The following is a 137,348-nucleotide window of genomic DNA, read 5'->3' as shown; positions in this document are numbered from 1 at the left end:
TCTTTTTATTAATTCTTACTTTTGCCTTCATATTATTTTGTTGTTCTTTCTACCTTCTTTATTTCAACATTTCATGTTTATTAATAAAAGCATTTAATTTTATGTATTTCCCCTGAATACATCTTTTACTGTGTATTTTCGCATGTGAATGTCTAAATTATCTATAATTCCAGTTTTGATTTCCTCTTTGATTTAAATTCGTATGAATAATTTCTGAGTAATTTAATTTGATGGGAGGAAAGTTTTTTCTTATTAATTTCTTGTTTTATTTCACTATGGTCAGAAACTGACAGTGTAATTTTTACCTTTCAAATATCTACTTGACAAGGATAGATTTTTGTTGCATACGAAGTCCTACACGTATCTATTAATTCAAGCTTTCTAACTATATGTAATCCAAACTTTATCTCATCTTGTTCTTTGTGTTGTATAAATCCAGAGGATTATTTATTTATTTATTTATTTATTTATTTATTTATTTTAAAGATTTTATGTATTTATTCATGAGTGACACAGAGAGAGAGAGAGGCAGAGAAACAGGCAGAAGGAGAAGCAGGCTCCATGCAGGGAGCCTGACGTGGGACCTAATCCTGGGACTACAGGATCACGCCCTGGGCCGAAGGCAGGCGCCAAACCGCTGAGCCATACAGGGATCCCCAGAGGAATATTTATTAAAATTTCCATTATAACTGTGATTTTACCAAATTATATATTTCTACGAATTTTTGCTTTATTTTGTCCACAAATATTTAAAACATATTATAACATCTTGGCGAACTATACATCTGTAAAAATAAAATATTCCTCTTTAGGGCAGCCTGGGAGGCTCAGCGGTTTAGCGCTGCCTTCAGCCCAGGGCCTGATCCTGGAGACCCGGGATGGAGTCCCATGTGCAGCTCCCTGCATGGAGCCAGCTTCTCTCTCTCTCTCTCTCTCTCTCTCTCTATCTCTGTGTGTGTGTGTCTCATGAATAAATAAATAAAATCTTTTTAAAAATTCCTCTTTATCCTATCTCTTTGCCTCAAATTCTATCTTGTCTAATACTAATTTTACCACTTTTTTTTTCTTATTTGATATGTTTGTCCAGCTCTTTATTTTTAGTGTGTGTGTTGTTTGTTTTTCTAGGATGGAGCCCAACTCAGAGCTTGAACTCAAAACCCTGAGATCAAGACCTGAGCTGAAATCAAGATTTGCTCACTCAACCAATTGAGCCACCCAGACATCCCAGTGTAAGAATGGTTTGTTGGGGCACCTGATTGACTCAGTGAGTAGAACACGTGACTCTCAAACTCAGGGTTGTGAGTTCAAGCCCTACATTGGTCATGGAGCCTATTTAAAAAAATTGTTTTTAAATTAAGGATGTCTTGTCAACGTACATAATTTTGTTTCTTAAAGAAATCATTTGAAAGTCTTCAGTAGGGAATTTAATATGTTCACATATATGTGGTCACTGTTCCCACTATATTATATGGATCTCCCTGGACACAAGGATCTTCTGTCTAACTGGAGGGATTAATAAAGAATACAGATGATTTTAGCTCTTAGAATGTTCGCCTTCAGAGTTCATCTAATCCAACCTGCTTTAAGACAGATGAGGAAATAGACTGGTGCAAAGTACAGTACCATTTAGGAACAAAGTGCAAGCCAGTAGTAAATTTGAACATAAGACTGTAATATCTAATATAACTTCATGAAGGGTTTGTTAGAATTACATGAAATCATCTGTTGTCAGCATGGACTTTTCCTCTTTTAGACGATGTAATATTTTCCAAAGAGTGGTACTATTATCACTGAAGCCTTGATATAATTTTAGGTGGCACACAGATCAACATCTTTTTATTTTAATAGTTACATATCTATTTTAATGTAAATTAGAAAATAATATATATCTAGCATACTTTTTAATCTCCTGGGTATTACAATTTAGAATAATACTCAAATAAAAAGTAGGGCTAGGATGCATGGCTGGCTGTCAGAAGAGCATGTGACTTGATCTTCAGCTGGCAAGTTCAAGCCCCACACTGGATGTAGAGATTACTAAAACAAACAAAACAAAATGAAACAAACTTTTAAAAAAAGTGGGCGGGGGCAATTTGAAGAAAAATGTCAAAGAAATAATAGTACAGGTGACATTCAGATATGAAAAAATATGAATGACTGTTTGGAAAATAATGATTTTAGGATAAGGAAAGTTTTGGTAGTCAAATGACTGTGGGTACATCCTGGATTCATGCTCTGTGAAGATTAAATAAGATTCATAAAACACTTGGCTTAGTAAATCTTTGGCCATGTTATTTCTCTAATTTATCTTGTTTTAGTCCTGTCTCCTTATTGTAAAAACCTTCAATGATGAAAACAAAACAAAACCAAACACTTTGCAAAGTTAAAAAGCTGATACTAGATAAGGCATATAGCAAGGTCAATGAAAATGTTATCTGTCCTCTGCGTACTTATAACCTAAGTTCATCTCCACACTGACCTAATCATAGGGAAACCTGGCTAAGCTTTTAACTAGGTATATTAATTGGTTAGTTATTTGGGTCTCAGTTTACTCAACTGCAAAATGAGTGTTATACTAGATAACATGAAAGGTGTCTGACAGGGGATCCCTGGGTGGTTCAGCTGTTTAGCATCTGCCTTTGGCCCAGGGCGAGATCCTGGAGTCCGGAGTCGGGCTCCCTGCATGGAGCCTGCTTCTCCCTCTGCCTGTGTCTCTGCCTTTCTCGCTCTCTGTGTCTGTCATGAATAAATAAATAAAATCTTAAAATAAAAATAAAAACATTTATAAAAAAAAGGTGTCTGACAGTTTTAACATATATAATCTCTCCTGTTGGATCCCCCATTAACTAATACCATTAACTAATTAATCAATTAAATAATTAACTTATTAATGCAAAGATATATGTGCACTTACTATGTGCCAGGTACTGTTAGAGAAAACATGGTAACTGCTGTCCTCAAGAAGCTCACTTAAAAGTGTATGCTAGGGACGCCTGGGTGGCTTAGCGGTTGAGCATCTGACTTTAACTCAGGGCGTGATCCCAGGGTCTGGGATCGAGTCCTACATCAGGCTCCCTGCAGAGGGTCTGCTTCTCCCTCTGCCTGTATCTTTGCCTCTCTCTCTCTCTGTCTCTCATGAATAAAGAATAAAATCTTAAAAAAAAAAAGTATAGCATGCACTTTTTTAAAAAAAAGATTTTATTCATTTATTCATGAGAGATACAGAGAGAGAGGGAGAGGCAGAGGGAGAAGCAGGCTCTATACAGGGAGCCAGATGTGGGACTCGATCCCGGGTCTCCAGGATCAGGGCCTGGGCTGAAGGCGTCGCTAAACCGCTGAGCCACCCAGACTGCCTGTACGCTATATACCTTTTATTCTGGTGACTTCATTCCATAACTGAAAGCCTGTATATTCCACTTCCCTTCACCCATTTGGCCCATCCGTTCACCCCTGCTCCTATGGAACAGGAATAAAAGGCACAGCATAGGGAATATAGTCAATGGTATTATAACAGCATTGCATGGTGACAGATGGTAGCCGTACTTGTGATGAGCAGAGCATAGAGTTGGTGAATCACCATGTTGTACACCTGAAACTAATGTAACATTGTGCGTCAACTGTATTCAAAGAAAACCAAAAACAAAACACAAAAAGTGAGATAATAAACTATATCCCCGACCTCCCTCCAGAAAACCAACCCTAAAACTGTCTGGTAATTGATTTATTTATCTGGCTAAAGAAAAAAAAAAAGATTTCTTGAGGAAATCATTACATCATGTAACTATTGAGGTACAGAAAAAAATGTTAAACTATTATATCTTTCAAATCCATAAAAAATTAGATTTATGAGAGAAAAAAATCTAAATTTTTCTCAAAACAATCATCTGAAGGAGATGATGATAGAAATCCAGTATGGAGGGATCCCTGGGTGGCGCAGCGGTTTGGCGCCTGCCTTTGGCCCAGGGCGCGATCCTGGAGACCCGGGATCGAGTCCCACGTCGGGCTCCCGGTGCATGGAGCCTGCTTCTCCCTCTGCCTGTGTCTCTGGCTCTGTCTCTCCTTCTATCTCTCAAGAATAAATAAATAAAATCTTTGAAAAAAAAAAAAAAAAAAAGAAAGAAAGAAATCCAGTATGGAAACAATACCACCAGGCCACACCTGGGTCTGTCCAGACCGGTGCTAAGTTTTCTAACAGAGTCAAGTGAAAGAGGAGGGACAATCTTGAACTTTCTGATTAGTTGGAAAAAATAAGATGTACTTTTACCCCCCTGACCCCCTACACACACAAGAGCTCATATAACAACTTTGTGTAAATTGGGAAAAGCAACCCCTCCAGGCCGACAAATGACAACTTGGTGCCTCATCAAGGCAATGAAATTGATAAAGGACCTTTCTGAAGAGGGGGGCATCTTGGCAAATGGAGCTCAGGCTGATTTCAGCGCCACTCACCCCCCTGTGGTGTGATTTTGTGCAGGGCACAGACTACACACCTGTATGTATGTTGTATGTGGGGAGCAATCATCGACTAGCAGGTCCAGACATGCTGATAATCATGAGGCTTAAACTGTTAACCATTATGAAAAGGAGGTTGTGAAAATTTCTAACTTTACCAATCTTTTCAAACTGAATAATGTCCTTAGCCTAAACAGGAAGGGTCTTCGTGTTGCCTTTAGGAACACAGCTTGAGAAAAAAACTGTAGTGTTCGTATTAGGCCTTTTGTCCACAGATTACTGCCACACCAGCAACAAACAGCCCTGACAGCGTGAGGGTTAAATGTTTTAAAATTCTCTTCCACTGAAGGCTGGATCTTGTTGCCTAGTGACTGCTGCGTTGCTTGCCGCTGTCACTCACCTTGTCTCCAGAGAGTAGCCCCCACTCTCATAAGGAAGGTTATGATTGGACAAAGGTGACATCATAGCACATAGAGGAACAGCATCTCTTTGTCAAGACAGCACCAATAAGATGACTCAAGAGTTGGTAGCAAAGTGTTGTGGTTCCTTTGTTTTGTTTCTTTAATATAGAGCTATTGCATTTAATCAAATGTTGTCTTCATTTCTTGCAGAGCCCATCTTGCAAGGGTCAGTAGCGGATTTTTGCCCAGAAAAATATTCCTTGATAATACGGATTATCTTCAAGCCCATTTAATCAATGCCAGCCCAGCCAAAGCCTTTTCCCTTCTAGCACTTGGTCAGCACTTGAGAAGCTGAATAGATTACGGGCAGAAAATGACTATCCCGCAGCTCATTATCACACCACTGGTTGCAGAGTGGAATTTCACAAAAGGCAGAATTTTCTCGGACTTACCTGAGAAGTACCTAAAGTGGTTCCAAAGGATCAGTTTCAAGGACAGCCCTATAATAAGACTTCAGGGCACATACATAAGGCGTCAAAAGAGTTAAAAAAAAATGATTAAAGTTGAAAGCACTTCTACTTGTAAAATCAAGCAGTTGGAGAAATCTCACGCGTTGTAGATAATAAACATAAGTTCTTTGATTACTTTTGAAATTCACATCACACATGTTTGCACTGTTTTGAAAATCAAGGCTGAGAGTCTTTATTTTATTTTTTGCACTGACTCGAGCTACTTGTATAGTCTTGACTATTTCAGCCACTGAAGACATTAGCTGTGTGATTGAAGTGTCGGTTGCAGATTATTACGCCAGGCTGCTATATTAAATCATCTGTTAAATGCGTTCCTTTCTTGGTAAATATTCAGTATACAGCATAGTCACAGCTGGTATAATTGGATAATTGTTTTCAATTAATGCTCTATTTTGAGAGCTACAACTCCATATAAAGCTTATAGTTGAGCTGTAACAAAGGCAATCTCCCCTGGGAAACAGGAGAGCGCAGATTCCTTCCTGCAATCCTACCAGAAAGCAATTAGGAGAGCGAGAGTACTAATAAATTATATATGGCCCTGCTTTTACCTCCACTGATAAAGAACCTGTAGTATGTCAGTTGAAATGTGTAAGTACACCACCGCCTCTCCCAAAGAGCTGGCTGTAAGTGTTTGCATATTGCAATTTCTCATTTGAATAATCAACACTGTTCTTAAAGTGAATTAAAGCTGACCGTACATTTCCTGGGAAAAATTCATCTAAAAGAAGGGAAAGATAGTATTTACACAGAATTAAGTTATAAGGAAACATTGATTCTCTGAATCATCGTCAAATACATTCAGGAAAAAACAATTTCATAAATAATTGCCTTTAAGAATTGAGATCGGTGTGTAAATGAAGCAGAAAGTGGGTGTGAGTTCTTTTAAATGAAATCTTGATACGAAAAAAAAATCTTGATACGCACGAGGGGAAAGTTCTGTTGGCGTGGTTTTTGCTCATTTGATAGGAAAGAGAGCAAACATCTGTGTTCTTAAAGAGTCTGCTTGGTAGCTGTAACTTACGGTACTATAGAACTGATAGCACCAGGATTTGATCAAGATTCAGTTTTATATTTTCTTTTACTCTACCTATCACGAGATTTAATACTATAAACAAGATCTTAAGGGAATGCTTAAGTTACTTAATGAAACCTGTCAGAGGGCTAATTATACAACTATTCTTCTCTATTCCCTGAATGCCCTAAAAAACTTGGATGGCTTAGGTCCAATTACACTTAAAAGAGTAATAAATATGTATTTTAATATGCTTTCCAATAATGTAGGCTGACCTTTACATTAGTAAGAAGTGGTAAGATTTTTATCCTAGAAAACACCTTGCTTATATATGTACCAGTTTAGAGAAACAACCTTTTCTTTCTTAACTTCCTGGATTATCTATTTCTTGGGTTTGGGAGATTTTGGCTTGAAGGATTACAGTGTGCAGGATGTAGTATTTAGTCAGAAGGTATTTGATTAAGAATGTATATTTAAGATCTGCAATGAACGATCTCCAGATCTCCAGGGTAATGGTGATCCTTTGAAAATGTACGTGTGGTTCCATTACCACCCCCCCGCCCCCAGTCTTAGATACTCATTTCTTACCGTGGCACTTCCAGAGCTCTGCCTGGCATGGCCTCTGTACCTGAACACTCCTCAGGTCATCTCCTCCAGCCTTTTCTCTGCACACGATGCTCCAGGCACAATAGCCATTCCTCTTGGGGATGCTGTAAAAGCATCACAGGCTCCCTCTGCACTGTAGCCCTCTCTGTTCCCTACCTGGAAGAGCCTTCCTCTGGGTATTTGTAGGTCTCACTCTGGATCATCATTCTAATGCCTGCTCAAGGTCACCTAGGTGAGCAGTCCTCCCTGTCCAACCTTTCTAAAATAGCAACTGTCACCCCCGCACTCCCCTTCCTTACCTTAGTTCTCTTCATGGCCCTTACCACTTCTGAAATTTAATTTTGAATTTTTATTTTGTCAGTCTCCTCTCACAAGAATATAAGATCCACGAGGGTGGAGACTGTTGTCTGTTTTGTCCACCACCAAACCACCAGGGCCGAGCTTGGTGATGTGATGGGCATCTCACGAGCGCTCAGTGAAGATTTGTGGGATAAAGGAATAACAGGTGAAAAGTTTCAGTTTTTGTTTTTTTGGGGGGAGGGGGATAAAGGAATAAAAGGTCAAGCATTCCTCTTGTGCCTCGATATTCCTATAAATTAGAGGCAGTAACATCCAGGAGTACCGGCACACATTTAGGAATCAGACTTGGTTTTTTCACCATTTACTAGCATATGTAAACACGGGTGATCTAAGCTCCTTGAGTGTGGATTTCTTCATCTATAAATGATAACATTTACCTCATTAACCTCAGAGAGCTGATGTCAAGATTAAATGAGATAACAAGAAATATCCAAATATTTGGCTTGGTGCTCACTGAGTTGCTGAGTTAGAAAACATTCAACAAGTAGTTGTTAGAACATTCCAGATCAGACCCATCACAGATTACTAAATCAGCTTCAGGAAGCTCTTCATTTAATTTTTTTAAAAAAGAGCCATTGAACTTCTAGCAACTGGTCCCCCACGCCCACCCAACCCTGGCCAGAAACCGTTTAAGATTTCTCCCTCCCCAGGGCATCTCAGAGTCTATGTGGCAGGCATCTGTCTGATTCCAAGGTTTTTGTTTGTTTAAGATTTGTTTACTTAGTGAGAGAGAGAGAGAGAGAGAGAGAGAGAGAGAGAGAGAATGAGTAGGAAGGCCAGAGGGAGAATCCCAAGGAGACTACACCCTGAGTATAGAGCCCTCACACAACCTTAGATCATGACCTGAGCTGAAACCAAAGTTTTTTTATTCATCTCTCTCAGCTCTGAAAGTAATAGAGCTGTTGAACGCATTTCAACGAGTCATCTGTTGCTTACTAACACATTTTTATTATCTTCTTTATTCTTCAGTTCAAACAGGACACATTATTATTTTTGTTTCGTTAAAAAAAAAAAAAAAGAGAATCCCAAGGAGCTTTCCTCTGCTGGGTTTTTAGCCCTTACCCCTCTACACACACACACACACACACACACACACACACACACACACGCCCTGGGCAACTGATCCACTTTCTGTCCCTATAGATTTCATTTGTCTTTTCTAAAATTCCATGTAAATGGAATCACATGGTGTGTATTCTTCTAAGACCGGTTTCATTTACATTATTACTAGCATCAGCAGTTTGTTTCTTTTTACTTCTGAGTAGTGCTCTCTTCCAGGAATCCATCCTAATGTTTTTATCCACCTGATGAGAGCAGTTATTTCCATTTTTTAGCCATTTAAAAAATATTTTATTTAAATTCAATTTGCCAACATATAGCATAACACCCAGTGCTCATCCCATGAAATGCCCTCCTCAGGGCCCATCACCCAGTCACCCCCTCCTACCCACCTCCCCTTCTGCCACCCTTTGTTTCCCAGAGTTAGGAGTCTTTCATGGTTTGTCTTCCTCCCTAGTTTTTCCCCACTCAGTTCCCCCCCTTTTCCTTATGGTCCCTTTCACTATTTCTTATATTCCCATATGAGTGAAACCATACGATGATTGTCTTTCTATGACTGACTTATTTCACTCAACATAATACCCTCCAGTTCTATCCACATTGATGTAAATGGTAGGTGTTCATCCTTTCTGATGGTGGAGTAATATTCCATTGTATGTGTATATATATCCCACATCATCTTTATCATTTTGGAACCATCTTGAGTTTGATGGCTATCAACATTCAGACACACACCTTTCATTTCTTCTGGGTAGATACCCGTGAGTGGAATTGCTGGGTGTTCTGGGCTGAGCCCCTCCCCCAAATTCGTATCTTGAAGGTATAAGTCCCACAATCTCAAAATGTGACTGTATTTGGAGATAGGGACTTTAAAGAGGAAATTAAGTTAAAATGAGGCCATTTAGAATGGGTCTTAATCCAATCTGACTGTTGTCCTCATTAGAAGAGAGAACATGGACAAAAAAGAGGCACAAAAGAGATGCCAGGGGTACATATACACAAAGGAAAGGCCCTGTGAGGGCGCAGCTGGACAGCCTTCTGCCAGCCAAGGTCAGAAGTCTCAGGAGAAACCAAAGCCTGCCGAGGACCTTGATCTTGGGCTTATAGCCTCCAGAACTGTGAGAAAATAAATTTTTGGCTTTTAAGCCATCCATTCAGTGGCATTTTACCTTAGCAGCCCTAGCAAACTAATACACTGTGCTATATGATCATCGTAAATTCACGTTTTGCTTTATAAGAAACTGCCAAACTCTTTTCCAAAGTGGCTGTGCCATTTTCTATTCTCACCAGCAACATATGAGATTCTCAATTGCTCCACATTTTAAAAAACACTTGGTATTGACTTTTAATTGTCTTAACACTTTTAAATTTCAGACTTTCTCTTGGATGTGTAGAAGCACCTCATTTGCACTTCCTTGATGACTAAAGATGTTGAACAGATTTCCATGCTCTTATTAGCTATTCGTAGATCTTCTTTGGTTAATGGTCTGGTCTAATCTTTTACTGTTTCTTTTTTTTTTTTTAAGATTTTATTTATTTATTCATAGAGACACAGAGAGACAATGAGAGGCAGAGACACAGGCAGAGGGAGAAGCAGGCTCCATGCAGAGAGCCTGACGTGAGACTCAATCCAGGGTCTCCAGGATCACGCCCCAGGGTGCAGGCGGCACTAAACCGCTGCACCACCGGGGCTGCCCTCTTTTACTGTTTCTTTACTGGCTTTGTGTCTCCTTGATATTGTGTTGTGGAAGCTCTTTTTATATTCTGAATACAAACATTTGTCAGACACATGTTGTGAAGATTTTTTCCCAACAGGTTGTTTGCCTTTTCATTTTCTGAAAGGCAACTTTTAGAGAGTAGGAGTTTTTAATTTTGATGAAGATCAGTTTATAATTTTTTTCTCTTATGGATTATGTTTTGTGTGTCCTAAGAAATCTTTGGCTGCTCTGAGGTCAAAAAAGATTTTCTCCTACGTTTTTTCTAAAAGTCTTCCAATGTTAGTTTTAATATTTAAGTCTATAATTGATTTCCAACGCATTTTTATGTATGCTGAAAGGTAAGAGTTGAGGTCCATCATTTCCCACATGTATACCCAATGGTTCCAAAAGCATTTGTTTAAAAAAAAAATCATCCTAATCCTTTAATTTAATTTGGGACCTTTGTCAAAAATCAATTGCTCAAGGGCACCTGTGTGGCTCAGCTGGTCACGTGTCTGCCTTCGGCTCAGGTCATGATCCCAGGGTCCTTGTGTTGGGCTCCCTGCTCAGCGGGGAGTCTGCTTTTCCCTCTCCCCCTCCTCCCCACTCATGCTCTCTCTCTCTCTTTCTCAAATAAATAAATAAAATCTTTTTAAAAATCAATTGCTCATATACATGTAGATTTTATTTCTGAACTATGCTATTCCATTGATCTCTACATTTAAATTTATGTCAAATACCATACTGTTTAATGACTATAGCTGTACAATAAATTTTGAAATCAAGTAGCATAAGATATCAATTTCTTTCTTTCTTTCTTTCTTTCTTTCTTTCTTTCTTTCTTTTTTGGCAATTATTTAGGCTATTCTAAGCCATTTGCATTTCCATATAAATTTTATTTTTTATTTTATTTTATTTTATTTTATTTTTTTCTTTTGATTTATTATAAATTCTTTGAAGACAAGTCTATGTCTTGCCATGCCTTTAGCATGGTGCTTTGTTTTGTTTTGTTTTGTTTTTAAATTAATTTTTATTGGTGTTCAATTTACCAACATACAGAAAAACACCCAGTGCTCATCCCGTCAAGTGTCCACCTCAGTGCCCATCACCCATCCCCCTCCAACACCCGTCCTCCTCCCCTTCCACCAGTTCGTTTCCCAGAGTTAGGAGTCTTTATGTTCTGTCTCCCTTCCTGATATTTCCCAACATTTCTTTTCCCTTCCTTTATATTCCCTTTCACTATTATTTATATTCCCCAAATGAATGAGAACATACACTGTTTGTCCTTCTCCGATTGACTTATTTCACTCAGCATAATACCCTCCAGTTCCATCCACGTTGAAGCAAATGGTGGGTATTTGTCGTTTCTAATTGCTGAGTAACATTCCATTGTATACATAAACCACATCTTCTTTATCCATTCATCTTTCGATGGACACCGAGGCTCTTTCCACAGTTTGGCTATTGTGGCCATTGCTGCTAGAAACATTGGGGTGCAGGTGTCCCGACGTTTCATTGCATCTGAATCTTTGGGGTAAATCCCCAACAGTGCAATTGCTGGGTCGTAGGGCAGGTCTATTTTTAACTCTTTGAGGAACCTCCACACAGTTTTCCATATAAATTTTAGAATCAGCTTGCCAATTTCCTGAAAGAAGTCTTTTACACTTTGGTTGGGATTGAATTGAATGAATGTATGGATCAATCTGGAGAGAAGTGACATCTTAACAACAGTTAAGTCTTTGAATCCACAAACACAGTAGATATCTGTTCATTTATTTAGATCTTCTTATGCTCTGTTAGCAATGTTTTATAGTTTTCATTGCACAGGTCTTGCACATATTTTGCAACAATTGGATATTTAAATTTGCTCCTTTGTATTTCATTTTTTTGTATACTACTGTAAATAGTATAATATTTCTTTTAAGATTTCATTTTCCAAGTTTGTTGGTAATATATTGAAGTACAATTGATTTTGAGAATATCGACCTAGTACCCCCATGGTCTTGATACATTTATTTATTAGTTCTAGTAGCCTTTTGTAGATTCCTTAGAATTTTTTTACCTACACAATCATGTTGTCTGTAAATAAAGGTGGTTTCTTCTTTCCCAAGAAGTATGCCCTTTAGTTATTCCCCTTCTTTTCCTTGTCCTCCTTCTATTTTATTTTTTTGGCCTTACTGAACTGGGTAGGATGCCCACACTAACATTGAATAGAAGTGGTGAGAGAGGGGACAGCCCGGGTGGCTCAGCAGTTTAGCGCCGCCTTCAGCCCAGGGCCTGATCCTGGAGACCTGGGATCAAGTCCCATGTCGGGCTCCCTGCATGGAGCCTGCTTCTCCCTCTGCCTGTGTCTCTGCCTCTGTGTGTGTGTGTGTGTGTGTGTGTGTGTGTGTGTGATGAATAAATAAAGTCTTTAAAAAAAAAAAAAGAAGTGGTGAGAGGGGACACCATTAGCTTATTTATAATGGGGTGGGGGGAAGCAGTCAGCCCCTCATCATACAATATGATGTTATCTGTAGGTTTTTTCATAGATGGCTTTTATCAGACAGAAGAATGTCAAGAACTGTGAAGGATGTGAGCTTTTATACTACTTTCAGGCTAATAAGCTAACCTGCTACAGCTTCATGGATGCTTGCAAAAAACAAGACTCCTGGGTCAGAGACAAAGGAATTTATTGCTTATAGCACAGCAAGCAATAAGAGCTTCACGGTCGCATTGGTTCTTATTAAGCCCATGGCCTATGCTGAGCAGCACAGGTGAGATCCAAATATTTTATAAAGGGTGTAAGCAAATGTGTCTGACCTTTGCCCCAAGGTGAGCCATTTTCTTTATTGTACTGGACAGCAACCAAACCAGTTCTCTGCTCTGGAGGGAGATGCTATCAGTTTATCCATGGCTGTTCACTATACAAACATCCCTAAAAATATAATCTAGAAGAAAAGACTGTCGGTGTCTGTTTGCAAGACATGAAAATGTGAGACACCCTCTTCAACTGCATTAGGATTATTATTTTTAAAAAATGGGAAGAAAAGAATAAGTGTTGGAGAGGATGTGGAAAAATTGGAACATTTGTGCATTGCTGGTGGGAATGTAAAATGTGTAGCCACTGTAGAAAACAGTATGTTGGTTCCTCAAAAAAATTAAATTAAAGCTATAGTTACCATCTGATTGAGCAATTCTACTTCTACATATATACCCCAAAGAACTGATGGCAGGGATTTAAACAGATAATTGTACACCAATGTTCATAACAGTATTATTCACAAGAGCCAAAAGGTGGAAAAACCCAAAAACTCATCAAAAGACAAACGAGTAAACAAAATATGGTATGTAAATCATTGCATGTATATATACATATATATAAAATATGCATTATTCAAACTAAAAAAATAAAGAAATTCTGATACATGCTACCACATGGGAGAACCTTGAAAACATTTCTCTAGGGCAGCCCAGGTGGCTCAGCAGTTTAGTGCCGCCTTCAGCTCAGGGTGTGATCCTGGAGACCTGGGATCGAGGCCCATGTCGGGCTCCCTCCATGGAGCCTGCTTCTCCTTCTGCCTGTGTCTCTGCCTCTCTCTGTGTGTCTCTCATGAATAAATAAATAAAATCTTTTAAAAAAGAAAAGAAAACATTTCTCTAAGTTAAAATAAGCCAGATACAAGAAGAGAAGTATTGTATGATTCCACTTTTATGAGGCACCTGGAGGAAGCAAACTCTTGGAGACTGATTTATGACTGTCAATGTTGACCAAGGTCACTGGGCTAAAGCAGCATTTGTCAGTCTTCTCCACCTCCTTCCCCGCCCCCAGTCCATACTCTGCTCTTTGGAAGGAAGTCATTATGTGCAGCCCCAGTTTAGGAAAAGGAAAGTTAAGCTCCTCTTCCTTTAGGGTTGGAGTATCTGCACCATTTATTGGGAATCTTTCTGTATGGGAGATTTGTCTCTTTTCCCTCACTTATTAATTTATTCAGTCATAATTGGTAACAATGTGTACTCATGGATATTTATTTTATACTTTGGGTTACAAGCCAATACTCTTGTTTATTTTGTTGCTTAAATGGTTCCAGCTTTGGCCATTGGGAGCTCTTGCAGTTGGCAGTTGACAGGGGTTTTTTGGTTTTGTTTTTCTTTTGCTTTGTTTTTAATTCATAGACTTAACCTTTTAGAGCAGTTTTAAGTTACAGAGAAATCGAGCAGAAAGCAGAGTTCTGCTATACCTGCCTTCAGCCCTCTTTTCCCTACACTAAGTCTTTCTTTTATGAACCTCTAACATTAGTGTGGTACACTTATGACAAATGTCAATTTTAATGTTATTATTAACTAAAATCCATAATTCACACGGGGGCCACTTTTTTAAAAAAGATTTTTATTTATTTATTTGACAGAGAGAGAGCACAAGCAGGGGGGACACCAGAGGGAGAGGGAGAAGCAGGCTCCCTGCTGAGCAGGGCTCCATCCCAGGACTTTGAGATTATGACTTGAGCTGAAGACAGACACTTAACCAACTGAGCCACCGAGGCGCCCCTAAGGGGGTCACTCTTTATCTCGTACCTTCTATGGGTTTTGCCACATGTAAAATGACATGGATCCACCATTACAGTAACACGCAAAGTAGTTTCACTACCCTAAAAATCCTCTGTGCTACTCCTATTCCTCTCCCCCTCCCTCTGAAATCCCTGGCAACCACTGATCTTTTTCCTGTCTCCATAATTTTGCTTTTTACAGAATGTCGTATAGTTGGAATCACAGGATGTAGCTTTTTCAGATTGGTGTCTTTTACTCCGCAACATGCATTTACTATTCTTTCATGTCTTTTTGTGGCTCGATAGCTCATTTTTTTTCTTTTTTGTTTCTAGTTAAGCACAACCAATTGTGCAACTCATCTCTAGAAGTCTTTTCATCTTGCAAAACTCAAGCTCCATGCTCATTAAAAAACAAGTCCCCGTTCCCCTCTTTCCACAGCAATCACCCTTTCACTTTGTATCAACTGAATGTCACCAGGTACCTGACCAGAGTGGAATCATACAATGTGTATCTTTTTTTGACTTGCTTATTTCATTTCACATAATACCCTCAAGGTTCTTCTGTGTTATGTGTCAAAATCTTCTTCCTTTTTAAGGCTGAATAATATTTCATCGTGTGTATAATACCACATTTTGGTTATCCATTCATCTGTCAGTGGACACCTGAGTTGCTTCCCTTTTTGCTTTTGTGAATAATGCTGTGATGGACACGTACAAATACTTCTTTGAGCCCTTGCTTTTACTTCTTTTGGGTATATGCCCAGAAGTATGATTTCTGGATCATATGGTAATCATATTATTAATTTCTTTAGTAACTCCTATATACTTTCCATAGGAGCTGTACCATTTCACATTTGCTCCACCAGGGTACAAGCGTTCTGATTCTTTCACATCCTTGCCCACACTTGTTACTCTGTTTCTATTGTTTTATTTTATTTATTTATTTTAAAGATTTTATTCATTTATTCATGAGAAACACACAGAGAGAGAGAGAGAGCACGAAGTGGGGGTTCTGGGGGGGGAACCTCTTCTTCCCCTCTGCCTCTTTCTTGTCCTCTCCCTCTGTCGCCAGTCACCAGCCATCCTTCTTGACCAGGCAGAGGGTGGAGCGGGCAGGCAGGGGCCTGGGGTGGCCTGGCACAGGCCACCGGCCCGCAACCCCTTCTCTGGTCACCAGTATTCCCCCCGCTTCCAGCCCTTTTTATTTTTTTATTTTATTTTATTTTTTTCCAGCCCTTTTTAAAACGAAATGCCCTCGTTTGTAAATCCTTAGATGCTTGAGAATAAAACCCCTCCCTTTTCTTCCAAAAAAAAAAAAAAAGAGAGAGAGAGAGAGACAGAGAGGCAGAGACACAGGCAGAGGGAGAAGCAGGCTCCATTCCATGCAGGGAGCCTGATGTGGGACCCGATCCCAGGTCTCCAGGACCACACCCGGGACTGAAGGTGGCGCTAAGCCACTGAGCCACCCGGCCTGCCCTGTTTGTATTGTTTTAAATAGAACCATCCTAAGGAGCGTGAGATGGTATCTCGTAGCTTTGATTTGCATTTACCTAATAATTAGAGATGTTTAGAATCCTTTCATGTGCTTATTGATCATTTGTATATCTTCCTTGGAGAGATGTTATCTCTTTGGAGAATGTCATTTCTTTTTACGGCTGAATAGTATTTCCATTGTATTGGATATTACCATAGTTTATGTAGATATGTGGATATATACAACAGTTTGGGTATTCATTCACATATTGAAGGACATCTTGGTTGCTTCTAAGTTTTGATAACTACGAGTAAAGCTTCTTTTTTAAAAAAAAGATTTACTAGGACACCTGGGTGGCTCAGTGGTTGAGCATATGCCTTCAGCCCAGGAAATGATTCTGGAGTCCCGGGATCGAGTCCCGCTCGGAAGCTGCTTTTCCCCCTGCCTATGTCTCTGCCTCTCTCTGTGTCTCTCATGAAAAAATAAAGTCTTAAAAAAAATTAAAAAAGATTTACTTCTTTTAGAGAGAGAGAACACATGTGAGTTGGGGGAGGGGCAGAAGGAGAAAGGAAGAGAAGCAAGACTCCCCAAAGAGAATGGAGCCTGATGTGGGGCTCAATCTCATGACCCTGAGGTCATGATCTGAGCAGAAATCAAGAGTTGGATGTTTAACCAACTAAGCCACTCAGGTGCCCCTAAAGCTTCTGTAAGAATGGCGTGCAGGTTTCTGCGTGGACACATTTTCAATTCATTTGGGTAAATGCCAAAGAGCATGATTGCTGGATCATATAATATGTTTAATTTGTAGGAAACCATGACTTTTTCCAAAGTGGCAGTACCTTGCATTCCCAGAAGCAGTGAATAAGAGTTCCTGTTGCTCCACATTTTTGTCAGCATTTGGTGTTGTCAGTTTTACATTTTAGCCATTTAATCGGTGTGTAGTGATATCTTAATAGTTTTAATTTCATTTCCCTAATGACACAATGTTGAACCATCACTGAATGTGTTTGCCATTGTTTATCTTCTTTGATGAACTGTCCAGATATTTTGCTCATTTTTAAATTGTCTTGTTTTCTTATCATTGATTTTTAAGAGCTTTTTATGGTTTTTTGATACCCGTTCTTTATTATATTATATATGTTTTGCAGACATTTTCTCCCAGGCTGTGGCTTGTCTTTCCATTTTCTTAACAATAACTTTCACAGAGCCTAAGTTTTTAATTTTAGTGAAGTCCAAACTTACCATTTTTTCTTTCATGAGTTGTGTTTTGGGGTGTTGCATCTTGTAAGATTTTAATTACTAAGTATTAATTCAATTACAAATAGGTACAATATTATTCAGATTTCTATTTCTTAAGTTTGGTGATTTACATCTTTAAGAAACTTGTTAATTTCCTCTAAGTTGTTGAATTTATTGGCATAAAGTTCCTAATCATGTTCCTTTGTGGTCCTTTTAATATCTATAGGATCTGTCCTTACATCTCATTTCATTTCTGATTTTGTTATTTTGGGCCATCATTTTTTCCCATTAATCAATGTGGCTAGAGGGACATCACCCTTACTGATCTTGTCAAAAAATGTTCCGTATGTTTTTTTTCATATATTGTTCAGTTTTCCGGTTGTTTACAGAGAAGCTTGAGTCTGGTCCTGTCACTTAATCATGGCTGCAAGTCAAAGTATCAGGGTAATTTCTTAAACTGTCTATACCCTCAATGGCTTCTCTAAGGTATTTAAAAGCCCAAATTTTTGACTCACATGGCTTTGCAAAATCTGGAGCCAGCTCTTTTGCTTTGTAACCAAACTACTAGCCTTTTAGTTCACCAAAAATCTGTTTTCTCCTATCCCAGGATCTTAGTAATTGCTGTTGCCCCTGCCCAGAACAATATGCTATGCTGTCAGTTCCAATACCTGTTTCTTTCATCTTAGCTTAAATCACTTTCTTCATGGTAGCCTCCCCTAAAACCCTAGATTTATATTTTCGGAGCTCCCTATTCTTTCTTTCAATGGCAATCATCACAATTCACAATTGCATTTACATTTTTTGGAGAGGGATTATCTATTTTTACCTCTTAGTGCATATTATATATCCAACACTTAAGCTCAATGCTTGGCATTAGGCACTGAAATACCTGATTGAAAAAATGCTCAGTTCACCAAGGGTGTGGAATTTTTTTCTCAATTCCTTTTCTGATATACAAGATTATCATATAAACTTAGTTACACTGGCTGTAGTCTCCACTTAAGAATTATAAATCATTGGGGCACCTGGGGGGCTTAGTTGCTTAAGCGTTGGACTCTTGGTTTTGGCTCAGGTCATGATTTCAGGGTCCTGGGATGGAGCCTTGCAGTGGGTTCCATTCTCAGTGTGGAGTCTGCTGGAGATTCACTCCCTCTGCCTGTCTGCCCACCTCCAACCCTCATTTGCACTCTCTCTCTAATAAATGAAACCTTAAAAAAGAAAAAAACCTTAAAAGAATTCTCAACCATTAGGAGCACCTGGGTGGCTCAATTGGTTGAGCCTACCGAGCCTTGTTTTTGGCCCAGGTCCGTGGTCTTGGGGTCATGGGATCAAGCCCTGCCTGAGCTTCCTGCCCCTTCCCCTTTCTAAAATAAAGAAATAAAATCTTAAAAAAGAAAGAATTCTCAATGATTAGACAGCAATTTTGTTTCAGGTTCTAAAATCTCCCCTAAGTTAATATTCTGTACATTGTCTCCTTGTGGTCCAATTCCTAGTTTCCACTTCTATTAAATTTTCCCTAGATTGACTTTTAAGTGTTTACTTGAACCAAAATCTCAAGGTTGAGGAAAATCTAAAATGGAAGTAAATCCACTTATACAAAAATTTCGTGTAAGAATCACTTTTAGTTTAAAAGTTTATCCACTATATTATGAAGTAAATAAGGTTTCATAACTTGCTTGAAGTTCGCTGAAAAATGCCTCCTCCAGGAACATATTTGTAAACAAACTTTTGGAACACAAACTATCAAACATATGCACGTTTGGTACCAGTACCAGTAGCACATGGCTATTTCAATTTTCAGTTGCCAGCTTCTAACAGTTCTCTATTTAAAATTTCATGAAACATAATAACAGTTACTAAGATTAATAATTGCTTTCATTCTTAAAGATTTTCAAGTTTCACATCTAAGTTTCTGCACAATTTTTGCAAGCTTATTTCCAGTTTAAAAAAATTATCAAAATAGTATGTTCTGAAATTCTAAGTGTTTTAACCCATATTTTAATGTTATTTTTCTAAAATGGTATATATTTCTTCCCCCTTCAGAACTAACATGAGCTGGATGATTGCAATAGTTAAGAATAAAACTCCTAAGGAACAAACACGACTCTCACAAATGGTTGTTTGGTAAATGATTTTGTATATCAAGAAGATGCTTTGGAAGGAAGGAGGGCTTAGAGACCATTGTAGTTTAAAATCAATATGGCTGTCTCACTTGACTCATTTTAAATAACTCTACATAGCTACACATGGTATTATTGGGTAGTGTTGAAGTAACACTACTACATTTAGAAATAATCTTAATTTCATATTCTACTCAATTTTTCTTATATTTCAAAATATCTTATATATACCTATGCATGGGAAAAGAAGTTCAACTTCAGGAAGTGAATAATTTAGTTAACACTATTTTAGTTTTCAAAATGATTTAGGTTGGCCTGTAAAAACCAGGAAAAATAATACTTAAAAGACTTAAAATTCTGAAATTGAAACTTTTTCATTTGTATGACTTCAATTTTTTAACACCCAAGTGGAAAGGGTGTATGTAGAAGTATGAGCCACTCAAATCTACACTACCCAACCCAAAATAATAGAGAAAGTACAACAATGTTATAAAACAAGGTTTATTCTGTAATACTTTATCATAACGAATTGCATCTCTTTGGTAAAAATAAACTTTATAAACATTTTAATAATCAGAGATTAGATACAAAAACTAAACATCTGTTAAGTTGCTTTTAATATGAGCAAAGACTGGCAACTGAGAAGTGGTTCACTTGTGACTGGTCATCTACTGGCAGTTATAACTCAAACTCAGGGCAATTTTTATGCTACATTAGAAAAGAGGATAAGGAAACCAGTTTAATAACTCAAATTTCTTGAATCAGAAAGCATTCTTATACTTTCATTTAAAAATAAATAATAGTTACAGTGAATTGGCAATTATACATTTTATACACTATATGATGGCAACATAATACTTTAAAATTAAGCACTTAGTTTAATAAGAATGTACAACAATTTTAAAAACAAGTTTTGACAATGGCACTGGCAGTTAGACACAAAAAAATGTGCTTTAAGAAAAAATGGCAGGTATAACATTAAAATACTCTACTTTGTCTTTCAATAAATATTTTGAGTACATCATTAACATAGTGAAGTAAACTTTGTTTCAATCAAAGCTTACATATTTCAAACTAACAACAACAACAAAAAACCTGTAAAGTACATGTAAACCAGAAGGCCTCAAAGTTTAATCAAATGCTACGATCTTCACAAATGGTTGTTAAGTTACTGTAGTATTTAAGACAAAAGTCTTTACAGCTTTGTGAAGTATTCACATCTGTTGATTAAATTGCTAGAAAAGGCCTCCTGGTCTACAAAGACACACACATTCCCTCAACACTTTCTCTACCTTGAATTCGTGCTTAACATATATTTAACTGACCACCTAGTATGAACCCTTTACATAATGCCTCAGAAAAGTAGCAAAAGAAAAAATATATATTCTAAGCCTTACTATATACAAGGGAATCTAAGTTAAGAGAAGTCATGCTGGCTATAGGGAGGAAAGGAAAGACTTAAAGGTGGAAAAAAGGAGGCAATCCACCAATAATTAGCCTTTCCATGAATACAAGTAATGTTTTTTTCTCTGAATTTGAAACATAAAATTATTAATGAATTTAGTAATATATTGCACAAACAAATTTCAAAGATCTATATTCAAGAAACACTGATTCTTCTGGGATGTGAAAGATGAAGATTAACTGTGCTGACTCAAAACTTTTACTAGAAATCTATTATAAACTGGAATCAGTTATAACAATTTATATAGATGTAAGGCAAATTATGTTAGCTTAAATCACAGTCTTAAAATATGCTGAACATATAAACTCTCTGGGATTGCCAAACTGTTCCTATTACAGTATAATTTCTTATTACTATATTATTAGAAATACAATTTCCAGTCCATAGGACTTGAAATGACTTTCCTTAATTGGGTAGTTATTAGCCATGTTTTTATCTCAACACACCTGAGGAATGGGATTATAATACCTATGAAAGTAACGATGGGGGAATCATAATTAAAAAAGATACTTCCTCTCAAAAATAACTGCCTTGGTAAATCAGCAAATGAAAAGTGATGCACTGAATTCTGTATAAGAATTAAGTGTAAAATATCCTGTGACTTTTTCTCGTTAATCTTTAGTATGAAAGTGTTCATTGTCCTTGCTAGTGAAGCATACAAATTTTTAAATTTGTGGGAAGAGTACATGAAGAGGGAGAGAATATCAAGTTTAAAGAATTATTGTTATTTACATTAAGCTAAAATAATTTTGAAGATCCCTCTCAAAGGAGAACAACTCTCCCCCTCCGTACCCAAGATCATTTCCCTCTGCTTATGAAGAGCAATTATCTAATGGACAGGAACCAGAAAGAACATGTGTGGTACAGAATTTCAGTAGAACAAAATAAACTGGAACCAGATCACTGAAACATTGTTACTAAAGTCTATCCACAGTGGGCCACAGTAAATAGCTTTAAGATACTGTTATTAAAATGATTTTTATCATCTGTGTACTATTTATACTGTGGTAAAGCATTTTTTTTTATTATAGTCACTGTCTTCAGTAAAATGTATTGACTTGGATTAGCCATTTTCTGTAGATGAGATGTATATGCAGGAAAAACCCCCAAATGCCTCATCCTGCATAGTTAACTATTTTTCATTATCAACAAATTTAAAAATTACTGTATATCAACAGCACCGATTCTATTGATGTGGCCACCCAAGTTCAATTACAATTAACATGGAAATGGGACAGATAATATTGTTTTTATCCCTGGCTTAAAGTTTTGCCAATTGAAAACGATGTTTTCGTTATGCCTCTCAATTGACAGTTTTGCCCAAATAAGATTTACAAGTTAAAACAAAAATATTTGTCTCTTTAAGAGAAAAAAAAAGCCAAGAAAATGCTTTAGTCATAGGAATAGCTGAAAGTAACCAACCAAAATCATAAGCCTATGAGTGTATGTATGTATATATGAAATTATCAGAAAAATGATAACAAGATCATTGTTATAAAACAGAATGTACCATGAGATAAGACTGAACTTTAGGGAAGTTGCTTCCACCAACTGTAAAAAAATATACATAATGAGTAATTTTAGTATTATTAGTATCCTGTGTTCTTAATATAGTCAAACTATAAAAATGATATGGAAAAATGTCTCATTGAAGCAGATTTGTTCCAATACTTAAAATGCCTTAGTCAATGCATGTTTAGAACAGCAATATAAAATCTTTCAGCATGGAATAAACGGCACATATTATGTATTATACTGCCTCCCCTGAAGGGTGTACTGTAGAAGATTTAATTTTATATGAATTTTAAACCCTTGACAGGTACTTTGTCTCTACAGTTTTGTGAAGTCCTTTTAAATTTAATTAGGAATACACACAAATTTAATTCATATAAACCTTAGACAAGTTTTTTCCTAAATGATCTACCTGAATAATTATGAGGACATAATTATTAATTATTCAAAATGTTTATTTTAGATTACACTCCATTCCTACTACAAAATTCCCAGAATGCAGTCCACTTAACAAGCAAACGAAATTCTCTTATTGCAAAAAGTGTGTCAAAATGAGTGTTAACCCCATAACACACTTTATGGCTATATCCTCTCATTAGATTGTTTCTTCTCAACAAAGACAACTAGTGGCTAAAATTCAAACAATGGCTGCAAAGCACTTTGGGAACAAACAAAAAGCCTCCGATAAATTTTATGTAACATCTGGGAAGTAAAAAACATTCAAAGATAATATTGTAATAGGAATTGGGAGTGTTCTTAGATGAAACTATACCACAAAACTGCCTTTTCTAAATCTCAGAACTCTTTGCTGTACTTTCTGCCTATGCAACCAAAAGGAGCTTCCTAGACTACTAGGACCTTTTCCAATTTATATTCAACTTTGTCCATGGTTCAACAAAAAAATAATTAAAAACAAAAATTAAGACAAAATAAAAAACCCAAATCTCATTCTACTGGATTGCATGTGTCCAGAGAGAAGTATATGAGAAAGACATCAGCAAAATTTTTAGCTGGATCATCAACTATAGTTAACACAGATGGGAAAAGAAAATGAAAAGAAAGCTATAGTTGCCAATCCTTACACTTTAACATAAAAAGATTAGAAGATTTTTGCTACAAGTTTTAAGACAGAGGCTGTGAATTTTCTTATATAAAAATTTCCAAATCTGAGAGACATTTATCACAAAAATTATGTTTTTAGGACTTGGCATCATATCTATGGTTGGGCATGATCCTAACAGCAATTACTTAATAAAAATTAAAACAAATGTTCTGTAATAAACAAGTAATTAGCACCCCTCCCCCACCCTAAAACAAAAGAAGTCCATTATGGCTTTGATATCCCTTGTAAAGAATTAAGTAGAATAGTATTGCCACACTTTAAAATAATTTCACACAAATAAGTATTTCTATTTTTTCCGCTGCTTTTGATTTTGAGTCTTTGCAGTACTTATTAGGGAACCCAAACATGTACGGATTCCAGCAAGGTGGAGCAGAGATCCAGCTGCCTCTTTGAGCTCCTCATCAATTTCTTGACATAACTGTTTGCGCATCTTTTTGCCTGGCTGCCCTTTTTCAGAGGTATCTGCACAAGCCTGTGATGCATAGCCACTGTCTCCAAGAGGATCATCTTCATAATCAACATCTGTGTCTTCTTCACTGTGAAATCCTTCACTGCCATCACTTCCCACATGGCTACTCTTTGGGATAAATTCATATGCCTCATCGACAGAGGACAGAGAAGACACGCTAGACCTGGACGCGCAGCGCTGTGCTGCCATGCTACTTGCACTGTAATTATGGTCTTCTTTTGGATCAATGCTCGTGGCCAAAGAATCACTCTCTTGCAATCGCATAGTACTGGGATGATTAAACGCATTGCCATAACTCCTCTTTTTCTGCATTGCTGTTTTAAGAGGAAGAGGCTTCTCACCTGTAGAAAAGAAAACTTCCATCAATAGGTCAAAGGCATGTGATTGCAAGAACAGGCCACTGAAACTACTATATCAATACAGAGTAGTGCTTTCGTTTAGTAATGTTCTATAGGTTTTTGTTCACTTTTTTTTTTTTTTTTACTTAGACCATATCCTGTAGGTATTAATTTGAAACATTTTAAAATCACTTAATCTTATGTCTTGATTTTTCCATGAAAAACATAATTATTTTGAGCTGCTTGTACAGAATGCCTCAATAAGAATGTACCACTGTTTAGCCAGCCATTTCCTTGTTGATATTTAGGTTTTCCCAATTTTTCACTACTAAGAATAATACTATAATGAGGGACGCCTCAGCACGTAAATATGAAAGCAAGAACAATAAAAGTTTGAGGAGATGATATAGGGAGTATGCCTTCATGAACTTAGGCAAGGGAAGATATCTTGTTTGTTTGTTGTCTTCTTGTTTTTAATCCTCTAACATGTCATTAGTGTTATTTTATGCAGTTAACGCTTGTTTATCTCTACCTGCATGTTTCTTACTTGCATTGGTTTTCATTCTTCTTGCATTTCATGCCCACTTCAGGCATCTCTATTTGGGGTCTCTCTCTACATGGAAGAAAGGATCTCTTTCCTTCCCTCTGAAATATGCCCCTTAGACTTTACTAAAAGACCCTTCTGATGATTTCACTTTTTAATAATCTCATCTGTCCTTTCTTTCACTGTTTATCTGAAAATATTTCTATTTATTTCTTCATTATTCTTTTTTAGTTTTTTAAGATTTTATTTATTTATTCATGAGAAACAGAGAGAGAGAGAGAGAGCATGCAAGCGCACCACCCAGGCGTCCCATTATTTCTTCATTATTCTTAAACAGTATCTTTTCAGGGCCTAGAGTCCCTTGGGTGCAGCTATTTCCTTTCAGGAATGAAGATATCATTCCATTATCTTCTGGCTTTCGGGGACTCGTGGTTCAGTGGTTGAGTGTCTGCCTTCGGCTCGGGGTGTGATCCTGGAGTTCTGGGATCAAGTCCCACATTGGGCTCCCTGCACAGAACCTGCTTCTTCCTCTGCCTAGGTCTCTGCCTCTCTCTATTGTGAATAAATACAATCTTAAAAAAAAAAAATACTGCAATGAAAATCCTTCTAGATGCCTTTTCTTACACATATGTAAATATTTTTCTAGAATACCAAGAAACAGAATTATTAAGTAAAAGAATATACACATTTCAAATTATCACTTTTTTTTTTTAAACCTAAGTAGAGTTGACATACAATCTTATGTTAGTTTTAGGAGTACAACATAGTGATCTGACAATTCTATACATTACAAAATGCTCACCCTAAGTTGTAGTCACCATATAAAGTTATTACAATATTATTGACTATATTCCTTATTTGTACTTTTCATCCCCCTGTGATTTATTTATTTTATAATTGGAAATTTGTAATCTCCTAATTGCCTTCACTTATTTCACCCATCTACCCATTCTCCTCCCCCCAGGCAACCATCAGATTTTTTCTCTATAGTTTGTTTCTGTTTTTTGTGGGGTTTTGTCTTTTTGAAGATTTTATTTATTTATTTGAGAGAGAGAATGAGTGAGGAGAGGGACAGAGTATGAGTGAGAGGGACAAGCAAACCCTACACTGAGCATGGAGCCCCATGCGGGGCCTAATCTCATGACCCTGAGATCATTACCTGACCCCAAACCAGGAGTCAGATGCTTAATGGACTGAGCCATCCAGGCGCCTGAGTTTGTTTTTTGTTTGTTCATTTGATTTTCAGATTCTACATAAAAGTGAAACCATATGGAATTTGTCTTTCTCTGGCTTATTTCACTTAGCATAAAACTCTCTAGGTCCATTTATATTGTCAAGAATGGCAAGATTTCATTCTTTTTTATGGTGGAGTAATATTCCAGTGTGTGTGTGTGTGTGTGTGTGTGTGTGTGTTTGTGTGTGTGTGTGTTTGTGTGTGTGTGTGTGTGTGTATCTCCTCTTTATCCAGTCATCTACTGATGGATACAGGCTGTTTGCTTCCATATGTTAGCTATGTAATAAACACAGGAGTACACATATCTTTTCAAATTAAGTGGGGTTTTTTTTCCCTTTGGGTAAATACCCAGAAGGGGTATTTAGAAGACAGTATGGTTCTTCTATTTTTAGTTTTTGAGGAACCCCAATACTGTTTTTCATAGTGGCTGGACCAATTTGTATTTCTACCAACAAGAAGTTCCTTTTTCTCTACATTCTCATCAACACTTGTTATTTCTTGTCTTTTTGATACTAGGCATTCTGACTAGTATGGGATCTTACTGTGGTTTTGATTTGTATTTGTAGTTGGTATTTTCAAATTGTCCTCCAATTGAGCAAAATGGTTGTACTAATTTACATCCTACAGTGTACGACAATATCCAGTTCCCACAATTAACACCTAATTATTATCATTCATTTTAATTCTTCATAATCTCATGGACAAAAAAAGCAGTATCTCAATATTATTTCATTTTGTATTTCCCTGTCTTCTAGAGAAGGTGCACATCTTTTCAAATGTGTATCGAATACTTTATTTCCTTCTCTGAGACCCATCTAATATATATTCTCTTGGCTTCTCTGTTGAACATTTTCCTTCTTACTTGTAGAATCCTTTTATATACATATACTCAGTATTAACCATTTGTTATACACATAGTAAAAAAAATATTCTTTTAGGGTTTGTCTTGTGTGACTTTCCTTACAGATATCTTTTGTTGTCAGAACTCCAACATTCTGATGTTTAATTTAATTAAATTTACCCATATTTTCTTTTATGGATTTTGCATTTTGTATCTGAAGGGTTTTCTAATTCCAAGGTTTTAATATACTTTCCTATATTTTCTTATTTATGGTTTTTTTACTTTTAAATCTTTAACCTTAATTTATTTGTTTCTTGGTCTATGTAAAAATATTTATCACAGTATTAACTTCAATTTCATAATTGCTCAGATATATTAATGGAAATAGAATAAAATAGAAACTAAGTAATTCCAATGAAAACACAAATTTAGTTGGAAAAAAACAATTTTGCTTACAACATTTAAATATTCTGCATTCTAAATTACATTTAAAAAAGCACTCGCAAAAATCTGTTATAGGAAGAAAGGCATGATTGCTTACATTCTAAAATTCCTTGTTCTATAGAAGTATTTAAGAGCATCATTGCAGTGGCAGCATCAATATCAGATTCTGAAAAAGGAAAAGAATAACAGTATTAATTAATTATAAAAGAGGCTATTATAAGTATTTGCAAAGGTAACTAACATTAAGATTTGGTGTATATTCTTTTACTTAAAAACACAAAGGCACCCACACATATTATTCTGCAATCTATTTTTGTTCACTTAAAATTATGAACAGTTTTGTGAACAGTATTGAGTAAAGGGGAATTGAGTAGTACTGGAGATAATAAAACTTCTTATTATTTTCTTTTCTTTTAAGGTTTTTATTTATTATTATTATTATTTTTTCAATTTATGATAGTCACAGAGAGAGAGAGGCAGAGACACAGGAGGAGGGAGAAGCAGGCTCCATGCACCGGGAGCTTGACGTGGGATTCGATCCCGGGTCTCCAGGATCGCGCCCTGGGCCAAAGGCAGGCGCCAAACCGCTGCGCCACCCAGGGATTCCCTTCTTATTATTTTCTTAATAACATTTTCTTTTCTCTAGCTTACTCTACTGTAAGAAGACAGTATGTTATTCACAAAACATACAAAATATGTGTTCATCAACTTTATGTCATCAGTAAGGCTATAAGTAGATAAGTTTTTGGGGAATCAAGTTATACGTGGATTTTCAACTGCATTGGGGAAGGGAGCAGGAATCAGCACCTCTAATCCCTATATTATTCAAGGGCCAACTGTAACTAAAAATGTATATTAAGGCATTCTTCTTTTTTTTTTTTAAGATTTATTTTGGTGGAGGAAGAGGGGGAGAGTGTGAGCTGGGGGAGGGCCAGAGGGAAAGAATATCCAAGCATACTCCCACTGGTGCAGAGCCCAGTGCAGGGCTCAATCCTACCATCCATGAGATCAGGACCTGAGCCAAAACCAAGAGTCAGATGCCCAACTGACAGTCATCCAGGCGCCCCTACCTTTTTAGCATTTAAAAAATATCTTTACTTGGGCATATCTAGAGTTATGAAGTACTGCATTAATTACATACTAGCTACAGGAGTTACTAAAAACACTAAATGAATAACTACTGCTGGAACAAAAGTATTAGTAATGTTTTTAATCATAATTTTATATAAGGCTACAAGTACTATAAACTTCATAAGAGGTCAAATATAATTATGGATATTCCATAAGGAAAATGAGTTTCAAAAGGCCGGTAAAATCAGTAGGTTTTTTAAAATTTTTATTTATTTATGATAGTCACAGAGAGAGAGAGAGAGAGAGGCAGAGACACAGGCAGAGGGAGAAGCAGGCTCCATGCACCGGGAGCCCGACGTGGGACTAGATCCCGGGTCTCCAGGATCGCGCCCTGGGCCAAAGGCAGGCGCCAAACCACTGTGCCACCCAGGGTTCCCGAATCAGCAGGTTTTAATCCAGATAAAGTCATTATGTTCTCATAACTACTTTTCTGCCAAAAGTTCTCCATCTTGGCGATTCATTATCCTGAATAACTGTAATTAAATAAAAATGAAATGGTATAATCTAACATGAAGGAAAAGCTAGAAAATATTTAGATTTTATTTTTTATTATTTTATTATTTTTAAAGAGTTTATTTATCTATTCATGAGAGAGAGAGAGAGAGAGGCAGAGACATAGGCAGAGGGAGAGGTAGGCTCCCTACCAGGAGCCCAATGCAGGATCCAATCCCAGGGCCCTGGGATCACGACTTGAGACAATGGCAAATGTTCAACCACTGAACCACCCAGGCATCCCAATATTAAAAAATTTAAATTATAAAGGATGTTTAAAATAAGATTTGGGGGATCCCTGGGTGGCGCAGCGGTTTGGCGCCTGCCTTTGGCCCAGGGCGCGATCCTGGAGACCCGGGATCGAATCCCACGTCGGGCTCCCGCTGCATGGAGCCTGCTTCTCCCTCTGCCTGTGTCTCTGCCTCTCTCTCTATCTCTCTGTGACTATCATAAATAAATAAAAATTTAAAAAAAAAAAAAAATTAAAATAAGATTTGGATACGAAACTTCCCATTTCTATCTCAATGCTAAAAATCTTTATTACCCCAAAGTTTTCCATTTTATTTGTAATACCTATTTGTAAAGTTATTTTAGATAACAAAGCCATAAAGATATGGACTTATTTTTGTTATTGGCTTTACCAAACAGACTTAAGTAAATCAGGAGATGGTTGTTACAAAGGAGCACATAAAACTATAGCTCTTTCCCTTTCAATAAACTGTGACCTTGTGAAATAAGAGTCTCTACAAATGCTTCCCCAATTAAGGTCAGAACCTGTCTTATCCACTATGTTCTACAATGCCTAGAACAGTAGTAGGTCATTGATAAATGTGCAAATAATGAAGTATAGAACTTCTTTGCCTTTCTTTCCTTGGATTAAGCTGATCATCACCAAATTACTAACTAATGCTGCATATCAATGGGCTTGCATGTTCTGAGTATTATTAACTCATCTAATCCTCACAACTTTATAATGTGGATACTAATAGTGTTTCCATCTTAAAAATGAAAAACAGACAGGTCTCTAGAAATAATGAAGATTGAACCTTTCAATAGTCTACTTCCAGAACCCAGGCCTTCAATCTGTACTCTATCAATTATCACTCATTAATACCTACTAAGTATCCACGAATAGAGTAGGAAATTCTGCAGAAATTTACAGAATATACAAGAAATTCTCTATTCTATTATTCACTCAACAAACTGAGTGTCCTCTTATGAGCCAGACATCTTTCCAGGCTATGGAAATATAGCAAAAAAACAAAACAGGAAAATCCCTACCCTCTCATAACACAAAGGAAGAATTAAAACATAGTATGTCAGAGCGTGACAAACACAAGGGTATATATATTATATATAATATATATATATATATTATAGATAAATGGAAGGGGGATAGAGAGTGTTGGGAAGGGTGGTTATACTTTAAACACAGAGGTTAGAGAAGCCTTCAAGAAGAGGCAATGAATGGTTGAGCAAAGATTCAGGGAGATGAGAAAAAGAAGCCACGTAGGTATCTGAAGGAAAAGAATTTCAAGGCAGAAAGAACAGTAAGTTAAAAGAATATGAATCAGTGATTCCCATGATAGCCAAGGAAGATCTCTCCAATTCTGGTCTTTTAGAATGAGGCCAGACTACAATTTGATAGAGTTCATATTCTAACATGTCTTTGATGAAAAAAAGGTAGACTCCAGCCCATATTGTATCTCTGTGTGAACTGGGGAAAAAGCAAGTCTGTCTCCAGGTGAATACTTCGCTGTATGAAGGCACACAGCTTGAAGAGTGTGGGCTGAATTTCAGACCTCACTCATTGCCTCAGCCAAGTGTCCTTGTGCGGGGCACATCTTGCATGGCATTATGCAAAAGCCCTAATAGAGTTTTCTGCTCCATGAAACAATTTTTCTTTTAATATAAAAAAGGTATATCTTGTTGTTTCCAATCTCATTTTAAAAAAGGGGGGGGGGCAGTTGTGAGGCAGAATCTAACACTGGAAAGTACTATAAATGAGGAAACAATTTCAGAAAATTTATAGTCTTATAAATGAAGTGCCTATAAAGTCTTATCAAAAAAATTAATATACCTCTAGCTTAACTTCCTATAGTAAACTTCTATGAGAATTCAAGGAGTCATATTTCTGAAATACCTAAAACTAAAGAACATTGGTGAAGCTTACCCTGACAACCTAAGAAAGCTGCATGAACACCACTTCTTTTCCTAGTTTCTACATACTTAAAATGATAACAAAATTAGGTACTATTTTTGTAATAGTAGAAGGACAGGAAAAGTGTTCCTTAAACACATTTGTTTCTTATATAGATTTATTATAGCCAAGTTAATTTGAACTCTCCCACATGAAAGTAACTTTATGAAACCAGAAACTTCCCTGAAAAAGGATTTTATCTATATGTGATTTGTTTGGTTGAACATTTATAAGTATGCTTCTCTTAATGTCTTGCCAGTTAACTCTAGAAAAATGACTAACAGCAAGATAAATGACCCCAACCTCTGAGCAATCAAGAATACCTGATTACCAATGATTTGTCCAAGGTACTATCTTGAATTTCTTAGAACAAATACAACAAAAACTCTCTGTGTAGACTTTACAAACAATTTTTATTTAGAATACCCAATCTGTTTTGGTATTAAATTTAAACTGAAGATTTAATTGTTTACTGTCACAGTTGAAAATACTGGAGTTCAAAACATGCTATTGATTTAATAATTAAGTCAAATAAATTCCTGTCATAAGTGTTAATTTGTATGTCCTGGTTTATATTTTCTTAGCCTTGATGCTGGGAAATTACTAACAATAACTGAGAAAAAAATTCAAAGACACTTGGTTCAACCATGTGAAAGTGAGGGCTATAACATAAAATTACACATTTCTGTTATCTGATTCTCAATCCATTAAGCTTAAGAAATGATATGAGAGCCATATAGGCAGAATTTAAATGGTTATAAACTCAGTAATAACTGTAAGGACTTACTATTATCTATCAAAGCTAACATATACATTTACAGAGCATCCAAACAGAAAAGCGAGTACCTCTTGTGATTCTTTAATAGAGGAGAACAATTTTGATAAATTGCCAATACTTTATCAATTGGATAAAGTGCTTGGACCACTGATTTAGCTTCATTTCTATTAAGATACAAATTATGCTAATTTGGAACCTTAAATCTGAACTTAAATTTGCACTTAGCCCCTAACATCATCCTTAACTGTCTAAAGTTTGTATTTGGTTGTAGTATATTAGCACTTAATATAAATACTACAATTTATTAATTAGAATGTCAGTTCCATTTTTGTCATCTTTGTTCACTGATGTATCCTTGGTGCCTAACACAAAAGTGTGTTCAATAGATATTTCTTAAGTAGATCAATTTATTCTAAATCCACACCAAACCAAAATATAGACAGAAAAGGTTTTGTTTTGGTATCTCAGGGGGAGTGAGTGAGATTCCTGTGCCTCTTGCCCCCTGTTAAATAATACTGTAACATATATATTGGAAAATAGAATTAGTCATTGTAAGGTAAGGTAAGAGAGACAACTATACTTTAAACAAACTGCTGCACCTACTCTGGGTGATAGTGACTATTTCTAGAGTTTCTATGCCTAAATAAGTTTTCCCATTGCTCGTGTGTGTGTGGTTTAAGATTTTATTTATTTGACAGAAGTGGCGGGGAGAGAGAAAACGAATAAGCAGGGGAACAGCTGAGGGAGAGGGAGAAGCAGACTCCCTGTTGAACAGGAAGCCTGATGTGGGGCTGGATCCCAGGACCCTACATAACCTGATATCATAACCTGAGATGAAGGTAGATGTTTAACCAACTGAGCCACCCAGGTGCCCCTGCTCTTAGGTGTTTAAAGGTAGCTCTAATATAATGATTAGTAAAGATGATTCTATGAAGTGACAGATGAATCTAATGCTGGATTCTAATACTGGAACTTAATGACACATAAGTGACCTTCAGAAAACACAAAACTGACAGACAATATGGCCTTATTCTTTAAAGCCCTTCAGCACCTCCCCCAATGCCTCATACCTGGTAGAGTGCAGGTTTTAAATCAAGAGTTTCTGAGTTTCTTGTATGTCATTTACTAGTGGTGTGGCCTTAAGAAAGTTACTTAATCTCTCCACACTTAAGTTTCCTTATTTGTAAAAGGAGGTAATAATACCTCAAAGAGTAGTAAGAATGAAATGAGATGATGCACTCAGAGCACCATAGTAAGGAACTCAATGCAAAAAAAAAAAAAAAAAAAAAAAAGAACTCAATGCTAACTAATGTTGTAATTATAGAAAGGAGTTAAAAATCATTATGCTAAGTAAGTTCTCTTTGAATGGGCTAATGCATGCTTAAACTCTTCATTTGCCATGCCCCTGCTAAATGATCATATCTATAGCTACTGGACCAAGGCTACTGAATCCTCTTCTATATACTCCTAGGCTTCAGCCATACTTAGTGGCATGCAGTTCCCAGCAGATACCCTTCAACAAGGTCAAGTATTTCCCCAATTTTTGAGGTTCAGCTCAAGCACCACACTTTTTTTTTTTTCCTAAGAGGCCTTTCCTGATCTACCTCTAAGCTTACTTTGCCACTTACTTCCTTTCACCCCATCATATTCTGTATAAATTTGTCAACCTTCTTCAATTAAACTGTACAGTTTTTGAGAGCAGGGCTTGGGTCTCTTTCATCTCTGCATATGCCAAAGCACCCATATATTGCTTGGCACTATGTGGGAATTCAACAATTACTTGTAGAATAAACAGCTGAATGTTTAGTCCATTCAGTGTTGCGTTTTTTCAAACTTTTCCTGAGAAATAATATCAAGAGAGAAGCAAATTTCCTTATAAGTCTATCAATACTCCCTAAAGCAACCTGATGTAAATATAAATTTTCTTAAGTTTTTGTGGGGTCTTATGCTTTCCTCTTATAACTCATGAGAACTGTATATCTATACCAAGACAGGCCTGCATTTCTTTTAACGTGGAACACCAAGTACCCTCGCCACCTAGTTAATCACTACTAGGCCTAAGACCCACGAGTACAGAGATGGAGTGAAGCTGTTAGCAACACTGGAGGGACAATGCACCGTATGTGTAAGTCATTAGATGAAGGAAAAGTGCCTATGCTCTAGTTATGAAAACTGTGGCTAAACTAGCAAGAGGAAATGGTGGAAGTGTTGGTTTCCCAAAGGAAGAAGAATTAGGATAGAATGGACTAAAAAAATCTGTATACGAACTGAGTTTGAAAGACTAAAGGTCAGACTTACTGAGATAATAAAAATATGCAGTTTCCATAATGCCAAAATGTAAAAAGAAACCACATCTACCCATGCAGGAACGAGAAAAATGGATACTTGTCTTATGTTAAGTCAGAACATTAGCTCAACATACTCTCAATCCACTTAACTTCTTTGCAGAATTCTCTTCAGCTTTTTCCTACCCTTTCCCTCCCTCATTTTTACAGATCATCATCACACTGTTTCCTAAGCTTTGCATAGTGTAATTCTAAAGAGTCAGAATGTATCTGATATACAGAAAGATTTTTGGTCTGAGGATTTCTGTTTCTAAAGGTCACAGAAATGTGTCTAGGCTGAAAAGCAACAATTTTAGAAGACCTTATGTTAACACACCACCCATTTGTAATATTAACTATGAGTAGGGGGCAAACACTACTAATGAAGAATTTTGAAATACTTTAGAAAAGTCATCCATAAAATTCTAAAAGTTAACTTGTTGTTTTCTTAAAGTTCTTTACACTTAATCTATAAAAGAAATGTTCTAAACTGTATTCTAATCTGGGGTTGACAAACTTCTGTAAAGGATAAGTATGTGTTTTAGGTTTTGCCAGCAGAGAGGCAAAAACAAGGACACAATATAGAGATCTCTGTTTTAACTACTTACCTCTGCTCTTGTAATGCATTTTCACATGCCTTGAAATATTATTTTCAAACTATTTACAAATATACACTCATAGGGCATACAAAAACAGGTGGTGAGCCAAATATGGCCTAACACTATAGTTTACAAACTGCTATTCTAGTATCAGACCTGAAAAGAGAACTCTATACTGATAGTATTACTAAGAAATATTTTCCTACCTTCAAGGAAAAATACACATAAAAGGAGAAGAAAAAAGGGATATTAAAAAAAAAAGAAAAAAAGGGGATATATAACAATATACATGGTATGAACCTAGCATTTGAAGAAAAAGTGTGTGTGCATATGCATGTAAGCAGACACATCTACTCATGTATAAGGTGTAAGAAGAACCAAAGTAATTAAAACAAAATGTTGGTGATAAAATAAAGGGTTTAGTTTCTTTCTCTTTTGGTTTTATTTAAATTCAAGTTAGTGAACATATAGTATATTATTAATTTCAAGGTAGAATTTAGTGATTCATCACTTACATAAAACACCAAGTGCTCATCACATCAAGTGCCCCCCTAATCACCCCATTACTCCATCCCCCAACCTAACCTCCCCTCCAGCCAACCCTCAGTTTGTTCTCTATAGTTAAGAGTCTCTTAGGGTTTGTCTCTGTTTTTATTCCATTTTATTTTTCCTTCCTTTCCCCTGTGTTCATCAGTTTTGTTTCTTAAAATTTAGTTTTTTTTATAAATGTTTTTATTTTCCAAATCTTTTACAATGAACATGTAATCCTTTTATAATTAGAAAAAAATTAAATAAAAAAATCCTGATTTTTGACCTGAGTTGTTATGATTCAAAATAATGTTTTTACACATACCTTTGAGGGTTCGCACCTGGTTCTGCTTGAGTACAGAGCTTAAGAAATGAGGTGATAAAGAGCCACTGAAAAATAAAGGCAAATATGCTTATAAAGATCTTTTTTCACTTTTTATAGAACTTAGTCACAAATACAACTAATTTATACAATAAAAAACACAAGCTATTTTTACCTTGTTTTCTTTGCTAATACTATTCAGTTTAGGAAGAGTCTGCCAAAGCAGAAAGAGTATTAGATCCAAGATTAAATCACAACTATTTGGACGTTCTTAGGCAAAATAATTAATTTCTTAGTTTCTTCATCTGTAAAATAGGAATAATTAAACCTCCCACATAGGGTTGCTGTGATGAATAATAATAATGCATTTAAAATGCCTGTAACAATAGACAATACATAATAGTTACTATTTGGTTTTGTATTGGATGCCAAGTTTGATAAGATATTCATATAGGTGTTACCAAAGAAATGAAAGCATTTATCTAAACAAATGTGTGAAGAGAAATGTATGGTAATGATACAAAACAGATAGGCTCCTGATTTTATTAATAAATATCAATAAATATCAATATTAATGAAATCTGCTATAGTCGTAAAGAGACCAGCAGTTTAGGCTTTTTTTTTAAGATTTTATTTTTAAGCAATCTCTACACCCAGCATGGGGCTTGAACTCACAACCCTAAGATCAAGAGTCACATGCTCTTCTCACTAAGCCAGCCAGGTGCCCCAGTTTTGGCTTTTTTTTTTTTTTTAATTCCAAAAAAATAAAAACGTTTTTGGGACACACTACTTTTGTTATTTGGAATTTGCGATAGTGTAAAAAATCTGTTTTGCTAACTAAATTATAAGTCTATTTCCTATTCATGGTTTTACATATATTATATTTCATTCTATTTATCGACATAATTATGACATAATAGGGCTACACAAAGGCCTATTAGATGGAACCATCATTTTGCCATACAATGAAAAAAAGAGAAAATGTTTCTAAAAATATTAAGGTAATGTTTTAAAGTAAAAAATTAAAATCTTTATGCTGTCATTTATCTACCTGCTTTTAAACCACAAAATCATTTTTATTTAACATCTAAACATATGATAAAGCTAAAAGATATAAACATGAAGGGCACAGTGAAGTGCATATTTGATGATATACAAGAGTCAATTTTCTCATTTAAACTTTTTGAAAAAAGCATAGCCAAATAAAACACATAAGCAGAACTTACCATTAGCTTCTAAATTATTTTTTAAGTAGGCTACCTTATAAGCACCAATATTAATAAAGAAGATACCAAGTTTCAAACAATGAAGATATAAATTCTAATAACTTCTCTAGTTTCTTTTCATGAAGATCAACCACTCAATTGTTCTTGTGACAATAGTCTTTCCAATCTACTAGTAAAGAAGCTTAAAATCTCAATGAGTAGATATATATTACGAATTTCAACTTTAGCCTTACTAATTTTTTACTGTATTTTAGCTACAACCACTCCACTTGAAGTTATTTAAAGAAATTAAATGCTGTATGAAATACTGATAATTGTTGCAGCTGAAGAGTTCATTATAGCTTTCTTCCTCCTTTCGTGTATGGTTGAAATTCTCCATCTAGTATTTTATTAAAAACTTTTAAAATTTTCCAATAAACAAATTAACTATTATAAGGCCACCCTCAAAAGTATCTCAACAAAATCTGGGATTTTTGAATTCAAATGAATGTATATAACAGATTAAAAAAAAGATTCTGAAGACTTTTTTAGGAAAAGGAAACAAAATTGGATTTGAAGTATCATTTTCAGCTTTGACTTAAAATGGGAAAGCTGTAAGATCAATAGGAGTCACTGAGTTTGAAAACAAAAGCCAAGGAAACGCATTAAAATTATATTCACCAGCAGAAACAAAACAAAAAGCCTCAAAGCATTATTTTACTTGTCAGACATTTTAAAATGAAACTGTGAACATAATTTTTAAGTATTAAACGTGCTGTGAAAGAAAGCCAAACTCAAAATAGAAAAACACACATAAACATGTTACAATGACAAAATGTTAATCATCTTATTTTTAAAAGTTTAATTATACTTTTAATTTCCCATGTCTTTAGCCTGCATTAGTATTTTCAGGCAATCAAAACAATTTAAACCTTTTGTACCTGAAATCAGTATTATAACTTTCTTTTGGGTTTACTTATAATATACTCAGGACTGACTATATTTTCCAGAATTTATGTTCTCATCTATCAAATATCCTGTTTCCTTATAACACTAATTAGACTATAAGTGCCTTAGGCTAATGTCTTATCCATAAAGTATTCTCTACACAATAAAAAAAACCAAAAAACTTTACAACATTGTTAAGGTTCTCCATCTCATACAATGAAATCTTTTAAGTCACCACTGACACTTAAATGGAAGATCCTGTACCTTTGTGGAGATGCAGGAGGGGTGTAAAATGTTAATGTTGAGGAAAAAGGCTGCTTCTTCAGTGCCTGCATAAGGTTGGGTTTATATTCTGGATCAACACACCATAAGGAACCTTTTCCATTAACCTAAAATAAAATACACAAGAATTATTAAAATACAACTTTAAGACATATGCAATCAGTACCTGAATGTTTTAACTAAATGTGTGTATGGGGAAAAAAACAACCCTAACAGCAACTTTTAAGGACAATGCAAAGGCAGATGTTAGCTTGCTATAAATGCACCATGTGGTCAAAAGCCTGGAAGGCAGACTGCCTGGGTTCTTATCTCCAGCTCTGTCACTTGACCTTAGGAAAGTTAACCAACCTCTATCTATCTTTTCAGGCCATTAATTCCTTCATTTGGAATAGGTAGGGATGATGATGCTACCAATTTCCTAGGGCTGTTATGTGGATTAAATTATGCCTAAAGTACACTGCACGGTGCCTGGCACATAGGGCCACAGGACATGCCAATAGTTTGTGAGAACGGTACAACCCCAAGATATGCCTTGAACAGCATGAAGGCTGTATAGTGTGGTCCTCCACATAGTAATATGTAATAAATATAAACCATTATTGTTATTGTTATAGAAAAACCAAAAAGAAAAGGAAAAATTAAGCTTTCTATGCAGCATTACTTCTCCAAAAGTGATAAACAGTATGAGATCAGGTGATCCATAAAAAAATAATTATTTTTTAATGGCATTAACAGTAATGTTTAAGTTCTTATCTAAAGTAAGTTTACATTTAAAAAGCAAATTATTTCAGGGGCTCCTGAGTGGCTCAGTCGGTTAAGCAACCAATTTGATTTCAGCTTGGGTTATGATCTCAGGGTCGTGAGATCAAGTCCAACGTTGGGGATGCACTAGGCTCCAGTCTGCCTGAGAGTCTCTCTCTTTCCCTCTGCCCCTCCTCATGCTCATGTGCACACCCTCTCTAAATGAATAAAATCTTAAAAATAAAAAAAAGCAAATGATTTCATGAAAAGTATAGCAAAAGTCTCAAAGAGTGGTAAACTAATAACTGAGGTATAGAAAAGACTTCTGTAAAAGATAACAAAGAGGAAGGACGCATCAGCCCTTCCCTCAAGATAATTAAGTTATAACATTTGAGGGATTTTTAGATAATATGGCAATAAGCACACAAACCCAGATTCCACTGAAATAATAGAATCTAAAAATTATGGAATTTTCATGATTAGTAGAAACTAACTAAAGTGCCTGATGGACTTCAAATGGAAGGTGCCTGAAAGAAGAGCTTGTGTGATCCAGTTCCCCCAATATGAAGGAAAAGCTTACAGGAAGCTAAGTGGACAAGATACCTGTAAAACTTCACTAATATTATCTAACATGCAGGGAAAAGGTCAGGCTATGAGGTAATTCCTTCAAATAGGTTTGAAAGGGGATCCCTGGGTGGCGCCAGCGGTTTAGCGCCTGCCTTTGGCCCAGGGCGCGATCCTGAAGACCCGGGATCGAATCCCACGTAGGGCTCCCGGTGCATGGAGCCTGCTTCTCCCTCTGCCTGTGTCTCTGCCTCTCTCTCTCTCTGTGTGACTATCATAAATAAATAAAAATTAAAAAAAAAAAACAACAAATAGGTTTGAAAAATGCTATGTCGGGCAGCCCAGGTGGCTCAGCGGTTTAGCGGTGCCTTCAGCCCGGGGCATGATCCTGGAGACCTCGGATCGAGTCCCACATCAGACTCCCTGCATGGAGCCTGCTTCTCCCTCTGCCTGTGTCTCTGCCTCTCTCTCTCTCTCTCTCTCTGTGTCTCTCATGAATAATAAAAAAAAAAAAAACAATCCCCAAAACAAAATTCTCTGACCACTGGGAAATTTATAATCGATTAAAAAGATATCCAAACTATAATTACAGATTATCTAATAAATAAAGGGTATAAACATAGTTATATAAAAACTCAGAGTATATGGCCAAAAGCAAATTTATATCCACTTTCACTTTTGGGGGGAAGACTTATTTATTTTGGGGGAGAAGGCATGAGGAGGAAGGGCAGAGGGAGAGGGAGAGAGAATCTCAAGCGGACTCCATTGCTGGGTATGGAGCCCTACACGGGGCTGATTTTATGACCCTGAGACCACAATATGAGCCAAAACCAAGAGACATTTAATCAACTGAGCCACCCAGATGCCCCTATGCACTTTCATTTAAAAAATATATATATGGTACTTTAAGATTTTATTTATTTATTCATGAGAGTCACAGAAAGAACATAGGCAGAGGGAGAAGCAGGCTCCCTACAAGGAGCCCGATGTGGGACTGGATTCCTAGGACCCTGGGATCATGACCTGAGCCAAAGGCAGACACTCAACCAACTGAGCCACCCAGGTATCCCATTCATTTTCATTCTTAAACAACAAATGAAATATTTGAAATAAGCTTTTATCTTATCTGGGGGATGGGGAGAAAAAATTATATAATGTTATATAATGTAAATGTATGAAAATTGATAAATTATTAAACTAGAAGTTAGGAAAAATAATGAGACTGATAAATCAAGAGAGTATTCTAAAAAACTGTCAATATGCCACACACCCTAGTTGAGTATTCTAAAAAACTGTCAATATGCTACACACCTAGTTTGACCCTTGTCAAAGGAAATAACAAGGACTTTAGGAATTGTGATCTCTATCATCTGTTAACTCTTCCTTCAGGATAAATCTTTGCTACTACCTTATCTGACCATCCCCAATTGCACATTCTGAACAGAAACTGGACCATAAGCACATCCTTATACATGTACCAGATCCACGCATAGCCTACACACAGAACTCCACAGCCGTGCAAGAAGGAGATCCATGTTCAATCTCATCCCACTTCCCCAGGGCTGAACACTACTTGTACAGTGGTTAAGAGTGTTGAACCTTGGAGCCATTCTTCTTCCCTGGGAATCCTGGCTGTCATTTAAGAGCTGAGTAATCTTCAGAAAAATGTCTGTTTTCTGTGTATTAGTATACTCAAAATCAACTATATAAAAAATAATTATCTACTTCACTTTAAGAATTACTGTATTAAAAGAGTTAATTCGCATAAAGTGCTTAGAACTCTGCCAGACAGTAAATACTCAGTAAACACTGGCTACTGCTATTGATGTATGTTCATTTTCTTGGTAGTTTCAAAAATTGTTCCTGTTTCCTCCAGTCTAATAGTATGCAAATTTGTTTTTGTTTTTATTCCACCAAATATTGGCATTACATTTCAACAAATACTTTTGAAGTTTTTTTTTTTATTTTTCTCTACAAATGTTGAAAATCAACTGTAAGATATAACCTCCCCCCCACACCATGTGATATACAAAACTTCCTCAGAATTCCTAAGATTAACAAGATTCAAATTGTTAATTTTTGTTTTTATATCACAACTTTTCTATTTCAAAAAGCCTTTCTTAAAATTTGAATTACACTTCACAAGTACATTAAGAATTACTTGAACAACAATAAAATTTATGTGTTGTTCTATTCCTCTGGTCCTTTGTTTATATAAAATCCAATATGATACAAGCTATTATGATTGCTGAAGATCTAACATGATGAATTCCAGAATGCTTCCACTCCCCAAACTCTTCTTTAAGGTAACATTATTCTATTACTGAGGCTCTTTTACCTTCTGAACATCATGCCATAATTATTATAAGCAGAATGGTATAATATAAGACCACTTCTGCAGGTATAAAAACTAGAGACCTAATCATTGCTTACTGATTGGCTATGTGACACTGGACATTTTAATCTGAGTCAGTGTTATAATTCATATTTTATTCATAAAATAAAAAAACAGTCCACTTCACGAAGTTGTGATGAGATTCAAATAAGGTAATTTGTGTGGAAGTGACATAGAGCTGCAAAATAAATGAATACTTATTTCTGGGGGTTATTCTGAAATTGTCATAAAGTTAGAGTTCATATGGTATTTTTTTTTTTTTTAAGATTTATTAGAGAGACAGTGTGTGTGCAAGTTGGGATAGGGGGAAAAGGGGAGAGAGAGAGAGAGAATCCTGAAGCAGACTGCCTAATGAGTGTGGAGCCTCTTGGATGTGGGATTCAATCCCAGGACCCTGAGATCATGACCTGGCCAAAATCAAGAGTTGGCTACTTAACTGACTAAGCCACCCAAGTGCCTTAACTTTATATGGTTAAACAGTATATTCTTACTCCTTTGTCTCTAAGAGGAAGTTGTGAAAAAATCAACAACAACAAAATCAATTAATTCTGAATAAAAGATAGTAAAGAACAAGGAATAAACTAAATTTAGAAGGAAAAATAGCACCTGTCTTAGAAAAAGTATACTATCAGTGTAAGGCAGTTTTTAACATCCTAGCAACCTAAATATATAGAAAGAGAAATATCATGGCTGTCATATCATACTGTCATATAGAAAGAAACATACCATACTATTAGGTGAAACTTTGTTCTGGCCTTCAGCAGCAAAATAGCACATGAACTCTAATTAAGTGTTTGAAATTTTGATTTGTTTTTCAAAGGAAGTCAAATTTTATAAATGTATTTTTGGATGAAATTACTTAAATTAGATATATTTTCAGTCAGTTGGCTCAAAGGATACATGTGTTTTTTAATGATAGGGAAATAAAACTTTAAACATTAGCACTCACAACATCCTTTGCCCCAACCTACTTCAGTTTCATATAGAAAAGATACATATGAATTATTTTTCATATACTAAGACAATTATTTTAACTTTTCTAGCTATGGTCTATCTTCATATTCCTGAGATTACACTTCTAGAAACTATTTAGTTCAACAGTCTACTTTTCAAACACTATTGTGAGAATTACAAATTGTTTTGACCATAGTAGAATTGCTATTTCCTTGAAAAAGTAAATTGGAAGAAGTGGTACTGAAAACCTGCTGTTCAGGGCAGTTAAGTATCTTGAGTAAGGTCTCCAAATAACAGTCTGGTTTATGTTACCATGGCAGCATTTCCTTTCACTGGGTCTGTTCACAAACTATCAGTAACAAGAGATAAAATTATCTATTTGCTAACATTATGTTTTACAGTCTTCAGCAAAGATGAGTTTATTTTAAACTAACTCACTTAAAAACCTTGCCCTTTTATTACTGTGCTTAGATGACAGAACACAAATAATAAAGAGTTTTCGACGTTAAGTACTATTTTAAACTAAATTTGCCTATAACAAAATAAATCCTCTGTGCAATGGAAACAGGAAATGTGCATTCTCTCATTTACTATTTTGCATTTTGGAACTATAAGGCTTCTGGACTTATTTGGTAGAGAACCACTGAAGGTTTTGAAGAAATAAGGAATATTCTAAGAAATGAACTTTAAAAAGATCTTAATGTTAGTTGTAAAGAACTGTTTGGGAGAAAAAGCAAAGTTCACTATTCCTGAAATGTTTTTATGTACTTGCCCTATACATTTTAATAGTTTTCCCCTGACTACCTTTTCTGTGGTTTTTAGAATGACTGAATTAAAAATAATTAACTAGTTAAAAAGGGCATTCATAAGTCCTGCTTATAGCTTAAAGCATGAACTTTTATAGTGGTTGGCATGACTTCTTTTCCTGGGATTCAGCTATTGAAGCAAGTCATCACTATGCAAATGTACAGACTAAAACTGTACTAAACCGGGCAAAATTTCTAACTTTGTGTTTCCCAGCTAAAGTCTCACAGTTAAAGTATTTTAGTTTGGCTTTATACAAATTTAGAAAAGTAGAGATAAGACCTGGATGTTTAAATATTTAAAACATGAAACCCAAACCAAAACAAACAAAAAAAAGACCAGGTCTAACTTTTATAATTTTAAAATATTGAATTAAATATCATGCCAAGATTTTCAGATCTGTCTAATTGAGAGTTTTAACAATGGTATGGATGATGGGAAGGAAGATCTAATCAGTAGCTATCCAGCTAGTTGGGTACAATTATCACTTTGTAGTTTGACCCAGACCTTGCCATCTTGCCACTTTTTTTTTAGATTATCATGTATAGACAAGAGCTACTCATCAGAAAAGTCCTGGCAAGATTGCCAAATTCAATTCCAACATTTATTGGAGGTTAAGTAGAACTTACTTGCCTTCTGCAGATTACAAGAGAGGTACTGTTATTTTGAAACATTGATTCTAGAAGTATTTCATAAATTTAAAAAAAAAAATCCACAAGCAACTTCCATCCTTCCTGAATGTATCACTTTCTGTCCAAGCTTCAGACATTTAAGCAGAGTGGCTATTGATTTTTATGAAGACCATCGCCTGACAGTTCCTTTCCTCTCACCTGACCTGTTGTAATAGCTTACTAATTTTTATCCCAATATATTATAATTTCTATATTGATCCTCATATTTATTATCTCACATGATGATTTCTTTATCTCACTCTCCCCATACTCTGGACTATATGCTTTCTTGTTCACTATCATTTCCTTAACTTTTTTCTTTCTCTGAGCATTCAAAAAATGCTCTGGTTAATTATGTAAATAATGCACACATTTAAATATTATGACAAGAAGAGTCCTTGTGATCACTACCATAAATCAAACCACACTGGACATATTATTCTGCAATTTTTATTACAAACAATACCACAGTGGATATATACCTCCTCAAATGCAAGTATGAATATTACTCTAGGGGGAAAAATCAGAATCTAATCCACTAGATCAAAAGATGTGCACATTTCTAATTTTAATAACTGTAGCCAAGTTGCCCTCAAAAATGGTCATACTAATTTACACTCCTATCAGTAGTGTGAAAATATTCATATTATTTCCCCATCCTCTTTTAATTTGATATTATCAAAAATTTAAAATTTTTGCATTCCAATGGCTAAAACTATTTTCTGGGGTTGTTTTAGTTTGTATATCCCTGATTACTAGTGAGGATGAACATCTCTGCATGCTTATTAGCCATTTATATTTCCTCCTCTGTTAACTGTTCATATTCTTATCAAATTTTCAATTAGTTTTCTTTTATTGAATTAGATGAATTCTTTACATACAGTGGAGTACTGCTCATTGTAAACATCTCCTATCAACTTCATTTTTAATGACATGATGTTGGTAGCTTGAAACTGGCCATGATGGAAATATTTATACTGTGAAAATTTACAAAAGCTATATACCCCCACCCCTACTCAATCCTTCAACATATATCAGCACACCAAATTTTGAATCCTAACCTATTGACTGCTGGTTGTCTCAATCACTTCTTCTTAACCAATCATTTTCAAGATTTCTGCAACATTTGATACTGTTGCTCATTCACACTTGAACTCTGTGGCTTCCATTTTAACATAGTTTTCCTAGATTTTTCTACTAAAAATCAATGCTGATGACTCCCAAACTTAGAGCTTTGATCCCAATTACCACTATTCCTGCACCGTATGTCTAATTATCTAGTAGACAGTTCCCATCTTATGTCCCACCATAAATATAAACACAATAGGTCTAAAACTAGAAAATAATTAAGTGATAACAATTCAAAATAAAATCTAACAATACACATTGGAAAGAACATATCCAACATTCCTAAAATTTGTAGCCACCTGAAATGAAAGTTTGACTGAGGCTGGGTGAATCTGCTTCTAAGATGGCTCCTCACATGACTATTGGCAAAAGGCCTCATTTCCTTGACACATAGGCCTCTCCATAAGGCTGCTTAAATGTCCTTATGATACGGTGACTGGCTTCCCCTAAAGCTAGCTATCCATGAGCCCAAGATGGAAGTTACATTGCCTTTTATGACCTAGCATCAAAAGGCATGATCCATCATTTCCCCAAATCCTCTGGGTTACACTGGTCAGCCCTATTCATTACTGGAGGGAACTCTATCTCTATAAGGTCAAAAATACTAGAAGGGCTCATTTGGGGGCCTCTTCAAGGTTGTCTATGACAGAGATTGATTCTCTGAAATTATTGAGGCTTTTTTTTTTTTAAAGATTTTATTTATTTATTCATGAGACACAGAGAGAGAGACAGAGACACAGGCAGAGGGAGAAGCAGGCTCCATGCAGGGAGCTCGATGTGGGACTCGATCCCAGGGTCACAACCTGAGCCAAAGGCAGACGCTCAACCACTGAGCCACCCAGGCATCCCGATGCTTCTTTTTTTTTAAAAAAAAAAAGATTTTATTTATTTATTCATGAGAGACACACAGAGAGAGAAGCAGAGACAAAGGCAGAGGGAGAAGCAGGCTCCATGCAGGAAGCCCGATACGGGACTCAATCCCAGGACTCCAGGATCACATCCTGAGCCAAAGGAAGACGCTCAACCAGTCACCCAGGCGTCCCTATTGAGGCTTTTTAAATGGCCTAACACATAGCTGGTCTTCATAAATATTCCATGTATAGTAGACAATATGTTAGATAGCAATGTATTACAAAAGATAACTACTATAATCTCCTTTAAGTTAGCTGTAAGATGATAATACATCTTAATGTCTTGTTACTCATGGACTAATGGCACAAGGATCAAAAGGGAGCCTGTCAGAAAAGAAAGCCTCAATCTTCACCCTGGATTTGCTTAATCAGAATCTGCATTTTAACAAGAACCCCAGATATCAGTGTATATATTTAAATTTGAGCAGCACTATCCTATAAAAATCATTCACTTAACAACATAATTACTTGCTCTTAATTTTTATTCAAAACAAGAATAGGGGCAGCCCAGGTGACTCAGCGGTTTAGCGCCACCTTCAGCCCAGGGCATGATCCTGGAGACCTGGGATCGAGTCCTGCGTCAGGCTTCCTGCATGAAGCCTGTTTCTCCCTCTGCCTGTGCCTCTGCCTCTCTGTTTCTCGAATAAATAAATAAATAATTTTTTAAAACCTTAAAAAAAAAAAATAGAGGAGAGTTCTGTTACCACTTAGGGCTATAGGAAGCCATAAGAAAACATTGTTCCCAGCCTAACAAGAAAAAAAAACAAAATAATCCGTGAAATCATACTTTCTTATGGGTCCATCCAAGAACTAAGGCCACAAGACAACTGAAATAACTGAATTCTAAAGTGTGACAGGACCTTGTGAGGAGAAATGGAACATACGAACTGTTTTAGCTTTGGGAGAGTACAGAAAAAGTGGCAGTCAAAAAAATAAGGTATAAAAAAAAAGAGAAAGACACTCAAATTTTAACAAATTCTTAAAAGCCAAGTGTGAACTAGCAAGATAATTTAGCATCCTTGGCATTCTCAGAAGAATCTGCATCGATTAGCCAGCATTTTTCTGCAGGCATTCATCCAGTGCTCCATAAGAAGACTACAGGGCAGGAGACCTAAGAGAGACACCCTTGGAGATGGTGAAGGATATGCGAAACATACTAAGGTTTAAGGCTGGCTCAAGGATATCAGGCAAAGCTCATCCATATTCCAGACTTTAAATGAGCGTGAGATCAGATGTCACTGTGGGACAGGCACACAACTTGCCTACATATTGGACAAAGCTCCACTATGAAGCAAAAGCCTTCTGCCACTGAGAGGCAAAATACCCTCCTCATCCCAGTCCTGGATAAAGGATGGCTGCTACTGGGAGAAAAATATAACCCTCAGCTATCCTCTCACTTTTCTGACACTAGGCAATAGTCTAGTGTCATTAGGTAATGGGTAGGAAATCTGCTCATGCCCAGATGATACGAAGCAGAGATCTGCTGCCACTGAGATAGGAATTGGTAACTCACTTGTACCCAGACCTCCCAACGATCCTAGGCAAGGTTTATCTACCATTATGGGAATGAGCAGGAAACTGGCCTGAGCTATGGAGCAGTGCTGTCCAATAGGACTTTCTACAATGACAGAAATATCAAATATCTGTACTGTCCAATGTGCCAACCACCAGCCACATGTAGAGATGGCTACTGATGACTGCAGCTCTGGACTCCACTTTGAGTAGATGGGAGAGATTGTCTGCTCCAAGAGGAGGCAAGGCAAGTCCTACTTTTGAGACTACGCATAAAAAGCCCATTTAATACTAAAACTAGAGCAGAAAAATCAAGAAACTCATGCTTCCATCCCAAGAGCCTCATACCAAGTAACAAGCAGTTGCTATGTGAGGGGCAAGAGCACAGAGAGAAATATCTAACTCCCTTCCTGTCCCCAAATATATTACAACCTGAAAGATGAAGGAAGAGCAGAAATGCTAAAAAAAAAAAAGTCATCTTGCCACTCCAGGACACACATTAAGCATAAAGTATTTGTAGTCCATCTCTATATGAATTTGAAGCCTGTGGTTCTCAGAAGGTAACTATGACAACCACAAAACCGAAACCCAGCCCAATTACCTAGATTGACCAATACGTGTTTCACACTAACAATGAGACAAAAGTTGAGGTATGTCTACCTCAGTCTCTACTATTCTTTTTTTTTTTTTTTGTCTCTACTATTCTTTTACAAATAATGTTTGGCATTTAATCCAAAATTATGAAACATATACAAAAACAGGAAATAAAACAGTCAACAAAACCAGACCCAGCGATGGACCAGAAATTGAAATTATTAGACATCCTATCTATAATTAATATGTTTATGGATCTGGTAGGAAATTTTAGCCAAAAGATGGAGACTACTTTTATTTACTTTTTTATTTTTTAGATTTTATTTATTCATGAGCGACAGAGAGAGAGAGAGAGAGATGCAGAGATACAGGCAGAGGGAGAAGCAGGCTCCATGCAGGGAGCCTGAGGCAGGACTTGATCCGGGGTCTCCAGGATCACACCCTTGGCTGCAGGCGCCGCCAAACCGCTGCAACCACCGGGGCTGCCCGAGACTACTTTTAAAATGGCAAATGAAAATGCTAGAAATGAAAAATATGCAGAAGTCCTTTATCAGGGTTATTGACAGAATGAACATAAAAGAGGGAAGACTTAACCTATAAAAGTTGAAGAGAAATGATCCAAACTGAAACAGAGAGAAAAGAGTAGGAACTTGGGCAGAGCAACCAAGAGGTGAGACACAGCAAATGGTCTAACATTTTTACTTGGAATCCTAGAATAGGGAAGTAAGGAATTATTTGAAGAGATAATGAGCGAAATTTTTCTTAAATTTAATAAATGACAACAAATCACAGATCCAAGAATCTCTGAGAAACCAAAGGAGGATAAAAATAAATACAAACACACCCAGGTGCATCATAGTCAAACTGCTGAAAAGTAGTGACATAAAGAGAAAAGTCATGGAAGTCAGACAGAAAGAAAGGAAGGAAAGGAAAGGAAAGGAAAGGAAAGGAAAGGAAAGGAAAGGAAAGGAAAGAAGGAAGGAAGGAAAGAAAAGAAAAGAAAAGAAAAGAAAAGAAAAGAAAAGAAAAGAAAAGAAAAGAAAAGAAAAAAAGATAGATTGATTACAGAGGAACAAAGATAAGAATGGCAGCAGACTTATCAGAAACTATACAAGCCAGAACACAAGACAGTACCATCTTTAAAATACTTAAAGGAAAAAAATCTCTTAACCTCCACAAAAAAGATTTTTATAAATTCATTGCTAGAAGATTTGAACTATAAGAAATGTTAAATAGGGACACCTGGGTAGCTCAGTGGTTTAGCACCTGCCTTTGGCCCAGGGCAAGATCCTGAAGTCCTAGGATCGAGTTCCACATTGGGCTCCCTGCATGGAGCCTGCCTCTCCCTCTGCCTGTGTCTCTGCCTCTCTCTCTCTCTGTCTGTCATGGATAAATAAATAAAAAATATTTAAAAAAAGAAATGTTAAATAAACTTATCCAAGAAGAAGGAATTGATCCAGATAAAGCATCAGAATTAGTTAACTTTTTCTGTAAAACGCCAGATAGTAAGTGGTATAAGAGTAGAATGGTAGTATTATTTGAAAGTAGACTGTTTAAAAATATATACTGAAAAGCATATAGTAAACATCAACCCCCAAAAAGAGAATAGCTGATAAACGAGTAGCAGACATAAAACTTAATCATAAAAAACCTCACTTCTTAAAAAGACAGGAAAAGTGGCGGAAAAGAATAGAGCAAACAGAAAATAACATGATGATATATTTAAATCCAACCATATCAATTACATTAATGTAAATGGCCTACATTCCAATTATAAGGAAGAGACTGCAACATATTGATACAGTGACAGGAACACTACAGAAACTTAGAAAATTGGAACATCAGAAAACGAATTTATGTACTTATAGTAGACTGAAATTCTGCTAGATTTGTATCAATATTTAAGAAATTTTAAAACATCTCAAATGAAGGGAAATGATGAATATAATTAAGCTCAAACTGAAGTAATGATGAGTTGACTATTTTTTGTCTTCCTTTAGTTTCCCCATATTTTAAGGTCTCGATGTTAATTCTCCCCCACCTCCCCAAATATAGCAATGTTCATAAACACTGACCTTGCCATGGCTTCTTTCCACTTTCTGAAAACATTTATTCAGGGACAGATTATGCCGAACAGAATTCTTCCAGCCTGTTGGTGCAGTAGCAAAATATGGGAAGCGGTCCAAAATCCAGCTATAAATTTCTTTGACAGGCAAACATTTATTTGGAGAGTGTTCAATAGCCATGTAAATGAGAAGACTAAAGGAGTATGGGGGCTTTGCAGTTGCCGATTTTTTTTCTGGGTTCTGATAACAAGATGGTCCTAAGGATGGCACATCATCTCCCTCTATGTCATACAATGGACTAACAATTGGAAGACCCTCACTTCCAAAGCTGAAGTTTGTTAGGAGATTAGTACTTTCATGAAGCCAGTTCAAGTTTGTGAGTTCATCATCTGCTGACTCACTGTCCACTAGTGTGGCCTTTGGCCTGGCAGCATCAACAGCTTCAGGCAAGCTTCCCATTTTGTAAATCTGGCTTAATCCTGCAACCTTTTCAGCTCCTGGAGTTTCAGCTCTCTTTTCTGGAGTCATTCCAATTACTGGACCCATTTACTCCTACAGTTCTGCAATAAAGGAAACAATTGTCAATCAATATAATACTTAAGATTCTTAAGCTCATGGAAAAAGAAAATATATATTTAAATATCACCAAATCAGAAATTTTGCAATTATCCTATATAATATTTAAGCACAATATTTGTACAACAAAGACATTAATGGTTATCATATAAGGAAGAGAATTTATTTCCTATTATTTGAAATGGCTATAAATAAAATACAGCATTATAACACCATATGTATGAGTGATATTAATAAAAGTAAATAATGTATTTTATTTAATACTTACTAAAGTCCCCAGCCCACAGTAACAGCCTAATAAGTAATGGCTATTATTATTAAAAATGAGCAGACTTTCTTTGAATTATAAGACCTTAAAATCTACGCATTTTCAGGATCGATGACCTTATTCAATATAGAAAATAACCAAATTTAAATTCAATAAATTTAAATGCAAATATATATTTATAAATATGTTGAAGATTTAAATTCAATTTTAAGTCAAATTAAAAATGTTGCTTAAACAATAATTTCAAACAAACTCTTCCCTCAGATTTGAAATATTCACTATAAAGAGATAAACATTTCTAATATTTGTATAGGTCATATTAAAAAGATAACATTTCTTATTCACTAAATTCATTATCAGCCAAATAATTATTTACTATGAATTTATTATTTATTTAGTATACTTAATATTCTTAACTAAATTCTACATCATCTCATCAAGTACTGACACTAAAAGGTTGGCATTCTCTAAGTAAAATTTTAATTGTCACTGTATTTTCAAGGAGGGGGGAAAAGCTATTTCTATACTACCTTTTTAAATTTCTATTTTCTCATATGTCTTTTTGTTTTGCTTTTGAAACATACTTCAATGCAAAAAACTTATCATGGGGAAATAACTGACCAAAGAGAAAAGTAATAGAAGTAAAGTGCTATTAAATTCATTTTCAATGGTTCATGAAGGTACTTCATTTATGAATTCAGTGAAAAACTTTCTAGGTCTTCCATTACCCTATTCGATCTACTTATGCTTATACAACTGAAATTACAGAAGGACCCCCACAGTTTTATTTTATTTAATGGCTGCTTCCATTATGAATCCCTACATAAAGCGTTCCGTGAAAGTGAAAAGCCTAAATGACATGACAGCAAAAGAGAGGTTCTCTCCTATCACATCCAACCTGATCAATTTGCTTGCTGAGAACGGTCGCTTGAACAATACCCCTGGAGTCATTTCTGCCTTTTCCACCATGATGAGTGTGCACCGTGGAGAAGTGCCGTGCACAGTGACCACTGCGTCTCCTTTGGATGAAGCCACTCTTACTGAACTAAAAACGGTCCTGAAGAGCTTCCTAAGCAAAGGCCAAGTATTGAAATTGGAAGTTAAGGTTGATCCGTCAATCATGGGGGGAATGATTGTCCGTATTGGAGAGAAATATGCTGATATGTCTGCAAGAACCAAGATTCAGAAGCTGAGCAGGGCCATGCGGGAGGTTTTCTGAAAGTATTGATTATCTGTCAGTGAAACCTCCTAAAACTTGGAGCAACAATAAAATGCTTCCTGAACAGAAAAAAAAAAAAACAAAAACAAAAACAAAAACTGGCAGGTTACTCCAAGAGTTATGAAAACTGGTCAATTTTACATGTAGAACAGTCTATCTGGATTCTGGTAGCCGTAATAGATGTAGTCTCAAAGCACTTAGTAATCAACAGCATCAGCTAATATTTTTGGGACCAGAGATTGTGCTAGCTAAACACCATAAACTACATCTCAATTAATCATCAATTAAATCCTATAAAGTAGGCACTATTATTAACCCAATTTTATAAATGAAGAAAATAACTCAAAGGTTAAGCATTCTGTTTTAGCTTACCTGCTTAGTAATTGGAAACAACAGAATTTAAATCTGGGCAGACTGACTTCAGAACCACAACTCTTAACTACTACATTATCCTGGTAAGAATGTAAACTCATCACTTGTGAGTACCAATGACCCAATCCTATCCATGTTAAATCTTATTACTGTTCTCTCCATATCCAGTTCCTATCTTTCTTTCCTGCCATCTATAACTTGACATACCAAGACATTTTAAAAAGGAAAAGATCAAACTGTAAAAATTTGGTTTCTATTTCAAAATCAATTATGAAAACCACATATTCATAAACATGTGTGTATATGTGCACGTTTCAGAGATGACATTCTGTCCTATGTAGCTAACCAAATTATTCACTTTACCACCAAAGTCTTTCTACCTATAGAGAATTTCAAAAATGTGATCAATGAGAATTCATTGAAGAATTATCTTCCTTTCTTTAAAAACAAAACACTCTTAGCACTCAGTGTTCAAAGGGAATGACTAATTTCCAATGTTCTACTTTTGCTACCTATATATTTATCTTCAATCACATATAGAAATCAGAGAGTACCAAATATGAGTAGCTAACATTTACTGAGACATTACTATATTTTAGATAGTATCTATGGGCTTTAAAATCTCTACTTAATTTGCATTGCTACTTAGTTCTGCGTATGGTCCTTTCTTCAAAGCCATGAATTCCATAATGTGTAAGTTTTTTACTTTTGTATTCCTAATGAATCTTAACAAAATGTTGGGCATGAGTAGACATTCAAATTATAATTATTTCAAACCGAAATGAATTTATAATCAACATATATGATTACTCTGTACTAAGTACTGTACCACCTGCCTTTAAGAATTATTTTAAAAGAAAATCCTTAATACTAGAAAACATCATAACTGGTAATAATCAGAAAATTGAAATTCACTGCTATTATAAGGAAATGGAAATGAAGTAAGCCATTTGCCTAGGGTTCTAAAACTAATAAACAGTAGAGGCAAAATTATAAACCGGACTGAGTTCAGTATTCAAGTTTTTTGTTCACTAGAGTACATTCACTCTCTTAAGGAACTTATATTTTTAGCAATCCTAATTAAAACAGATACTGTTGACAGATATGAGAATAACATATATTCTCCTCAGAAATTAATTCAGATGGCTGTGAATGTTATTCCTCTGAATTACAGGTTTAGAATAAAATCCCATTATCTTAAGACATAAAGCAGTATTATGGCAGCATATATGCCAAAGATTATACAACTTGTACAGCCAACCAAAGTTAAAAAGTACTGACACAAAAAGGCTGACATTCTCTTAGTAAGGTTTGGACTGTGACTGTATTTTTAAGGAGAGAAAAAGAGCTTTTTTTAAATTATACTTTAGAGCACCATCCACTTAGAATACTAATTCCACCACAATAATTAGGCAAATGATCTTTTCTCACAAATGAAGTATGTAAATAACAAGCATATTAGAAAATACCCAATTTACTGATAATCAAAGAAACACAAAGCAAAACACAAATGTTAAGTATGACAATGTATTTGAACAGTGCCTAGTATGCAGTAAGCACAAATATTAGTAATAAAAATAATAATACTTACTTTTGCCCAAAGTAGCAATGGTTTAAAAAATACTTAATACATGACTTGGGGCAAGGAGCTAGTGCCATTTTGGAATGCTAACTGGGAATATGTACCAAGAATCTTTAAAAATGTCATAATCTTTGACCCAATAATTCATAGATCAATGGAACAGAATTGAAAACCCAGAAATAAACCCACACATATATGGTCAATTAATCTACAACAAAGGAGACAAGACTACACAATGGGGAAAAGAGAGCCTCTTCTTCAATAAATGGTGTTGGGAAAACTGGACAGCTACATGCATTAAGAATGAAATGTGTGGACTACTTTCTTAAACCATACACAAAAATAAACTAAATATAGATTAAGGACCTAAATGCTAAGACCTGAAACCAGAAAATTCCTAAAAGAAAATAGTAATCTCTTAGACATCAACTATAATAGTATTTTTCTGGATCTGTCTCCTCAAGCAAGGGAAACAAAAGCAAAAATAAACAATCGGGACTATATCAAACAATAAGTTTTTGCAGAGCAAAGGAAACCATAAACATGATAAAAGGCTACCCACTGAATGGGAGAAAATATTTGCAAATGATATATATGTTAAGGGTTTAAATATCCAAAATATATAAAGAACTCATATAGCACCATCAGAAAATCCCCAAATAATCCAAATAAAAATGGGCAGAGGACCTGAATAGACATTTTCCCAAAGACATACGGATGGACAAGAGACCTATAAAAAGATGCCCAAGGGAAATGCAAATCAGAACCAGAATGAGGTATCACCTTAGGCCAGTCAGAATGGCTAGTATCCGAAAGACAAGAAATAACAAGTATTGGTGAGGAAATGGAGAAAAGGGAACTCTCATATACTACTGGTGACATACAAATTGGTCCAGCCACTGTGGAAAACAGTTTGGAAGTTCCTTGAAAAATTAAAAATAGAAGTACCAAAGGATCCTATAATTCTTTTTCTGGGTATTTACACAAATAAAACAAAAACACTAATTCAGAAAGATATATGCACCCCTATGTTTAATGTGACATTACTTACAATAGCCAAGGTATAGAAGCAACTTAAATGTCCACTGTTAGATGAATGGATAAATAAGATATGGTATATATAAGCAATGGAATATTTAATACTCAGCTATAAAAAGGCATGAAATCTTGCCACTGTGACAACACGGATGGACCTTGGAGATATTATGCTAAGTGAAATGAGCCAGACATGGAAAGACAAATACCCTATGATTTCACTTACATGTGAAATCTAAAAAACAAAACAAAACAAATAACATCAATAAAAAGAGAAATATGCTCATAAAGAACTGGGGGTTACTAAGAGGAAGTGTATAGAGAGATGGGTGAAATGAGTGAAAGGGATTAAGAAATACAAACTTCCAGTTATAAAATTTATCATAGAGATGAAAAGTATAGCACAGGAAATATAGTCAATAATATTGTAACGTACTGAGGGGCACCTGAGTGGCTCAGTTGGTTCAACGTCCACCTTTGGCTCAGGTCATGATCCCAGAGCCTGGATTCAGGCCCTGTGTGAGGCTCTAAGCTCAGCAGGGAGTCTGCTTCTCCCTTCCTCACTGCCCCTCCCCGTTTGTGTTCTCTCAAATAAATAAATTTTTTCTAAAAAAAAGTTTTATATTGTAATACACTGGGGGGCACTTGGCTTCCTCAGTCAATTAAGTATCTGACTCTTGATTTTAGTTCAGGTCATGATCTCGGAGTCCATGCTCAGTGGAGAGTCTGCATGAGGATTTATTTCTTCTCCCTCTGCCTCTGCCCCTTCCTCTAAAATAAATAAAATAAATCTTAAAAAATAGTAATATTGTAATATACTTATTGTGATGAGCATTTTGTAATGTACATAATTGTTGAATCACTATGTTTGTACACCTGAAACTAATATTCTGTCGACTGTATTTCAAATTTAAAAAACCATATTCTTTGACCTAATAATTCTACTTATAAGTCACTTCAGTGAAATACTCCTACAGAGGAAAAATAGATTCTCTTTCCTCCTCCTCTGTTAGAAAAGTACAATTTACACATTTTATTACTAACTAAACTGAAGTGCATCTATTCAATCTAATAATAGTCATTAAAAATGGTCTTCTTGAAGACTATAAACAAAAAAAGCTTATTAAGAATTGGTGAAAAAGTAAAAATACATAAAACACTAACAGTGGTTTATATTAGCATCTCGGTAATTTTTTCTTCTTTACCAGTTTTTCTTTAAAGTGTTTATTATTTTTATAGTAAAAAATTAAAATATACTCAAGGGGGAAAAGGTTGTGTTAAGAATATTTTTAGTTATAGTATTTCCACTTCACAAAGAATCAAATCACAAAAAGGTCATGGACTTATCAAAAGCTAAGCCAAAAACAGAAGCCACAAAAAAAAAAAAAAAAAAAAAAAAAAGGCAGCACAGAAAAACAGAACAACACACAAAACACAAAACCAACCAAAAAAACCCCAAAGAGAAGCCACCTCTTAAATTCAGTACAGCCTATTCTGCTACCAAGCTTTTCTGTAACACAAATTAGCTCACTAGTAAATAGGAGAAAGATTTTAGTACAATGTGAAAATCACATTGGTTTCTAAGTGATTTTTACCAGCCTATGTTTTTGCAATACTAAATAATAACAGCTGAACCCAAAATAGGCTAACATAGTGGAAAGCTGCAAGCTGCTGAAAATACAGTATTGTACACAATTCTCATTCAACCCATGTTCTTCCTCTTGGCACAGCTTGGCCACATGCATTTTCTTGGAAGTGTTAATGAGCTCTTCTCTCCAAATCTTTATGCATTTTACCCTGGCCTCCATAACCAGTAGCATCAACCTTTCCCTGCATATCCATCAGTCTATTTTCATCTTTAAAAAAAAAAAAAAAACTAAATTGTAGTATTTTAAAATTTGCAATAAATGTAATATATTTTTAAATATATTCTAATATTCTTTTTAAAATATTTAAAAGATTTTAAAAAATATTTATCCATCACACACACACACACACACACACACACACACACACAGAGGCAGAGACAGGCAGAAGGAGAAGCAGGCTTTATGCAGGAAGACCGACATGGGACTCGATCCCAGGACTTGGGGATCACACCCTGAGCAAAGGCTGATGTTCAACTGCGGAGCCACCCAGGTGTTCCAATATTCTAATATTCCTATTAAAATCTATTTGTTAGTGTTCTAGTTACAAAGCTTCATGCTTTTAGGTGAGTTGACCCATCAGCTGGCATAATATTTTACTGTTTTCAGAAATATATAATATGTAATATTACAACAGAAAGACCTGTATATTTCACAATATTAAAAAACAATCTTTTACTTTTGTTTGGAAAATCCTAACTTCATGAGAAACTGCTTCTTAAAATGAACTGAAACCACTCAGTAGCAGGTCATTAATAATGTGTGTGGAAGTTTGTTTCATAAAGCAGAACAAGTAAAGAAATAAAAGGAAATCTGGCTAGTGATGTAACATTTCCTTTTATTAATCTTTTAAAAACAATACTTCAACAAACCACACATAATTGTTACACATAATAAATATCACTCAATATAAGCATTAGGGTCAAGAGACTAGATGTGGGGTTTGAAAACAGTACTCGAATTTCTTAGGAATATAATTAGCATAACCCGAGTAATGAATACATCCACTAATAAACCAATTCCTAAAAACCACGACAATGCTACAAAAAAAGGAGGTAAATGTACAAGACAATTTTGCAAAGTACACATTAGTGTTAGGCCTCCAAATATTCTACATTTCAGGAAAAATACTGAATTTCTTTAGACAAGAATAATTTAAAAGCTGAGAGTTCAAACAAGCCCAGTAAAATCACTCTGCAAACCTCTGCCTACATCTTCATTGTGCAAGGCCATGGCAGTATCTTGAGAAGAGGGTCCAGAATTAAAATGTATCATTTTTTCACATCTGTGTAGCACATGCATCTCTCAAATGTATTTACTAAAGATTTGTGTATTTCCATCCTAATTTCAATATTACAATGATACTATATATTCAATATTACAGTGATATTCTACTCTAGGACAAGAAAAATAAAATTCCATATTGGAATTCTTGGATCATTTCCCAAAAGGTTAGAGGAATGCACTTTTGCTTAGGTCAGTATTAACAATGTTCTGAGAGGCAATGCTTGACTGAGCTTAGAGAAGGGAAACTAAGGTACAGAATTTTCAAAATTACCCTGGTATTACAGGTATTATAAAAGCTATTATTGATAACTCTTTTGCCCAAAATAACTAAGAAATTTTCTAAACACAAAATGCTAGTTATTACCACACACATTTTTTTACTTATTTTATTTGTCCATGTTTTTATTTTTTTAAAGATTTTATTTATTTATTCGTGAGAGACATAGGGAGAGAGGCAGAGACACAGGCAGAGGGAGAAGCAAGTTCCATGCAGGGAGCCTGACACAGGACTCGATACCAGGTCTCCAGGATCAGGCCCTGGGCTGAAGGCAGCACTAAAACCACTGAGCCACCCAGGCTGCCCAATGTCCATGTTTTTAATTGACTGTATCAAAGACTAGGCAACAAAAACATTTTTTCTTTATAGTTTTACCATGTTAGGATCCCTAAACATTATTTTAGCCCTTTATATTTTTAAACATCATATAAAATTGAATTGTACTGAAACTTGTTCCCCCCCCCCACCAAATTCATTAACATTATAGCAGCAATAATTCACTTTTACAGAGGACTAGTATTCTACTTTACAAATATACTAAATTTATAATACTCTTGAAGACAATGATTTATGTCTGAGGGTATTACAAGTAGCATTTGTTCATAACTCCTGGAATACACCTGCTAAGAACTTTTGAGGTACACAACTAAAAGCAGAACATACTGGGTAGAATTATTGGGTCACAGTATTTTCTCTCATGACAAATTACTACCAGGAATGTATGGGCATTCTGTTTACTCCATGTACTCATCAAACTTTTTTTTTTTTGCCAACCTAATGACTATGAAATTTCATCTCCTTATGTTTTAATTTGCATTTCCCAGATTAGTAATGGGAGTTGAATACGTAGGTATCTCCCGCTTTTCAAAGCTTTTATTACACCACTTTGCTTCTACTACAGACCTATATTAGTACTTGTAGAAGAGGATTTTCGCTGTTAGAAAAAGGCAAGAAGTAGACAGAGTCTGTTTTGAAGTGTCCATTACAGAGACATGCATACCTTGAGCAAGGAGGGTGGCATGCCAAGCTCCTTCGCCAGGGGATCTATACTCAGCACCTCAGCACCAACCTGCCATAGCTTTGAACTGTACCTATGGGCTTCTGTGGTTTTCTTGATTTATTTTGTGCATCCCTTGGCAAGATGCATCCTGAGGTATCAGAAAAGCCTATGAGAATGTTGCCTTTGGGAATGTTCAAAAAATTTTCCATATAAATTAATGGTAATTGCTTCTTCACTTCCATTTTGGCTTCCTAAGGTTTTGTAGGAAAAGGGGAAACCTGCATATAAGAAATCTCTTCTACTGTCTATTGCAGTCATTTGTTTTGTTTGTATACTAATCCTTACATGTGATTCAAATATCTTTCTGTAGTAGATGGTTTGTCTTTTTAGCCTATTAGTTGCCTATGAATGAAAAAGTTATTGGGACGCCTGGGTGGCTCAGTGGTTGAGCAAACTGCTTTTTGGCTCAGGGCATGATCCCAGGGCCCAGGGTCAAGTCCTGCATTGGGCTCTTTGCAGGGAGCCTGCTTCTCCCTCTACCTGTGTTTCTGCCTCTCTATGTCTCTCATGAATAAATAAATAATTTCGTTAAAAAAAAAAGTTCTTAACTTTAATATGATGGAATTTATTAACCCTTTCTTTCCTTTATGGTTAATTTCTCATTTAAGAATTCCTTCCCATAGGGATCCCGGGGTGGCGCAGTGGTTTAGCGCCTGCCTTTGGCCCAGGGCGTGATCCTGGAGACCCGGGATCGAATCCCACGTCAGGCTCCCAGTGCATGGAGCCTGCTTCTCCCTCTGCCTATGTCTCTGCCTCTCTCTCTCTCTCTGTGACTATCATAAATAAATAAAAAAATAAAATAAAATAAAAATAAAACGATAAAAAAAAAGAATTCCTTCCCAGAAAATAATAAATAAAAATAAAAATAAAAATAAAATAAATTAAAAAAAAAAAGAATTCCTTCCCAAGGTGACTGAGTGGCTCAGTTGGTTAAGCATCTGACTCTTAATTTCAACTCAGGTCATGATTTCGGGGTCTTGGGATCCAGCCTGACGTGGGGCTCTGCAATCAGTGAGGAGTCTGCTCAGGGATTCTCTCTCTCCCTCTCCTTCTGCCCCTCCTCCAGCTCATGCTTTCTCTAAAATAAATTAAATCTTAAAAAAACACAAAAAAATTAAATCTTAAAAAAAATTATCCTTCCTGTTATGGGAACCAATCGCCATTAGACATGCCAAGAATGAAAGGCCTTTACTTGGACCATTTCTCAGGATTGTGTTTGCTGCAAGCAAACCTGAAAGATGACCTAACATTTCCTCCCAGACAAAAAGCAGTTTGAGCTCCATTAACATTTCTTCTTTCATTCATGAGTTATTTAGAAGAATGCTTATTAATTGCCATGTGATTTTTTTTTCTTACGAATTTCTAACTTAAATGGTCCATAGGATACTAATCCTTTGAAATGTGTTAAAACTTGTTTGGTCCCAGTATGTGGTTGATTTTCATGATTCAGCTGATGTTTGCACTGACTGGATGAAACAGATGTCCACTGAATTAAGCTTGTTAATTACATTGTTCAATTTTTCTATATTCTCACCAATTTGGGGGGGGCAGCACTGTTTTCTTTATTAAATACTGAGGAAGATGTATTTCAATCTCCCATTATGCTGGTGAAGTTAGTCTATTTTTCCTGGTAGTTCTGTTAATTTTTGCTTTTCTTTGTGGTTATGGTTGTAAGTGCATACAAATTTAAAGCTATTATTCCTGGCAAAACTGAAACATTTACCATTAATAGATAAATTCTTTTCCTCTAGTAATTCTACTAGTTTTAACATCTACTTCAAATGATATGCCAGCTTTCTTTCTACTAAATGCCTGGTATATTTTTTTCCATCATTTTACTTTCAACATTTTTTCCTTTTGTTTCCTTTCAGTCTCTGCTTTAAACCTCATAAAGCTCAGGCAGGGTGACTTCACTTATAAAAGTAGTTATTTCTATCTATACTCTCCCATGTAAATTCATTCATCACTTAATAAATTCAACAAACATTACAAAAAAATAAACCCCACAGAACTGAACATTTTAAATATAAGGTATAAATATATTTACTTCTAATGCCTTATTTGGTGCTCTACTCTACATTTCTTTCCTTCTCTTTTTTTGCCTTAAGATTTTTTACCCTGGTTCTGTTTTTTATGATCTATTAGTTTGGAAATTATATTTTTATTTCTATTACTAAAGTGTTACCTTACAATTTTTACCATGCATTCTTATCAAAATCCAAAGTTACCTTTAATCTAGGTAATAAAAAGATCTTTTGAATACTATATTCGATCACCTTCTCCTGGTTTAGAATAACAGGTATTTTGTAAATAACTAAAATAACTGGCATTTTGGTTCTAACTTTTATTATTTATAGTTAATAATAAGTAATATTATTATAGTTAATTTTTATTAATTTATCTATATACTTACAACTTTGATTATTTATTCTTGAATCTCATTCTTGTTATGACCATTTTCCCTCTACATAAAACATGGTTTGCTATTAAACTTTCAGACTTTATTTACCTGAGCATGTCTTTATTTTACCCTCTGTTTAGGAGACATTTTTGCTAGCTATGGAATTCTAGGTTGAACTAGAATAGGTTATAGTTGTTAGATTTATTTCCACTGAATATTATATCATTTCATGGTCTTCTACTTTCACTATCATTATTAAAACCTGATAGTCCTCTAAAAGTGTTGTTTTCTCTTAAAATTTTCTCCTTTATTTACTTCTTTTATGTTTTCCATTTTCTTTTCTGTGTTGCATTCTGGATTTCTCCAGATGTTCATCTCTCATTATACCAATTTTTCCTTCGGTGGAGCCTATTTACTTTGATCTTTTTTTTTTTTTTTTTAAGATTTTATTTATTTATTCATGAGACACAGAGAGTGAGAGGCAGAGACACGGGCAGAGGGAGAAGCAAGCTCCATGCAGGGATCCAGGTTTCCAGGATCATACCCTGGGCCGAAGGCGCTGCTAAACCACTGAGCCACACTGGCTGCCCTGATCTCTTTTGAATTTTAATTTCAATTACTATACGTTTTTATTTCTAGAACCCCTGATTCTTTATGAAATATCTGCTCTTTTCCTCATTTCAAGTTGTCACTGAACATATTAAATGTACTAATTTTATATTTAAATCTGATACTTCCAAGATGTGAACTACTGGCAAGTCTGATTCTGCTGATGCTCTTATATTATGCCTTGTTTCCTTGGATAGTTTGTAAATTTTTATTATAAGCTACTCATTTTTAAAAAAGATTTTATTTACTTATTTGAGAGACAGAGAGAGAGCATACACATGAGCACAAGTGTTGTGTGTGTGTGTGTGTTGGGAGGTGGGGGGAGTCAGAGCAGAGGGAGAAGCAGATTCTCTGCTGACTAGGGAGCCTGATGTGGGGTTTGACAGGAACCCCGGGATCATGGTACTTAACCAATTGAGCCATCCAGGCGCCCCTAAGCTACTCATTTTTTTAAAAAGATTTTATTTATTCATGAGAGGGAGAGAAAGAGAGGCAGAGACAGGCAGAGGGAGAAGCAGGCTCCATGCAGAGAGCCGGATGTGGGACTCCCGAGTCCCCAGGATCACGCCCCAGGCTGAAGGCAGTGCTAAACCGGTGAGCCACTGGGGCTGCCCCTAAGCTACTCATTTCCAATAGAACTTTACTAAAAGCAATTCTTTGATCATGATGACTTGCTTGCTTCTGTCAGGTCCCTGGGAATAGTAACAATGCAGGATCATTTTAAATTCTTAGTTTGAGGTTAGTGTGAATTTAGGCAACCTGTGTGAGGGCTAGTTTGTGGTTAACAAATCTTCAGTAGAGATTTTATTTTTCCTGCTAAGAGCAATATTCTAGAAAGATAAGTTTGTCATCTCTAAGGAAATGAAGGGAAAGAATATCTAGATCACTCTTATGTCTAGATGTTATAGTCCTGTGGGGCTCCACTGTAATGGGGAAGACTATTTCCTGCTACAGTGTTTTATCTGGGCTGGGTCTGGGCTTGCTTCCTGATACTGACTTCCATAAGGCTAAGAAAACAGAAAATCCCTTGATTGGGTAAATACCCTCAAGGCAATAGCCAGCTTCAGTACTCAGCTTACTGAGCTGGGTTCTCAAAGGGTTTCCAATTAGTGTTCGGTCTAAATATTCTTTACTTTTGTGCCAGGACACTGATGCATTTTATCGAGCATTTAAGGTTGTTTTCAGCAGAAAGGCTGGTCCAGGTATTTAGTTTTCCATGTTGCTGGAAACAGATGTTTATATAGTTCCTGATGGCAGTATCACTAATCTGTTATCCTGTATCTTAGAGCATGGTTTCTTAAATTTCTTCAGCCTCAACACACTTAAGGAATTTGACTCACTCCTCTATCAGTCTAAGAGTTGCTCATTATGACAGTAATTCCCAACTGGAAGTAGGCAGAGGACATTTTCCTGGAGGTGGAAGGTAGTTATCAAAACTTGTGTACTTTTCTTGTTTTAAAGAGGATGTTTCATCCCTTTTAAAAATCATATTCATTAAAGACAGGAAAGATATCTTAACCCCTTAACTATGATTCAGGTTTGTCATTATAAACAGACTTGGTAAAGAAAAGTTATAGGAGGGCAGCCCTGGTGGCACACCAGTTTGGCGCTGCCTGCAGCCCAGGGTGTGATCTCGGGGTCCTGGGATGAGTCCCAAGTCGGGCTCTCTGCATGAACCCTGCTTCTTCCTCTGCCTGTGTCTCTGCCTCCCTCTCTCTCTCATTCTCTCTCTGAATAAATAAATAAAGCTTTAAAAAAAAGTTATAGGAGCTATTTGAGTATATAGGACTATTTGCCACTTTATTAGTTATTTCTCAAATCAAGGTGTCCCATGGATATACGCCGGGGGCCAAGAGTTTTTTGCAAATTTTCATTTTGTGCTTTTATTTCAGTAACAGTATAAAAATGTATTTTACTATTTTCAAAGAGAAAGACTTATTTTAAAAGCTACTTCAGGAACTAAAGTCAATGATTCTTAAAATGGGATCTGTAATTCTTTTCTTTAAAAGAGATCCATGTATTATTCAAGGTGAAAAATACTGCTCCACGCTAAAAGGCTTCACCTTGCTATGCTTGAGTTACTGGATTAATCTTCTTAAGTTCATTATATCCTAGTTTTCATTTGTACTGCACTCACTGTACCTGATTATGCAGGTGTGGGATCCCTTATCTAAAATCCTTGAGGGCAAATATATTTGAGAATTCAGAATATGAATTCTGAATGGAGTTTAGAAAGGAACTACAATGCAAATATGTTATGTCAGTGAGATGTGAGGCAGAACTCCATAATGAACATTTTAATATTTCCGTAGCAAAATGCAGATTCACTAAGAAAAGGGTAAAGATCATCAATAGTTTTACATCAGTTTAGATCATATTTTGCTACTAAATAACACTATGAAAAAACTTTGGTATTCAGAGCATTTTGGATTTCTCCATCAATGGAATTATATACTACCATTATCTGTTACAGACTAGAAAGCAAAAAAAAAAAATTTATTAGAATTTCATATAAGATCACAGTAAGATCAGTAAGTGCAAAGAGCTCACCTTAGGGTGCATGAATTTAATGCATAAGCTTTGATAATTTTTCTCCCAACTATTTAGGGATCTCTTTTTGTCCATTTGTGGTTTAACAGTTGAGGATACAGAATAAGTAACTTCCTGATAAACAGAAAATACATATTATGAATTCTAAAATGTCAGAAATACCTAAATGTATACAGATATTTAAACTATCTTGCAATGTGGAGAAAAGGTAGAGAAAGAGAAGTATAACATATATACTCTTCAGAATAACCTTAGTCCTCCTTCAAAGAAGATTAAAACAAAAACAAAAACACCACAATCCTTTTACTCCTATTATATTCATGCCTCTGTGGCCATATTTTACCACGGAATCTAACAACTATGGCACAACTGTAAAATCAAAGGCTTCCTCTTTGAGAAAGGAATTAATACATGTAATACCAGGAGATATTTAACAGAAACCTGAGGAGACAGTATAGCTGAAGTTAAAATTGTGAAGGATAAGCAATTTCATATTATAAAAAACAGTAAAATCTAAATCACTATTCTTGATAGTGATATTGTATCACATCTGGTGGCAGTAAAGCAGAGAGTTAAGAACATGAGCTGTGAAGAGATACTGCCTGGGTTCAAATCCCAGCTCTGTCACTCAATAGGCTATAAGACCTATCAATTTAGAATTGTAATAGTACTGACTTTCTTAAGACTGTTAATACAAATTACATGAGAATATAAAGCACTTAGAAAAGTGCTAGAGAGTAAGTGCATGATGAATACTAGGTACAGAGATGATAATTATTATTACTGTTATTAATTTTTAAATTTTATTTTATTTTATTTATGATAGGCACAAAGTGAGAGAGAGAGAGGCAGAGACATAGGCAGAGGAAGAAGCAGGCTCCATGCACCTGGAGCCCGACGTGGAATTCGATCCCAGGTCTCCAGGATCGCGCCCTGGGCCAAAGGCAGGTGCTAAACCGCTGCGCCACCTAGGGATCCCCTGTTATTAATTTTTAAAATCATTATTAGTTTCCTTCCTAAGGTAGATTTATAAATGGTACGTCTTATAAATACAAAAATTAAAATACAAAATCAGTAACAATACTTTATGCTTTGAAATTTGAAAAAAAAAAAAACAACTCTAACTTTAAGAATGGGTTTCCCTTATGACCAATGACACTGGCAAGGCAGCCACCTGAAATGAGGACTTCTCAGAAGAGTGCTGCAATAACAGTTTCATCATTCTCTTTATGATTCGACTTTCACTTCCTTATTCTATTGGTTTCCATGCAACTTTATGTTATATCAATATTTTTACCAATCATGCTCCATGAGAGAACTCTTGTTCAAATCTTTCTAGTTTAAATAAACTAAAAGAAACTAAATCATATAAACTTTTAGTACTTTTTTTTAGTATTTTGTTATTAATGGCCTCCAAAAACTCTAAGTTCATGTATTAACAGCTCTGCTTGATGCTAACATTCTCATACACAAAAAGAGAATTTATAAAAAATAAAGAAAATGCACTACCTCTAAAGTTAAAAAGAATATTGAATTTTCACTAGTAATGACGTTCTCAGTAACAAAAAGAAAAAATATAGTGGCAAATATAATGTTATAGCCAAAACTGAACAGAAATTTAAAGATCTACATATACAGTACATTCTTTTGTATCCAAAGAATTCTGAATTTACTAGCCTTTTACAGGATTCTTATCAGGTTAGAATAGCCAAGATAATAATCTCTTCTTTGAAGATATTATAGTATTGTGATTCCAGAATACCTATAGTACTTGAAAAATATGGGTTCAAAAAAAGAAATATGGGTTCACAAAAAAATGGGTTAATGAATATAAAATTTACTTAAAAACGTGCCAAATCAGGCTCTTGGTCCAGCAATTCTCATGAATATGAAACTTTTTAAGTGTATACTTTAGTAATACAGATCCATAGCTATAAATAAGGAATAACTGCAATTAACTCAATTCTATTAATGATGTGTTTAATACTTCTAAAAAGTGCTTTTCAATACTATTGAGTCTCCTGATGTTATATTTTTAAATTTTAATTAAGTTTTTATCTTACCTATATTACAGTTCTTCAAGTCCTAATGTAAGACACTATTTGCGAAATAATTTTTTAATTGTTAAAAATTTATTTTGGGGGCACCTGGGTGGCTCAGTGGTTGAGCATCTGCCTGGGTCCTGGGATCAAGTCCTGCGTCAGGCTCCCTGCAGGTAGCCTGCTTCTCCCTCTGCCTGTGTCTCTGCCTCTCTCTCTGTGTTTCTCACGAACAAACAAATAAAATCTTTTTAAAAAACTAACAAAAATTTATTTTTAATTCGTTATATTACCTAGGAATTCTCATTAGGAAATTTTTAAAAAGCACCAAAAAATACTCAGGTCAAAATAAAATATTAGTCAATTCTTGATATCCCAAAGCAAATTTATTCCAATTTTTTTCCTTGCATGCCCCCCAGCAAATCATTGAATATTTCTTTTCTTCGCGTATTTCCTAGATTTACTCAACAGCATAAGATCATAATAAGCTCAACATAAAATATTTTATCAGTTTACAAATACTAGTTATTTTGTAAATCTTAAGAGCTCCTCATTTTCTTAAAAAAAGGAAAACCCGAAAAGGGTAATGAGTAAAATCAATTTTGCTGTTAAAAGTTTTTACTACACTAGAATGAAAAGGCACTATGCCATCTGTTATGTTTTACCAGAACTGGGAAGAAGATGAAACCAACGCTTGAGCAATTGCACAGAGAAACCCTGCAGAAGACTTGCTGTCAGTCCTAGGCTAAAAGCAAGGGATGATTAACCTTGAACAATATGGCAGCATCTGACCTATAGCATCTCAGAAAGTTATTTCTCATCATTTTCACTATTCTAGTCTAGCTTTCTACTTAAAATCAGTCTCATTATAAATACTTTAAACATGTGAATTCATCAAGCATGTGACAAATGAATATTATTTTTTGGTTATATTTAATTATATGCATTTACAATTTCTAATTTTATCTTTTTACATGGCCTTAAGAATTTGGAAACTTTATTTTTATTGACTTCCCTTCTTTCCTCCTACCAATAACTTAATGTCATAAGTAAATCAAACAATCTTGCAAATGTCAAAAGAGCCACCAAAGAGTAGGCCCCATCTTAGATTTATGGCTTTCCTATCCTACTTTAAAGTAACCAATATAAAAAACTATTTGACTTGGAGTAAGACAACTCTAGCAAAGGGAAATAGTCATTCACTTTAGTCAGATCACTAAACACTGTTTTCCAAAGAAAAAAAAAGCAAATCTACCACAGAGACATGGCATAGTACAGAATTCCAAAATGTTTGTGATTTTATTAGCAGGGCCTGGCTATTATCTCAGTTCTTTACCATAATTTAAGCTTTCTCTGATAAAGATAAACACATAAAAGAAATTTCCATTCAATTTCTCTCTCCTTTCCTTACCTCCAATCTCCTTGGGAGTAAACTATTTTCATCAATTAATTAACATAAAATACCTTTTCTCAACCCTGGAAGCCACAGAATTATATTTCCTGGATTTATCCAATAGTATAATAAGTTCATTATATTAAGCACAACATAAAATATTTTAGCAGTTTACAGATAATTATTTTCTAAATCCTAAGAGCTCATTTTTAAAAAAGGAAAATTTTACTCCTATTAATTTACCACACTGAGAGTAAAAACAAAATGTAACATTTATTGAGCACATACTATTTGCAAGGCACTGTGTAACAAACCTAACACACACTAGAACTTTAATGATATTCCATTAACTCAAAATATCTGATAATGTTGGTAACCCCCAGGAAAGAAAAAAAATTAGATGTATAAAAAGAAGGAACTCAATCTTTCCCTTTGAGTAACAATAACATCTTTGTTTTGATTAAGATTCTCTATTATAAATACTGTCATCCCATAAAATCCAATACTGAGAATTGGAGGGTCGATTCAAATACCAAATGTACTGCAAAAAAAGACGTGTGTTTGACTATAATGCTACATGATGTCATGTATCCAGGACAACTGAAGCATTATGGTCTCTTAGGGATAAAACTGCCTCTTGGTCATAGATTTAGGTGACACAGCATGTGATCCATTGTCTCTACACAAAAAATGTGTGCAGCTGCATTTTCCAGTCAAGAAAGGGCGGGAAAGGGGAGGGGGATGCAGAATACAAAAGGGTCAAAGATTTGTTTCATAGGGAAACTGTTTTCTCAAAAAGGGATAAAAAAAAAAAAAGAAATAAATTTGAGTGAAGGAAATGACCTTTCTTGAACTAATGCTAAAAGCAGAAAACACTAAATCTGAGGGAACAAATTCTGTTGTAATCTCCCACTGGATCCATTTTTCTCCTCCTCCTAACTTGCCCATGTACATGGTATAAACCATGATTTAAATCCATCTCTATCTAAATAATTTTGTGCTACTTGTACACAGTACATGGACTTCCCCTACACATTGTTGCAGTATTTGTCTCTTTAAAAAAGTGTCTCAGTTGTTCATCAGTTTCTTGGGGAAGTTAAAATGAAGCAATAGCTTTATAAAAAAATTAAAAAATGAAATACATTTGCTTCTAACCAGTAAACAAACCAGGTATTTTCTGTATAAAGACCAAACACTTTTCCTTAAAACGAATGCTGGCATGTAACCTTGCCTTTCACACACAGAAATCTTGATTTAAAAAAGCAGTACCACAAAGATCTGATAAGGAAAATGGTTAGTTCTAATATCAAATGTTTTTAAAAAACTAGTGACAGGGATCCCTGGGTGGCGCAGCGGTTTAGTGCCTGCCTTTGGCCCAGGGCGCGATCCTGGAGACCTGGGATCGAGTCCCACATCGGGCTCCCGGTGCATGGAGCCTGCTTCTCCCTCTGCCTATGTCTCTGCCTCTCTCTCTCTCTGTGTGACTATCATTAAAAAAAAAAAAAAAAAAAAAAAAACTGATGATAAAATAACTTGAAAACTTCTAATACTATCTAAAACATAGCACTAATTTACTTTACATGTTATTAAATATGATAGGGGAAAAAAGCACTACTAGCTCTCAGAGTAAATCCAGCCTAGAAAATCCATCTTTTCTCAACCATTGGAACTGCCATCAATGTGACATCCAAAGGAAAACACATTAAAGGCTGGAAAACACTGACAGCACAGAAATAAAAAAATAAAAATAATCACTAGTGGAGGAAAACATACATACCATCTAGAAGTCATATCACCTATGCTACAAATTATACAGTAATCAGTTCACTAACCAACCAGCCCTTTGGTCCTCTGACAGTTCTATACCAGCCACATTGGAAAAGTAGTGTTTGTTACAAGGAACAAAGTTACAGAAACCTGAAAGTCAACAGATCTAATGTCCTAAAGTACACAAGTAAATTTGGTTGGCATCTGAATACAAACAGTAAGTATTCTGTGTCATCAAAATTTATTTATATAGAAATTACTTTTAATGCTTTGAAATAAGCCATCAGTCATGCAGTAAATCTCCCACAGTCAATTAAACTGTTCCACTGAAAATAGGCATCTTTTAAAGGAACACTCAAAATTTGAAATAAATTTAATAAATGCAGAAAATGATATCTTACTAACAGCCTTCTATATCAAATTTGGAGAGCAAACGTAAAACTTAGGACTCTGACAGTTGATTTAATATACGGATTTTATATGTAATTCTAAGAGCACATGTGTGATTAATTAAAAGTATGATATAAAGTAAGTACATTTTATTTTTTTAAAGTACTTAAAACTCAACTGACCCTCTATCTGTAATTACTGAAGTAAAATATATTTATGCTAAAAATTATTAAAGATCTTATTAAATACACTATCTCCAAGGCATTGTAAAAAGTAACACTTAACCTAATAAACATTCAAATTTCTAAATAAACTTACTCAGAACATAACTAAATTCTAAATAGCCAATCAACTGTAGCTCTATGTAGTAAAGAGGTCTAGCTGTCACTACTAGTAGATAGGATCACCTACTGAATGGATGTTAGTTCTATTTGATATTACAGAGAATACTGACAGCAAAATGGCTGCTTTTTTTCTTGGAGGTAGATCAATGTTTGTGGTTGTAGTGATGGACTGTGTATGTGTGTATTTGTGTTTTGTTTTGATCTCTTGAGTTTGACTTGTGAGATATTCAAATATAGTCATCATTTGGGATAGATGTGATTTAAAGTTCAGAAGACAGGGCAGCCCGGGTGGCTCAGTGGTTTAGCGCTGCCTTCGGCCCAGGGCCGGATTCTGGAGACTCAGGATCAAGCCCCACGTCAGGCTCCCTGCATGGAGCCTGTGTCTCTGCCAATCTCTCTCTCTCTCTCTCTCTCTCTCTCTGTTTCTCATGAATAAAAAAATAAAAATAAAAATAAAATAAAAAGATTAAAAAAAATAAAGTTCAGAAGACAGGTGTGGTCTGGGGATAGATTTTGGAGAAACAGTTAAATCTGAAACCTGCCAATTTTTCTCCATTTTCACAGTCACAACAATAGTCCAGATCAATACCATTTCTGATCCAGGCTGCTATAATAGTAGTCTACATGAATGGTACCCCTTATAATCGTGTTCTGCACAAACATACACAGTGGCTCTGACAGTATTTTTTATATCAGTCTCCTCGTATCTATGCCTGATCCTCTATTTATCTATTCTCTACAATATAATCTCATAAAATGCAAATCTGACATGGTCCCTTTCTTCCTTAATCCATCAAGGGGACCCTTAGGTCCAAACACAGTATATGAGATCTGGCATAATGTAGCCCCTGTCTAACCTCTCTGGCCACACCTTTTGTCATTCTTTCCCAGGTTCTCCTCATGTTAGAAGTCTGAATAGGCCCATGCTTTCCCCTCCCCCAGGGCCTTTAGAAATATTATCCTTTGCCTGACACACTCTTCATTTCACCTAGTCCTGACTGCTATTTATCATTCACATCACAGCTTACAAATCTTAAGTGAAAGCTTCTCAACATCCCAGACTAGAGAGGGTCCTAAATTCTGCCTTTCCATAATATCCTATACTTTTTGATAACATTTATCACCTGAGATGGCTTACTATGTATCTTTCCAAGCCGAATGAAAGCTACATAATGGCAGAGATGATTGTTCTGTATACTGCTCAAGTATTTGTTGTCTGTCAGATCTTGGTTCTAAGCTCTACTACCACATAACTTGGACATCTATAAAATGAGATGGTTGGATTTTCATTCTATACTAACCTAACTACCATCAAAAACTGAAATTTGAATATTACCAGCTTTCCTGCAGAGATATATATAGTAAAACCTTTACATCCTACCCATATGTACATTTGCTATTTGTATATATAAATCATGTACACATGAGTTATGTAAATGAGAGAGCTAGTACTTATATAAAAAAGTTCACTGAATGCTCATTGATAGTCAGGAACTGTTTTAAGTGCCTTACCAGTATTAACTCTTTTAAAATCTTCGTAACAACTCTACCAAGCAGTAGCCATTATTAGTACCCATTTTATATGTGGAAACAGATACAGAGAGATTAAATGGTACGTTCATTATCACAAACTCTAACATAAAACAAATGGGATATAGGCTCAGGGAGTATGGCTCCGGAACTCACATTCTTCACACTACTACACTAGCTGCCAACCTGCCTATTATTCCGTAAGTACACGAATGAAAAAAAGTACATACTATCATAAATACATCTTATTCAGCATCTGTATCCTCAAGCTAATCCTCCTCTACTTAAAGTTAGTTCAAACAGGACTACCTCTGTCCAAATACTTCCTGTGCCTTTCTCTATTTATATCCTTGCTCCTGCTATTCCAACATCTGCATTGTCTACCTTCCCTACAACCATTCAGCCAAATCCTAATGACAAATCCTCCATGCAATTACTACCAGAACTTCTTTTAGAGATGTTTATTTCTCCTACTATGTTCCAATTGCATTTATATGTCCTTTAAAAAAAAAAAAAAAAACACCAAAAAAAGAAGGTGGTTATTTGTATCAATAGCTCAAAGCAAACAACAGAAATGAAATTACTTTATAAACACTAAAGCTCTATGCCTTAAAAAAAGAATTAATCCAGAATGAAAGGAGAGAGAAAGAGAGAGAGAGAAGAGAAGAGAACAGAAGAGAACAGAACAGAACAGAACAGAACAATGGATACAACAACCCTAAGTAGAGTACTGTAAAAAAGTATACTTTGGCTCTCAGTTGCTACCAAGTAGATTAGACATACAAAGCCCAAATTATACCATATTCTTAATTTTTTTCAACTAAACAAAGGAGATTTTTCCCCCAAAGAACAAAAATTTGAAAGGTAAAATATTATATTCATTAAAAAATATTTACTGAGCAATTAACATTCAAGTACAGAACACTATGCTAGATAACATTTTTCCATTCTGCTCTGTGAGCCTTTCATTTCTTAAATTTTAGTTCTCCACTTAAGTATTTGGAAAATAGTATCAGGAAACTTTTTAAGCATTAATCATTTTAATTCCATTTGAGCAAAATGCTAATTGGAAGTAGTAATTAAAGGAAGTCTAGAGTAAAACCATTTGTATGAAGCACTACTAATGGAAAAGTCTACAAAAACAAAGAAATAATGAGTTTATTAAAGGTAATGATAAACCATTTGTAAACCTCTATTATAATTAAAAAATTCACCTTACCTAAACCCATTCCTTGGGGAAAGCTGGTTCCTACATTCTGTGTTCCTATACTAGTCTTGAATCTATGTCTAGAACGGTATGCCTCATACTACAATTATTTATTTACATGTATCTGATTCCTAACATAAAGTATTTGTTATATGTTAAATAAGTATCTTTACCTTGAACTTTTTGTTCTTCTAAACATTAATCAAGAGACTGACTATCCCATTAAGCTTTCTGATTATTTCATACTTCTGAATTACTATCTTACAGAAAGGAAAAATCAACAAGTTCTCAAAACCCTAACCAATTCTTCCTCCATAATTTAAGAATAGCCCTAGGTGTAAATGATGTAGATTAGCTTCTAAATACTGCTAAAGCATTAAATGTCAAAGCACTAACACTTGTGTATTTACAACTGTAAAATAATCCCATGACCCCTTCAAATTTCCCAAAGGATCTTTAATAGACTTTTAAATGCTCTCAACTAAGAAGAAATAATTAGGGCAGAACAACAGGTTCAGAGTGCTATGACATATAAAATTAATGGACAGCATTAAGTGGCAATAATTTTAGAAGTAGTAAGTTTTTTTGCCAAGATTTTTTGGGGAAAAAAAAAAGATATAACCACTCCTTTAAAAATTTCAGGAAGATTACAGAAAACATCAGCTGTGGTGGCAGCAAATTTTTGATTCCTCGTGAATCTTAACATAAAACAAAGAGCAACTAGAGAGCAAACCAAAAAACCTATGGGTAACTTTTATAACAACTATTTGACAGTCTCACCACAAACCCCATAATACAAAGGACGAAACAAACCACCAACAGCCCCAACCTTTTTTCCCCCAACTCTGCCCCAAACTGTTTTCTATTGGTGTCTAAGTGAGAGAAAGCAAGGGGAAGCAACAATGTGTATGAAGAACTTGAGAACAGAAGCACAAAATAGCCAAAAGGTATTCAGTGGAAAGCAGTGAGAGACAATTTGTGAGAAGCTAAGGGGTTCACAATAAGGCCTAAAAGCCTGAAGCAGTCTGGTCCCCTTAGGATGCTTGAAACTGGCACGTGGGGCTATCTTCCAAGACACAGCCTACACTTAATAGAAAGTGTTGGGGCTGAAAATAAAATTGAGCAGGTTATGGACAAACAAGATAAAGGAAAGAGAAGGTCCAAATAGAAGTGTCAGAGTAGAACAGAGCCAGGAAATCTCAGAAATCTATCATTTTTTAAATGATGCACAAAAACAACAGAAATCTGTGAAGTTGGAAGAGCTATCTGAACTAAGCCTCCTCCCAGAAGTTCAAGAAAACTATTTTGATATACAGAAACCAAAGTATTGAGGTTGAATATCATACAAAATTACAATAAGAAAAAAGAAACAGGAAAATAGTCAAACTCACAGAAGCAAGGCAGAGGGGGAAACGAGTTGTTCAATAGGTATTAAGTTTCCATTATGCAAGATTGAGTAAGTTCTAGAGATCTGCTGTAAAACATAGTGCCTACAGTTAACAATACTGTATTGTGTTTAAACATTTTGAACAGGGTAGGTCTCATATTATGCATCCTTACCCACCCCTCTGCACAAAGTAATAAATTATTTATTTTTTTGATTTATTTTTTTTAGTAATAAATTTTTTAAAAAGGGAGAATAAAATAACATTCTACAATGAAAGCATGCCAGAAAGGGATGCTCACAGGAAAGATAAAAATGAGTTTATATTTCAAAATGAACTTAAAAATATTATACAAGACATGAAAGAAAAACCTGTATCAAAAGCTCAGAAATAAAGTGACAGCATTCAGGAAAGAGTATGAAATAAAAGGGAAAGAATAATTTCAGAAAAAATATATAAAAGGTATTTAAAAGTTGATTTAAAAATAAACCTATAAGATAAAGCCTTAAGAAAAACAGAAGGTGAAAAGAAAACAATCAAAAAGAAATGAAGAAGATGGGTGCAAGCTTAATTATAGTGTCTAGGATATATACTTGATAATAAAACAAAAAAGAAAATTAAGAGAAAGTGCTGGGGCTGAAAATAAAAGTCAGGAGAAGTAATTATTTTTTGAAGTTAAGTGAGTTATGTTTAGGAAGAGGCATATATAGAAGTGCTTCTAAGGTGGCTGGCAAAATTCTATCCCTTAACCTGGAAGATGGTTGCAAGGGTCGTACAATAATTCAATAAGCTACACATATGTTTTCTGCATTTACATTTTATTTTATAGTAAAAAGGATAAAAAAGGAATTTAGGAAAATCAAAAGCTACTTTTAGGTATCAATAGACAACAGTAACAAAAAACTTGGGAGTAATCTCCAAACCAACTTCATAAAATGACATGGCAAACCAAGAGACAAATATTCCCACAATGTTTTGTCCTTATGTTTGGCAAACAGGATGATGAATCAAAAGTCTATTGTCTTATTGTATAGTACCTACCTGTTCTGTTTCGCACATGTAACACATACTTTAAAAAGTATCTCACACTGATTCTTAGAACAAACTGCAACTAATAGTTAAAATGTATAAAAGATTTTTTTCAGTTAAGAGATACTCTAAAACTCCTAAGAAACCTCACCTTTGTGATAAATATGGTAGTCTTTAAAATAAATATAATTAAATTCAACAAACATTTATCCAGAATATATTATCTCTGAGGTATTTACACTCTAGTCGAAGAGATAAGTAACACCTACAATAGAAAGCTATATATAGTATGCACTGTGAGAAAGTTACAAGGTACCGTGGGGTTCAGAAGAAAAAAGGCATTTTACCTGCCGTACTGCATTAAAATTCTAACCAGACCTTTCTCATATTCCTCCAGTCTATCCTCCCCAATAATGGCAGAATGATCTTCCAAACACCAAATGTCCTTTTAAAAACTCTTCACAAAAAAAAAAAAAAAATCCTCTTCACAATAAATAATAAAATAAAATAAAAACTCTTCACAAAGTACAATATACAGGCAATTCAAAAGCCTTACAAGGACAAAATAAGCAACAAATGAGTGAAATTGGTCCAGTGTAAGACAAAAAAAAGAATGATGGAAACTGCCAAAAAGAAGATAGCTCCTTCTAAGTTTTAGCTAATTACCACTGTTTAGGAACATGAAAAACCAATGTTGCTACAAGGTTCAATTTTCCAGAAGATGACAGAACTCTAGTCACTTAATGTGAAACATACCAATATTTAAATATTGGCAAAAAATGCAAAATTGGGAGAAAAAAATACAACTCAAACAAAACACTGCTGCAGGCAAAGTCTGCGAACTCTGCCTTCAGAAATGGGCCTGACATTAATATTCCAATAGCTGGCTCCCGAATGTCTTCAAAACTGCAAAAATGATTGTCTTCCAATTTCAAAGGAAAAGTAAACAACTCTCTTAAAAAGTTTCTCTCTTAAAACATTAGCACCTGCTACCATTAGTTTGCTAGCAAGAGCTAGATGACAAAACATTAAGAAAAAGGAGAAAAGGAACATTTATTTGATAGCCACCTCAAAATTACTTAACCAGTTTTTGGCTGTTATTGTTTTATCAACAGTCATGTTTATGGGCACCATTTTATACTGCATACATGTTGTATGGTCAAATTTTCTATTGCTAAAGATGTTTCTAGATCATATGATACAATCAACAATATATACGTATTTGTTCTTTAACAAAGGGATACCATGAGACTCCAGAAAACCATGAGCCTAATAAAATCTAAAATCTTTGGTACCATAGCCTATAAGCTCCCAGGAAAAATCTGGCTCCTGTTTGCCACTATTTCACACCACTTCAAATTTCCTGCATATAGTATGCTCTTTCATTTCTTCAGGTTTGTTTTTTTTTTTTTTTTTCAGACTTTATTCATATGAGAGAGAGAGAGAGAGAGAGAGAGAAAAGCAGGCTCCATTACAGGGAGCCTGATGTGGGACTCGATCCCGGGACTCCAGGATCATGCCCTGGGCCAAACAAAGGCAGGCATTCAACCACTGAGCCACCCAGGCTTCCCCTCTTCAGGATTTTAGATGTATTTAAGGCTCTCACTATTCCCATTTGCTAGAATTGCTTAACAGCATCTCTCCAGCCTTCCTTGAATTATCTTTTTCCATCATGCTTCCTTAGCACCCTATATAGAACCCTATTATAAGGGACCCTGGGTGCCTCAGTCAGCTAAGTGTCTGCCTTCGGCTCAGGCCCTGATCCCAGGGTCCTGGGATGGAGCCCTGTCGGGCTCCCTGCTCAGCCAGAGTGTCTGCTTCTCCCTCTGTTCCTCCTTCTATGTGTGCTCTCTTCTGCTCTCTCTCAAACAAATTTTAAAAAAAACAAAGAAAGAAAAAGAACCCTATTATAGAACTTACTTCCTATTTATGACATTTTTACACTTGATCCTAGCCAAAAGGCTGAGAAGCAATTACATTTTTATAAAGATCCATGATATACACATATAACTGAAACAAAATGAAATTACACTTTCACTTACCACACACAATACACTGAAATTTTCTATTCCTTTTTTTTTTTTTAAATAGAAATGCTGATTACAGTTTACTACATTGGTTCTATCATCCACCTAAGAAATACTGCACTACAAATCCTTGCAGGCAGAACTCAATATACTCATTTTTATGCTCTAGTACAGACCATTTAGTAAGCAAATGTTTAAATAAATGAATAAATACAGCAACATCCTATACTAGAAAAGTCAGAGCAAGGCTTTGAGATCAAGCAGACCCATCAGCCAGCAATCTTATATAATCTCTGAGAAATGACTTAACCTCCTTGAGGCTCAAGGAGTTAACACCACTTACTTAACTCATTACAACAATAAAGTAGTAGCAATGCTAGAATAGGCATTCTATAAATTAGGCATCAAATGAGAGAAAACGGCCTGTAAATATTAGTTTCTGGTCCCTATCTTGTATTTTTCCCTACTCCTTCCGGGAGGCAGATCAAGATGCAAGTGTCTCATCCTGGCAAATACCCATTTTTTAAAAACTTCAGGTCACAGTACATACAATATGCATTTTTTTCAAAGATTTATTTTAGACAGAGACAGAGAGAGAAGGGTGGGGGAAGAGGCAAGAGAGCATCTTTAACCAGACTCCCCACGGGGCCCATGCCGCTAGATCTCAGGACTTATATGATCATGACTTGAGTCAAAATCACGAGCCTGAAGCTCAACGAACTGAGCCACCCAGGTGCCCAAGAATATGCTTTTTTTTTTTTTTAAGTCTAACAAACCTGGGTTCAAAGACGCGGCACTACATTTACAATTTCTCATTATCTTTCTTTATCAATAAAAAAAAATACTTCCTGTAGGGTTGTTATGAGGAAAATATACTCTACATATTATATACTATGTGTCTAGTATAATTCCATGTCAGAATACAGTTAGGTACTCAATAAAAGGTATTGATTGCTATGATTATTAATAAATCTTCAATAAGCATAGAAGAGGTAGCATTCAAACTGAACTTTTAAGGATGGAGGAGCTAGACAAAGGCATGGGGCAAACAAAAGGAACAGGAAAACCTTAATGTACAAGAAATCATTTCTTTTTCTGTATTTCCTCTTTTAAGATAAACCAGAAGAATAAGTTCATCAATTTTCTCAATTCTCTACCTCCACGGTTATGAATAAAACTCTGAAGTACTATATTAGCTCTGTGTCAAAATTTTAACTTAAATATTAAATTATGGGATCCCTGGGTGGCGCAGCGGTTTGGCGCCTGCCTTCAGCCCAGGGCCTGATCCTGGAGACCCGGGATCGAGTCCCACGTCAGGCTCCCAGTGCATGAAGCCTGCTTCTCCCTCTGCCTGTGTCTCTGCCTCTCTCTCTCTCTCTCTCTCTCTCTCTGTGTGTCACTATCGTAGATAGCAATTTTGTTCCCTTAGTTATGACAAATGTACCATAGTAAAATACGAAGTTAACAACGAAAATGAAATGAAAACTGAGTAAGGTATACTATCTTGCAACTTTTCTGTAAATGTAAAACTAATCTAAAAAAACTTATTTAAATAAAAAAAACAGAGTAAGGAAAATAAGGAATGAATCAAAATCCTCTGGAAGCAAATGTTGATAAACATTCTTTTGGTCTATGTTTGGTGGTAAGACAAAGATAGCATACTTCTATAGTGGATAGTGGAAATAAAATTATTAATAAAAACAATACTGTAGGCATGTATTAGTCTATAGTATTAATTATGAAATTACATATGACCAAAGCAAACGCCCTCTCAATTTTAGTTTCTCTAAAGTATCATTCTTAGTCCTCAACATTTCATTTCACACTACAACATAAATTCGTAACGTTAGCTGTCACTTCTATATTGAATGGACCATCCCACATGTCTAATCTTTAGTCACTTAAAAGCTATATTCCCCTTACTACCTCCAGCTCACCTTACACTCAACTAACTAAATTCACCATCTTCTTGATGATGTTCCTCCTCCAAACCTCCCTTTCATAGTTACTAATTTTTTCTTCAATAGATTTCTCCCCATCCCATGCCTCTCCATCCCCACAGTTTATAACTAGTACTACATACTGCTATCAAAGAGCCTTCTTCAAATAAGGATTTTCATATTCCCAGGCTCAAATGACATCTTTTTTTGGGTGCTAAACCATATTTAAATTCAGAAGTGATACTTTCAAGACCATCCATAATTGGTCATGCTTTTGTACTCTTCACTTGCAAAGATCCTTCCACCCATCTTTCTGCCTCATAAGTCCTGCCTTTCTTTTATTCAGAAAAAAATTAAATACTCACTAAGCACATCACATATACACAAGAAAATAAGATTCTTCTGGGTGGTCAAATACTTTATAATCTTCTTGGGGTGATCAAACCTAAAAAGATGACTAATGAAGAACACAGGCATTTGTTTCATTCAAAGCTGTATCCTCAGTTCCTGTAACAGTGCCTGCCTCATAGAAGTGCTCAGAAAGTATTTATTAAGTGAAAACATGGCAGTACAGAAGGCTACAGCCAAAAGAATCACATGATATTTGAGAAGGTAAAGAATTTTCAGTTGGACAGGTGAAGGCAGGTCTAAAACTCTATGATTTTAAGGCTCTCAGGGCAGCCAAGACTCAAGCCCGAGTATTTCTTCAGGGGTTAAGAGGACGTGAGCAGGTGCATTTCCAACAGAAAAATACTACACCAGCAAAGGTAAGAAGTAAATAGTTATACAACATCGAAGTAGTAAATAAAGAACAGTTCCTGAAGGTTAGTGGATGGTAAAACGGGAGAAGGCAGGGACCAAAGTTTGAAAAGTCCTGAGAAAAAATTTGGTATTCATGCTTGACATAAAGGATGATACAATTCATGTTTGACATAAGAGTGATATAATTTTCAGGAAGATTAATCTAATAGGAGTAGCATGGTTAGATTTGAGAAAGAATGAAGCCTCCCCTATCTAATCAAAACTCTAGGTTCCTTCTTTTAAGCCTTACAGCAACCCCCTGAATTATACAATTTAACTCCTAACTCCTAACCGTATCCTCTCACAGTACAAATTCTTATTTTCATGGATGTTAATCTAGTCTTTTCAATCAAAGAACAGGGATTCAAATCGTAGACCTCTGTTTCTTCCCTAAGAAATCAGCAAAGATTGGACCCTCAAAACTTTATTTTTGGAGGACTTCTTGCATTTGCGCAAAACCCAGTTACCAAAATGACAACAATCTAAAAAGCAACACACAATACATCCTCTGAGTAGCTAAACTACCATAAAAACAAGAGTAAGTCCTGTTTGGATGGCACTTTTTAAAGTTTCATTTGATAGTTGGATCCCATAACTAATAATGCCGTTATCTTACAGCATATGTTTTCAGTGCTTCCTGCTTTATATAAGTATTTCATCACCTTATTTACTTTTCTTTCTCAACTAAGCATTGCTCTTAGTGGCAAGCACATACACTCATTTCTCAATCCCATTATCTTTTCTGTACTGAGGCTTCTCCAAATCTTTTTATCTATTAACTTCATTGATGGAGAACCGTTGTTATGGCATAACTAAATTCTAATAAACGGTGCTGCTATAACTTCTCTACATAATTGTTTCAAACATTGTAAATGTTTCCTGTGGTTTAGCACCCTCCAAGTAAAACTGATTAAAAAAAAAAAAAAAACATGTTACAGAAATAATTCAAATCCACCAAAGCATTTACAAAATGAAACATGCATTAGTATGCAGAGATTACACCTAAATCCTAAAATTTTCCAAACTCTCCAAAAGCTTGGGTTTTTAAAAAATCTTCAACCCTTTGACTCTTTGCTTTCATGTATTCTCAAAATTAAATTTCATTCCTTAAAATAAAATCTGTTCATGTTAACAGTCACATTAAACATGAAGACTTTCCCAAAAATGAGTTTAAGAAAGTGCACACAAACCAAACTTTTTTTTTTATTTATTTTAACCAAACAAGTATTTATTTCATGCCTAAACAAGTATTTTCAGTCATAGCTTCTCAGGTCACAATTTTTTTATGGAAGAAGAAAAAAAACAAGACTTCTATAAAACTCAAAAAAAGAAATACTCCAGAACGTGATGATTTCTTCTTGCGTTAGAACCTCTCACTGATGCTTCTGAAATACAAACGGCTTTTTTTTTTTCCAGAGTTGAGGAACTTCATAATGTACTACTCTCTTCCCCCACCACTCTTTAATGATACCTAACACTGCTGAGATTTTAGGGATGAATCATCAAAACAGCGGAGGAAGGCAAAAAACGTCCATATATATATACAAGGACAGCAAGGAAACAAAGTCTTAAAATGCGGAGGGAACAGAGACAGACATGAACAAGTTCAGTTTTTTCCACTTCCTCATCTCAGAAAACACCAAAACAAGTGTGGATGCAGGTCTACGGCACGATCACAAGGCCCCTGGTACCCAGGAAGCCTCAGACCGAGGGGCGCTAGGGCAACTCTCACGCTCGGCCGGCCACGTGGCTGTCACAACCAGAAGGAAGGAGGAGAAACCGCACCAACTAACCTGGAAACAGCAACTGCCCTCCCCCCCCCTCCACCCCGGAGTCGCGGCGGAGAGGCACTGTGCCGCTTCTCTGCACGCTAAGACTTTCCCCCCCTTTCCTGTAAGGTAAAGTGCAGAGGCTGCTTTAAAGAGACTTTCAAGCGGAAATCGGGTCCAAGAAGACCCGAGAGTGCGCCCCCACTGAAGTCGCTGCGCTCACTCCAGCGACCGGAGGTGGGAACAGAGGCATTTTGCAACGGTGGAGCTGCCGGAGCGTGGGGCGTGGGGCGTGGGGCGTGAAGGGTGCAGGGTGGCGGGGCGCGCACACGGGCGGCTTTCCCCTGCCTCCCGCGGGCCGCCGGGGTTTCAGACTCGCGGCTGCGGCTGCGGCGAGGCCAACTCCGCGGGCGGGGGGCCTCGCACACGCCCCCACGCCCTCTCCCCTCGCCCCAGACAGAAGACCGAAGGGCAGAGGCGGCCACGGGCCCCAGCGGCGGCGGACAGGAAGCGGCCGTACCGCAGCGCAGAAAACCCGAACTCCCCCCGCCCCCCGACGGCCGCCCGCGGGGGGAGGGGCCAGGGGCCGCGGCGCCCCCCCACATCCGGGACCCGCCCCTGTGCCCCGAGCCCGGCAGCCCGGGGGCTGCAAGTTGCCTGCGCGCAGCGTGCGTCCGGCGCCTCCCCGGGCGCGCCTCGGCGGGGCCCAGCCGGGCCGCCCTCCACGCCCGGCACGTCGCGCTCCACTCGGCGGTGGGGGCGGGGGCGCCGCACACGCTCCCGAGGGGCTCGGGGCACTTCCTCCCACAGCAGCCTGGCCCCGAGCGCAGCCTCGCCGGGCCGCCGGCACCCGCTCCCGCTCCCGCTCCGGGCAGTCCCTGCCGCTCACCAACAACTCCTAACTCCTCACGGCGCCGCCCCCCACGCCCCGGAGCCCACACGGGACCCAAGCCGCGCGCAGGGGCCAGCGCGCCCCCACCCCGCCCCGTGCCCGCGCCAGTTCCTCACAGGACAAAAATGTCCGGGCGCGTCACGGGACAGCCGCCTCCGCGCCCCACGCCGGGCGCCGGCCGCACGCGCTGCCTCCGCCCCGGGAGCCGCGGCGCGGGCCGGGGCGGGGAGCGCGGACGCCCGGCGGCGCCGGCCCAGCAGGGCGCCACTCCGCACGGGACTCACCGTCTGCTCGGCCGCCGCGGCGGGGAGGCGAGGGACGGGCAGGGGAGGACACAATATGGCAGAGCCCCGCAGCTGCTCCCGGCGGCTTCCAGCAGCCGCCTCCGGGAAGACGCGGCAAAGAGCAGGCAGCGGCAGCTGCGGTGGCGGCCGCGGCTGCACCACATCCCCCTCCCGCTCGCTTCCTCCCCCTCCCGGCACCCTCCCCCGCTGCCATGGCAACGCGGCGCCGAGGAGATTAGCCCCGCCCCTCCCCCGCGGTCCCCGCCCCCCGCGGCCCCTCGGGAGGGGGCTCGGCCCGCCCCTCGGCGTCCCCGCCCACCTCCTACCTAAGGGCCGGCCCGGGACCTCGCAGGCGGCTCTGGACGGCTGGTGAGGAAGGAAGGGAGATGCGGCGTCCGGAAGGGCGGGGTTCGCGCGGAAGGCAGGGCGGAGGCGCTGTGTGGGCCCGGGCCGGGGTCGGGCTGAGGAGAGGCCGGGAAGGCGGGAAAAATGGAAAGGCCTCGCCTGTCCCGGAAGGGCCTATAGGAGCGCGGCGGGGCGCGGCGCGGCCGCTGAGTGGCCGGGGAGGCCCGGGGGCGGGGCTAGGGCGGCCTCCCCGGCGGCGCGGCCGGCGCGTCCCGGCGCGGGGACTGCGGCGGAGCCCCTCGACAGCCCGAGCTCCTGTGGGGCTCCCCGGGAGCTTTCCGCCATTGCCCAGGCTTTGAAAGCGCTGTCGACACGGTAAAGCGTGAATGTGAACTTCATATTGCACTCGCTTGACTGGAATTTTAAGTGGAAACTGAGCTTAGCGTGTTTGTGGTAAAAAAAAAAAAAAAAAAAGACTTTGGAATCAGACCCAAAATTTAATAAGCATCGCATTTCCTGAGGCCTCACTAAGTGCTAGGGACCGAGCTAAATTCTTTACGTGGATTGTAATAACCATGATGCTAAGATAGCGTTGCCAGATAAAACACAGGAGTGTCCAATTATATCAGAATTTCAGGTAAAAAAAAATTTTTTTTTCAGGTAAACGTAGAATATTTTTTTAATATAAGAATGTTCCATTTGGAGATACACTTCCTGTTTTTTTTTTTCTTTTTTTGCTAAATCTGCAAACCCTACCCTAACTCTTACAAATTCCCACTTTACAGATAAGGAAACCGAGGCTTAGGAAATTAACCTGACAAATACAAGGTAAGTGGCAGAACTAAGGCTCTATTTTACAAAAATTATGATTCTGATCACTAAATTTCTGAGTATCTATATTATCCACATCTTCAAAAACTAGAGTAATGATCCCTGTCACTAATGTGCTGAATGGATGGAGACAAAAGGTAGGTGAAAGAGACATGCATAGTGGCTGGTGTCATAGGAGGCTCACTTTCTTCCCGAACAATGAATGTTAACTGAATATTTACTGTGTGCCAGGCCATGAGTATAAAGTGAGCTGATTATGAAACGAGCTGCCTACTGACAATAAAACAAGTCAAGCTGTGGGGATGACAGAGACATAGAAGAATTCTAGGCATCAGAATGTATAAAAACAAAAATGGAAGTGTTCAACCCTCATTCCACGGAGGAAAATGTTGTGTCTATATGATTTGTCCAAAATCAGCTACTAGTTCCATTTATTTCTCATTACACCGTCCTGAAAGTCCTCATGACTGCATTTGGAGTAAGAGGCCACCAGGCAAAGATACAGTAAGCTTCAATTAAAGCAAGAGTTGCTTCATTTTCTCCCTTCAGAGCAATCACTGTTACCCCCTCATGTGGACAAGTTGAAGGACGTTCCTAAAGGAAGAATATAGTAGAATTACTAGTTTTCAGAACTACTAGAATATAGTAGTTAATTTTTTTTTTTTTTTTTTTTTTACCACAAACACGCTAGAGAGAAAGGAAGACTGACAGGAGGTGGCTCGTGAAGAGCCACAGCCTCTTCCTACCTTAGTCTTGCTTTATCTCTAGTGGCCATGGTGATCACTAGTATAATATAGGTCTTCCTCTCCCTACAGGTTATTGTAATAGTATCTTATTTGATATATTGAACTTTAGTTTCTATTTTTCCTTCTAATCAGTTTTAAACTCAGGTGACCAAACAGTCCTCCTCAACTCTAGAAGAATCCCAGAATTTGAAATCTGGAATGAATATATGCTTTAAAGATAGGTCACCTAGGAGCCCAGTTTATCATGGATGCAAAAGCAAATCCAGAACAGTCATGTAACTTGTCCAAGGTCAAATAATGAATGTACTGCATTAGCATCCACTAAGATCTCTCTGCTGGGCCTCTCTACTGAGTAGAGAGGCTGGGAACATTTAAATAATCTCTGTGGATAAGGCTGACGTCTCTTAGGAAATCTGTCACACTTAGTTTAGAGTCCAGGGACACTTGTATACTTAAAGGCTATTTTAGAGGACTTTGAACACCTATCAAGGAAAAGCTCTGATTAAAACTAATGATGATTCAGAGTGAGTAGCTTTCCCCAGGAGTTTATAAGAGTAAAAAGGCTATGAAAACAGAGCTAAACTCTTTAGGAAAAAGAGGATCCTGGCATTTAAGATCTCTTGTGAAGTTTGTATTCTTCATTCTCCAAAATACTTTAAAGGAACATATTCACTAATAAACTTTACTGGAAGACAAATACATTAGAAAATATATTGTTTGAAATGCCTTTGTATTTAGGCTGCAAAGTGATAGGAATACATGTTTTCAGTCCAATGTATTTATCACTCTATTGCATATATTTAACAAAGACTCTTTGATCATAGCTTGGTGATTCTAAAAACAACCAGTTTGCCAATACGGAAATGTAGGCTTCAAGCCCCTTGAGGTCAATGACCATATCTTTTTCATTCTTACAGTTTAATTTCTTGGAACAGTTTTCAGGACAAAGGTGATGGTGAATAATATATGTTGATAAAAGAAGTAACTTTTCTCAAATTACAAGATACCAAGACTAAGATATAACGATCCGAAGTACTGGTATGCCAGTTGGGCTAATAAGTTAGAATTGTGAATGAGAGTCTAAATTTTTTTGCCTTTGAGGATCTTTTTCAGTGTCTTTCCTAAGAGTAACTACCTATACTTCATAATACCTATATTTCCATAGGCCCTGTTATTGGCAGTAATTTAGACCAATTCTCCTACTAAGGATACTAAAAAACCTTAACAAAATATTTTAAATATCAGGTATTAAAAAAAAAATCAGGTATTAGAGAGCTAACAAGATAAGAAATTACAGTCCATAATCTGAGGGTTGATGGAAACCCAGGGAATCCACTTATCCATTCCATAGAAGGTTGCTGAACAGGAATAGGGGCTAGTGATTAGAGCGCAGGATGTGCAAAGGGAGAAGGAGGATGACTTGGTTGAAGCCCCCTTGCTTTGGACAAGAAATCCGAATGGTTATATCCTAGAAGTAAAGGAGTGACATCTCAGTTTCATATCATCTCAACTCTGAGATTGGATTAGGGGAATTCCTTTAGCCTAATGCCCCCAAGCCCTTGGCAGAAGCAAAGGGAAGTTTTGTCTGAAGTAAAGTAATATTCTAGGCCTCAAATCATTTGTACAGTTTTGCAAAAACTAAGACATAGTACGCAGTGAAAAATAATCAGTCACCCAAAGAAACAAGCAAAAGAACCAACCAAAACTACAAAGAACAAAAACAGCAAAAGGGATTCAGATTGTGAAATTATCAGACACAGATTTGAAAATAACAATGCTTTCTATGTGTAAATAAAGAAAACATGAGGTTAAAAATTTAGGCAGATAACTAGAAATTTGAAAAAAAATCAGATGAAAATTTTAGGACCAAAGAATTCAGTAATGAAAATGACTCAGTGTTGGGTGTAACAGCATATTAGACACAGATGAAGATAGAATTTGTGAACTAGAGGATAAGTGAGAAGAAACTGTCCAGAATGAAGCATAGGAAAAAGGGTGGAAAATACAGAGCACAGGGAAAGCGCATAAAGATATAGTGATAAAGTTTAATATGCACATAGTTGGAATTCTGGACACATTGGACAGAAATAATATTTGAATTAACAAATCCCCAGCAGGATATATACATACATATTTTTTAATTCATACAGTTGACACATAGCTAGATCATGAAAAAAATGCTAAAACCCAAAGACAAAGAGAAAAATAGTAGTAGAAGAGTTAGAAAAAAATAGAATTTGATCTTTAAAGAAACAATAGTTCGACTTAGAACTGACTTTTTAATAGAATAGTCTGAAGCCAGAAAATGATGGCATAATAACTTTAAAAGACTGAAAGCAAATGTTTAAGAATGAAAGAGAAATTAAGAAATTTTCAAAAAAATTAAATGCAGTGTTTGTCACCAGCAGATTCACACTAGCATTCTTTAGGCAGAAGGAAAATGATCCCAGTTGTAATAATGTCAAAGAAACTTGAGGCAATTAAGATCAGTTAAAATGATAAAATTGTGGGTAAATATAAATGAATATTGGTAGTGAGTATATAACCCAATAATAGCAATGTCTTTCATATTTAAAAATATACAACAATTGTATATAAGTTAGGAGAAAGTAAATGGAATCAACTGTTCTAAAATCTATTTATTGTCTAAGAGAGTGGAAAAAAAGTTACAATTAATAGTATACTCTGATAAGTCAAGAATGCATCTTATAATCTCTAAAATAATCACTAAGAGAGGTGTGCCTGGGTGGCTCAGTCAGTTTAGCATCTGCCTTCAGCTCAGGTCATGATCCTGTGGTCCTGGGATCCAGCCCAGCATCCAGTTCCCTGCTGGGAAGTCAGTGGGGAGTCTGCTTCTCCCTCTCCCTCTGCCTCTGCCTCTCCTCCTGCTCATGCTTTCTCTCATTCACTCTCTCAGATAAATAAAATCTTCAAAAAAAAAATCACTATGAGAATAGTAAAAGACTATGGTTTTGGTTTTTGGTTTTTGGTTTTTGTTTTTTTTTCTGAGAGAGAGAGATAGAGAGCAAGTGGAGGAAGAGGCAGCAGGAGAGGGAGAGAATCTCAAGCAGATTCTGAGCTGAGCAGGGAGCCAGACACAGGGCTTGTTCTCACAACCCTGAGATCATGACCTAAGCTGAAACTGCTAGTCAGATGCTTAACTGACTGAGCCACCCAGTTGCCCCAAGGCTATGGTTATTAGTTAAGGTTTTCCAGAGGAACAGAATTAACAGGGATACACACACATACACACACACACACACACACACACACACAGATTTTTTTAAGGAATTGGCTCAAGTGATTGTGAAGGTGTGGTAAGTTCAAAATCTGTAGGATAGGCTGGCAGGTTTACCCAGGGAAGAGTTGTAATTCAAGATCAAAGGCCGTCTGCTGGTAGAGTTATTTCTTGCTCAGGAAGTCTTTCTTCTCTTAAGACCTTCAACTGATTGAATTAGGTCCACTCACATTATGGAGGGTCATCTGCTTTACACAAAATCCACCAATTAAACTATAGATTTCATCCAAAAGCACCTCCACAGAAATGTCTAGAATAATGTTTTAACAAATATCTGGACACTGTGGTATAGCCAGGTGGACACATAAAATTAACCATCACACTATGCAATTTCCAATCTATAAGGGGGGAAAAAAGGAATGGAGTAATCAAAAGTAATCAATCTAGAGGTGCCTGGGTGGCTCAGTTGGTTAAGTATCCAACTTGATTTTGGCTCAGATCCTGATCTCAGATTCCTGAGATGGAACCCTGTGTCAGTTTCCATGCTCCGCACAGAATTTGCTTGAGATTCTCTCCCCTTGCCCTTCTCCCCACATGAGCTCACTCTTCCTCTCGCTCTCCCTCAAATAATAAAATCTTTTTATAAAAAAAAAGTAATCAGTCTAAATGCAAAGTAGGAAAAATATGAGGACATACAACAGGTAAGACAAATAGAAAGTACTTCATCAAATGATAGATTTAAACCCAAATATATCACTAATTACATTAAGTGAAAACAGATCCTAATTTAATGAAAAAGATTGTTTTGGTTATCTATTGCTATTTAACAGTCTACCCTCATTAGTAACTTTAAACTACAACCATTTTATTGTATTTCATGATTCTATGGGTCAGGAATTTGGATAGGACACAAAATTGGATAGATGAACCATTCATCTCATCTCTGGGTGATGTCTGCTAGGGCTGAAACATCCCAGATGGCTGCTTCACTTTTCATGTCTGGCACCTCAGCTATAGGATAGCTCTAATGGCTAGAGGTTAGCTGGACCAGCTTCACTGAGATCATATGTATGTGGCCTTGGTTCTCACTGTTGATTGAGTTCTTTGGTTTTTTTGTAAATAGTTCCATGACTTCTTCCTCGCCACTTGACCCCTCCACATAATCTCTAGGGGAATAGGCAGACGTCTTACACACAAATTCAAGGCTTTCAGAAGGATTAGGACTGAAACTAGCATATGGTCACTTCTGCTACATTCTGTTGGATAAAACAAATTACAGGCCCGTTCCGGAGTCAAGGGGAGGGAAATACAGAAGGGTGTAAATATTAGTAGGTATGATAAATCTGGGACCACCAATTCATATAACCAGCTAGCACAGATTGTCATACTGGACAAAAAAATCCAAACCCAACTACATGCTGTTTACAAGGGATATATCTAGAACATTAAAATGCAGGAAGGTTGAAATAAAAGAGATGGAAAAAACTAAACCATGCAATATATTAATATTGGAGTAAGTAAATTCTAACACAAAAAGCACTGCTAGAGACGAAGAGAAACTCTTCATAATGATAAAGGTTTAGTTTGCCAGATTTTTTTTTAAAGATTTTATTTATTTATTCATGAGAGACCCAGAGAGAGAGGCAGAGACACAGGCAGAGGGAGAAGCAGGCTTCTCGCGGGGAACCCAATGTGGAACTTGATTCCAGGACCCCGGGATCACAACCTGAGCCAAGGGCAGATGCTCAACCACTGAGCCACCCAGATGTCCCTAGTTTGCCAGATTAAAAAAAAAAATCTAAGTTGTATTCCCCTAATAACATAACCTCATAGCACATAGAGCAAAAATTACAGAAATGTGAGGAGGAATAGAAAGATCAACAATTTTAGCGGGAGATGTTACATATTCTGCTACTGATAAAATAGGCAGACAAAATATTCAGTGAGAACATAGGTTTGAACAACACTATTAGCAAAGTTGATTATAAAGGCATATTGAGTACATTTCTATAGTCTTTTGCATATGAATAAATTTATCAATTTGGATTATTTCTGTTTTGGCTCATGAAGCTGGAAGGGACATCTGAGGATCCTGAGCCTTCAAGGTGGTTAGAACCTATCCTATGTTACAGATATATTTACCACTGTGTAACTTTACCTCTATGTTAAGTTCTTACCATATACCAAACCCTGTACATAGCACAGAGAAAAAAGTTACAGTTATAACTACAGACAAGCAAATCAGAAAGTATAATGTGGCATTATAAGTGCAATGATAGAGCTTTACATAAGCCGTAGTGGGAACCAAGTCCTAATTCAGCCACAGGAGGTAATGTCTGAGCAAAGTTTGCAGAAAGAAAAGAATATGGAGTAGAAGTGGCAATGTGGGGGTGGGGAATGGAACCATACCTAGCAAAGCCTCAGCTAGGTGAGAGCATGACTGTTCAAGTCAGAGTACTATCAGTCATTTGGAATGTCTGGAGTATAAAAGGTTGCTCGAGTTAGGGGTTATCTGGTTGCAAGAAACAGAAACTCATGCCAGCTGGCTAAAGTAAAGGAGGAACGAATATAAAAATAGGCAAGGATTATGTGAGACAGAACTGTGGGAAGCATAGCCAGCATTACAAGAGCCCTCCTTCCCCGCTTTCCCTCCCTCATCTTCTGATCTCTGATCTGAGCTTTTCTTTGTATGTCTGCTTCCTTTCCTCTGCAAACGGGCTTCTCTGCTTACTTGTCTGCCTGCGTGATACTATGGCAGTCCCACATAGTGGCCCCCACACTGCGCCTCTGGCCTCCACCCAGTTTGCCCAACTTTCTTGCTTAGCAACCCACAGTTATTACTTAACTCAGTTTCCCAGTCCCACCTCCAAATTCCCAGGAGCCGTAATCTGACTGGTCCAGTTTCAACATGCATGTAGATCAGGGGTCAGCAAACTTATGGCCCTGGGAGTCGGACGGGGGTTGGCAAATCTGGCCTGCCTTCTGCTTTTGTAAATAAAGTTTTAATGGAACACAGCCACACACATTCATTTACATGTTGTCTTTGGCTGCTTTGATGTCACAAGCAAGAGTTGAGTAGTTGCAACAGAGAACCTATGGACCACAGAGCTGAAAATATTTACTCTCTAGACCTTCACAGAAAAGGACTGCTGATCATGTGTTGGGTAGTTGGATGTGGAGACCTAGGGCTGTGTAGAGGCTCAGAGAGAGACAGCTCCAGTAATTGAAGCTTTGAAAAGTGGATAACCCCTTCCTCCTCTTTGCAGAAAAAGGATAATGTGGAGAAAAAGCAGCTGAGGAAGTATTTTGAGAAAGGAAATGTTTGAAGGCTCTAACACAGGAAAGAAAATAATCAGTCTCAAGTATGTGCTAAGTTTTTCACACAAAGGGTGGAAGAGTCCAAGACAGTTACTCCTTAATCTGGAGAAGTTCATTAAGATGCTAAATTTAGAAGAGAGTGTCACCGTAACTACCTTTAAATAACTCACTTGTGGCAAATTTCCCAGACCCTCCATAGTTAGCTCTTGCTGAGATGAACTGGCTGAGGCACAATATTTACTGTGTGTAGATTGTTAAATGCATGTCCGAAAGGTTCAGTGTTTACCTTTCAAAAGACAAAGAAGAGAGGCATTGAGAGAATGAAACACAGTTGAACTTGAAAAGACAAAGGCAGACAGACTAAGACCTGGGGAATAGATGGAGATGAAATCTAGAACTTATCATTTTGGTAAACTTAAGATCATTCTTAGGAAAATACACAATCTTTTTGGTTGAGTAGAAAAACTAACATTAGAGTTTTTAAAGCTCTAGAGATCATTCTTTTTTGTTTTTAAAGATTTTATTTACTTATTCAAGATTTTATTTACTTATTCATGAGAGACACAAAGAGAGAGAGAGGCAGAAACATAGGCAGAGGGAGAAGCAGGCTCCCTGTGGGGATCCTGGTGTGAGACTTGATCTCAGGACTCCCGGATCACGACTTGAGCCGAAGGTACACACTCAACCACTGAGCCACACAGGTGCCCCTCTAGAGATCATTCTAATCCTTGCTATATTCAAAGTATAGTCAAGCACTCAGCAGCATTAGTATCAGCAGGAGTTTATTAGAAATGCAGAAGCCCAGGCCCTACTCCAAACTCACTAAATAAGCGTCTGCATTTTTAACTCTCACAAGTGATTCATACACACATTAAAGTATAAGGAGCACTTATTGGAATGGCAGTTTTCAGACTACTCAAAATAGAAATCCATGAAAGATTTCCATGAAATCTTATATGAAACCCAACTCTATAAAACAGATCACAGTGGACCTGCTGTGGTTGAAAATGGGCTGATGCTAAAAGGCAGCTAAAGGCTGGGAACACCCAGGCATTTTCATACAGTGTTCCTCCAGGAACACAGTTTGAAAACCACTGATCTAATGGCTTGAGCAGAAGTACTATCAGAATCTTTAGGGCCAGGCTCTGTCAAATTCCTAAGCTCTCTCTCTCTTTTTTAAAGATTTATTTATTTATTTGAGAGAGAGAGAGTGAGTGTAGGAGGTGAGAGGAGGGAAATAGAATCTTGAGAATCTCAGGCAGACTCCTGGCTAGGTGCAGAGCTCATCACTGGGCTCCATTTCATGGCCTTGAGATCATGACCTGAGCTGGAACCAACAGTCAGACACTTAACCAACCAAGCCACCCAGGCACCCCTCCCAGGCTCTTTTTTACTTCTACCTCACTGAGAACTTCTACAATGAATCCCTAATAGTGATAGGATTTGTTCTGCCTTGTGAGAGTTGAAATTTTTAAAGACCTAGAAATCACTGATCTAGGTGCCTTTTCTCAAAGATGGGGAAACTAAGGCTATGGAATGTGACCAATGAAACTCAGTAAAAACATAGGTACAGGAACACCTGGGTGTCTCAGTGGTTGAGCATCTATCTGCCTTTGGCTCAGGTCGTGATCCCAGAGTCCTGGGATTGAGTCCGAAATTGGGCTCCCTGCAGGGAGCCTGCTTCTCCCTCTGCCTATGTCTCTTCCTCTCTCTCTGTATCTCTCATGAATATGTAAATAGATTTTTTTTAAAAAAATTTTAAAACCCCACATATGTATATTTAAAATTATACTAATCACTCACAAAAGAGGCTACTCGGGCAGCCCGGGTGGCTCAGCAGTTTAGTGCCACCTTCAGCCCAGGGCGTGATCCTGGAGACCCGGGATTGAGTCCCATGTCGGGCTCCCTGCATGGAGTCTGTCTGTGTCTCTGCCTCTCTCAATCTGTGTGTCTCTCATGAATAAATAAATAAAAATTTTTTTTAAAAGACTAAAAAAAAAACACACCAAAGAGGCTGCTATAGATTGAATGTTGTGTCTGCCCCCACAACCACCGCCACCCAAGTTCATATGTGATTAGGTGATGAGAGGGGAGTTGTACAGAATGGGATGAGTGTCTTCATGGAAGAGACCCCACAGAACTTATATGCCCCTTCCATCATGGGAGGTTACAGTGAGAAGATGACCAGCCATGAACTGGGAATTGGGTTCTCACCAGACACCAAATGGTGGGACTTCCCAGCATCTAGAATTGTTAGAATGAGATACTTGTTTTTTATAAGCCACCCAGTCTTTGGTATGGTGTTATGTCAGCCCGAATATACCAACACAGAGGGAAGCCTAAAGCTTCAATAATTCTTAGGGATAGAATAAATTCCATATCCCTTCTAGTCCTTCCCTCCTTAGCAGTCGAGTAGAGAGACAGTTTGTACAGTTTTTAAAAGCTATAAGCTTAGACTTGGGTTAGAATTCTGGCTCTGCTACTTACTAGCCCAGGCAAAATTTTTCCACATTTTCTCAGTGTCTTCATGTCTAAAATGAAGACATGTGGAATGGTACAATTCCAGCCTCAGAAGGGTGCTATGAGGCCAATGTATGTGAAACAATTGAACACATGGCCTGGTGAATAATAAGTGCTCAGTAAATGCTAGCTTCTATTGTTATTTTTAAATGAACAACAACTAAAAAGTCAACCTAGTTCACTTTTAGGAATTGCCCAAAAGGATTGTGCAAGAGAAGCTAGAGAAGTGTGTTTCCTTCTCCGCTGCTCGAAGAATAAAACATTATATCTATAGCAGTTGGGTATCCAGTAAATAGAGTTTATTTAAAATTAAATACTGCAGTTGTGAAACTGACTTTTGATAAATTAGGTAATTGCTCAGGGAAAGCAGCATTAAAGAGATTCCAAGTTATATTATAGCAAATATAGATTTTTGTTCCACAGTAGTTTGCATTTAGACTTAGGCATTTTTAGTTAACTATGGTCAGTTGCTGCTTCACTCTGTCTCTTTGATTGTGCAACCCCAAACGTTGAAGTCACCTTTGACTCCTTTCTTTCTCTTATACCTTTAAAATGTGTCTAGAATCTGACCTCATCAGATGCCTGGGTGGCTCAGGGTGTGATCCCAGGTCTGGGGATCGAGTCCCACATCAGGCTCCCCGCAGGAGCCTGCTTCTGCCTCTGCCTATGTCTCTGCCTCTCTCTCTGTGTGTGTCTCTCATGAATAAATAAATAAATAAATCTTAAAAAAAAAAAAAAAAAGAGAGAGAATCTGATCTCTTCTCCTCACCTTTACCACTACCACCCTGCTCAAAGCTACAGTCCTCTCTCACCTGAATGGCTTTAATTCTTCCTAATATTCCCCCCACACACACACTTCTCTTCTTGCCCCTAAGCAGTATTTCCTTACCACAGCAGCCAGAATGATCCTCTTAAAATCTGTCCGTTCAAAATCTGCCCGTTTGGGTAACCTCATATCAAAACTACTGTGGCTTCCTCATTTCACTCAAAATAATGCCAAAGTCCTTATAATATCCCACCACGTTTTACATGATCTAACCCTGTGTAGCACTGCCACCATTGGCCTCCCTGCTCTTTCTTGACTGTGCCAGGCACACCCAGCCCTGTGACCTTTGCTTTCTGCCTGGATTCTTCCAGATATCTGCTTAGCTAACTCTCTCACTTCCTTTAAGTCCGTGCTGAAATTTTACTTTCACAATGAGGCTTGCCTTGACCTCCGAATTTGATACTGCAATTACCCCCAACCATGTCTCAAGAATCTTAATACCCTTTCCCTCCCTATTATACTTTATCTTTCCCAGAGCAACATTATCTTCTCACACACTTAGATAGCCTATTTATTATGTTTTGGTTAAATCTGGCGCCCTGACAACAATGTAGGTTTCACAGGGACAGCAGTCTTTCTTTTGATCTCTGACATATACTTTTTTTTTTTAAAGACTTTATTTATTTGTGTGTGTGTGAGAGAGAGAGAGAGAGAGAGAGAGAGAGAGAGAGAAACACAACAAGGGGGGAGAGGGATCCCTGGGTGGCGCAGCAGTTTGGCGCCTGCCTTTGGCCCGGGGCGCGATCCTGGAGACCCGGGATCGAATTCCACGTCAGGCTCCTGGTGCATGGAGCCTGCTTCTCCCTCTGCCTGTGTCTCTGCCTCTCTCTCTCTCTCTCTCTCTCTCTGTGACTATCATAAATAAATAAAATAAATCTTTAAAACAACAACAACAACAACAACAACAACAAGGGGGGAGAGAAAGAAGCAGCCTCCCCACCGAGCAGGGAGCCCAACATGGAATTCGATCCCAGGACCCTGAGATCATGACCCAAGCTGAAGGCAGACACTCAACCGACTGAGCCACCCAGGTGCCTCTCTGACATATCCTAGTTATGTAGAACACTGCTTGGCAAGTAGTACATGCTCAAAAAATATTTGTTGAATTAACTGATAACTTTTGTGGTTACTAGTTGGTGTGTGTGTGTTTGTTGTACTGTCTTATTTGGACAAAGATGAAGCAAATGGACAATAATTTAACAAAGCCAATGATTACATGAGTTGGAGTTTTCCATTTTCTTTCAACTTCTCTTTGTTTTCAGTTTCTCCTTCGTGCTACACTGAAACCCTCAAGTGTCCTAAATACAGCTCTAAGCTGATGTCCGTGTTTCCTCATCTAAGAACCAGTCGTGCCCATGTTGCCCTCCCCTGTTCTCCTTCTAGACCTCAGCCATACTCCATCTGTTCACAGAACACAATTTTCATGTCTAAATAGCCATTATTTCTGGGACTGCCTGGTCTTACATATTGGCTAAGAGGCACTCATTCTCAGGCCGATAGTTCAGATTGGTTCTAATGCAGTAATAAAGGGAGAGAATAGTAGTGGTGCACAGAGGAAGATTTAGAAGTTGGTTCATTTAGGGGAAAATGATGAATCTTTTATTACACACACACACACACACACACATCTTCATGAGACTAGAAAAAGAAGACAAATTGGAAGAGGGCATTGATAAAGTTGTATGCTATTCACTCTGGTTTATGAAACCCTCCCGTGGCTCCTTTACAAAATCTTCAGCAGAATCTGCATTGCCTCTAAATATTTGATGGATGGATTTTCTTTTGAAGGGATTCCTGAATATGTTCTGGTTCCTACTTCAAGATTGACACAGGACAAAAAGTGGAAGCTTTCCATGGGAGGGCTACACAAGAAAAATTTTAGGTATGGAGATTACAGCCTTCTGGGAGTTGCCTGTCTGCCATGGGTTAGGGTGATGGGCCATGCAAAGGGAGGTTGATTTGCTGCCCCTACCAGGGCACAGCATGTATGTCCTGCAGCTAGAGAGATGTGAACCTGGCAGCTGGTGGATGGTGATAGTCATGGAATGGGACCTATGAGCAGCTGCCATCATCCTGAAAGTATCCCTGTGCAAGTAAACAAATTAAAACACCAAGATGAAATAAGAGAGAAGAAAGAAAAGTGTTTTGTATTTTAGTATCTTTAGCATTGCAGTGTATTGGCACTTTTTCTGCTTTTTGAACAAGGTGCCATGTTTTCATATTTCACTGGGTCCTACAAATAATGTGGTCAGTCCTACCTAGGCATTCTACTTCTTTTTCCTTTCCAAGTAACACTATAACATCTGAGTGGTGATGTGTCTTCCATTAGTGAAAATAAGCCAATTTTTACAACACATAGTATTATTAATCTTCGATTACCTTTGATGGGCTTAGCAAAGGGGAAGCAATTTTTTCCTGTACCCATAAGAATCACTCTATCATTAAATTCACTTTATTATATGATTTAAAATGAATAAGCAGGGAAGAAAATTTAGTACTTGTCAGTAAAATTCCATTTTAAATTGCAGTAATTTCTTTTCTGAATGTTCTTGATATCCAGCAATCATGATATAAAACGTTGCTTATGTATAGATATTATATTACATAGGAGAATTTATTTTCAGCTCTGAGGCAGTCAAGTCTTCTAAGAATAAAATAAGCATTAAAAATAATTGAAACTTTGAAATATGCATTTCTTACTGATACGATTGCTATCTCTTCTCATATTAGGAAAGTGGTATTGCTTGGTAGAAAGACCCAGAATTCTGGATCAAAAGAAGAAAATGTGCAAATTATTTAATCTTTCTAGCTCCCAATTTTATCTTTATTAAATAAAGACCTTCAGGGATCCCTGGGTGGCGCAGCGGTTTGGCGCCTGCCTTTGGCCCGGGGCGCGATCCTGAAGGCTCGGGATCGAATCCCACGTTAGGCTCCCGGTGCATAGAGCCTGCTTCTCCCTCTGCCTGTGTCTCTGCCCCTCTCTCTCTCTCACTGTGTGCCTATCATAAATAAATAAAATAAAATAAAAAATTTAAAAAAATAAAAAAAAAATAAAGACCTTCAAATAAGTAGAAAATCTCTGTTTCTTCCAACCCTGGAGTTTAGTGATATTTGAATCATGCTTTAAACACATATACCCATATTCTGTTTTTTAAATGAATACTACTACTCTTAAACTGTCTTTAATAACTATGGGTCTTAGGACATGTTTGCATGGAAGTAGTAGAAACCTACTGAATTTGCTCGGGTAAAAATTCTTTTTCCTTTTGAGAAATTGTATCATGTCGAGCAAGAATGTATAAAATACATATATGTGAATATGAACTATAAAGTAACCACCAGCCAGTTTAAGAAAGAGATTACTGCCATGCAGTAGAAGACCATTGTTTTCCCTTCTCTGAAAATATGTCCCTCATTCACCTTCAGAGGTAACTATTACACCGCTTTTTTGAAATATCATTTTCTTAGGCAGCCCCAGTGGCCCAGCGATTTAGCGCCGCCTTCAGCCTGGAGTGTGATCCTGGAGACCTGGAATCGAGTCCCACATCAGGCTCCCCGCATGGAGCCTGCTTCTCCCTCTGTGTGTGTCTCTGCCTCTCTCTCTCTCTGTCTGTCATGAATAAATAAATAAAATCTTAAAAAAAAGAAATATCATTTTCTTGTTATTCTTTATAGATTTTGCCATATATATGGTTATCATTAAATAGTTTTATTTTTTAAGAAGATTTTATTTACTTGTTTATTTATTGAAAGGGAGAGAGCACACATATGTGAGGAAGGGGAAGGGTAGAGGGAGAGAAAGAATCTCAATCAGATACCAAGCTGATCATGGAGCTGGATGCAAGGCTTGATCTCACCACCCTGAATTTGTGACTTGAGCTGAAATCAAGAGTAGGATGCTTTACTGACTGAGCCACCCTGGTGCCCCTAATATATTATTTTAAAAGGAGTTGCATAATAAAAATACTTTTGTAGTCCACAAAAGAACAGAGAAATGACTAAGGAAAAACAGGAAATCAATACATTTCAGGACTCTCAGTGTCAAGATTTTATTGATCTTTGCTCTGCTGCTCCACCGTTAATGTGCCTCAGCTATCACGAGTGTTGAGATAGAAAACCTAGGGATCCCTGGGTGGCGCAGCGGTTTAGCGCCTGCCTTTGGCCCAGGGCGCGATCCTGGAGACCCGGGATCGAATCCCACGTTGGGCTCTCGGTACATGGAGCCTGCTTCTCCCTCTGCCTATGTCTCTGCCTCTCTCTCTCTCTCTCTCTGTGACTATCATAAATAAAAAAAAAAAGAGAGAGAGAGAGAGAGAGAGATAGAAAACCTATTTCGCTAAAATGGCTTGTTTTTCCTTGGTCAGATGTCTACCTTTGATCCAATCAACTGCGCCTCAGGAGGATACTTATATGATAGAAACAAGGTAGCCAGACTACCCCATCAGAATTTGTTCAAAGGTTACAGGCTGTTCAGGTAATAGCTAGATACAATGTATAATTCAGCTAATGGTAGTGTCATTTTGAACAAGTCTGAACTACCATTGGACTTAATTTCTCATAAGCAGATACTGCATTTCATATTCTTTTGAAAAATATCTTCAGATCTTTATGAGGAAAAAAATGCCAGCCTTACTTCAGTTAATCTAGCAAATGAATTTTCCCCTTTTATTTACTTCAGTGTCTGTGTTGCTACTTGACAGAGAAGTGTATTGAACCTCACTCGTTGCAGCTCTGCACTGGGCTTCTCCACTGGCCAGGTCCATAGAATCTTTTCCCAAACCAGTTAAGGAGCTCAAATGCCACATGTTCAATATCAAATATGATAGAACAAATGCATTCTTTTTATGCTTACCACATTATTTTTTTTAAGATTTTATTGATTTATTCATGAGAATACACAGGAGAGAGAGAGAGAGAGGCAGAGACACAGGCAGAGGGAGAAGCAGGCTCCATACAGGGAGCCTAACGTATGTTTACCACATTATTTTAAACATAAAGTGTGTATCAGAGATGCAGATCATCGATTCCATCCATCCTCACCTCTAAAAGACTCTGACTTGCTGCCATTACAACAGAGCCCTTCTGGCCTATTTGTACTATGTGACCTCATCCTTCTCCTAGACTCAGGCAAGTAAGCCGTGGTACTTGGCTGGCTCAAGAGGATGCCCCCCATCACACAGCTAAATCAATCAGATTTTCCTTTTCGAACATTTGAAAGGGGAGACACAGAAAACAAGGGAGTAGCTACATCACTTTTATAGGGGAGCCAGAAAGAGTGATTGTCCTATTCTCACCCTTGTCTGTTCCTTGAATTCTGTAAGATCATTCATTCTTATAATATAGATCAAGAGTACAATAAACACAGGGCTAACGTGGGTAGATTACTTGAAATAAAACTTACCCTAAAGCAGATAGCAAAAGAAATCTAAATTACCATTAAGTATTTTTTCCTTTTTTTTTTTTTTTGAAACTTATATTTCCTTAAACTTAGTAGTTCTCAAAATTGAGCGTGCATCAGAATCAACTAGAGTCTTGTAAAGTGCAGATTGCTGGGTCCCATCCCAGACTTTCTGATTCAGTATATCTGGGATGGGACTAGGACATTACATTTCACATTTCTAACAAGCTTGCTGGTGAATGCTGATCTTTCTGGTGTGGGATCATTCCTTGAGAAACAATGCCCTAGAAATAATTATCTACGATGACCATATCAAAAAATAAAAAATAAAAGTAAAATGGCCATATCTAACATGACTTTTTTTTAAACTTCAAATTAGGATTCTTCAGAAGAATACAGTGTCTAAGAGTTCATGCCCTGGTTGAAGCTAGATCGCCTAGTTACAGATCCTAGCTCAGCCACTTACAAAGTAGGTGAGCTTGAACAAGATTCTTAACATTTCTGTGCATCTTCATCTGTTGAGTAGAAAATGTAATAGACAATACCAACAAGCAGCCTAGCACTATATAATTGCAGGCATTCATATAAACTACAACATGAATGGCATCTCCTAGAATTGTGTGAAGAGACCATCCTGTTATGAGTACCTACCTGAGGGATTTGTGACAGTTAAGATCATTGTAAGAATTAAATTAAGTGTAATGCATATGAAGAGTATAGAATAATACCTGGCACATACTAAGGGTTCATTAGACACTAACTATTAGAAATTGATCCATATATTGGCTATGCAAAGAAAATCTTGAAAACATGGTCATGGTGACTGTATTCTTAGTTCAGATTAAAGGAATGCAGTAACCACTGTGCAGGCATAGTAGATTTAAATTTTGTTTTTGTTTTTGTTTTTCTAAGAGATACATGCTTTGGAGAGCAGGGAAGTGGAAAAAGAAAATATGGCCTTAATTCTCCCAGGGCACAAAACTACCCTTTACACTATACACATATCTAGCAAAAATTAAACAAATAATCACTGCTGTCCCCAAATTGGCTTTTAATATCCTGAAATATTAATATTCTATCAAGAAGTAGTTGATGCTCTGTATAGTTTGGAACCTATTGATTTTTTAAATTAAGTCTATTTACTTCTTTAACATATTGTGTCCTGATTTAAAATATTACTGTAGGGCCTAGGTGGTAGAGTGCACAATTTTATTTGATAAGATAAGAAAGTACTTTAAGCAGGGAAACAGTTAAAAAACCAAGGTGGCAATTGGAACTATAGGAATAGTACAAGCCAAGTGAGCTTGGTGCCATAAGAAAAGTCCTTTAAACATGAATGTGAATATTTATAGCAATATTATATATGAGTCCAAACCCAGAAACAACCCAAATGTTCATCAGCTAGTAAATGAATAAACAAAATATAGTATATTAGTTATCTGTTGTTATGCCCAGATCACCCCTCCAAAATGTAGTAACTTAAAACAATAAGTGTTTATTTTCTCATTGTTCCTATGGGTCAGGAATCTGGACCTTGCGTAGTGGGGTATCTCTTAGAAGCAAGTCGCTAAGTCCACCCCATTCTCAATAGGAAGCAACCACACAAGGCCATGAATACCAGAAGGCAGGGGTTGTTGAAGGCTATCTTAGAAGCTGCCCACCAATGTGGTATATCCATACAACAGTACTATTCAGCATTAAAACCGGAAAAGAAAAAACTGGAAAAAAACTACTGAGATATGCTGCAAATGGGTGAATCTCAATAACATTAGACTCAGTCAAAGAAGTCAGATATAAAAGACCAGATACAATACTGTATAATTCTATTGCTTGACATTCTGGAGAGGCCAAACTATCAAGAAAATCAGTTGTTACTAGGGCTAGGGGTTTGAGTGGGAAAGCAGAATTTGGGGAGGATGATGAACATGTTCTAAAACTGGATTATAGTGATAGCCGCACAACTCTATATATTTACCAGAAATCATTAAACTGTACACTTACAAAAAAGATGGCATGGGATACAAAACAACTGGCTTGTATTTTTCAAAAACTGTCAGTGTCATGAAAGACAGCAGAATTATGTCAGATTAAAAGAAATGAAAAAGGCATGACACCAACTGCAGTGCACCATCCTACACTGGATCCTGAATGTTGGGACGAGGGCATGGTGGGATGCCTTAAGGATATTATTGGGAAATTGGAGAAATTACATATGGACTGTAGTTTAGATAATAGTATTGTACAATATTAAATTTCCCAAATAATTGTCCTGTAGGTATGTAGGAGAAAGTCTTTGTTCTTTATAAATACATGCTCTTTAATGATTAAGTTGCATGTTTTCTGCAACTACCTTTCAAGTAGTTCAGGAAAAAAATTATATTAATTATATGTGTATAGGGATCCCTGGGTGGCGCAGCGGTTTGGTGCCTGCCTTTGGCCCAGGGCGCGATCCTGGAGACCCAGGATCAAATCCCACGTCGGGCTCCCGGTGCATGGAGCCTGCTTCTCCCTCTGCCTGTGTTGCTGCCTCTCTCTCTCTCTGTGACTATCATGAATAAATAAATAAAAAATCTTAAAAAAAAAATTATATGTGTATAGAGAATATGGAGGAGTGATAGAGTAAGTGTAGTTCATTGTTAACAATTGATGAATCTGGGTGAAGGGTGTATAGGCATTCTTTGTATCGCTCTCACAACTCTTAAGTTTAAAATTATTTCAATAAACACCAATAAAAAATAAATTTATTATAAAAAATAAAAAAAATTATTTCAAAATAAAAAAGTATAAAAAAATAAAACAAATCTTTGAATGAATTCTCTCTCATAGCTTCCAGCTAAGATCACACATGACTATGAACACAAAGAGAAAAACCAACTGTAGAAAAAATGAAATAAATAATTTTTGACCTACTACTTGTCAGGTACGTACTGTTTAGCTTTGTTTCAACTAATTTTCGGAACACCCTTAGAGCACTGGTTCTTCATCTGCCCATTACAATCCCTTAGGGAGTTTTAAAATTCCCTATGCCATTGCAACAGCCACACAGATAAATTTAGAAACTCTGGGAGTGGGACCCAGTCAGCAGTGTATCTAAAGTTCTTCAGGTGATTCGACTGTGCAGCCAAGGTTGGGACCACTGCCTTGGACCTAAAGCTTTATTATGTCCCTTTTATAATTGTCAAAGTTGAGGCCTAGGGAAATGGGATAACTTGCCTGTGGCTTCACAGCCTGTGGAAGTGGCAGAGGATAGAGTTGAATGTGGATGCACAGAAAATGGATCCACATCCATTTTCAGGTTCTCTCTACCACATTTCCTGGCCATCTGGGGTCCTGCCTCTGCTCTGCCTTCCCCAGCCTGCTCCACAGGCAAGAAGCTGAGCTGGATGCTGCAAAATACAGTCAGACTTGCTTTGGCTTTTAAGGAATGAATAAAATGAACACGTACATATAAAGGATAATGGATATTTGTAGAAAAACTGTATAAAAGCACATACGTGTTTTGTGACCTGGTGAAATCAGGTCCTGAGAGTAGTTTCAATCAAGAAAGTCGTCTTTGATAGGTGGTCAGGAAAGAGAAATTGACATCTGTAAACTTTATTTCTCATGAAAACATTATCTCCTTTCAACTTTTCTTTCTCCACTATTTTCTTCCTTGGCTTCCCTTAAATTTCCTTGACTAGACAAAACAGACCTAATTTTTAAAAATTGTAAAATAAGGATTTTTGAAAAGACTTCACTCCAGATTTTGAATAATTCATTATGTTTCCTTGAAGCCGTGTTTCCCATTAACTTGAAAATCATTAGGAAGAATCCTGTTTTATTTTAGTTTAGTCTAACTAAATTTTCATATTGCTGAACAAATAACGTTCATGTTATAAATCTTAATGGTTGCTGCTTCTAGGTTTCCCAAACATTTAGAAATAAGCCTTTTCAAGTGCTCTTTAGGCTGAAGAAGGGGAAATTTGACCCACAGTTTATCACTTAGCTCATTAGCATACTAATATGACTACAATTTGCCTTTGACTAGGGGGTTGTGCTTTCACCCCTGTAATCTTGTTGGTGGAATATCACAGTTTTGGGTTGATTTTTAAGACAAATTGTATATCTACACTAGGGAAATAAGGTGGTGTTAATACAAGAAACTTGGAAGTGAATTAATTGCTTTGAAACAATCCCATGTTGGTTTAGCCCCTTAGGTGGTGTTATTTGCACAGCTCTCGCAAATGCTAATGATCAATTCACATTGGCATTTAAACAAAATCAACCCTAAGACATTTCTCACACTTCCTAATGAATGATTCTTTTTTTTTCTTCATCTCGAGTTACCTAGGTCCTGTGGTGATCTAGAGTAGCTCTATTTTGAAAAGAGAAAGTGTGGCTGAGACTTTCTAATAGCTTTTCAGATAACTAGTTCAGAATGACACAGCTCTTTGCTAGCCACCAATGCAAAACTTTTTGATGTGGGTACCCATGGGAAGGAAATTAATACGAGGCTGTATTGATGGAAATCTTGCTGGTAATTGAGATTTTTATTATTAAAAAATGCAACCAAATATTTTAAATACTAACATGTTATTCTAAAATATTCTGAAAATATTTGAGAAGGCCTGTAGTAAAAAGCACACTCACTGTAGAGAGGCAGGATGTTTCTGTTACAATAACGCCATTGTTTTCTGAATGTGCTGTAGACCGTTTGTGTTCCCTCCAAATTCATATGCTGAAACCTAATCCCCAACGGGATAGTATTTTATAGGTGGAGCCTTGGGAAGGGTTTGGGTCACAAGGGTTCATGGGATTAATGATTTTATAAAAGAAACCCTAAGGGTGCCTGGGTGGCACTGTCTGTTAAGCCTCTGACTCTTGGTTTTTGGCTCAGGTTGTGGTCTTGGGGTTGTGGGATGAAGCACTCTGTCGGGCTCTACACTGGGCACAGGAGTCTGCTTGTCCCTCTCCCTCTGTTCCTCTCTGCCATGTGTGTGCGCTCGCTCTCTCTCTAAAAAATAAATTAATCTTTTTTAAAAATTATAAAGCAGAGTACAGAGACATGCTATATTATGAGGGCCTAGAACAGTAACTGGCATATATTAAAATCTCAATAAATGTTTACTGAATGGATGGATAGATGGATGAATAAATGAGACCTTGGGCATACAAACCCAAGAGAAGAAAGCTAGGATTGGTACAGACAGGCTAGTGCCTGAGGCAGATAATCCAATATGGTACAGTATACAGTGACCACATTCCTATTTCTAAGGAGTAGGACAACTCAAGTATAATCAGATTCATTTTGGCAGGTAGGGTTGGGCAGAGGCAGAAATGTTAACCTGATTACTATTCTCCACCCTCAGCTAATGTATTCCCTTCCTTCTCTTTTCCACCTACATGTGTTGCTAAGATTCTATCATTCTTACCACCTAAGCCTACCTACCCATCACCATCTGTAGGGCATCAGAAATGTATATAGCACTCTGACCTAAAGAGCTAGCCTAAGTAACCTGGGTTGTGTCTAGACATGGAATAGATAAAAGCTACTTATATGCTCTGGTATTGTGTTAGTTCAGGCTGTTATAACAAAGTACCATAGACCAGATGGCTTATAAACAAAAGAAATTTATTTCTCACAATTCTGGAAGCAGGAACTCTCAAGATCAGGGTTTCTGCATGGTTGGATTCTGGTGAGAGCCCACTTCTGGATTGCAGACTGCTGACTTCTCCTTGTGTCCTCATATTGCAAAGAGAGGGTGGAAGATCTCTCTGGAGTTCCTTTTATAGGGGCACTAAACCCATTCGTAAGGGCACTACCCTTATGACCTAATTATCTCCTGAGGGCCCCACCTCCTAATACCATCACACTAGGGGTTAATATTTCAACATATGAATTTTAGGGAGATACAAGCATTCAGTTCATAATAAGTATCAAACCTAAAAATATCTCAACCATTTCAGAAAGCTAGGGCTCAGGCATCAGGCATCATAGACCAATTAAATAGATTCAGTAATACATTCACTTGCTTTATATGAGTCCATATTTGTATTTATACCACAGTTTTTATACACCAAAGCAGAATTATATATCATTTGGTAAGATTCTACTTATTAAATTGACTAACAAGGTAATTCTTTGGGCCTAGTTGCGGAAGATACAACAAGAATTTGCACAGAAAATAGCAGTAATCTTCTAAATACAGCCAAGTCAATTGTATCCGTTGTGCACTAACAGAAAGACTCCTGGGCTTTAGTAGATAGCCCACTATGTAATCATCCTGGCTGAATAGCCTTGGATACTTTGTTTTGAAGGGAGTGCAGAAATCCTGCAGGTTTAATTGCCAATAAATCAGCATGACCTCCACTCCCTGGCAGTCCTTTTTTACAATGATCTTTTCAACCAGAAAATGAAGAGATGGATTTTACAGTGTGTGCGTACTGCCTAGGGTGAGATAACAGAATTACACTTGCCGTGTTCTCCATTACAGCCCATGCTAGATAATGAAGGACTCTATTAATGACATGTTCTGTTTGCTTTTAGGTTATTTTCATCTTGTATTATAGTTATTTCTTTTTGTTATTATAGATAGCTGTCTTTCCTTTAAAAAAAAATCCTTCTATCATTTGTTAATTCAATATTTTATCATCACCAGAAATTTTATTCCCTAGTTAATTCATAAGAATTTGCATTAAAATATTCTGGCTCACTCAAAAAGCTATTCACAACTGATTGAATTGGATGTTACTCTTAGCTGATTTTCAGATTTGTCTTAAAAAGTAGCTACTTTCAGTTAATATTTCTTTCATGACTGTAACTAATACAGAAATTTTAACTCTTACCCATACGCAGATGTTACATAACCTGCCGTTTGTACTTCTGAACTGTTTGAATATTCAAGTTTATTTTAACTTGAGTGAGCAATATTTTGTGGTATGTATTTATATATTTAGGTTCTATTGTATGAACACTATAAGAAAACCACAAAATGTAAAATGACTAAACAATAGGTTCCACATCCTACTTAATTCTGAAGTGCCACTGCTATCTCTTCTGAATTTAGGATGATGCTTTTCTTGCCTGAAAACATGAACTGGTCCAGATGATTTCTTGAAGCTCTATCTAGCTTTAAGTTCCCTGATGCAACCTGCCTGGTCAGGAAGCCATCTTTCTGTGGGCTGTGTGCTGGGCAGTATTGTTGTGTTGACAATATACATTTAAAAAAAAATGTTTTAGGATTGAAAAGATTCTGGAATGATGGCCGCAGCCACATAGTTTTTTAATCTCTCAACATCCCTGCATAACAAAACATGGAACCACTAGATAGCAAGACCAAAAACATTTACGATAAAATTAGGTGAAGGAGTAACTCTAGAAAACCCAAAACACAAGCAAATGAAAACAAGGTACCAAAATCCGCAAGTCCTGTCATTTGTATGGTAGAAAGCAGAGGAAAATAATACGGCCTCTAAGTAAACCTGAAAACAGAGCAGAGAAAAATGGCCAACAGATACCTACTGGAAAGGCAGAAGACTTAGTTGAGAATAGCAGCTGAAATTGGGAGGTAGGTACCCCACTTAAATGGCAGATGAGTGCAAGAGGTCTCCAGTAAGGATGGAAGGCACTAAAACAGTTTGTTCCCAATGAATTAATGCAACTGCAAGCCAGGTTTTATTTGAGAGCGAGGAACAGGGAGAGGGACAGGGAAAAGGAGAGAGAGAATCCCAAAAAGACTCCCTGCTGAGTGTGGAGCCTGATGCAGGGCTCATTCTCATGACCCCGAGATGGTGACCTAAACTAAAACCAAGAGTCGGATGCTTAACTGACTGAGCCACCTAGGTGCCCCAAATCGTTAGACTTTAGAGAAAAAGGGATAAGTCTTTTAGGCATCTAGGGAAAAGGAATGTGTGCTTTATATGACAGAAACAATTATATTATCATCAGTCTTGTCAACACTTTAATGCCAGACATAAACGGAGTAACATAGTTAAGTACTCAAACCAAATGTGAAGCAGAGGTATATTAGCAAAACTGACCCATAAGGTGTCAAAAGCACAAAAAAATGTTTATCAACATGCAAGAACTCAGGGAATAGCACTGTCATTTTTCTCTCTGTGGAGTCAACTAGAGGTCAGGCTTTAGATAACCAAAATGACTAGTGAGACATTGAAGAAGAAACCTATACATTAAGAGACTTACTGTAGACAACACTAAGCAGTAGTCTAGAGTTGCACACTTGATGTCTTACCACACATGGGTAATACAAACATAAAGCAAGGTTTGCTTTAATCCTCAGCGTAGTGGTTACTTTTATCAAGATAAGAAGCTATGGTTGGACTGGGGATATGGAGGGGCTCCTGGATGGGGCCTGGGGTGGTAGAGTTCTGTTTCCTGGCCTGGATTGTGGTTATAAAGGTGTTGGCCTTATAATGACTCATTAAGCTCTATGTTTGTTTTGTATGGTTTTCTGTACCTGTTTTGTTTCTCCGTAAAAAGTTTGTCTTTTGTTTGTTTTGTTTCAAGAGCTATGCAAAACAAAGAACTTTAGAAGAGATTCATGCCATATGCTGCTTGCATTCCAGGATACTTGTCAGTGTCTTCCAAAAGTGCTACTGGGACCCCATTTACCATTAAATTCAGCAAAGCTTGTTCTTAGGATAATAGGCAAACTCATTTCTCTCTACAAACTGACTAAAGGACAGGGTAGGTAGAGAGCAAGTGAGAGACCAGCATAGTAGAAAAGAAAAACATTTTGTCATCCAAGCATAATGCTGCAAAAAAAAAATATTAGGCAAACTGGGAAACCATAGGTATAGGTGCAGCAGCATTAGTACAGTAGTATTGTAAAATCTCTCTGAGAAGCCTGCAGAATCCCTCCCTGTCTGTTGAGGTTTATAGCTTTCACTTCATTCAAATTAGATAAAGTGGCTTTCATCCATTTTATCCATTCATCTTTTTTTTTTAAGCTGCAAAGGGCTACCTGGAGATCAGTTTTCAACCCAAATCAATCTTTAGGTTATCAGCAAGCTTTCTCTGAAAGCTGACTTTCCTGAAGTATTCATTAAAGGAAAGAACTATAGAGTCCACTGTATGAGCAATAACACATTCTCTGCAATGAGTGGAGAGAGGGCCGGGAGATCTGGATCAGACAATCTGCAAGTATTTATTGAGCATGGATTTTTCTTTCCTTTTTTTTTTTTTTTTTAAGATATTTATTTATTTATTTATTTATTTATTTATTTATTTATTTTATTTATGATAGTCACACACAGAGAGAGAGAGAGAGAGAGGCAGAGACACAGGCAGAGGGAGAAGCAGGCTCCATGCAGGGATCCCGACATGGGACTTGATCCCAGGTCTCCAGGATCACGCCCTGGACTGAAGGCGGCACTAAACCAACCGCTGAGCCACCCAGGCTGCCTGAGGATGGATTTTCTATAAAGTCTCAATTTCAAATATGTAGTTGGATCCCCAAATATATGGTCACCATACCTATTTTATAAAATCATTCATGGGGCGCCTGGATGGCTTAGTCCATTAAGTGTCTGCCTTTGGCTTATGTCATGATCCCAGGGTTCTGGGATCAAGCCCTGTATCAGGCTCCCTGCTCAGCGGAGAGTCTACTTCTCCCTTCTTCTCTCACTCTGCCTCTTCCTCTGCTCATGCTCTCTCTCTCTCTCTCTGTCTCTCAAATAAATAAATAAAATCTTAAATAAAATAGGGATGCCTGGGTGGCTCAGTGGTTGAGTGTCTGCCTTTGGCTTGGGGCATGATCCCGGGAGTCCCGGGATCTAGTGCCACATTGGGCTTCCTGCATGGAGCCTGCTTCTCCCTCTGCCTATGTCTCTGCCTCTCTCTGTGTCTTTCATGAATAAATAAAATCTTTAAAAAACAAAAATAAAATAATTCCTTCTCTGTTTCTTCCTCTCTTAATGAAAACAGTGCTGCACTTGTGGGTAGATGACAGATGGATTTAACTTATTCTTAAAATTTTAAATTATTAGAACTGGCCCAGGAGGTTATAAGGATATGGCCAGAACCACCAAGATGCCACTTGGAGAAGTGGATTAGTAAGCAGGCAGTTATTTAAATCTGGTCAGTTATTTAAGGCAAGCTCAGTATCATCTTTTTTTGTTCTCCAAGCCCTTTTGAAAGCTTTGTAGAGTGAACCACATAACGTAGCTTTTATTATTGCTATTATGTGTCTATTGTTCTCCAACTACTTTATGATTATTAACTTTCTGTTCTTATCTGGCTACAAAGCTTCCGGAAGGTAGCAGTTATGTCTTAGACTTCCTTGCATTCTCCATTGCATATAGCAAACAATCCATACTCACTGATCTCATTGATTAATCCTTTAATCTGGGGCAGCCCCGGTGGCGCAGTGGTTTAGCGCCTGCCTTTGGCCCAGGGCACGATCCTGGAGTCCCGGGATCAAGTCCCATGTTGGGCTCCCGGCATGGAGCCTGCTTCTCCCTCCTCCTGTGTCTCTGCCTCTCTCTCTCTATGTCTATCATAAATAAATAAATAAATATTTTTTAAAAAATCCTTTAATCTGTCCATATATTCAATCAACAATATTTACTGAGGGCGAATTATATGCTGGGGTTATATAGCTATAAGCGAGTGTGTGCTCTTGTGAAACTTCCATTTTAATTGTTGGAATAAGTTGGAATAAGGGAAAAACTCCAGCCATCTTTTCCCCTAAAACTATGGACTCTAAAATGACTAAGTTCCCCATAGTAGCAGGTCCTAAACCACCCTCTGTCCAAAAAGAATTCCCAACCGGTTCTGCTGCTTAGTTGCAGGCAAATTAAAAGAAAAGAAAAAACAAAACGGGTTCAGCAGGTATGAATTCTTTCTGATTGCTCTCCCTTTCAGTGGGGTGCATTCTTCAAAAAGTCAAGCAAAACCTTTCAAAATCCTGGGGGCGGGGGGATCCATACAGTTTCCCTTTGACTCTTGTACTTCTCTCCATTACTTCCCCTCAGACATATACTATTGTATATGTGTATATCTGTATCTGTCTATATGTAGACATACACATGTATATGTATGTGTACATAAATTGACCTATGTCTATATTTGCACGTGTGTATAAATAAAGTTTGACTCTCTTCACCCCTTTATATAAAGTGTCTTTAGGGGAGATTTTTATTTTTAAATCAGTAATCACCTTAGTGCCCTTTGCCTTCTAAAGAGATTTCTCAAAGGCAGGGTGGTGCCAAAGCTGTAAACCTCTGCCTTTGTGATTCTCTTTTTGATGTTGGAGCTCTCTCACCACCTGCTCTTTTTATCTAAGCAATTCCCAAGCTTCCACAAGCCTGAGAATTTGGCTACTTCTTAATCACTGTTATTTATTTCATCAATAGTGTCAAAGTGGCAAATTTTATGGTACCATGACAACATTGACTCTCAAAGTAACTGTTTTCCTGATTTTGTTTGTTTTGACAAAATAATCTTTCTAATTTAGGTAAACTAAATACTTTTGTCCTCTGTCAAACTGCCCCAGATTTATAACACATATAGTATAAAAATGATAAAACTCTGTTCTTAAAAAATTACAGTGCAATTTGGTGCAATGCTGCAGATAATATTAAAAATCAATTAGAGATGCCAGTAGAGTATGTGACTCTTGATTTTAGGGTTGTGGATCGAGCTCTATGTTGGGTGTGGAGATTATTTAAAAATAGAATCTTTAAAAAAATCAATTAATTTATTTATATATATACGTATATATATATATATATATACGTATATATATATATAGCTATAGGGATCTTCTGAATGAGGAAAAGAGTGAAAAAGCCACAGGGTCTGCTCTCAGTAAACAGTATCACTCTTGCATCCCACTGCTGCTACCAGGCCAATAACATCTAGTAAGCACAATACTTGCTGAATGAATAAATTAAATTCTTCTTTTATCCACTGCTCCCAGATCCCTAATACCTAAAGAGTGGATTATCTATGAAGATAAGGAAATGTATGATTAATATAAATAAAGGATTATAACAAATCATGCATCATTTAAAAATAGTATCACCATGGTCAGAATTTAGTGCTTTAAGTGAGGGTTTGTAAAAAATTGTTCACCTGCTTTTTGTACATCATTTGACTAATCTGATTATAGACAAGGTAGGAAGATAAATGTTTCCCAGAAAGGAATAAGGAATCTTTTTTCTTGTGGAAATACACATTCCAAGTACTTCCAAGGTTTATTCTAGATGATCCATTCTTAATATCCAAAGAGTTGCTGTTGAGATATTACTGCTCTGAGGTGGGGCTGAGTGTGAGTGTCTTTGAGGTAATATGAATTTATGGGTTTTCATGTGGGGTGATTGTTTTTATTTGTCCAAGTAGAAAGGGCACATGGAAAGCAGATGGCCGTCATTTGGCACAGAATGGCTCCAGATGATTGTACTGTTCCCAAGTTAAGCTCTTGAGGAAGCTCACAGTAAGCTGTCTGTAGACAGACTATTGGTGAAACTCGTAGGTAACTCTGGAGTGTTTCCTGTGTGTACTCTGACCTGAACTTTATGCTATAGGATCTCCTTATATAGATTTGTTTACCTTACAGGAGACTTTTGAAATGATACGTAGTCCTATAGGACTAAAGGGTTCTAGTCAAACAAATACAGTTCATGTCTCTTTTCCATACCAGAAATGACAGAGAAAATACTGAAATTCCTTAGATTTCCTCTTTATTCATACAAAGAGAACAACAGTAATGCAGTACCCTTGTAGAGTCTACATTGAATTAAGCAGCTGGTCTTACTTACCAAAGCAGTTTCTCTAAGAGTGGATCATTTGGGTGGGAGGACTGGGGACTTAGGGCATATGTTAGACAAGCAGTTGAGTATTTCTAACCCTTAAAGATATGATAGTTACAACCCTCAAAGTAAGTATAGGAAAATTAATTCTTTGCTGATGTGTTACTACTGACCCGTGAATTCAAGCTATAATTTTCTCATATAACATATTTGAAACAGCTAGCTTGCCTATTTCCACTATCCACAAAGCAAAGCTATAGTCTTCTTTCTAACTTGTCTAACAAGTGAGTAGAGGACAGGGGGAATTTGAAACCTGACCAAGTCTCCAGATGGGATACATACTACACATTGACTACTGAAATATATTGGAGATCAGTAAAAAAAACACCAGCGTGAATCAAAAGTGTATAACTTAAGAAATAAGTCTATATGTATCTTTAAATAATAGATCTCTATTTGCCCCTACTTCTTGATCTATGTTGAGCCACATCTTCATTCATTTAACAAATATTTATGAAGTTCCTACTATGTGCTAGGCTCTGAGAGGCAATGGAGACATGATAGTGATTGAAACAGATAAAAAATTGTGAGGCTTACACCCCAGTGTATTTAAGAATAATGATTCAGTGTATGAGCCACATTCACCAAATTAATTCCAAGATTGCTCTAACTGACCCATTTTATTTTAGCCTGTCTACTCTTGGCTCTTAAATGTTCTTCACTTTCTTTTCTGAAGAACACTTTAGTTTGGCACATTGCTGGACAAAATTTCACTTTATTCTTCACATTCTTCACTTTGTTCTTAGTATTCCAAAACCTTCTTTCCCTTCTTTCCCTTAGTGTGTGTCTCCCCTGAGAAAAAAAAAACGACTTGAGGACTAGCCTGTTGACTTGCAGCTCCCAGAACCTACCACATTTCTATATAACTCATATCAGAGATGGCCTGGATCGGGAACAGATAACAAACAATAGACCCGTGCTTTGTTATAAGCTGCAGAGTGTATGATTGTGTACCATAAGGAGTATTTTGAGGATAGCTTCTGCTTGGCCCAGTGGAAGTTAAAAATAAACAAAGCAAAAGTAAGAAGCAGTTCAAGATGACTTCTGCCACTCTAATCTCTTGTTTTCTTTCCCTCTTTGCATTTAGTAAATGTTTTCTACCTTTTTACATATTGCTTTAGTCATTTTAGAGGCCACTAAAAAGGTATGTCTCTCCTCTGACCTATCCCTCCTACTCTCGTGAAGGGAGTGCTGGCTGCAGCACCTAGAGGCCTGATCCCTAAGAACTACTAGGAGTGGAAGGAAGTACCTTAGGATTTCCTTCCCTACCCCCTCAACTCTGAATCTTCATTCACTATGCTATGCCCTAAGCCTGACTCCCAGGTTCCAAGATCTAGAGCAACTACCCACAGACCTATGTTTCTGTATGATTGTGGTAACTAGCATTGGTTGAGTGCTTACTGTGAGCTAGACTCACGTTAAGTACTTTACATACATTATCATGCTCAATCTTCTCAACCCAATGAGATAGGCACTGTTATTACCACACAGTAAGCTCTGAATGAACACTTCTTTTAGTGCTGGACAGGAACGCAACACAGAGTTTTGGTTCTGGGGGCTGAGATTCAAGAGAGAGAAAACATTTTATATTGGTTATGTATTGCTATGTACTCCCAAAAGTTACCCCAAATTTAACAGCTTAAAACAACAAACTGCTACTATCTCATAGTTTCTGAGGGCCAGGAACCTGGGAACAACTTAGTTGAATGGTTCTGGCTCAGGGTCTCATGAGTTTGCAGTCCAGGTGTCAGCCAGGGATGTAGTCATCTGAAGGCCTGACTGGGACTATTGGATCTGCTTCCAAGACGGCTGACATACGTGGCTCTTGACAGAGGCCTCAGTTCCTTACTGACTGTTGGCAGAAGACCTCAATTCCTTGCATCATCAGTCTCCTCACATGGCTGCCTCAGCCTGGCCATGTCAAGGTTTTTTGATTCTCATTTTATAGGTGTTGGGAACTTAGACATTTGCTCTTAGTAGAGGAGAGAGGATTCTGATGCATGCTGTCAGATTGCAGAGATCATTCTCACAACCAGAACTCTATAGGGCCCTACACTCAAAGGGCTGGCCATGCTCTAATAGTTCCTTCCAGCCACCAGTCCAAAACCAAGAAAAAAGGGGAGGGGTACTAGGGCAGGAAATGGGATATAGCCTGAGTGTTACTCAAGATTCCCTTGAGGATATATATGGTAGGGCATCTTAGAAAACTGGGAGGTAAATAAATGGTTAGATCAGAAGAACACCAGGACACCAGATAGGTGTGTGTGTGTGTGTCATGAATAAATAAATAAAAATTTTTTTAAAAAAAGAAAAGAAATCTGATATTGGTACAAAGTATTCAAGGATGTTTTTCATTAATGCTCAAAAATTAACCCAATAAAAGGAAAGGATAGAGACACTTGCCTTGGCAAGGTAAAAGGAACACAAATTACAGCCATTAATATGAACTGTTGGCCATTTTTGCCTGGCTAATATAATCACATTCAGAAATAAATGCAAGGAAATCAAGGGCTCTGAAGTATAGGTAAGAGACTCTGAGAAATTCCTTTAATGAATATTTCTCATGGGATTGGCTCTGCCCTACTACCCTCTCCTTCCAAAAAACTAAATAGAAAGTAGCTATTCCTCTTGAAAAATGGTTTTTGCCCTAGAGATCTCTGGGGTGCTGACCCAGAAGAGTACAGTCATACAAGAATTCTGTTAGAGGTGATACCAAATTAAGAAGTTCATATGTGTCTTCTTCTTCTGTGAAGCCTTCTTTAGTTTTGCCATGGGGGTCCTGGTACTCCCTATACCTCTCTTGCCCATATGAGAGTTTGGATTAAGTGTGAAGAAGGAAGAGTTAGTCATTTGAAAACATGGAACACTGGGGAGGACAGATACAAGGCGAAGGAAGGTTGTATTGCCCTAGGGATTGTTAGGGAACTCTTCCCAGTTAGATTCTCTGTGACCTGACTCCTTGAACCTCTTTTCTCCTTTCCACAGTTCTGAAAATTTTAGCTTTCTTTCTTTTCCTTTTTGACCTGTTAGTACCAACTATACTTCTTGGTTCTCCTTTTCCTCTAAGAGAAGTTATGGATTGGGATGTATCCCTGTCTTACTGTGCACCAGAATCAGTACATAGGCCCTTTCAATTTTAAGAGCTTTGTTGGGAGCACCATGGGAAAACAGAAGGGGATTAAAAAAAATTAAAACATGAAGAAGTTATGAAGTCTCCAAACACCCTACACAACATTTAACTTTATCCTTATCTGGTACCCAGATGGGTAGATGGCTCTTTTTCTGCCCCTGAGGGTGGAACTCTCATCAGAGCTCCTCCTTTCTGCACCTCTTCCCTCCCTTATCTTGTTCCCACAGAGCCCTTCCTCCTTCCCTGGTGGCCTCTCTTTCAAGATGTGTAAGTACAGTTTAGGTGTAGACATGTACTCCCAGACCCAGAGAATAATTTACTGTCAGAGTCCCTCCAAGACATTTCTCTCAATGCCTTCCTCATACTACCTCAGGAGCTAAAAGCATAAAAATTGCAGTTGAAAAGAAAAGACACGGGGAGTGGCAAAGCTATAGATTTTGGGAAGGCACTGAAGATTCATCATACTTTGTCATTTTGCTGAGGCCCTTGATAGCTGGTCCGAGTGCTTCTGGCCATCATCTCTAGGTAAAGCATTTAATAGACTGCTCTAGATGGATGTTCTCTATAACTGAATGTAGACACTGCAAATTTTAAACCGTATGAATCAGAGGAACCCAACCTGGCATAACCGGTTTATGGGATAAAACAGTTACCCACCACAACTTGATAATATCACACACAAGAATAAAACTTGGTAGCCTTAGTTTACTAAATGGGCATCAAAAATACTAGTCATTTTTTTATAGTGGAAGGGAGAGTACATCCAAAGTCAACATTTAAAAATGTCCCCAACTCTTGGTGTACTTAATGCATTCAACAACGAAAAGTTCAACAAAGATTAGAAATTGGAAGCTGAATATTGATGTCATTTCAAAGCACTCAGAAGTAGTTAGGTAACTCACTTAGGTATAGCTTGTTAGTAGTTAAGTCTTTAGTGATACGAAGTACACTTTATGTGACAAACCTCTTAAAGGTCACTCCATAGCTTAATTTCTCACTTATGTTTAAATAACATGGTCCTAGTGCTGAGTGTCTCTTGGCATCATCAATGATAACTGAGGCTGGTCTCCTTACTTTCCTTGATTTCTTGCCCCTCTCCATGGGGGCAGTTACATTCTACATCCAGCCTAAGGAGAGGAAACAAAGGCAGGCTATTATCTATAATAATAGATAAACTAATTGGAAGCATTATACATAAGTAATTATGTATCCTTAAAATTTTATTTTATGAATAAAATTTCTATATCTATGTATGCTTAAAAATTGATCTTAAATTTGAGAAATAAAAAAATTCTACATTGGTGAAGGCAGCTAATGACACAATGGTTTGGAGAAGTTGGAAAAAAAGAAAAACAGGTCAAGAAAAGAAAACCCAGAGGTGCCTGGCTGGCTTGGTAGAGCGTGCAATTGTTGATCTTGGGGCTGTGGGTTCAAGCCCTGTTTTGTTTGAGAGATTACTTAAAAATAAGATCTTGAAAAAACCCCACTGAAGAATTTTGAGAAACTCCAGATAGATTTGGACTTATTGATGGAGGCAGGAAGTAATATGACCGATCAGGTCTGACTTGAATATCCATAATTTTCAAGAGGAATTTTGAGATTCTCAGCTAAGCTAAATTTGCTGAAAAAAAGGAAAAGACTCTAGAATTTATGATTCTCTGCCCATGGGTTTTGAAGAACTGTTTACAAGTGTGGAACAGCCCTAAGGTTAAAATGGGGGCAACAAGTTTGTTGCCCTGTCCAAGACAGCTGGACCTCCTGTTCTTTTTTTTTTTTTTTTATGATAGTCACACAGAGAGAGAGAGAGAGAGGCAGAGACATAGGCAGAGGGAGAAGCAGGCTCCATGCACCGGTAGCCCGATGTGGGACTCGATCCTGGGTCTCCAGGATCGCACCCTGGGCCAAAGGCAGGCGCCAAACCACTGCGCCACCCAGGGATCCCTGGACCTCCTGTTCTTATCCAGCAACATGGAAATGGTTGTGGTTTCCTGGATACTCCATGTTGTGGACTGCCCCACCCACCCACATCACCATCCACTGTTATCAGCCCTATTGGTTTCTCATAGTATTGTATACTTTGCTTCTGTGGCAGTTAACACAGTTTGTAATTAATTTATTTTTTTGAAAATTTGATTGTCTGACTTCATCATACTGCAAATTTCAAGAACCGGGACTATGACTATATTTTTAGAATTGTATCTCAATGCTTACCTAGTACAAGGTATCTTAGTAGCAATCAGTAAATATTTTTGAACCAATAAGCCTTAGCATTTTTTTTTTCTTTTTTTTTCTGCTTGGAATGTCTTCCCAGTTCCAATTCGCCGATGATCTCATATTTATATTTTCCAAAACCCAGCTTATATCACCACTATAAAATACTGCCCCTTTAAAGGAAATTATGGCCTCCTTTCTCTGTACATCTTCTAGACATCTGGATTGCTCTACTCACAATACTGTTCTGTAATTATTTGTTTATATAACTCTCTTGGCAATCAGACTGTGAGATCCTTAAGTCCAGTGACTGGGCTTTATTATTATTTTTATTTTCAGTATCCAGTGGCATTAGTAGATGCTTATAGATATTTGGGAACTGAGGTAATAAGTGAAGCCTATGTTTTCTGGCCACCTCAACAAAGGAGAAATCTTTTGAAGGGCAGTGGTGAACTGTAGGTTCACAGTTCAGTGAAGGTGCAGAACATCAGTGATGCCCCCAGGTAACATAGGTGTTGTTTCCCTGTACTTTAGAAACCCACTACTTTTCTCCCTCATTCTCATGGCCTAAATGGAGCTTCCCAGACCACTGTCTATGATGTAGCTCAAGACAAAGAATCTTTCTAGGGAGGTGCCTGAATGGCTTAGTCAGTTAAGCATCTGACTGGATTTTGGCTCAGATCATGATCTCAAGGTTCTGGAACAGAACCCTGTGTTGGGCTTCACACTCAGAGTCTGCTTGGGATTCTCTCTCTCTCCCTCTCCCTGCCCCTCCCCTCTTTCTAACTCTCTATCTCTCTCTAAGATAAATAAATAAAATCCAGGGTGCCTGGGTGGCTCAGTTGATTAAGTGTCTGCCTTCAGCTTGGGTCATGATCCTGAGGTCCTGGGGTGGAGCTCCACATCAGACTCCCTACTCAGGGGAGAGTCTGCTTCTCCCTCTACCCCACCCCCCTGCTTGTGCTCTCTTTTTCACATTCGCCTTCTCTCTGTCTCTCTCAAATAAATTTTTAAAAAAATATTTAAATATATAAAATCCTTTAAAAAATTCTATGTTTTTTTCCTCCGATAGCTGAGCAATAGGAAGCAGTTCTTTTCTCTCTGCTGTTACTAATGTCAAGGTATGAGTACAAGTTATTCCTTATTACTGGAGAATGTAGCCATCTCTAGAGAGTCCTAAGAGGATCAAGTGTCTAGTTCTAGTAAGATCCAGCCATACCTGCCTTTCCGGTATTTGGTTTTGTAAGCAAATACATTCCCTTTTGGACTAGACCAGTAAAGTTGTAAAGACTTACTAGTAAAAAATAAAATAAAAATAAAGACTTATTAGTAGGCAGAGCTCAGCTCTCCACCACTGTTGGTCTTCTTTTCCCATTCTTCCCCCAGCCTCTCCTCTAAAAACTTATTGAACAAATAATGAATGTCTGGGAGATAATAGAAAAAATATATATTGCTCACTGCCCCCAGTTCCCAGCACAGAATTCCTAAAACCTTTGTAATTTACTAAGTGATAAGAATAGCAGGAGCACTGTTTGTTCTAATATTTGATCTTTGACCCCCATTCTTGACAAAGAGTTCCTAAATCCCTTGAAATTTCCTGGGTGACAGCAGTAACTCTTGGTGGGCTTCTGGATAGGGGCTGGCCACCAAAAAGACCAAGCTGTGATTAGAAGCTTGGAGTCCTCAGCCCCACCTCCCATTCTCTAGAGAAGGGAGAGGCCCTGGAAAGGAGTTAATAATTGATAATGCCTACGTGATAAAGCCTCTGTAAAAATCCCAGAAGTATGAGATTCTGAAAGCTTCCAGGTCAGTGGACACATCCACGTATTGGGAGGGTGACACGGCCTGATTCCATGGGGATGGCAGCTCCTGCTCTGAGGAATCTCCTAAACCTTGCCCTATGTGTCTTGTCATCTGGCTATTCATCTGTATTCTTTATTATATCTTTTAATAAACAGGTAAACCTAAGTAAGTGTTTTCCTGAGTTCTGTGAGCCACTCTAGCAAATAATTGAATCCAAAGAGAGGAGGCCATGGGATTCTCCAATTTGTAGCCAAGTCAGACAGAAGTTGTGGCCAGGCTATGGACTTGTGATTTGCACCTGAAGGGGAGGACAGTCTTGTAGGACTCATCCCTTCACCTGTGGGATCTGAGGCTATCTCCTGGTAGATAGTGTGAGAACTAAGTTAAATTGTAGGGCACCCAGCTTGTGTCACAGAATTGCTTGGTGAGGGAAAACAAACCCTACACATCTGGCATCAGAAGTACGGGGGTGCCTCACTGGCTCAGTCAGTAAAGTGTGTATCTCTTGATTTCAGGGTTGTAGTTTTGAGCCCAACATTGGGTGTAGAGATTATTTACAAATAAAATCTTTAAAAAAATAAGTGTTGTGAGTGTGATCGTGGTGTGAGAGTAAAGGAGAAACACAGGAGGAAAGACTGGGTTTGGGTTTTTTTTCTTAATACAATATCATTTGGAAGACTTCTAGTTTTCAGATGACCAAATAAAAATGGTCCTGCCCTCCCCCAACTCCCTTTTCTCTGAAAAATTGCCTTTAAACAACAAGAAAAACAAAAATAAGGAACACAGAGTTTATCTTTAGTAAAACTAGGAGACAATTGTGACTCTGGACCAAAGTGGAAGAAGATCAAAGCAAAGTCCCTGTATGGGGCCATGTTAATGAGGAGGAGCTGATTCATTCCGCCCAACTGCAGAAAGGCTCAGGAATTAGTGGCACCACCTACCTGAAAGACAGAGGTGAGGCAAGGGAGTGAATTGGGGACTGCTTAAGAGTGTGTAAGGAACAGCTAGACCTGTAGGTTCCCATCTACTCTACAAAGGGCTAACTTTCCCCCACCCTCAGAGATGAGAGTAGAGCCTCTGGAGAAGCCAAACTAGAAAGTCTCAGAAAATCAGGCACTGAGGAAAGCTGGCAGTGAGGTACTAGAGTGTGAAACGAGGACTTCAGTGACAAGTTCTAATGGCACTTCCTCCCCGCTCCTCCCATAGGAGAAACCCACACTGCTAGGAAACAGATCTACCTATGCTAAAATTTAGGGATACCAAATGAAAAACTCAGCTAGCCACCTGCATATATTACATTTCAGTAGAAGATAAACACCCTCAAATAAACAGCTTCCAAACAACTATTAGGTAATTTATTTTAAGATATAAATGGAAAGACAAAGATCACTGGAGATCTGAGGAAAACTTCCAGTATGGAAGTTAGAAACCAGAACAATAACAACAGCAACAATTCAGAGGGGAAAAACCTTCCAGAGAGAAAAAAAAATTATTCAGTTGGATTGGGAAAAAGGCCTAACACCAGCCTTCTCAACAGCATTTACAACTAGAAGCTCAGAGATTAATGCCATTAAAAGTCTAAGTAAAAGTTGTGGGGCACTTGGCTGGCTCAGTAGGTGGTGTTTGTGACTCTTGATCTTGGGGTTGTGAGTTCAAGCCCCATGTTAGGTATAGAGGTTACTTAAAAATAAACTCTTAAAAAAAAAAAAAGCCTGAGTGATAGTTATTTTCAACTTAGAATTCTATACCCACCCACCCAAACCAACCATTGATTATGTAAGAGGATAGGGTAGACACATTTTCATACATACAAAATCTCAAAAAGATATTCCTGTCACATATCCTTTCTCAAAAAGTCACTAGATGATATGTTCCACCAAATGAAGAAATAAACCAAGAAAGAACACAGTGGATTCAGGGAAGAGGGGATCCAACACAGGAGTAAGGCATAGAGCCTCTCCAGGATGATGCCAAAATGAAGTCCCAGAAGAACTCAGAGTAGGTGATGTGGTAGGCCCAGAAGTAACCATGTTAATTTAAGTGGGATGGAAGGTTCCAGGAAAGATGCTGTCAGGGGAAACAAAATGGAGCTACTTGATTATCCAACAGGCTGGTCATATGAGAATTTTTAGTGAGAAGCATTTTATAGAACTGTTAGTGGGTGTGGAACCACAGTTTGTTCAATGAAATCTGGACAAATGACAAAACAGAGGCAGATATCAACTTCAGGACAAACTAAAAGATAGCCAAGAAAGAAAATGCAATCACCATTCTTGAGTCCTCAGCAAACAGTACTTACAGTCCTATTAATTAACACTGAATATGGATTTAGCCAAAAAGTATGATGCTGGGGGAAGAGGGATGGGGCAGAGAAGAGGAAGAGTGCTAATTGCCTTGCCTGCAATGAAAGAAAATCAACGGATAATATCTAACTCCACCAAAAAGGATCATATGCCAAGAAACTTGGAGGCAAATAAGAAACAACTGTAAGAGCTGGAAGTGATTGAGTCTGTAAAATAGGATGGTAACGGTGTGACAGAGCTGTGTGAAAATGCTGTTGTTTTTTTGTTAAAGGCTTTTGGGCACTACTGACCTTTTAAATTATGTACATATAGTGCTTTGATAAGTAAAAATTAGTTTAAAAATGTCAAGGGGCATCAAATTACTAGATAGCTCAGTTGCCCACATGTGGCAATTCAGCTCTGCTCTTATGCTTGAAGGATTGAAGATGTGATCAGAGAGCGGGTCAGAGGACGGGTTATGAAGGGCCTTGTGTGCCAACCCAAAGAGCTTGAATTTTATTGTACAGGGAATGGAGAGGCTTCAGGGATCTTAAACAATGGAATAATAGGATTAGACACACTCTCTGAGCATTAGCTTCCTAGACCAGATTGGCCTAGGAAGGACTATAAGGCCACGTTTTCCCCATCAATGTTTTATTATGAAAAATTTCAAATGTTTTAGTTACTAGCTTTAAATTTCTATTTATTTATTTTGCTATTTTTATTATACATTATTAAATAATTATAAATTATTTAAATTTGCTATGAAAATTATTCAGAAAAATTGGCTTATGCAGTGAACATCTATCCATATGACAGTCTAGATTCTACAATTAACATTTTTCCATATTTGCCTTCTCACATAATGATCCATCTATCTATCCCTCTGTCCACCTATCAATCCATCTGATATTTTTGATACATTGAGAGACATCAGTATATTTCATCTCAACACTTCAGCATGTTTATCATATCTGAGAGTTCTTTTTATAAAAGGGGAAAGCATAGACTGTGGAATCAGACAGATTCCAATCAGAATCTCAGATTTCTGTTTTAATTCCAGATTATAATTTTGTTGTTAGATTATTCAACATAACTGCAGATTTGGGAGGGTCTTCATTTAAAAAAAAAGAATAAAATTATTAGGTGTTTATTCCCTGAATTTCACTAACATTAAATTGTATCTGCATTGTTACAACCTTTTTTAGTATGTTCTTTAGTAACTTAAACATATATTTTTCTAGTTAAATAATTACCCCCATAGTAATTACCAGTTTCTAATTTTAGTTCTAGATTGTTAGCTGTGGGGCAGCCCTGGTGGCTCAGCAGTTTAGTGCCGCCTTCAGCCCAGGGTGTGATCCTGGAGACCCTGGATCGAGTCCCATGTCAGGCTCCCTGCATGGAGCCTGCTTCTCCCTCTGCCTATGTCTGTTCCTCCTCTGTTCCTGTGTCTGTCTCTCTCTGTGTGTCTTTCATGAATAAATAAAAATCTTAAAAAAAAAAAAGATTGTTAGCTGTATATGTCAACCTCAGAGATCCTATAATCTTGATCATTTTGTCTACCAAAGAGAAGGAATATGATCCTCTTAGTGAGACTCACCACCACTGTCTGACACACTGTCAGAGAGAATCTGCCTCATTTTTCTGTGAAATAAGGCTTAGATCTTAGAAGATGGTAGGTTTACTCAGAACAGGAAATAAGCTCTTAGATGCCTTTGGGAACACTAATTGCAATGGGTTAATAATTTATCTTTAATAGTTTTCAACAAATATTCATTGAGGGAAATCTTATCAAATACTACAAACTCTTGCTTCTGGTTAATCCTGTCTGCCACATATTTAATAAATGGATTCAGCTTTAGTAACTTCAGCAAATGGAAGCTTATTTATTCAAACACTATCTCTTGATTCTAGGATGCAGAGATGCAGGGATCTTGCCCTCAAGGTACACTATGTCTAGTGGGGAGTAATATAAGCAAGAAAACTCAAGAAATCATATAGTAGAGAGTAATAAATAGCATAACAGATGCTCAAGATGTAATAGGGTCAAAGCACAGGAGTGGAACCAGCCTCTGTGGAGAAGAGGTTGCTGTCAGGGATCAAGGAAGCCTTTCAGAAAATGCCATACTTGCTTTGTAAAGGAAAGGCCTTGAAAAACCTCACCTGACATAACTTGCATTTTCAAACTGTTTTATTTAATGTCTTTTTTATAACTTCTGTTCATTTATTCAACATCTACTGGGGACTGCTCTGTCCCAGGCACTGGCCATGGTTCTGAGAATACAGCAGTGAACTGGGCAGATCATTTTCACAGTCTGAGGAAGTAAGCATAAGTGTGAAAAACATTGTGATAGAGATGTAACAGGGTCTGTAGCAGAATGGGCCAGCCCTGGCCCAGGGGGGAGGCATGAGCACACAGCTGAACACTTAGATGTTTGCCTGGTCAATGCGAGTTCTGTTCTGTCTTCTCATTGAAAGCGCAGTCATCTGGGATGCCTGGGTGGCTCAATGGTTGAGCATCTCCTTTAGGCTCGAGGTGTGATCCCAGTTCAGGGATTGAGTCCTGCTTCTCTCTTGTCCGTGTCTCTGCCTCTCTCTCTGTGCCTCTCATGAATATATAAATAAAATATTAAAAAAAAAGAAAATGCAATCATCCTCACAGTTATTCTGAATCCTGTACAGGGCCCACGCCAGGGACCAGGGTTGTAGTTAGCAGCTCAGAACCCACTGCCTGTTTGGATCTTTTATGCTTGGGAAAGCACTCCTGAATCTTCACCATTATGAAAATAATCTATAGTTTCATAGAGTGCCAGAGAGAGTTCTAATTACATTCTTCCAAAGAGTTTTTACTGAGTGTTTATTAAAATCTTGCCTGGTTAAGAAGGACATTAGACTGTAGGTCCTGAAATCACTTAATTTCACATGGCAGAAGTTCTCTGCTTGAAACTCTAACTCTAGCCAGCAATCTTACAAATGTCCATGATTGGACATGGTGATATAGTGACCATGATTGGACATGGTGATATAGTGACCTATAGTGATAGGTCACTGTAATTTTCATGGAAGATGAGTAAGAGGTGCCATCACCAGCTGTCAAAGATGATATATTATAGAAGTTCTTCAGTTTACCAATTTCCACCTTACAAAATCAGACAGATATAACCAAAGCCTGTGCCAGAGCAAAAGCCAGTTAACTCTGCCCATCAACGGATGGCATCAGTAGGAACCAGTATACTATGAGCCTTTCCTGTTACACTTGTACACTTAATAAGTGCTTGTGAAATTCATTGAAAACAAAGTCAGCTTTCCAAAATCCCAGAAACAAAGATGTGGCATCAGAGCTTGACGGCCGCTAAGATAGTGGTCATCTAGTGTAGGCTTTGCCAACCAGTAGATTTTAAAGCTTTATCTGGTACCTGTAACCAAGATACTAACCAAGATGAATCTCTTAGGCTCTCATCAATGTCTCTGATTTTCCTAGAATCAGTTAAGGAATATAGTTGTGTTAATAGTCCCATGGCCATATTCCAACTTCACTTCTCCCCACATTCATTCAGTGGCTCCAGTGTCAGCACCTAACCCAAACCTGCTCTTCCTACAAGTGCTCCATCCTAGTCAATGCAGCTTGATGCTTCTGGTTACTCAGGCCAGCAGTTTGGATGTCATTCATGACTATTTTACTTTCTTCCACAACTGATGGCCAGTCTATCAGACAGTCTTGTTGATTCCACCTTCAACATATATCTAGAATATGACTTCAGCGGCTGCCATCCTAATCCAAGCTACCATCACTTTCTCCTGAATAAGTAGTCTCTTACTTGGAGACAGCATTTCTACCTTTGCCCCTTCTTGTCTTCTCAATAGAAGATAAAATGATCCCTTTAAGACCCAGGTCAAGTCATGTCATTCCTCTAATCAAAGCCCTCTAGTGATTTCCATCTCACAGTGTATATGCTGACATCCTTACCACAGCCTCAAATGCCCTGAATGATGGGAGCTCTTCCCCTCCCTGCTGCTCCAACCACATTGTCCTTCTAATGCATATGGCACTTTCCCATCTCAAGAACTTTTCTTTCTGTTCCCTTGGCCTCCCCTTCTTTCTGCAGGGCTCCTTCACTGTCTTCAGTCCTCTGCTCAAATGCTGCTGTATTGGTGAGGCCTTCCCTAGCCACCATGTAAAAATTAGTAACATCCTTTCCCTTATCTCAAACCTTTCTTTTTCCCCCTACTCTGTTGTTCTCCAGAGCACTTATCATAATCTGATAGACTATGCTTTGCTTGTCTATGTATTTATTGAATATCTCCACCTAAGCATCATGACAGAAGGACTTTATCTTCTTCCCCTCCATATTTCTAGCACATAGGACTCTGCTCATTTTCTAGTATTTAACAAGCATTTGCTGGATAAACAATACATAAGTCTTAGCTTTATTGCTAAAAATGTTATTACTAATATTGTTATGATAATTCAGATTTTTCCTTTGTTAGCAGGCTAACTTCTGTTCACCCTCTAAGACTCTACTTAGGAATTCCAAATTCCAAAAATTTTTTATTTTATCTTCCAGACTGGCTTAGAAGTCTCTTCTCTGAGCTCCCATAACAACCTGAGCATGTCTCCATCAGAGCCCTTGTCACATGACAATGTCTGTTTTACCTGGGGCACTTCCCCACCATTGACCTGTGAGTGGATCACGGTATCTTTCAACTGAGCTTCCCAGGGCTTCACACAATGTTTGGCACATGTTAGGTAAGTCTATAGATGTTCAAAGGAAGAAAGGAGGAATCAAGGGATAAAGAAAAGAAGGAAGGAATAAAAGAATGGATGCAAAGCAGGCTGTAATTTTCATTTCTATTAAAAAAAAAAAAAGAACCCTTTTACAAAGTCAGTTAACACACTTTAGGGCAGCCCGGGTGGCTCAACGGTTTAGTGTCGTCTTCAGCCCAAGGCGTGATCCTGGAGACCTGGGATCGAGTCCCACATCGGGCTTCCTGCATGGAGCCTGCTTCTCCCTCTGCCTATGTCTCTGCCTCTCTGTCTCTCTCTCTGTCTCTCATGAATAAATAAATAAAATCTTTAAAAAAAGGAATTAAGTTCTGACACATGGTAGATCATGGACATTATGAGAACCTCATGCTAAGTGAAATAAGCCAGTCATAAAAGAACAAACACTGTGATTCCACTTACATGGGTACCTAGAGTAGTTACATTCTTAGAGACGGAGAGTAGAATGGTGATTGTCAAGGGCTAGAGGAAGGGGGAAATGAAGAGCTGGCATTTAACAGGTACAGAGATTCAGTTTTACAGGATGAAAACATCCTGGAGATGGATGGTGGAATGGTAGTACAAAAATATGAATGTACTAATGCCACTGAACGGTTAAGATGGTAAAGTACGCTGAACCAATGAACCACCCAGGCATCCCCAGAACTTAATTCCTTTTTAAGGCAGAATAATATTCTATTGAATATATACCACACTTGTTTATCCATTCATCTGTCCATGGGCACTTCAGTTGTTTCCACATTTTGGCTATTGTGAATAATGTTGCTATGATGAACATGGGTGTATGAATATCTATTTCAAGTTCTTGCTTCATTTCTCTTGCGTATATATCCAGAAGCGGAATTGCTGAATCATATGGTAATTCTATTTTAAAATTTTTGATGGGGGATCCCTGGGTGGCGCAGTGGTTTGGCACCTGCCTTTGGCCCAGGGCGCAATCCTGGAGACCCGGGATCAAATCCCACGTCGGGCTCCCGGTGCGTGGAGCCTGCTTCTCCCTCTGCCTGTGTCTCTGCCTCTCTCTCTCTCTGTGACTATCATAAATTTAAAAAAAAATTTTTTTTAATTAAAATTTTTGATGGAACTACCATACATTCTCAATAGTAGCTGTAACTGTTTACATTCCCACAATGGGCACAAGAGTTCTTGTGCCTCACTAATATTTTTTTTCTTTCCTTCTCTTCTCTTTTCTTTTCTTTTTTCTTTCCCCTTCCTTCTTTCCTTCCTTCCTTCCTTCCTTCCTTCCTTCCTTCCTTCCTTCCTTCCCTCTTTCTCATAGAAGCCATCCTAATGGGTGAAGTGCTGCAGAGTTCTTAAAATCTGAGTACATTTGCAAATACATTTAAGCTCCCAGTAGTGAGTCTTTAGCCTGAAAGGCAGCCAGTGGTACTGAGGTGAACTTCTGGAATTTGTTCAGCTGCATAGGCACTTATTCTTCTCTCCCCATCTGCTTATGCCTGGCAAAGCCTCACCAGCCACTTTTGAGTGGATTCAGTGGTATAAATTCTTATGATTCCTGGAGCCCAGCTGCTCAGCAGCATTCCATATATACTTCGAACCTTACTCTCCTCTTCACAAAAGGCAATTGAAGAGGAACTATATGTGGTTTACTTGCAGGAAAGGGGTAGCATAAAGGCAATAAGCAAGCTGAGTGAGTTATAAAGTAAAAAAGGGAGGCAGATTCTATAGACTTCTTATGTGTCAGTGGCAAAGCTGAGTGAAGGAATACCTGGAAGGCCCCTTTCCCCAGCCACATCCCACATCACCCCCATCAGCCCCTCACCCCTGGAGTCTAGCTCTGTTCTTAAGAAGCTTTGGTGTTAGATCATTTCTCCCTTATTGCAGACAATTCTAAACATTTCCAAAAACTTATGTGCAGGCTAATGGGAGGGGAGCTATGAATTAAACATTTTAATTTCACAATTAACTGTTACTCTGGGCAAGTCAATAAACCTCTCTACACCTGTTTTCTCAGCTATGAAATCAAACTTGGACAAGAAGTCTTTAAGGACCTTGCCAGCTCAAAATAATCTTAATTCTAAAACTTTCAATGATCCAAAAAAGTTTCCTTTTATTTTAGAAATGTTTCGTATATATCAAAGCAATTCTGTCTTATTCTGCCCTCAGTGGCAACCTCATTTAAATTGAGTAACTCTAAAAACTTAGAATCACATGCTTGTTGCTATTTATTCTCTGCCAGAATATTGTAAATGTGTGTGTCTGCATTTGCATAGAGCTGTGACTTCTCAGTCATTTGCCCTCTTATCTGCCACCACTTCCCAATGTTTCTTTTCTGAAAGCACACACAAAAATGTTACTAGATTAGATGTAATTATAAAATGCTACCTAGAAGCAAACATTATATCAAGCATGTGCTCAGTGGTACTCAAAAGCTGTAACTGTTCATGTATCACTCTCTTTTACTCACTCACTGTCAAATTCACTTTGCAAACAATGTAAAAAAAGACAAAATTCAGAAATGTCACCCTCTCCCATAATATCACCATGATTGAAAGGAATTGAGCCTGTTACTGTTATGGGCCAGATGTTTTAATGGGTTTCCCAGCCTGTTGAAAACCATTTCAGGATGCTGAGTAGAGGAGTGTGAAACCTGGAATCACCCAATTATTTCTGACACACCTTTCAATTGATGCCATCAGGCATTTCTTAGAGTAAGCCACTGCCCACCTGTAAGTCACGTTCTATTTCATCAACTTTTAATAATAAAAATTATTTATTAAAAACAATTCTTTATACCTATTCATTCACTCATTCTGTGTTCTGAATAAACTTTAGAAAAAGGTTATGGGGCACCTGAGTGGCTCAGTTTAGCATCTGACTTTTAGTTTTGGTTAGTCATGATCTCGTGGGTTGTGAGATGGAGCCCCACATTGGGTTGGGTTCTGCCTAAGTGGGGAGTCAGCTTAAAAGATTCTCTCCCTCTGTCCCTTCCCCTACTCACTCTCTCACATGCACACTCTCTCTCTCAAATAAATAAATCTTTAAAAAAAGGTTAAACATGCTGCCCCTGAGTTGTTGTGTATGCTCTGATTTATCAATAGTTGTTACCACATGTAGAAGAGAATCTCATAGATAATTCTTAATTTTTAAACCTCTTTTACACTTACTTTGGCAGCATATAGTATACAGGATAGATACAAATCAAATAACTTACTTTAATGATTCTAAAATAAGGTTTGCAGTTTCTCTATGTTAAAAATCTATATTATAAATTATTTCATTTGAATATCAATTGCAAGAAACAAATCACCTCCTGTTTTAAGCAAAAGAGCCTTCAGTTCAGAGAGTTAGGGAATGGTTAGGGAGGCTAATAGGAGTGGGATAAGTTAGGTTCTTTCTAATGACTCCCTGAACATCCCCACTGAACTGTCCTGCCAGAGGAGTATCATAGTCAGGAAAGTGAGTAATCAGAGCCTACTCTGGAAAGTTTAAGAATGTATAAGTGGGGGCGCCTGGGTGGCTCAGTTGGTTAAGCAGCTGACTTGATTTCCTCTTAGGGCATGATCTCCGGGTCCTGGATCAAGCCTGAGTTGGGCTCCATGCTCAGTGGGGAGTCTACTTCAGGATTCTGTCTCTCCCTCCACCCCTACCCCCATTCTCTCTCTTTAAAAATAAATAAATAAATCTTTTTTCTTCTTCTTTTTTTTAAATAAATAAATCTTAAAAAAAAAAAAAAAGAATAAGAATACACCACTAACTGTGATCCAGGCAAGACTCAGAAGCCTTCACTGCAACTGCCTTTTGACATTTATGAGGGTAGTCTCTGGACACCAGGCTACTGTTGCAGAAAAGCCCAATAATTCCATGACCATCGCTGTCAGCAGCAACACCTAAGAACTCAAGAAGATGGTACTGACCCCTTCTGCTTTCCAAATCTTACATAATGCACTGAATTGGTACGATCTGTTTCATACCTAGAACCAACTGCAAGGGAGTATGAGAAGTGTGAGGTTTTTTTAAACACAGATAATCATTAACTATTATTGTCATAAGTATTACAAAGGCAAAACACAGAATATACTAAGAACACATAACAGGGTTATCTGACTTTGTCTGCAAAGGTCAGAGACATTTTTCCCCCTTGTATTTTCTTTTTAAGATTTTATTTATTCATTCATGAGAGACAAAGCGAGAGAGAGAGAGAGAGAGAGAGAGAGAGAGAGGCAGAGACACAAGCAGAGGAAGAAGCAGGCTCCATGCAGGGAGTCCAACACTGGATTCAATCCTGGGTCTCCAGGATCACTCCCTGGGTTGAAGGTGGCGCTAAACCACTGAGCCACCCGGGCTGCCCTCCCCCTTGTATTTTATAACAAATTACACAGTCTCTTCTATACATTGCCTTTTTCATTTAATAGAATATCTTGGATATTACCATGTATCAACATATAATGAGCTTTTATATTCTTCTTCTTTTTTTTTTTTTATGACTGCAAAGCATTCTACAGTATAAATGTATGTAATAAGTCTTACCATTCCCCTCTCAGCGGACATTTGGGCAGTACCCAGTCCTTTGCTATCACAAATATTGCTGCTGTAGTGAATGGCCTTGTATTTACATAATTTCCCATGTGTACAAGAGTATTCATGGGATGATTCCTAAAAATAGAACTGCTCAATCAGTGGGCATATTGTTTATAATTTTGTTGTTCATGTTGTTGTTATTTGTAATTTTTTAAAGAAAAATATTTAATCCGTTGTTCATTTTTTTTGAATAATACACACACAGAGTAAAAAAAAAGGAATAAAATGTAACAAAAAGATAGAAGGAAAGCAGATTTCAGGCCACCTGGGTGGCTCAGTGGTTGAGCGTCTGCCTTTGGTTCAAGTAGTGATCCCAGGGTCCTGGGACAGAGTCCTGCATCAGGCTCCCCACGGGGAACCTGCTCCTCCTTCTGCCTGTGTCTCTGCCTCTCTGTGTCTCTCATGAATAAATAAATAAAATCTTTTTTAAAAAAAGAAAAGTAGATTTCCTTCATAATTCATACAGAAATGTTCTATGTATATATAAGCACATAGATATACACGTATCCACATATACCCATATACAACATACGAACATATAAATTAATATGCAGAATTTCTCTTCTTTGGAATTTTTTTCGATTTTTCTGATTTTTTTTTCTGCATATAGTCTATGGACATTTTGCTAAGACATAGAGACCCCAGGCTAAGTGTAACATTGGGTTATAAACATCCTTCATTACTGTCTCATCATTTCCTCTTTAGTGTCCATGCATGGACTTTCCCTGTACCTGTGTGATCACTCTGCAGATAAGGATGGTTATGGATGTGGGCTCTCCACAGCCCGTGGCCTCAGATTTTCTGACAAAATCTTCTGTGCTTTGTGCAGAGTAGTCATTGTGGGGAACTCCTCCATAATCTGACAGATTCCCTTTGCCCTTCTCCTGGTTGAATCTTCTGTTTTATCTGGCCCACATATTTTTTCATGCTTTCCTTCCTTCATTTGATGGAACATGTTTTGCAACAGTTTTCTGGGAAAGGTCCATGGAAGGTACTTTTTGAGATCTGGGTGTCTGAAAATCTTTTTATTCTATCTTCCCACTTGATTGATAAGTGACTGGATATAGAGAATTCTGAATTAGGAGTATTTTTCCTTCAGCTTTGAAGGCATTGCTCCATGGACTTCTGGTTTTAAGTGCTTGCTGTTTACAAGTCTGAAGCTCCTCCATGTGATGGAAGGATTTCCTTCCTCTTTGTTCCCAGTGAAATTTCATGATGATGCACCTCTGCGTGAGTTCATCTGTTCTCTTAGGCATCCAACGGGTCCTTTCTTTCTGGAAACCCTGAGTATTCTCTTGAATTATTCATTGCTGCTTTCTTCTCCTCTGTTATTTAGATGTTGGATTTCCTGACTGTTTCACTCCTGTTTTCTTTCTTGTGGTCTTTTTGCTCTATTTTCTGGGAAATTTCCCCAACTTCATCTTCCAAAATTTCTTTTGAGTTTTTTCATTTATGTTTTCAGTTTTAAAGAGCTCTTTTGTTTGTTGTTGTTTGAATTTTTTCATAGCATTCATTGTGCAGACTCTTCTCATTTCCCTAAGGATATTGATATAGTATTTTTAAAATATATTTTTTTTTTCCTAAAAGGATTCTTTCTTTTAAGTTGCTTTTTCCCCTATTTGTTTGCTTTGGTCTTTATCTTCTATCTTAGAGTCTGTCCTTAGATGTCTGGTAATTAGTTATCTGTACATGATTTAAAGTGAGGGACTAGGGGGTGCCTGCGTGGCTCACTTAGTAGAGCATGCAACTCTTGATCTTGGAGTTGTGAGTTCAAGCCATCATGTTTGATGTAGAGTTTATTAAAAAAAAATTTTTTTTAATGGGCGCCTGGGTGGCTCAGTCAGTTAAGTGTCTGCCTTCAGCTCAGGTCATGATCCCAGGGTCCCTGGATTAATCCCAGGTGGGGCTCCCTGTTCAGTGGGGAGCCTGCTTCTCCCTCTCTCTCTGCCCCTCCCCCTGCTAGTGTTTTATCTCTCTCTCCCTTTCTCAAATAAAATCTTTTTTTTTTTAAGATTTTATTTTATTTATTCATTCATGATAGACATAGAGAGAGAGAAAGAGAAAGAGAGAGAGGCTGAGACACAGGCAGAGGGAGAAGCAGGCTCCATGCCGGGAGCCCAATGCGGGACTTGATCCCGGAACTCCAGGATCATGCCCTGGGCCAAAGGCAGGCGCTGAACCGCTGAGCCACCCAGGGATCCCCTCAAATAAAATCTTTTAAAAAAATTTTTAGTAAGTTAAAAATAAAATAAAACGAAGGACTTATGTTCTGGGGCATTGGACTTGTCTCATGTGGTATTAGGGGTGTGACTTACACAGATGTGTGCATTTCAATACTGTATATAAATTATACCCCTAAAAATACCTATTAGAGAAAAAACAAAAACAAGTGAAAGTGAGGAATGAAAATACTGGAAGCATACTAGAAGCTCTGAGCAAGTGGATGGGAATTACCAAGCTACAGTTCTACCTTGGGGATATCTGAGTGGACATTCATCTGCATAGGACCCAGCCCTCAGTGGAAGCCTTGCATTTCTGTCTGACACTCTTACCTCCATAGGAAGTAAAGCCTTAGGCTCTGCTGTGATAAAGGCAGGCCATTACCCAGCAGTGTGGAATGGGGAAGAGTTCTCAAGATCTAACTGCTTCTTAAACATCTTTTACCCAGACCTCCTTATTTCAGCATGATGTCCCCTCACTTCAACTCCTGTGTTACTACTACAGAGTTCTTGAACCTTTTGAGAATCCTGCAGTGTAAATTGGGTTTTCCCCTGGCTTCTTCACTACCGCTCTCTATCTTCCAAAATATTAATGTTCTTGTCTCTTGTTTTCCCAGCCCCAGAAAGTTTGTATATCTTTTTTAGAAAAATAAATCTCTTTATTGTATTTTTGTAGGCGTTCAAGAGGAAGCCTTGAAAGATGTGTGTATTAAAGTTAGATGTATGTATTAAATCAGCTATTTGAATTCAGGGGTCAGGAAATCAGAAATGTATTTTTTTAACTCTCCAGCTTCTACAGGGCAGGAAAGGCCTCAATAAGGAGTTTGGAGTAGATGCTAAAAGCAACTCACCAAAGCCACTCACCAATAGTCCACCCCTTTGACCACACAACATTTACACATACTTTTCTATTCCTACTTTAATTTCTTTTTTTTTTAAATTTTTTATTTTATTTTATTTATTTATGATAGGCACACAGTGAGAGAGAGAGAGGGGCAGAGACACAGGCAGAGGGAGAAGCAGGCTCTATGCACCGGGAGCCTGACGTGGGATTCGATCCCGAGCCTTCAGGATCGCGCCCCGGGCCAAAGGCAGGCGCCAAACCGCTGCGCCACCCAGGGATCCCGCCTACTTTAATTTCTAAACAATAATAGCAAGCCAAACATGGTTTCACTGAACAAAATGGAAAGATCCTTTGTGCAAAGGAAAACTTGCTAGTGAATTGTCTGCATATGAACACTAAGTGGTATAGGTAAAGATTAGAAATAGTCTTGCTTCAGTTCATGTCAGGTTTTCAGGATGAATGGATTCGTGTTAGTTCATTTTCCAATAACTAAGTTATGAAATGCTCCTGTTCTTCGAAATATTTAATATTAGAATTTCAGAGAAGTGATTCTGGTTGTGCATCTGTCTGAAGGGAAGATTATAAAGTCTCCTTCCTTGAGAGTCCCCCTCTTCTCTCTGTGTAATGTTCATTAGCCAGTTCAGGAACAATCTCTCCTGGATGTCCTGTAACCTAAGAACTACATTATCTCTAATTATGTGTTTGTTAGGAAAATATGGGTGCCAGCTGTAGTCTTACTCTATGCATCGAGTCATGAGGCCACAATGGGTATTTATTTATGCATTTATTTATTTATTTAAAAGATTTTATTTATTTATTCATGAGATACACACACAGAGGCAGAGACACAGGCAGAGGGAGAAGCAGGCTCCATGCAGGGAGCCTGATGTGGGACTTGATCCCTGGACTCTAAGATCACGCCCTGGGGCCAAAGGCACGGGCTAAACCACTGAGCCACCCAGGGATCCCTTCACAGTGGGTATTTATAATTTCCTTCCTTTGTACCAGCAGTTCAGCTGTTTGGAGTTCATTTTGTCTGTTAATTCAGTTAGTGGTAGGGCTAGACATTTCAAACTGCCAACAAAAAATTTTTAAATGGGTCCTCCCTTATCCTTTGTTATTTTCAAAATGCAAATCTCCAGCCTCTGGCTTTGCAGGAATAGTGTTGATATTATTGATTCCTGTGAAGAGAAAAAAACAAACAGGTCATGTGTTGTATTTTATT

At 37.5% G+C, this 137,348-nt stretch overlaps 2 protein-coding genes and 1 long non-coding RNA gene across 6 annotated transcripts; 2 read left to right on the top strand and 1 right to left on the bottom strand.

The window, feature by feature from the left end:
• Nucleotides 1-19,961: 19,961 nt before the first annotated feature.
• Nucleotides 19,962-96,428, bottom strand: FOXN2 (forkhead box N2). 4 transcript variants are annotated; one of them, XM_041755135.1, is made up of 6 exons: nt 96,162-96,428; nt 50,605-51,155; nt 38,238-38,362; nt 35,824-35,888; nt 27,544-27,612; nt 19,962-24,386 (listed from the first exon to the last, which is right to left on the bottom strand). In XM_041755135.1, the coding sequence occupies exons 2-6, from the start codon at nt 51,139-51,141 to the stop codon at nt 23,863-23,865; spliced, it is 1,320 nt and encodes a 439-aa protein (XP_041611069.1). In that variant the 5' UTR covers nt 51,142-51,155; nt 96,162-96,428; the 3' UTR covers nt 19,962-23,862. The 4 variants fall into 4 exon arrangements, with proteins under 4 accessions (XP_041611069.1, XP_041611070.1, XP_041611068.1 ...); XM_041755136.1 differs by lacking the exon at nt 96,162-96,428 and adding an exon at nt 84,601-84,706; XM_041755134.1 differs by lacking the exon at nt 96,162-96,428 and adding an exon at nt 84,275-84,588.
• On the top strand, nt 52,221-52,738 carry LOC121490919 (ATP synthase subunit O, mitochondrial-like). The gene has a single exon (XM_041755138.1). The coding sequence runs from the start codon at nt 52,236-52,238 to the stop codon at nt 52,656-52,658; it is 423 nt and encodes a 140-aa protein (XP_041611072.1). The 5' UTR covers nt 52,221-52,235; the 3' UTR covers nt 52,659-52,738.
• Nucleotides 84,832-99,627, top strand: LOC121490920. The gene is made up of 4 exons (XR_005987804.1): nt 84,832-84,994; nt 85,405-85,447; nt 97,887-97,980; nt 99,567-99,627. It is a non-coding gene; the product is annotated as an uncharacterized LOC121490920 (long non-coding RNA).
• Nucleotides 99,628-137,348: the final 37,721 nt, after the last annotated feature.

This window comes from Vulpes lagopus, chromosome 5, assembly GCF_018345385.1.
Source record: "Vulpes lagopus strain Blue_001 chromosome 5, ASM1834538v1, whole genome shotgun sequence".
Lineage (NCBI taxonomy): Eukaryota > Metazoa > Chordata > Mammalia > Carnivora > Canidae > Vulpes > Vulpes lagopus.
The sequence above is the reverse complement of the archived record's forward strand: the minus strand, read 5'-3'. Positions and strand labels throughout refer to the sequence as shown.

Excerpts from the sequence above, each read along its gene's own strand:
- FOXN2 (XM_041755135.1), bottom strand. The coding sequence starts at position 51,141 with ATGGGTCCAGTAATTGGAATGACTCCAGAAAAGAGAGCTGAAACTCCA. Across the intron at positions 27,613-35,823 it reads CCAGGTGCGAACCCTCAAAG|AATCTGATATTGATGCTGCC; the intron begins GTATGTGTAAAA and ends TTCCTTTTTCAG. Across the intron at positions 24,387-27,543 it reads AGAACAAGGAATTTTAGAAT|GTGAGAAGCCTCTTCCTCTT; the intron begins GTAAGCAATCAT and ends TCTTTTCTACAG.
- LOC121490919 (XM_041755138.1), top strand. The coding sequence starts at position 52,236 with ATGGCTGCTTCCATTATGAATCCCTACATAAAGCGTTCCGTGAAAGTG.